Here is a 107,221-nt window from a genome sequence, read left to right as displayed (position 1 = left end):
GCTACTTAAATGACAAAACTTAACCTTTAAGTAACAGAACAGCAGGCTTCTAAAATAACAAAACTTAACCTTTACATGTATTATTAAAACTATGATTTTTTTAATATCAGGTGCTAATCACACAATCAGGGATCTGTAGACCCATACATGTTTTATATATAAATATTTTCTTTTTAGTTCTCATTAAACATATCTGACTTTGAATAAGAACAGTTTTCTCCAACCTTCATCCTAGAAGGCTATGTTCCTGCAGAGTTTAGTTCCAACCTCTATCCAATAAGCTGCTCCACCCCTTATGTTAACTCTAATACATCTGATCCAGCCAATCAGGGACATGAGGGTTAATTAGCTAGAGCAGGTGTGGCAAATTGTTGTTGGAACTAGTCTCTGCAGGCAGATAGCTCTCCAGGACCGGGGCTGGAGACCAATGAGTTAGAATAATGAGTTTATTGTAATGTAGACATTACAATAAACTAACCCTAACCCTGTTGCTATGAAAACCCTGCATTTAGATTTATTACTGACTCTTCTATATGTTAATTTTCTAATATAGATTTATTTATCACATTTACAAGTCATCAAATGTATTCTATTTAGAAAAATAAAAGAAAACAGTTAACTCTAGTTTATAAATAATCATGTGCATTTCTCATTTTTATTTGTTGTCTTGAATATTATTTTTGGATGTCATTTTTCTCATTCAGAAACAGCCAAGAAATGAAAAGCAAAAACAATAAGATCCGCCTTTTACAACTATAAGCCATTTTATTGGCTATATTTTGCTGTCGTCAGTTCGAGACTGTGTTTTAATTGGTGAAAATCAGCGTCCGTCAATTATCATCATTTTGATTGGCTATTGCTTTAGGTTCCCTGCGTATTCAACGTGACTCGCGCAGGAAGCAGCAACGTTGTTCTCCGAGCGGTACAGCAGTCAAGGGCCTCAGGAAACGAAATTAATTATCTTATTAAAACAGTTGTTAAAACACTATCTAGAGACACACATTTTTCGCAGTTGCATCACTCAAACGTTGTCGAACAACTTTTACAATGCCTAGAGGAGGTAAGTGGCTATGATGCTCCTGTAGTTGTGTGTTGGCTGGAGTGAAACACGACGCTAACGCGAACCTCACAAGAACTCAAACATGTTAGGTTAACGTGCTGCTCACTGGTGATCAGGTGATTTGCCTTTAGATGGGAGCTCGACAGAGAATGAACTCGGTAATCGGCGACAAAACAGTAATGAGGCAAACCAAAGGAAACCAAACTAACTGACCTGGGCTGCGTTCCTCAAAAGCATCTTTGCACAAAAGGATTCTTAAATGGTAGAGCGAACATCACAGTGATCATCCTACCTACCAAGTTAGGAAGACCTTAACATTAAAATGCATTTGGAAACGGGTACGGAACCGCTTTGTTCTCCGTGTATTGCGTCCGTTATTATAGTATTATTGAAGAGTTGCTGTTCGCGTCATTATGCTTTAACGCTGATGCTAGCGTTGAGATATATGAACTTACATGTGCTTATGGAGAAACGAGTTAGGCAAGAAACCTGTACTTTCAGTCACCAGCGTTAGATCAGTAGCGTAGCGTCTTCTACGCCATCTGAATAGCAATTCGTGTTGGATGAAGAGGAGATGGATGAGCTAACCTAGAGTAATGCTCATGCTCCTATATATCTTGAAAACGTAAATACGGACAGCTTTGTATTTGACTATAGTCTTCCTTGTGTTGGGCTTCCCGTTAGTTAGGCTAGCCAAGTTAGACTATGGCCCCCAGCCGCCAAGCTGCGCATGCGTGAAATAGTTTTAAACTATTGTTCGATGCTACTTTCGTTGTATGCGCCGGGGTAGCTCTAAGCTGCTATTTCTAATCCATACCTAAATCGACGTGTGTGTATGTATGTATGTATGTATGTATGTATATATATATATATATATATATATATATATATATATATGTATATATATATATATATATATATATATGGCCTATATAAATATATAATGTATGTGTGTATAAATGTATACATGTGTGTGTGTGCATACATATAGGCCAACCCCTGTAAAACAATCCCATAGTATTATCCCTCTTCTACCAAACTTTACTGCGTAGTGCAGTCAGGCATTCTCCTGGCATTTGCCAAACCCAGATTTGTCCATCAGACTGCCAGATAGAGAAGCTTGATTTAGCACACAGAATACGTTTCCGCTGTTCCAGAGTCCAGTGATGGCGAGCTTTACACCACAGATATATGTGTGTGTGTATGTGTGCTATGGATGCTGTGCAAAATAAAATAAAATTTAGATTGAAAATAGTACAAAAACATGTCAAATGTTAAAACTGAGGAATTGTGTTGTCTTTTGAAAAATACATGCTCATTTTGAATTTCATGCCAGCAACATGTTTCAGAAAACTTGGGACAGGGCTGTGTTTACCACTGTGTTACACTGCCTCTTCTTTTAACATCACTCTGTAAGCATTTAGGAACTGAGGAGGCCTATTGGACTGCAGGCAGGCCAGTTAACTCCTGGACTCTTTTACTGTCTGCTGTTATAATACATGCACAATGTGGTTTGGCATTGTCTTGCTAAAATAAGCAAGGCCTTTCTAGAAAAAGACATCATCTGGATGGCAACATATGTTGCTTCAAAACCTGTATATATCGTTTAGCATTAATGTTGCCTTCACAGCTGTGCACCAATCCATAGATGCTGGCTTTCAAATTGTATGCTGATAAGCTGGATGGTCCCTCTCCTCTTTAGCCTCTTTGTATTATTTTATATTCAATATAGTGTTTCAATAATTAGCACATCATTGCATTCTGTTATTATGGTTGTACGTATATAGATATAATATATATAGATACTTTGTGTGTGTGTGTGTGTGAAATTATAGCACCTAAGTTAAAGTCTTTAGGGCTCTTTGTAAGTGTTTACAATCTAATGCATGCCCCCAATTAGTTTTTGCTGAGTATCCACACTGCACATTGACATTTTTTTCTATGTAACTTATGTGTCCTTAGGAAAAAAAGGCCACAAAGGTCGTGGCAAACAGTTCAGCAATCCTGAGGAAATCGACAGACAGATGCGAGCACAGAGGGAGAGGGTGAATATCTGTGTTAATTATTGTGGGTCCTCAGCTGCACAAAACCTCTCAGACAGAGGTGTTCATGTACAGACACAATCCTTGAAGGGTAAACTTTTCATTTTGTAGGAGGAAAATGGTGATGCTGAACGTAAAAGTTCATCGGAATCTGAGGAGGAAAGCAGCAGTGAAGATGAACAGGTACATATAACACAAGAACAGCTAATAAAAAAGCAGGACGAATAATTGTTCCTTACACGTTATGTATTATCTTTTAAATTGCTTTAAATGTGCTTATATTCAAAGAACCAGAAAAGGAGTGGCGTGGAAGGATTGATTGAGATTGAGAATCCCAATCGTGTCTCCCAGAAGAACAAAAAAATTGCTGAAATAGATATTGGCATGCCAAGAGAGCTCTCACGTAGAGAGAGGTATGTGGAAATACCTGGTTTCACAGAGAGTAAAGTTTTGGTATTGAATATGTTTTGTTTGAACTTGTTTATTTGTTGGATAATTTACTTCTTGTATAATGAAAATTATTAATGAATGTGTGTCTTGGTGGGAGGGAGGAGATTGAGAGGCAGAAAGCAAAGGAGCGCTACATGAAGCTGCATCTAGAGGGGAAGACTGAGCAAGCCAGGGCAGATTTGGCTAGACTGGCCATCATTAAGAAACAAAGAGAAGAGGCAGCAAAAAAGAGAGAGGAAATGAGAAAAGGTGAGTCCATTAATTCAGTTTTCATTCTCTTTCTGTATGAATTTTGTGTAATAGTGTACGTCATAGACATAATCCTTATTTATTTTACTTAATTACACCTTGTACTATATTAACTATATTTAAGTGAAACAGTAATGTGACATGTTAATGTAATTTGGCATGCATTATTTTAGCTAAAATAATTGACTTTTGTTGGATTACATCAGGGGATGGGAACTGAAAGCCAGAGACCTGCACAGTTTGATGATTTCCCTACTCAGACGCACCTAGCAATTAATTGAATCAGGTGTGTTTGAGCATGGACATTGCCTGTGCAGGAATCTGGCCCTCCTCTGGATTACATAAATACCTAGATCGGGGTGCCCAGTCATGGCCCTGGGAAGCTACCACCCTGCAGTGTTTATCTCCAACCCTAATTTAACACACGATTCGGGAAATGAAGGCCTTCAGGAGTGTCCGAGTATTAGAGCAGGTTGTGTTGGACCTGAACTCTCCAGGGTGATAGAGCCTTCAAAACCAGAATTGGAAACTCCTGACCTAGATTTATCAAATCATGATGGCAGAATTGTTATTTCTAATTTTAATCCATCACAGAAAAAGAAGCACAGGAGACCAGACGCTAGCCTCTTTCCCATCTTTGAGGACAGGGCTGTCCTGGGGCAGGCAGGTGGGCAGGGACCAAATTAATTAGGGATACAGCTCAGGGGTATCCACACACACACACACACACACACACACACACACACACACACACACACACCCCCCTTCACTGTGCTCTGATCCTAAAGCTGCTGGAGTTTACTCCTAAATTATTTTTTTTTATATGTTATAATATACCTTTTGATTGGGATATGCTCCAAGCGTTCAGCAAGTTGTGTTCTTGCTGACATCTCTTAGCCGGTTCCAAAGGAGTGGCATAGAGTAGTGAATGGAGAAACACTAGCAAACCTGTGGCACCTGTAAAACACCATCTGCTCCTGTTCTGGCCTGTGCCCATTTTTCTTTTTTCTTTTTTTTTTCTTTTTTTTATATTCTTAAATGCATAAGCTATGTATAATACGATACCTTGTAAATTAACCTGTGCTGAATAATTCTTTTTTTTGCATGCCAGTTACTTGATGCATCAAAATTCATTTTGCTGATTCACAGACGGTTACCACATGAGGTTACGCCATTAAACAGTAATTGAATAATTTAATATCAGCAGTATTAAGTGACTGGTCTCTTGTAATGTTAGCAGTAAACAAACATTTAAACAGAGGAAAAGTTTCCCTTTTATCTGAAAATTGCCATTATTTATTCATGACCAATTCATAGGTTTGTCTCATTAATAAATATTGTATGCTGTTTGTGCTGTTGTGTACAGTCTGTTTGTGGGACCCAAATTGCCTTGAACATTAAGAGAAGCAATACTACACATGCAGGTGATGCAACATTTAGCTCAGCTCTAAAATGTATACGTTTTGAAAAGTGTTTGAAGACTTAAGGTGCTGTCCAGGACTGAAATAAGTATTTACATTATAAGGTATTGGTAGGAGGGATATGTGTTTGTATCCTAACTTGATTTGTTGCATAGAAATAAATACTTCAGTACATTAACTTTTTGTCCATGGACTTTGTCACAAATTTTAATAAACATGTGTGCCATGGTTTTGCAGTATACAGTTTCTGGTCACTTTATTGGAAACCTCTACTTTGTATGTTCATCTTTCTGGTGCATGGTTCAAGACTATAGCCAATTTGTTGATGCACAATTTGTTAGTCATCATCTAGGCTGCAGGTTCTAAAAACATTCCCTCAAGGGAAGACGGATAAACATATACATTGTGGAAGCACTTTATTGTAAGGGTACACGATTTTACAGTAATTAAGGTATTTGCTAATGAAAAATTAATTAGAAAATAGTCATTAATCAGGAACAAATAAATGTCATTAACAACTGTAAGTCCTCAACATTAACTAATGCATGTAGTAATGAATGGAGATGAAGGTAATAAAGGCTTAAATGTCTGATTGATCAGGAATTAATATGTTCATTAAAGAACCTCTCCAGGCATTGATTAAACCCCTAAAAAATCTCTGTTCAGCAAAATTACATATTTTGAGATTTTCAAGATGTAATTCTACACCTTTTACCACTGCTAACATTACACTGAATGCAGTTTGTGCTTTAAAGTTGTTGCTACAGCCACTTTCGGAGGAACAGTTCATTTTCTCCTTCAAAAACTGTCAGCATCTGAAAGAGCGAGTGCTTGGCAACAGGGATGGGGGAGTAGCTAAGTAGTGTGCTACTTTTTTGTAGCTAACTGCAAATTTTTGTAGCTAATAGCTGTAGCCGCTACAGTTTTATGAAATGTAGCTAATAGCTGTAGCGCCTACAATTTTTTGTGTAGCTATAGCGATAATTTTCGCTACAATTTCGCTACAGACTTCAGGCACTCCGCGCAAAATTTAAACCACAGAACGCAGACAGTTCGAGCAAACAGTCACACGCTGGTCCCACGCGCTGATCACTCCTTAGTAGGCTTAACTGGGGGTCGGCAACCGAAATGTTGAGCCATTTTGTCCTTTCAACAAAAATTAAACCACCTTGGGAGCCACAAAATTGTATGTCCATTTTACCATCATGGCTGTAAATACGTCTCAGTATGTGCTAATGTGCTAGTACAGACTAAAAATATAAACGAAAACGCAGACTTACTTTGCTCTGATTTAAACTTTAGGTCAGCTGTAGTCGCTTTTCTTGTACCTCAGTCAGGAAACTCGCAAAAGCGTTCTAAAATGTCTCTCAACTTTTGACTTTTTACGAGGCTGAAGTCGCTTCTCATTCACCAGCTTCTTGTTCGAATTGTCCCGTTCCACCTTAAATGTACTGAAGTACTGCTGTGCCATTTAAGGTGGAAGGGGAAAATTTGAACGAGAAGCTGGCAAAAGAGAAGCTGCAGCCTTGCGACTTAGTGTTTGACAGTTTCTCGTTGCAGATTAAACATATCAGGAAACCTGCTGGAGTGCTTTTATATGCAGATAAGTCTGTTCATCTCCAAATTACTGATGTTCGTCATAAATCTCTCTGTTTGCCATTTTGTTAGCTATTAGCTAGGCAAGATTGTTGTTATCTGCATTGCTATGGTGACCAGCCGTCTGCACGTTAATCTTCAGCATTAAAGGTTGGTGAATTAGCAGTTATGCGTTTGTTTGGTGTGGTTTGTATACAGTAATTTTTGTTGATTTTTGTTAGGAAAACCCTGGAATGATTGACTTTGCCTTTACTTAGTCTAAATTTTGTTGGATATCACGCCTTTGGTTGTGTAAGTTTGATTTGTTGGTTACACTTAACCTTTTTGGTGTATTTGTTTTTGTATATTTGCAGCTTTTAAGTGGCACGTGATTAAATGCAGTGTCTTGTTCACAGTTGGGCTTGTTTGGTGTGTCAGGTGGAGATACACAAACATTCTGACAAATCATTCAATTTCAAGCTGGGCAATTATGACAAAGATAAAGTGACGCACCTTTCTGTGGTGCCCCGAAGGGATACGAACGACTATATTTCTGAGATTAGAAACCCATAAGGCAGGGGTGTCAAACTCAACCACTGAAAGAGCCATATAAAAAATGTCAACAAATCTGTGTTTTTATTTTATTTTATTTTTACATAGAACGTAACAGGAGAATGCCACCTGCCAGGAAAGGCACCCCCTCTTAGGTATCATATATTGGTCTCAAATATGTATTACTAATACATATATATATATATATATATATATATATATATATATATATATATATATATATAGAGAGAGAGAGAGAGATATAGATATATAGATATATAATGTGTATGTGTGTGTGTATTAGTTCTGTCCACAAAAAAAATAAAGCACCTTTTTATCCAGTCCATGTGCCATAAAATGCATCCCCTCTTGAATCTAGCTGTAAAATTGTAATATATGTATATTTGTACATAATATTTTGGTTCCTTTTTATTCAGTCTAATATTTAAAGATTTATATTTACATTTACAACATTTAGCAGATGCTCTTATCCAAAGCGACTTACAAAAAATTCTTTGTTGTCTACTCAGAAAAAGTATCTTTGCTAGTTACAAATAGGTTAAAGAGAAATCTAGTCCTGAGGTCAGATGTTGCTAGAAACAAAAGCCCAGAATTAAACATAGTGCAAAACAATACATTTCTATAAGTTCTTAGCTTAGTGCTCACTTAAGTGCTGTAAAAAGAGATGCGTCTTCAGTGTGCGTTTGAAGACCACAAGGGACTCTGCTGTTCGGACAACCAGTGGGAGCCACATGGGTGTACTCGAAGTTCGAAGGGCTCGATGTACAGTTTGAGTTTTGACCATTGCCATTAGGTAGGGAGGGGCTGGTCCGTTTTTGGCTTTGGCTGGTTTTTGGAATTGTCCTTAAAAAAATATATGGTGTTCACCATATATTTTTTCTTTTTCCACCATTTTATAAGCTTTTCTTACAGCCCTGGATATACATTTTCCTGCAGTGTGACATCACATTACAGTTAAATAAAAAAACAATGCATAATAATAATTTTACATATCTATACTTGTATTCAAAATTTAAAGATCTCTTTATGCAAACTTTAATTAATACATTGCATATGTGCATTATTTATAGTTGTTTTTCAATTCCATTCTTTATTTGTAGCCTTTATCGCTCGCACTAGTTGAACTATCTTATAAAATGATAACATTCTGGTGAATTCTCCATTTTCTTTTTATAGTTAAATTATGCAATGTTTTAGAAAACACAATGATTGAATTAACTGAACCCTCATAAAAGCCATTTAATTTCGTTTGAAATGATGTCACTGAACAGGACAAGATGAGACACTATAGAAGTATTATTAGTAAAAAATGCGTAATAAATGCCTTTAGAACAATGATTCATTTGCATAAATTATCTGAACATGGGACGAAATATTAAAATTCATTATAGTCTTTGTTCTAATATATGAATTTGGACAAAAAAAAGATGACTGATTAAAACTTAACATTTTGGAGCGTTCCTTTTTTTCACAGTAGATAAAGGTAAACAAGACACTAAAATGAATGACATTTTGGACACAATGTTTTAACTTAAAAGATTTAGGACTGTCATGAACACGACATTTTAACAACATTTTAAGGAAGTTTTTAAAATAACTGACAATTTTTTTCTGATTGCTTTTGTTTCAGCATCCAGCTTTGCTGTAAGCTTCTTGTTTTCTCTTTCCAGCTTCTTTATTTTAGATCTTAACTTAGTTTGGGGAGTTTTCCTGTGATGACTATTGCTTTGTAGATGTACTGTGGGAAGGTTAGTAGCTGGAAAACTCTGGGCTGGAGGACTAGTAGCTGACAGAATGGCAGCTTGTGGATCTTGAATTGGAGAATGAGTAGATTGGGAACCATGAGCAGGAGTACCACAAGCTGGATTAAAAGCACCCTCATATTTGTGAGGCATATCTGGACCTTCAGGTGATGGGGGAGTTAAGTTTAAAATGGCTGCCAGATCCTTCTTTCTCTTCCTGCCCCTTGCCTTTGTCTTCCTCCATCATCCAAAGCTTATCTCTTTTTTGTTTCGATAGACAATTTATATTTCATGGTTAAATTTCCCCTTTTGCCTTCTTTTCATGATATCTGTTGATAAAGACAGTTGTTACATGTATTCCCAACAAAATTTATTATTTTCAGTATTAAAGAAGGCTTCACTAACTGTCTCTGTCTTTCCCTATAATAGCTTATTTACTTTCTTCTTCTTTCCCTAAGGATCTTCTCACGCCTATCTTCATCCTGGTTTAACCTTTCCCTGCATGACTAGTAACACAACTAACTTATGTATGTCACACAGCGGGATAATATTGTCACACAACAGGACAGTTACACCATTGTGTCCATTTTGAATCCTTGTCATACATAACAGACCTTGAGCATTTTGCTAACTGAGTGAATATGCTGTTTTTAACTTTATTTAGTGATTTTTAAAATTTTATATTTTAAATTTCTCAAAGTAGAGCTGTCACACCACAGGACTAACAAAAATGGACATGTTAATCGTTTGACAAAGTATGAACGGCCAAACATCTAAGGGACCTTCTGGTTCGTGTTTGACAAAAAGACCCCTAAAGTTGTCATCAAACAGGCTTTTTAAAAACCTGATCATCCGTGTCACATCACAGGACAGCATTTTCATTACAAAACTTAATTTACTGTAATTATTATTGTGGGAGTCTTGTGCTTTTAAAAACCTTATATTGGTAAATAAAATATGTATAAAATAGTACCAAAAGCATTTATAAACAGTTCTAGGTGATAGTGACTTTTTATAAATGTTTATATTTCATACTTCATTTATTTTACCCTCACACCACATGACATTTTGAATGTTTACCTTACAATAAAAAAACATAATCTTTCTAAAAGTAGAACAGTTACATAAAACATTATTTTGCATTACTGAAACAAGTTTTTGGAGGAAAAACGAATCTTAATAAATTATTTTACTTGATTACGCTAAAATCAGGTGTCATGTCACCCACCCATGTACCAAAGAATCCCCAAGTTCTTTGCCAATTTACATTATGAAACATTCTTGAATTGTTGCACTATTTGCGTGCACAGTCTTTCACATCTTTGCTTCTGAAAGATTCAGCCTCTCTGAGATGCTGTTTTTATACCCAGTCATGTCAGATGTTCCATCGGGTGTTATAGCATTCCACAACTTTACCAGTCTTTTGTTGCCCCTGTACAAACTTTTTTGAAACATGTTGCTGGCATCACATTTCAAATTGCATATTTATTTTTAAAAAAACAATAACATTTCCCAGTTTCAACTTCTGATATGTTGTCTTTGTACAATTTTCAATGAAATATATAGGGTTTGCATGTCATTGATTTGCACATCATTGCATGCTGGTTTTATTTACATTTTGCAGTGTCCCAACTTTTTTGGAAACGGGGGTTGTAAAAGTAGAATAGATTATGAAAGGTAAAAAGAATTTTTTTTCAGGTTTACAGGAACATAAAAGAATGGAAAAAAATTAATTTCAACTAGGGCTGCAACAAATGACTATTTTGATAGTCGAATACTATATTGATTATTCGAAATATAAAATGCTCAACTACCAAATAACTCTTATGTAACTATCAGCATTTAAATTTAGCTTGAGGTTGTTTTATGCATTTGCAAACTAACAATGAAGACAAGAAAGATGAATACCTTATTTAAAAATTCACCATTTTAATGAACTTCTCTGCTAATACAAAAGATAAATAAAACAATATATTCCTCCTGTCAAAATTTAAAATCAAGGATGTGCACAGTAGCAGCAATAAAATCTGACAAAACTAAATTAGTATTCCCTCAGTCACACCAACAGGTTCTCTGTGTTTCACCAAACCACACGGCCGTATCTACATAAACATTACACAAACAATATACATCACATAAACATGAGTGTGGACCTTCCGTTATATAATCTGGTGCCGCTTTCTGAGTGCACTATTCTTGAAATAATATAATTTTGGACAGAACCTTTCTTAAATGCCGCCCTGTAATGGTACTGAACGCACTCCAGCAGCGATGTTGACTGCCCCAAAATGGCGGCACCATTCACGTGCCTGGCTGGACCCAACGAAGGATCTATGTATGTATCTGAGCAACCTTATCTCCAGCCATACACGAGAGCTGCGTTCAAATTCGGCAAGCAGTGGCGAATGATTGTGGCAAACTTGTTCTCTGTGAATGAAATTTGAACGATTTTATGTAAACATTCAATTTCAACGGTAACCCTTCGTCCACCTCCCCTGTATATTCGCGGCAAACTACCTCCTGAAATTGTTGGCAAGTGGTGGCAATTGTTAGCGGTGAACTCAAAGCAAATAGAAACCTGTTTGTAGCTGTTTGGAAACGTTGTCCTGTTTGCCAAATTTGAACGCACCGGTGGCCTCGATGTAAAGACAACGATGCATTTTTAAAACTGTAAACGTTATTTGGAAAGTGAACAGGCTCGCTGTGAATAATATTTACTTGTTTCTCCGTTCTAACTCTATTAACGATTCCGGAAAATATGCATTTCGAAATAGAAAATGTTACAGCTCAGCTCATAACATAAGTAAAATAAGTAAATAACATGAAGTAGGATAGCTTTTAGCATTAACATTAGCTAGGTTAGCTCGCTAGCGCAACTATCTTATCAAGATGAATCTTCTTTATCCAGTGAGCCGACGCGTTTCCTCTTTAGATACTCCAACATGGAGGATGTGCTCCCTTGCCAGCTAGGGCCGGTTTTTCCGGAGTTAAGCATGAAATGCTCCTACACTTGAGGCCGCCATCGCGCTTTTTTTAACTCTCCAGTAAACGATAATGTCAAAACATTCCTAGTTAGCGCGAGAAACACACGTGATAATGTCACCAACTAATCAACTATTAAATTAGTCGCCAACTAATTTGGTCGTCGATTTTATACACAACCTCAAGTGCAAAGGTTTAACTAGACAAAAGCTTAAAGAAAATCAGCAGGCTAAAAGAGTTGAGAGAGAGAGAAAGGTGGGGAGGGTCACTTGCGGGCGTCTTCCCCATGTAACACAGAATTGGTCAAAGCAGTTATAGCTTTATGCAAATTAGACAATCTACACACAATTGCTGTTTCATCATTACAAATCAAAACTATCACAATGCAGGCTTGGATTGTTTTAGAAACAGATCTGAACACATTATTGAGATTCAGTCAACAAAGACAGTTGACCTCATTCACCAACTGTTCTTAAGAAGAAACTTATTCTTAAAACCCACTTGCGCAGTTTTTACGAAGACTCTGACATTCACCAATGTTTTCTTATTTGGGATTTGTTCTTAGGTAGGAACAGAATCTACGCACACTCAAGAGCACAAAGGAGAACAGTTCTATGGTATAAGAACGCGTCACGAACCTGGCATAGACTTAGACCTCTTAGGACTTTTCTCAAGATCTATATCTTGAGAAAGATAACCCTTCAACATATTTGGGACTAATATGTATTACCTGTAAAGTATTATGTATGTAATACTTCATGGCAGGTGTTATTGTGTTATCTCTAACGTTCTTTCAGTTCACCCAAGCATGAAACGCTTTTAGTCCCCCCCATTTGTAACTAACGTGATCACTGTGCAAGTTTCATAGATACAATAATCAAGTGGTCATATTTAAGAGGGAATGCATTTCCTGGCAGGTGGGCTTCCTTAAAAGCCATCCCCCTATGACTGTTTCTGGTGACCCAACTATGAAATGTTTTTAGTAATATATATTTAAAGTCAACATTTATACCTGTATAGATATCATGGATGCAATAATAATGTAGCCAGATTTAAGAGGGGTGCATTTTCTGGCAGGTGGACTGCCTTAAATGACATCTTTCTATAACTTTCTTTGTATTGACACAACTATGAAATGATTCAAAATGATTAATCCAATTTCAAAGCGCACTAATTTTTTACAACCGTGAGGCACCTAGGAACTAATCACATAACAGTTGAAAGAGTGGGTCATAGAGTTTCTGACTCTCAGTATGGCTGTGAACCTCCAACAGCTCAGAGCATTCGTCATTGGTGCCAACAGTTCCAAGAAAAAGGTCACCAGCATCACCAGATCTCACGCTGTGTGACTTTTTTTTGTGGGGGCTCGTTAAGGATTCTGTTTATGTGCCACAATTTCCAACAACACTGGATGAACTCCAAAATCGTATTGAAAGAGCCGTGAGTACAGTGACACCTGACATGCTCAATCGAGTATGGCATGAATTTGACTTTTGCGTTGATGTTGTCTGTGCAGCTGGAGGATGTCACATTGAGCGCTTGTAAAATTACATAATAAACTTTACGCTCACTTAAACCATTTCCAATTTACTGCATTGTTCTATGATTTACAAGTGAAATAAATCATTTGAAATTGAATGAATCTTTTTGAATCACCCTGTATATTACACTTTTAGTAATACATATTTGTGACCAAAATGTGATACAGATGCAACTTTCATAGATACAACAACACCATAGCCAGTTCTGAGAAGGGGTGCTTTTCCTGGCAGATGGACTGCCTTTAAAAAGCATCCTTTTGTAACTTTCTATGTACACAATTTTAAAATAATTTAGTAATATACACTTAGTGTCAGCATGTGTTTTCTGCAATACATTTTCATGGCTGTAATAACAATTTAGCAAAAACTATGAGGGGGAGCATTTTCTGGCAAGCAGTCTGCTGAAAAAAAAACTATAGAACCCCTTTGTTTAGAAAGTGTTTCTAAAGGTCTAAAGGTGTTCTGCAGTGGTCTCTATTGGAAACCATTAAGCCAATGCCCATTAGAAAGCAAGAATGTAGGTTTTAACCCTAATGGTTTCTAATGGTCCTCTTTCAGCAGGGATATAAAACATTCTCCTATCACTTTCTTTCTTTTCAGTCGACTAAGAAATTGTATTAGCAGTATATATGTGCAAACAGCATGTACCTGTGCAAGCTACGGGAGACGGGGTTGGATGGCAGCAATACCCGTGTATCAGGATTTACAGTCTAAATCACTTAAAATAGATTGGTGGGAAAGGCGACACGATTAGTACTTGAGATTCATATGTATATTTCATTGTCAAGGAATAGCAACGTGCATGTTTTATTGCATACGAGGTGACTGCAGACTACAGCGTCGCAGAACAAGCAAGCAGCGGTGCATTTAAGCTACATTATCCTCTTTTATATTCGAGTCACCGTAGTTTAGAAGAACAACTGGGCTGTGTGCACTGTGTAAAACAGCGATTTACTTTATTGTTGATTGAATGAACGTAATCTATTGCACGTTCTTCTAGTCAGTATAAGTAAAGTAAAAGCAGATTACCTCCGCTTTCGAGGAAAAGACGTTGCGCGCGCGATCCCGAGAGGGCGTGCTTCTCCTGGCTGGGGCGCCGAATTCGGCACAACATCTTAACACCTCCAACCCCACTCGGCCCGTGCGAAGCCCATTTTCACATTCCCATCCTGATTTCGCTTGCCAAGGACCCTCGACCAGAGGTAGCAAGTTACCACGTTTTCACTGTTATGCAAGCTAGTGCAGTTAACTGTAAAAACGTGTCACTGATTTATTTCAGTTGTGTGCTAGCTTTGTTGCGTGTGTTTAAGAATATATTTAAGTTTACAAAAAGTCAGGCACGTATATATTTACATGTGCCAGGGTCAGCTCGGTAAAGTTAGGTTGATATGGATATTCGCGTTTCGTCCCCCCTATCGCTCACAAACAACCTCCTAAAATTTCTGATATTACATCTTCTAAATCGTGGTAAAAAAGACAACAAACTACAATCTTTATATTTCGCCGAAGTACCTTATCTTTTCATTTCGCCGAGTACATTTGATGAAAATAGCCGGAATCGCTGCAGCGGACGTCGAAGACGGTAAGGGACCATGTATAAAGTGCGGATACTGCTTAAGAACGTAAAACATTCAAAGACATGAAGAGCTTGTTGGTGTTGTTTATAAAGACTTTAAACTTACTGAAATACAAAGATGATGTAAAAAATCAATAACTGACATTAACAAGTATACATTTTTAGCAAATTAGGTAGTCTAAATGTGCATGTAGTGGACCTACAAATTGAATTGTTACAACACGTTCTAGTTTTGAAAAATGTTACCAACATGACTTGGTGGAATTGTATCATGCTCTATCAAGCTGTTATTAGAAAAAATACTACTACTTTTATAAAGTTGTGGGGGAAAAAACAAACAAACTGAGACACACTGCACAAACCTACTGCAAAATAAATCACTTGTACTTAATTAAACAACATCATACCAATAAAATACGAGCTTTAGTTTGATAATATATGCCTTCATAGAATTTGAATTAAGTTTTAAATTAGTACCGTGAGACATACAGATTTAAAATCACTTGTAGTTTACAGATACCGATCTGACAAACATACTGGAACCTTTAGATTGGTAAAATTTAGTTGAATTACAGTGATTTTTATTGATAAGTAATTAATTGCTACTGTGAGACATCCATAAGACATACACCTATAAAATCACTTGAAGTGTACAGATACCCATCTCACAAACATAATACAACCTTTAGTTTGATAAGACATTCCTTTTTCTTGATTTTTTATGACATTTAAATTCTTATTGTGAGACACCCAAGTGACATACAGATTTAAAGTCAATTGTAGTTTACAGATATCCATCTGACAAACATACTACAACTTTTAATTTGATAAAACTTGCATTGGTTGAATTTTAAAGATTTTTAAATTAGTTTTAAATTCCTACTGGGGGACCTCCATGTGACGTACATATCTAAAATCACTTGTGGTTTACAGATACTCATCTGACAAACACACTACAGGCTTTAGATTAATAAAATATGCACTAGTTAAAGATTTTCTTTCTAGAAATAATTTACAACTGTGACACATCCATATGACTTACAGATCTAAAATCACTTGTAATGTACAGAGACACACCCAACAGACTACAACCTTAAGTTTGGTAAAATATGCCTCAGTTGAATTTTAATGATTTTTTAAAAAGTGACAAATCACTATTGTGACACATTCATATGACTTACAGATCTAAAATCACTTTTATTGTACATATACCCATCTGACAAACATACTACAACCTTTAAATTGGTAAAACTTGCCTTGGTTGAATCGTAATGATTTTGTATAAGTTTTAAATTCCTACTGAGACATCCATGTCACATACAGATCTAACGTCACTTGTAGTGTACAGAGGCACACCTGACAAACATACCACAACCTAAGTTAGTTTGGTAAAATATGCCTTGACTGGATTTTAATGAATTATTTTTAGAAATAAATTATTACTGTGACACATCCATATGACTTACAGATCTAAAATCCCTTGTAATGTCCAGAGACATGCCTGACAAACATACTACAACCTTTAGTTGGGTAAAATGAGCCTTGACTGAAATGTAATGCATTTTTGTAGAAATAAAATACTACTATGAAACATCCATATGACTTACAGATATAAAATCACCTTTAGTGTACAGAGATGCATGTCTGACAAACATACTACAAGCTTTACTTTGGTAAAATATGCCTCGACTGAATTTTAATGCTTTTTTTCTAGAAATAAATTACTGCCGTCACACTTCCATATGACATGCAGATCTAAAATCACTTGTAGTGTACAGAGACACACCTGACAAACATACGACAACCTTTATTTTGGTAAAGTATGCCTTGACTGAATTTTAATTAATTTTTGTTAGAAAAAAATTGTCACGGTGAAACAATCGTATGACTTACAGATCTAAAATCACTTGTAGTGTACAGAGACATGCCTGACAAACGTACTACAACCTTTAGTTTGTTAAAATATACCACGACTGAATTTTAATGAATTTTTTTTAGAAATAAATTACTACTTCGACAGATCCATATGACTTACAGATCTAAAATCACTTGTAGTGTAGAGAGACACCTCCTGACAAACATACTACAACCTTTAGTTTGGTAAAATATGCCTCAGTTGAATTTTAATGATTTTTTAAAAAGTGACAAATCACTATTGTGACACATTCATATGACTTACAGATCTAAAATCACTTTTATTGTACATATACCCATCTGACAAACATACTACAACCTTTAAATTGGTAAAACTTGCCTTGGTTGAATCGTAATGATTTTGTATAAGTTTTAAATTCCTACTGAGACATCCATGTCACATACAGATCTAACGTCACTTGTAGTGTACAGAGGCACACCTGACAAACATACCACAACCTAAGTTAGTTTGGTAAAATATGCCTTGACTGGATTTTAATGAATTATTTTTAGAAATAAATTATTACTGCGACACATCCATATGACTTACAGATCTAAAATCCCTTGTAATGTCCAGAGACATGCCTGACAAACATACTACAACCTTTAGTTGGGTAAAATGAGCCTTGACTGAAATGTAATGCATTTTTGTAGAAATAAAATACTACTATGAAACATCCATATGACTTACAGATATAAAATCACCTTTAGTGTACAGAGATGCATGTCTGACAAACATACTACAAGCTTTACTTTGGTAAAATATGCCTCGACTGGATTTTAATGATTTTTTTTCTAGAAATAAATTACTACTGTCACATCCATATGACTTACAGATCTAAAATCACTTGTAGTGTAGAGAGACACCTCCTGACAAACATACTACAACCTTTAGTTTGGTAAAATCTGCCTCGACTGAATTTTAATGCTTTTTTTCTAGAAATAAATTACTGCTGTCACACTTCCATATGACATGCAGATCTAAAATCACTTGTACTGTACAGAGACACACCTGACAAACATACGACAACCTTTATTTTGGTAAAGTATGCCTTGACTGAATTTTAATTAATTTTTGTTAGAAAAAAATTGTCACGGTGACACAATCATATGACTTACAGATCTAAAATCACTTGTAGTGTACAGAGACATGCCTGACAAACGTACTACAACCTTTAGTTTGTTAAAATATACCTCGACTGAATTTTAATGAATTTTTTTTAGAAATAAATTACTACTTCGACAGATCCATATGACTTACAGATCTAAAATCACTTGTATTGTACAGAGACACACCTGACAAACATACTACAACCTTTAGTTTGGTAAAATATGCCTCGACTGATTTTTTATGATTTTTTCCAGAAATAAATTACTGCTGTCACACTTCCATATGACTTGCAGATCTAAAATCATCCATAGTGTACAGAGACACACCTGACAAACATACGACAAACTTTATTTTGGTAAAATATACCTTGACTAAAATTTTAATGAATTTTTTCTAGAAAAAAATTGTTACTGTCACACATCCATATGACCTACAGTTCTAACATCACTTGTAGTGTACAGAGACATGCCTGACAAACATACCACAACCAAGGCAAGTTTGGTAAAATATGCCTCGACTGAATGTTAATGGTTTTTTTCTAGAAATAAATTACAACTGTGACACATCCATATGACTTACAGATCTAAAATCACTTGTAGTGTACAGAGACATGCCTGACAAACGTACTACAACCTTTAGTTTGTTAAAATATACCTCAACTGGATTTTGTTTTAGAAATAAATTACTACTTCGACAGATCCAGATTCATATGACTTACAGATCTAAAATCCATTGTATTGTACAAAGACACACCTGACAAACATACTACAACCTTTAGTTTGGTAAAATTTGCCTCAACTGATTTTTTATGATTTTTTCTAGAAAAAACTGTGACACATCCATATGACTTACAGATCTAAAATCACTTGTACAGAGAGACACCTGACAAACATATTACAACCTTTAGTTTGGTAAAATATGCCACGACTGAATTTTAATGAATTTTTTGTAGACATACATTACTGCTGTCACACTTCTGTATGACATGCAGATCTAAAATCATTTGTATTGTACAGAGACATGCTAGACAAACATACTACAAACTTTATCTTGGTAAAATATGCCTTGGTTCAATTTTAATCAATTTTTTCTAGAAATAAATTGTTACTGTGACACATCCATATGACATACAGATGTAAAATCATTTGTAGTGTACAGAGACACATGTGTCAACATATTACAACCTTTATTTTGGTAAAATATGCCTTGGTTGAATTTTAATGATTTATTTTCCAGGAGTAAATTGTTATTGTGACACATTAATGTGACTTACAGATGTAAAATCACATGTAGTGTACAAAGACACATCTGACAAACATACTACAACCTTTAGTTTGGTAAAATATGCCTTGACTGAATTTTGAATGACTGACTGAATTTTTTGTAGAAATAAACTACTACTGTAACACATCCATATGACTTAGAGATCTTGATAGCTGGTTTCTGGGTTGGCCACTGCATTGTTTCACTGATTTTTCTTTAAGGGACTTTCAGAAAATTATTATTATGCTAAAATTTTAAAATGCTTGAATTTAAAATTTGGTGGTACTGTTATCACACACTTTCTTCTGTTTGGCTAATTAGATAGAATGTGGAAACTGCAAAATTTCGTTCCATGCAGACTGCTTTGGAATGACACCAGATGCTGTTCCTGATGAGGAAACATGACAATGTAAAATAGAAGTGATTTTAGATCTGTTAGTCATATGGATGTGCCACAGTACTAATTTATTTCTAGAAAAAAATAATTAAAATTCATTTGAGGCATATTTTACAAACTATAGGTTGTGGTATGTTTGTCAGGTGTGTCTCTGTATACTACAAGTTACATTAGATCTGTAGGTCACATGGATGTCTCACAGTAGGAATTTAAAACTTATAAAAAATTAGTACAATTCAACCAAGGCAAGTTTTACCAATCTAAAGGTTGTAGCCTATTTGTCAGACAGGTATCTGTACAATAAAAATGATTTTACATCTTTAAGTCATATGAATGTGTCACAGTGGTGATTTGTCACTTTTTTAAAAATCATTAAAATTCTACTGTCAAATTTTAATTCAACAGAGCCATATTTTACCAAAGTAAAGGTTGTAGTCTGTTTGTCGGGTGTGTCTCTGTACACTACAGGTGATTTTAGATCTGTAAGTCATATGGATGTGTCACAGTTGTAAATTATTTCTAGAAAGAAAATCATTAAAATTCAACTAGTGCATATTTTATTGATCTAAAGGCTGTAGTGTGTTTGTCAAATGTGTATTTGTACACTACAAGTGATTTTAGATCTGTATGTCACATGGATGTCCCCCAGTAGGAATTTAAAACTAATTTTAAAATCTTTAAAAATCAATACAAGTTTTACCAAATTAAAGGTTGTAGTATGTTTGTCAGATGGATATCTGTAAACTACATTTGATTTTAAATCTGTACTTCACTTGGATGTCTCACAATAGGAATTTAAATGTCATAAAAAATCAAACTAAAGGTTGTATTATGTTTGTGAGGGTATCTGTACACTACAAGTGATTTTATAGGTGTATGTCTTATGGATGTCTCACAATAGCAATTAAATACTTATACAAGAAAATCACTGTAATTCAACTAAATCAAATTTTACCAATTTAAAGGTTGTAGTATGTTTGTCAGATCGGTATCTGTAAACTACAAGTGATTTTTTAAATCTGTATGTCATATGTATGTCTCACATTACTAATTTAAAACGTAATAAAAATTCTATGAAGGCATATCTTATCAAGCTAAAGCATATATTTTATTGGTATGATGATGTTTAAGTACAAGTGAATTTATTGCAGTATGTTTGTGCAGTGCGTCTCCGTTTGTTTTGTTCCACACAACTTTGTAAAAGTAGTATTTTTTTTTTCTAATAACGGCTTAATAAAGCATGATACAAATCCACCAAGTCATGTTGGTAACATTTTTCAAAGCTAGAATGTTTTGTAGAGTTGTGACAATTCAATTTGTAGGTCCACTGCATGCACCTTTAGACTGCCTAATTTGCTAAAAATGTATACTTGTTAATGTCAGTTATTGATTTTCACATTATCTTGGTATTTCAGTTGGTTTAAAATCTTAAACAACACCTTATTTTCTTTTCTTAACTATTTTCTTAAGAATAATTCTAAGAACAAGTGGTATTCTTTAAAAAAAAATGTTCTTTCTTATCTTAACCTTACGACAGCCTCACACTTGTCTTAGTCTGTAAGAGTTGGCATCTAAATTTATCACATCTAAATTTATCACAGACAGTACCTCTGCTGCTCCTCCTGCTTATTGTTGTCCGTCACCCCCCAATTATCATATTTTCCAAAGAGGATTTTTTTCCTGTTGGCTATTTCTTCCACCATGGTCTCTAATTTTTGTTTGCTATTTTTTATGCTTTGTTTGATGTTTTTTCTCTGTTTTTGTACATGGTAAAATAGAAAAAAGAGGCTTAAGGCTAAACTAAACAGCTGTGTAACACTGCAACACAGTAAAGAGGAAAATGTCATTGTTATGTGTGCTCAGTTGGCATTTTGACATAAGACATGAGTGGTTCTATAGGAAAATTCAAGGATTTGTTAAAATGCATAAGGGTCATTCTATGGGCTACATGAATGTAATTGTAATCTCCATGATGTCAATCCAGCCATTAGCTTTTCAGATAGATGTACATACAGTGTGTCATGTTGCTCTGTAGCTGTTTTGTAGTGGTGGTGGCTGGAGGATTGTAGGCTTGCTGTCGGTTTTTCATTTTGTTTCTTGTGCAGGAAATGACAGTGAAACTTTTTTCTGGGCCCTTGATTTTGTTTAAAAGACCACTTCTAAACACAGGGTCTATACTTCTGTCTGTGCTTGTGTTAAATCTAACAGAAGAAATAATAATAACAAATATAGCCGCAAGCGGCAATGAGCGGGTTCAAGCATGCAACAGCAGTACGGGCCCTTCTGCAGGTTTAGCCCATTAGGCCTAAAAAGACCTCAAGCTTTTCGTTTAGCCCATTAGGCCTAAAAAGGCCTCAAGCTGTCGGTCTTATTCATAAGCAGAGTGAATAGAACCGAAAGGAACTCAGTTCATCAAAAGATCTTAAGTTGCCTTAAACAATGAGTAGAGGTCTTTAAACACATTATAGGTTTACATTCATATGTACTGATCTACACTGGTTTGTAGAACATCCAAGAGGTCGTCAACATAGATGTCAAAACTACATGTCTAATGGCAGCATTTCTCACATAGTAGCACTTGCACAGTGGATTGGTTCTATATTTACCCTTTGATTTGATGTAAGCCACAGTGAGGCCTAATGCACTCATAAGGCACAGTAATGGTGTGAGGAGCTCAGTGAAAGTGGGTCAGAATTTGTCAGAAGGTTTCAATATGGTAAGATTATTGATTAGGGACCATATACGCGGCTGTAAACTAAGTTTTGAGTAGACTGACCTTTTGACCTTTGTATAATAAGTCTTTGTACAATGTAGACTCTGAATGAATAAACCAAAATAAAAGACAAGCAGTACAAAGTTTCAAATAACATGTAATTAGAAAATTGTTCAGGTCACTGAACTGAGTCAAATGGCCCCAATTATTTGTCTGTAGACCTTGTAATAACATTGTAATAGCATTTAAATTGATTTTCAAGTGTTTTTGAGTGCTGAAGCGCCCCCTAAAGGCCAATCTGGACCACACTTGGCATCCTCCATTATAGTCTTCAGTTGCACAAATCAACCAAGAATGGACATGATCTGACCAATGGCTGTTGAGTTATAGCAAATCAAGCTAGCAATGCCATGGTTGCAGTAGTTAATTGATTAATTTTCAATACACTCAGTAGAAAAGTCAAAATGTTTTTGATAATTATTGAGGATCAGTGACTTCTGAATCTTAAGATACTAACTTGATGATAATTGGCAAAACATCCTGAGACTATTTCGCAAGAATAGGTTTTTCACATTATGCAAATTAGCTCAAAAACTAAGGGGCTGGGGCTAAAAGTGACTGGATGCACTTGTTCAGTACATCCCAAGGAATCAACAGAAAAAGAAATTTTGTCACTATCTCACTCTGATCAAAAGTTACAGGCAAAAATATGAGTAAAGTTGAGAAAGATGAAAAGTTGAAACATAGGGCTAAAGTAAAGTATGAGTTCAGTGAAAGTGGGTCAGAATTAGTGAAAAGGCCACAATATGGTATGATTCTTGATCAGGGGCAATATCCAAAGATGTTTACCAAGTTTTGGTCAGATTGACCTTTTGACCTTTGTATAATAAGCCTGCGTATAATGTAGTCTTCGAATGAATAAGCCAAAATACCAGACAAACAGTATAATTTGTGACAGAAGATGTACTTAGAAAGTTGTCCAGGTGAGTGACCTGAGTCGTATGGCACCATTTGTTTATCTGTCGACCTTGTAATAACATTGTAATAGCATTTTAATTGATTTTTAAGTGTTTTTGAGTGCTAAAGCGCCCCCTAAAGGCCAATCTGGACCAAAATGGGCAAACACCATTATAGTCCAAATATGTAAAGGTCCTTAAAGGTTGGACATGATCTGACTAATGACTGTTGAGTTATAGCTAATCAAGCTAACAATGCCATGGTCACTGTAATTAATTGATTGATCCACACGACCCTGAGTAAAAAAGTCAAAATGTTTTTGATAATTATTTACCTACACATGCCAAAGAATTTTTCCAGACCAAGTTCAAAAAGATTGGATCAAAATCCAGGGACTAGTTCGAAAAGTAGGCTTTTTAAACAGTTACCGATTACAAAAAAACTATGCAGTTTTGTAATAAAGATGCATTGGCAAAATTGTTTGGAATAACATACTTAATATGATACACAAGAACTTTCAAGTAAACTTGTAATAAAAGAGTAATAATATGTAATAAAATGTTAATTTTTATGAATAGCGCCCCCCAGTGGCCAAATCTTTTGAAACTCGACTGGTTGTTAGAAAGTGGCTATATGTAGAGATCATTTAAGTTTCATGATGATTGGTCAATGTTAAGCCTGTCAAAAGCCTGCTAAATGCTGATTGGCCGATGGCAACCATATACTTCAATGAATCAAATTGTCCTTATGGATTCACTTATAGTCTGGCCAACAGATGGTATCTGCAAAGTTTCAGCTAGATCGGATGTACGGATGCTGAGAAACAGCCATGTAGCATTAACTCCGCCCCATAATTACATATGCGCACAAAAATCGAATGGCTACCTCAGAATGGGGTATTAACATGGCCTGTAAAGTTTGAATTTTTTTGGCTGAAGGATTCTTGAGTTACAGATTTCTCAATTAATTCTGAATTATTTTGAATTTATCCAGAAGGGTTCATTTGTATATGGCAGCCATGTTGTTTAGAAAAGTCAAAATGTTTTTGATAATTATTGACCAGGACACTCTTCTGAATTTTTTGACACCAACTACATGGGGATCGGGCAAAAATTGTAGGACTAGTTCGCAAAAGTAGGTTTCGCATATTATGCAAATTAGCTCAAAATCTAAGTGGGCGGAGCTAAATGGTCCCAATGGCAAAGTTGTTTGTTTGGACCCAAGGAACCAGGAAAAAAATATGGCTTGTCTAGGAAAAATCTGTTTTTAGGAGTTATAGGCCAAAACGCGTTGACCTGCGCAATAGCGCCCCCTTGTGGCCGACTGGGCTGATTCCTTGCGCCTGAGTAGCGGGAGGGACTACTACCTATTGACCAAGTTTGGTGTCTCTAGGACTTACGGTTTGGGCTGTGCGTTCCATTTCAGGGCAGAAAAATAATAATAATAAATATAGCCGCAAGCGGCAATGAGCGGGTTCAAGAACGCAACAGCAGTATGGGCCCTTCTGCAGGTTTAGCCCATTAGGCCTAAAAAGGCCTCAAGCTTCTGGTTTAGGCCATTAGGCCTAAAAAGGCCTCAAGCTTTTGGTTTAGCCCATTAGGCCTAAAAAGGCCTCAAGCCTTTTATTATATTAGGCCTAAACAGGCCACAAGCCTTTGTATAGTAAGTCTTTGTATAGTGAAATCTTTGAATGAATAAGCCAAAATAAAAGACAAGCAGTGCAATTTTTGACATAACATGTAATTAGAAAGTTGTTCATCGTAGGGGACTGAGTCACATGACACCAATTGTTTATATGTGGACCTTATAATAACATTGTAATAGCATTTTAATAGATTTTTCAGTGTTTTTGAGTGCTAAGGTACACCCAAAGGCCAATCTGGACCAAACTTGGCAAACTCTATTAGAATCTCAATATGTATAAATCCTCAAAGGTTGGACATGATCTGACCAATGACTGATGAGTTATAGCTAATCGAGCTAACAATGCCACGTATGCAGGAAATAATTGATTGATCCACATGACCCTGAGTAGAAAAGTCCAAATGTTTTTGATAATTATTTACGTAGAGAGGCCAAAGAATTGTTCTAGACCAATTTTGAAAAGATTGGATCAAAATCCAGAGACTAGTTCAAAAAGTAGGGTTTTGAAACATTTATCTATTACAAAAAAAGGATACAGATTTTTAATAAACATGTATAGGCAAAATTGTTTGTCACATGGTAGTACAATAGACTGTAGGCGAAAATTGTAATAATATTGTAATAACATGTAATAATGTGTAATTTTTTGAAATAGCGCCCCCCAGTGGTCAAATCTTTTGAAACTCGACTGGTTGTTAGAAACTGGCTACATATAGACACCAGTCAAGTTTCGTCATGATTGGTCAATGTTAAGCCTGTCAAATGGCCTGCTGAATGCTTATTGGCCGATGGCGACCACAAATTTCGATGTATTCAATTGTCCTTCAATGCACACTTGTAGACTGGGGAGAGAATGCTGGATGCAAAGTTTCAGCTTGATCGGATGTTCAGAGGCAGAGAAAATGCCCTGTTTTTGTTGCTCCGCCCCCTAATTACTTATGCGCACAAAATTCGAATGGCTACCTCAGAATGGGCTACTGACATGGCCTGTGAAGTTTGAAATTTTTTGACTGAAGGATTCTTGAGTTAGAGATTTTTAAATTAATTCTGAATTATTTTGAATTTATCCAGAAGGGTTCATTTGCATATGACAGCCATGTTGTACGGAAAACTTGAAATGTTTTTGATAATTATTGACCAGGACACTCTTCTGAATTTTTTGACACCAAACACATGAGGATTGGGCAAAGATTGGAGGACTAGTACACAAAAGTAGGTTTCGCACATTTTGCAGTATTGCGAAAAATCTAAGTGGGCGGAGCTAAATAATCAAAATAGCCAAAAGGTTTATTTGGACCCATAGAACCAGGAAAAAAATATGGCTTGTCTGGCAAAAATCTAGTTTAGGAGATAAAGACCCTAACGCGTTGGCCTTCGCTGTAGCGCCCCCTTGTGGCCGACAGGGCTGGTTTCTTGCGCCTGAGTAGCGGGAGGGACTACTACCTATTGACCAAGTTTGGTGTCTCTAGGACTTACGGTTTGGGCTGTGCGTTCCGTTTCAGGGCGGAAAAAGAATAACAATAATAATAAGAAGAAGAAAAATCCGCACAATTCCAATAGGGTTCAATGCATTGCATGCTTGAACCCTAAATATAGCCGCAAGCGGCAATGAGCGGGTTCAAGCACGCAACAGCAGTACGGGCCCTTCTGCAGGTTTAGCCCATTAGGCCTAAAAAGGCCTCAAGCTTCTGGTTTAGGCCATTAAGCCTAAAAAGGCCTCAAGCTTTTGGTTTCGCCCATTAGGCCTAAAAAGGCCTCAAGCCTTTTATTATATTAGGCCTAAACAGGCCTCAAGCCTTTGTATAGTAAGTCTTCGTATAGTGAAATCTTTGAATGAATAAGCCAAAATAAAAGACAAGCAGTGCAATTTTTGACATAACATGTAATTAGAAAGTTGTTCATCGTAGGGGACTGAGTCACATGACACCAATTGTTTATATGTGGACCTTATAATAACATTGTAATAGCATTTTAATAGATTTTTCAGTGTTTTTGAGTGCTAAGGTACACCCAAAGGCCAATCTGGACCAAACTTGGCAAACTCTATTAGAATCTCAATATGTATAAATCCTCAAAGGTTGGACATGATCTGACCAATGACTGATGAGTTATAGCTAATCGAGCTAACAATGCCACGTATGCAGGAAATAATTGATTGATCCACATGACCCTGAGTAGAAAAGTCCAAATGTTTTTGATAATTATTTACGTAGAGAGGCCAAAGAATTGTTCTAGACCAATTTTGAAAAGATTGGATCAAAATCCAGAGACTAGTTCAAAAAGTAGGGTTTTGAAACATTTATCTATTACAAAAAAAGGATACAGATTTTTAATAAACATGTATAGGCAAAATTGTTTGTCACATGGTAGTACAATAGACTGTAGGCGAAAATTGTAATAATATTGTAATAACATGTAATAATGTGTAATTTTTTGAAATAGCGCCCCCCAGTGGTCAAATCTTTTGAAACTCGACTGGTTGTTAGAAAGTGGCTACATATAGACACCAGTCAAGTTTCGTCATGATTGGTCAATGTTAAGCCTGTCAAATGGCCTGCTGAATGCTTATTGGCCGATGGCGACCACAAATTTCGATGTATTCAATTGTCCTTCAATGCACACTTGTAGACTGGGGAGAGAATGCTGGATGCAAAGTTTCAGCTTGATCGGATGTTCAGAGGCAGAGAAAATGCCCTGTTTTTGTTGCTCCGCCCCCTAATTACTTATGCGCACAAAAATCGAATGGCTACCTCAGAATGGGCTACTGACATGGCCTGTGAAGTTTGAAATTTTTTGACTGAAGGATTCTTGAGTTAGAGATTTTTAAATTAATTCTGAATTATTTTGAATTTATCCAGAAGGGTTCATTTGCATATGGCAGCCATGTTGTATAGAAAACTCAAAATGTTTTTGATGATTATTGACTTTGAGACTCTTCTTAATTTTTTGACACCAAATGAATGAGGATTGGGCAAAAATTGTAGGACTAGTTCGCAAAAGTAGGTTTCGCATATTTCGCAGTATTGCGAAAAATCTAAGTGGGCGGAGCTAAACAATCAAAATAGCCAAAAGGTTTATTTGGACCCATAGAACCAGGAAAAAAATATGGCTTGTCTGGCAAAAATCTGGTTTAGGAGATATAGACCCAAACGCGTTGGCCTGCGCTGTAGCGCCCCCTTGTGGCCGACAGGGCTGATTCCTTGCGCCTGAGTAGCGGGAGGGACTACTACCAGTAGACCAAGTTTGGTGTCTCTAGGACTTACGGTTTGGGCTGTGCGTTCCGTTTCAGGGCAGAAAAATAATAATAATAATAAATATAGCCGCGAGCGGCAATGAGCGGGTTCAAGCACGCAACAGCAGTACGGGCCCTTCTGCAGGTTTAGCCCATTAGGCCTAAAAAGGCCTCAAGCTTCTGGTTTAGGCCATTAGGCCTAAAAAGGCCTCAAGGTTTTGGTTTCGCCCATTAGGCCTAAAAAGGCCTCAAGCCTTCTATTATATTAGGCTTAAACAGGCTTCAAGCCTTTGTATAGTAAGTCTTTGTATAGTGAAATCTTTGAAAGAATAAGCCAAAATAAAAGACAAGCAGTGCAATTTTTGACATAACATGTAATTAGAAAGTTGTTCATCTTAGTGGACTGAGTCATATGACACCAATAGTTCATATGTGGACATTGTAATAACATTGTAATAGCATTGTCATTGATTTTTCAGTGTTTTTGAGTGCTAAGGCACACCCAAAGGCCAATGTGGACCAAAATTGGCAGACACCATTAGAATCTCAATATGTATAAATCCTCAAAGTTTGGACATGATCTGACCAATGGCTGGTGAGTTATAGCTAATCAAGCTAACAATACCACGTACGCAGGAATTTAGTGATTAATCCACATGACCCTGAGAAGAAAAGTCAAAATGTTTTTGATAATTATGTACCTAGAGATGCCAAAGAATTGTTCTAGACCAACTTTGACAAGATTGGATCAAAATCCAGAGACTAGTTCAAAAAATAGGGTTTTGAAACATTTATCTATTACAAAAAAACGATACAGATTTTTAATAAACATGTATTGGCAAAATTGTTTGTCCCAATGTACTACAATAGGCTGTAGGCGAAAACTCTAATAATATTGTAATAACATGTAATAATATGTAATTTTTTGAAATAGCGCCCCCCAGTGGTCAAATATTTTGAAACTCGACTGGTTGTTAGAAAGTGGCTACATATAGACACCAGTCAAGTTTCGTCATGATTGGTCAATGTTAAGCCTGTCAAATGGCCTGCTGAATGCTTATTGGCCGATGGCGACCACAAATTTCAATGTATCCAAACGTCCTTCAATGCACACTTGTAGACTGGCGAGCGGATGCTGCATGCCAAGTTTCAGCTTGATCGGATGTTCAGAGGCAGAGAAAATGCCCTGTTTTTGTTGCTCCGCCCCCTAATTACTTATGCGCACAAAATTCGAATGGCTACCTCAGAATGGGCTAGTGACATGGCCTGAGAAGTTTGAAATTTTTTGGCTGAAGGATTCTTGAGTTACAGATTTTTCAATTAATTCTGAATTATTTTGAATTTATCCAGAAGGGTTCATTTGCATATGGCAGCCATGTTGTATGGAAAACTTAAAATGTTTTTGATAATTATTGACCTTGAGGCTCTTCTGAATTTTTTGACACCAAACGGATGAGGATCGGGCAAAAATTGGAGGACTAGTTCGCAAAAGTAGGTTTCGCACATTTTGCAGTATTGCGAAAAATCTAAGTGGGCGGAGCTAAATAATCAAAATAGCCAAAAGGTTTATTTGGACCCATAGAACCAGGAAAAAAATATGGCTTGTCTGGCAAAAATCTGGTTTAGGAGATATAGACCCAAACGCGTTGGCCTTCGCTGTAGCGCCCCCTTGTGGTTGACTGGGCTGATTTCTTGCGCCTGAGTAGCGGGAGGGACTACTACCTATTGACCAAGTTTGGTGTCTCTAGGACTTACGGTTTGGGCTGTGCGTTCCGTTTCAGGGCAGAAAAATAATAATAATAAGAAGAAGAAAAATTCTCACAATTCCAATAGGGTTCAATGCATTGCATGCTTGAACCCTAATAAGAAAAATCTTGACAATTTCAATAGGGTTCAATGCATTGCATGCTTGAACCCTAATAATAGGAAAAATCCTCACAATTCCAATAGGGTTCAATGCATTGCATGCTTGAACCCTTATAAGAAAAATCCGCACAATTCCAATAGGGTTCAATGCATTGCATGCTTGAACCCTAATAATAAGAAAAATTCTCACAATTCCAATAGGGTTCAATGCATTGCATGCTTGAACCCTAATAAGAAGAAAAATCCGCACAATTCCAATAGGGTTCTACGCACTTCGTGCTTGAACCCTAATAATAAGAAAAATCTTGACAATTTCAATAGGGTTCTACGCACTTCGTGCTTTAACCCTAATAATAATAATAATAACATTAATAATGATGATAGTAATCCTCTGCTAAGTAGGCTAAATGTAGAGGAGAAACAGCATATGGATCAGTGTGTTGGAGTTCTGTTTGAACAACAGACTTAGAGACAGATGGACTGATGGACTGGATTGACCGATGGTTGCCCCTCCTGGCAGGCCTTAAACTTACTAATTGTGGAAATATATACATATATGTTATATACTGTACCATGTCTATGTGTGTGTGTGTGTGTAAGCATATAGGTATTAATAAAACCTAATCACACATTACTATTTTTTTATTTATACATTGTAATGAAAACATTATCTGACCAATTAATTTAATATAACAGTCTACTAATAATCCTAAATTACTTTTTTTCACATTTTTCTTCTCTCTATTTTTCTTTCTTTTACAAGTCATCTTTTCCTAGTTGCTATGCTACCATGCTGTAACAGTTGGTATTGGCTGTCTTATCGTGTTTCTTTGAGCAGGATTGGTTAAACTGACAGTCATTCAGGAAACTCGCCAATGACAGCCGAGTGCGCCTTTAACGTCAAATTTGAAAATATGTATTTTAGAGTGGGTGTGTTGCTGTTGCTACTTCTATTCCATCGGTCCACTAGCAATAGCTGTTACCTAGATTATTACCTGGATTATTTTACATCTGCCTGTTAAATTCTTTTACACTAAAAAATTGAAAGCTGGGTAAATTGCTGATGTTGCTGCTGATTTTAATGGTAGAAATGTTCTGAACAGATATCATTGAAAATATACAGTTTGGAGGCTGTAAATGTGTTAACTGTATGTAGAGGTTCATACCTATTAACATAAGCTAGAGTCCAGGGAGCTGATGGGCAGCAGCACTAAAATTACATTATTAATTAAACAATCTACTCATAATTTTGAAAATTTCAAAAATTTCAGTTTTTGTCTCTTAAATGAACTTAATTAAATAATAACCTCTGCACAGTCTTTCAGGGATTCTAAAAATACATTTTAAAAACAGATAAATTAGGAAGTCATATAGAATCATCTAACCATGAAATGCATGTAGTTTAATGTAAACCTTGTTCCTTACACAGTTCACTGAAAGGTGTGTAAATACTGGACTTCCTGACGAGCAGACCCCATGTGGTGAAAGTTGGGAACAGCTTCTCTTCCACACCTCTTGTACTCCCTGTATATACATGACTGTGTATCCAGACACACGTCTAACATCATCTCCAAGTTTGCTGATGACACTACCATCCTAGGCCTCATCACTGATGGAGATGAAACAGCTTACAGAGACGAGGTTAGCGCTCTGTCAGAGTGGTGCCATGACAGCAGTCTCTGTCTCAACATCAGCAAAACAAAGGAAATGATTGTGGACTACAGGAAGCTTCAGAGGGGTGGTCACTCTCCCCTATTCATCAATGGAGCCGAAGTGGAGAGAGTCAGCAGTGTGAAGTTTCTCAACGTACACCTCACTGATGATCTCACCTGGTCCCTCCACACCAACACTATTGTGAGATCTGCTCGTCTTTCTGCGCAGGCTCAGGAAGTTTGGTCTGCCTACTAAAAATGCACCATAGAGAGCATCCTCACGGGCTGCATCACTGTCTGGTACAGCCAGCTGCACTGCCTGCAACCGCAAGGCCCTTAAAGGAGTGGTGAGGACGGCAGAAGCCATCATAGAAGCCATACAAACTAGATTATTTCCAATGATGTAGCCGAGTCAGCTCAGAAATATTTTCAGGTTGTGACAGCGGAAAAACAAAAAGTAACTCAAGAACTTAAGTACTTTTTCTACTTATTTACTCTTACTTGAGTAATTCTACTTACTATTACTTTTACTTGTACTTGCACTGTAGTAACAGTACTTGTACTTAAGTAGGTATTTTCAGTACTTTTTACACCCCTGCCTAAATGTTTTCTTAATCTTATGACAGCCTCACACTTGTCTTAGGCTGTAAGAGTTGACAAGTTGAGCATCTAAATTTATCACAGACACTACCTCTGCTGCTTCTGAGCATCCTCATCCGTCAACCCTCAATTATCATATTTCCAAAGAGGATTTTTTTCCTGTTGGTTGTTTCCCATTACCTCTAGTTCTTGTTTGCAAAATTTTTTTAAATGCTTGGTTTGATGTTTTTCCTCAGTTTTGCTCCTCTGAGCGGATTAAACTAAGTAACGGAAAAAACAGTTAATACACATTCAAAGTGTATCTTGCTTCATTTATGGTACATGGTAAAGTGCAATGTAGCATACCTAAGAAAACAATGCATATTGTTTTAAAAAACAATGCATATCTTTAAAAAAATTAAGATTAGTTTAAGAGAATATTTGAAAACTTCTTAAGTTTGCATTTAAGAACATTCTTAAGAGCTTCTTAGTGTTAGTCTTAAAAAACTTCTCAAGTTTTTTCTAAAGAAAGCTTTTGTGAATCCAGCTCCAGAACATGCCTGAAAGTTGCAACCTTGAGAGTAAAAGTATACAAAAATATAAAGCTAATAAAATTTACCTTACAAGTACAAAGAAAAAACATTAAATTGTTAGTATGGAAATAAACCTTTATATTATGTGCTACATATTTAATTACAAATAATTATTGTCATTTTACATGAATTTGTATGTAATTAATTTCTTATTTTTTTCTGTAAAAAATAAGAAATTAATGTAATATGCCATTATTGGCATAAACCTTAAAATAACAGTTGGCTTGTTGATTTAGATTTAGTTGAGTTGTGTATACAATTGTGTATACAGAGTTATTTTCCATAAAATTTCAACTTTTTTTTTACAGTGAATGTGTTCTCTTAACTATTTCTAAACCTGTCTTTGTGGACGCCCAGTATTATTTGTAGTTTGCAAACCCAAACAGTGGGTTTACCTACTCAAGCCCTCAGTGTGTTAAATCAGGAGTGCTGGTCTGTGGTTTTGAACACATGCAATAGGCATTGAGGAGAAGGGAACCAAACTTCTTCTTCTAACCTGCTCAAATATCTCAATTATGTTTTTGAATACAAGAAATTCTAGTTATATTTTACTGTATTGATGTATTTATTCTAAAGTTATATGGTGTTATTACTAGCAAAATCACACTTACAACCAAGATAAAATATTTTAACCCATTTACTTAAGTGTCCAAGGCTTTTGCACAGTACTGCCTGTGTTTTTGGTCTTTTGACTTATGACGTCTTGCAAATTTCCTAGTGCATTAGCTGTGTTCTTTGTTCTTGTTTTGTGATATCTCTTGTTTTGACCCTTTTTGTGTTTTGTTATCCCTGCTTATCTGCGTGCTGACTCCAGGTTCTGATGACTATGAGTGTTGGATTGTCTCTAATAAACCTGCTCAGTACATGTATCATGCCACAATAGTTTGTTACACTGACAAGTATCATAAACTTACAACAAACTTTGGTTAAAGAATAAATTAAATTGTTAAAATTGGAGGATTTTTATTATAATAAATAAAAAATGCTGCTGTTTGATATGTAAAATGTATAGAGATGTGTAAGCTTTAGTTCGAAAAAAAATACTTTGGTTGAATTTTATTTAAACATTTTGTGAAAATTCAATGAAAGCATATCTTACCAAACTAAAAGTTGTAGTATGTTTGTCAGACATTTCTTTGTAGAATACATATAATTTTATACCTGTATGTCATTTGGATGTATCACAATAGTAATTTACTGCTTATAAAAATTACTTAAAACTCAACAAGGTCTTATCTTACCAAAAAGTATTATGTTTGTCAAATGTGTTATGTTTGTCAAATGTGTCCCTAGATCTATGTTTCAAATGGATGTGTCACAGTACCTATTTATTACTGAAACATTTACTTAAAATTTAAACAAAGCATTTCTTAGCAAACTAAGTGTAGTATATTTGTCAGTAGGGGTGGGCGATATGGCCCTAAAATAATATCACAATATTTAAGGATATTTCTGCGATAACAATATTTTTGGCGATATGACAAAACACTGAATAATATTTTATTAATTTCAAAAACATACTATTACAACAAAATAAATGTTAAAGATTTATTTTGTATAAATATGTTTTAAATATTCAGTAGAAACAAAAAAACTGTAAACTTTTTTTTATTTTGTAATCATTAACTTACCAACTCTGATTTTGTATAAAATAATAAATTACAAATAAAATATAATAATGTAACAAAGGTAATGTATTGTAACAAATGTAAAAAAATCTAGCACAAAATTAAAGTGCAGAAACTTTTGTGCATGCATATAAACTGCAAATGTAAACAATTACTCGTAAAAAATAATAATAATACTCGTAAAGCTTCACAGTAAATGCAAAACAAATATGGCCTTCAAAAAAGGCATAATGTGCAACACATGCACCTTCATTTCTGAAATGCTGCCTAAACATGCTACCAATTAGAGGCAGAAAGTTAGTAACCCATGTGGCTTTCCGTGCACCAACATAACAGTCTCAGATTCTTTGTCAAGAACACAAGCATGTTCACTGTAGCAGGCTTCAGTGCTGATCTTTGGCAAGTCACAATATTGCCTCCTGTGCTAAAAAGTCTTTCAGAGGCTGGTAGCTGGGATGCACAGGTATTTTTTTGCTAAACGACTAACCCAAGGAAAGTTAATCTTGTGCAGTTTCCACCACGCAAGAGGATCACTCTCACTGTTGCTGCTGGAGAACACTGTAAATAGCTGTTCAGCTCTGCTTCAATTGTCTCTTTTTCAGACTGTCCACCCTTGTCAGGTACTGCCCTCTTGAAAAAGCTTCCAAGAGTCTTCTTTGGCCTCTTTGCATCACTTACTGTGCCTTCTGCTGATCCTGAACCTTGTAAAGGTGCTTCAAAGGCAGAGGTGCTACTCTGTTCTGACAGAAAAGATTCCATCTCTTGAACTGCTCTGGCTTTCATGATCTGGATTTCTTCTGGGCCCATGTACTGAGTGTGGAAGCGTGGGTCAAGCATAGTTGCCAGACTTATCAGTTCCTCAACCTCAGGGTCTTCATACTTGCTGTTCAAGTACTCCAGTATTGAGTTTTTTATAGTCTTGGTGAGGTCTGTGTCATTTTCCTTCACTTGTAGAATGTCACTGTTAAATAACTGAAGCACAGGCTTCAAACATGAAACAGTGACATAGTCCTCAGCAGACAGTGCGTCTGTAAATTCTAGAAGAGGACCAAGGGCCTTGTTCACGGAGTCAAGAACCTTTATATCTTGCCATGTCAAGACTAGGTGCCTTGTTGACCTGTCAGCAGTCAAGACCTGAGTGATGGCCTTTTCTTGTTCCAGTAGCCGCTGGATCATCCTTTGCCTAGAACCCCATCTCGTGGGAGTTTCTGGTACAAGTTTATGTTGGGGTAGGCCCATGTCTTTCTGAACATCTTGAAGAGCCCATTGCCTCTTCCAACTGTGAGAAAAAAAGCACTCACAATCTTTTTGCAAACTCCCACTGCTCTGTCAACCCTGGCGTCCTTAACGGTTCTCTCTGCAAAGCAAGAAAAAAAAAACTTTAAAGTTAGGCATTTGGAAACCGTATATTTTTAATATATGGTTAGCTTAGCATAAATATTAAATGACTTGTTAATGCAATAACTATGTAACATTTCTCAATTTATAGAATTTTAATCTCCTCAAGGTCCAAACAAAACAAAACTTATATCTATAGTACTATTTGATGGGTAAATAGAAAACAAACCAGTCAGTTGCCCAGGCTAAAATATATGCTACAGTTCCACCATTCATCACTAGTGTACACTGGCTTTGATTCACTTGGTAGCAATGAATCAGTTTGACACTGACAATGACTCTAAAGCAAAACGAATTAGTTGAATCACAGTCGGTTAATTGATTCGCAATCGGTTCAGGAAAATGAATCAAACTTTCTATCAGGCTCTGAATGAAACTTCAGACAACGTAGACGTTAATGTCAGACGATATCAGACGTTTTATGGGCCCTCTGTGTAACGTTATTGTAAAAGTATTTGTTCATGTGCTATTATAACGTCAAAGGCGAATATTTCATAAAAATTAATAAAGAAAACTTACCAAAAGCAATGTGGAGACGATGTCCAAAGCATGACAGTCTGGTCCAGTTATTCAGTTCAATTGCCTTAACAACGTTTGCCCCGCTGTCTGTTGTCACACACACTTGTTTCTCCTCTTTGAGACACCACGACTGGAGAAACTCCTTTAAACCATCTGCTATATTTTGCCCTGTGTGGTCCTCGGGAAAGTAGCTCGTCTCAAGACAGGAGCTGCACAGCTTCCATTCGCGGTTAATGTAGTGCACTGTTAGGCTAAGATAAGGCTCTGTAGTTCTGCTTGACCATATGTCCATGGTGGAGGCGTAGAACTCTGCACAAGACAGTGAAGCTGCTACCTTATCACGGCATTTTTCATACATGTCCGGGAGTGCTGTCCTTGAAAAATATTGCCTTTTAGCGACGCTATATCTGCGGTCTACCTTTTTAATAAGCTGTGTGAAGCCTTCCTTCTCAACTGTTTGAACTGGCATCATATCTTTAGCCAAACAAAACGCGATAGCGTCGGTAATTTTTTTCCAACGTTTGCTCTTCTTGTCATACGGAGTACAGCTTTCCAGAGATACAGTGATGCTATGCTGAGTCAGTGTAGACTGTCTGCTTGGGTTTGAACTCACATTGGCTGATGAGCACTCTTCGCGGCATTTTTGACTTTCCTCATACTCAACTGAGTGCTTCTGCTTGAGGTGGTGAAACAGATTAGTTGTGTTTCCCCCTTTTGTTGTTACAGGCTTCTTGCATATCTTGCATATTACTGTGGTCTGTTGTACATCCGAGATTTTATCACCAAACCACCTCCACACTACTGAAGTCGCTCCCCTTTTTGGAACAAAGTCCTCCAGCATAGTAGCATTTTCTTACATTTGTTGCAGTAGGATTGTGTGGTGTGCCTCGGTACAGTTATAGCACGTTTTTGCTAAGTCTGTATTTTTTCACACAACTTTTTTATGTACATAGCAGCAAATTTATAATAATGGCTTAATGAAGTATGATACAGTTTCACCAAGTTATGTTAGTAAAATGTTTAGAAACTGGAATGTGTTGTAATGTTTGACAAGGCAATCTGCCAATCCACTAGATGTTTAATCAGTTAAAACTGCCAATAGGTTCCTTATCTCTGTGAATGTATTACATTTTTAAACAGTACCCGCACTTCTCAAGCGGGTTTTCAATCCACCAGTTTTTGTGAATTTTGATATTAGGACGAAATATTAGGATTGTAGTTTGTTCTCTGTTTCATTGCAATTTTGAAAATGTAATTCTGATTGAGATTTTAGGTGATTTGAGTGAGCAACAGGAAGGGTGAAACGTGAATATCTGCTGGATATCCAATATCAGCCTAACTTTACCGAGCTTCCAAAGCATCTAACAAACCTCTCGGTAGCTAATACAGTACGATACGCCTCCCCCAGTAGAGATTCCCGCAAGGGAAAACTGCAAAGGCAAGTCAATGGACATATAAAAACAGTATTGAAACAGACGAGTAATGTACTGTACAAATCTGAGTAACTCGATTACTGAGTCGAATTGATTCAGTAATCGCCAACTTTTAACGATCAAAACGTAACCGTGGACCCGTCAGACTCTAGGACCCCGAAGTCTATCCAGCGGTCCTATTAAACTTGAGCGCAACTTGGACAAACCAACTGGGAAGTATCACATGTTCCATCCAGATTTAACAACTCTAGTTAGCAAATTTGGGGGGGACGGATATTTTTGAAAGCATGAGTTTAGAAGAGTAATCAGGCGTTGTGCTCGCAGCACCACTTTCCAAGGAATTAAGTTGTGTCTTAAAAACAGACTGGGAGTGAAGTCGATTTTACCCTATAAACTAGCGAGGTGGGTAAGTGAACGTGCACAAAACAAGCCACTTTTGTAATAAACCTTAGCTAACTAACGTTAGGTTACATGCAGTCCGTTTGTTTGTGGACTTAATAAATCCGTGAACAAACCAAAGTTGACAGATAACTTTACAGCTCGGTTAGCCGGCAAGCTAGCTAGATAGCTAGCTATATGGCTAAATGTCGTTAGCTGTAGTGGCTAACGTTAGCTCCTAGTTGGGTAAATAAACATAAAATAACACGTTTTAGTTAACTTTTTTACTGGTTATGGCTGCTGACAGCGGCTTTCATGGATCGTTATTAGCTACTTAGACAATGAACGTGAACAAAAAGCGAGTCATACGAAGCGAATGAATTCCTTTTTAGTTACCAAGGTTGCGCGTTGTTACTTGTGGCAGTGTTTGCTCCGTAGGTTAGCTAGCTAGCTAGCTAAGTCCATATTCACGGCCTTTTCCCCAGGCAAGCGCGGGGCTTGGCTGGGAACAGCTCGGCTTAAAAAAAAACACAGGCCTCACAACTAAAATAGCTGAGCCACTTCGTGTAACTATAGTTCATTTCGTTCACTTGGACCTGAATGTTTAGATGACTACAACGTTTTCTTGACTGACTAATTTTTTGTTGGACCGCTTAACTGTCAGGCTAATTATAAGCCAACTTGAACATTCGAGCGAAACAATGCCACTTAGGACGCCAGCGATCCTGCCGTGGTTTTGTTTTTGTAACAATATTTATAATTAGATTTCTATTTTTTGTATGTCAAGTTTGAACATTGGTAAACGTCCACTGATGCTCTTTTCTAATTTGCAGGTATGGATCCAGAGAGACAGAAACGCAAGGAGGAAATTGAGAAAGCTCTGGGATTCATTCAGTAAGTCATTTTGCTTTTTCCTTTTTTTAATGCACGCAAGACGTTACTACATGGATGTAGTAGAATTGTCTTCTTTGTTGCTGCAGGTCATCTTTGCCTTTTCCTGATCCTGAAGGTTATGAGGTCAGTATGTCCTGTATGTAACTTTCATTGGTGTTTGTAATTGTGTATCTAATGTAAAGTTAATTTATTAAAGTCACAAATGGAATCTTTATCTCATGTCCTTTTATACTGTTTTAGGCATTTTTGACTCAGTTAGTGTGCAATTTGCTGGATGAAGGTAACACAGTGTTTCGAGACGGAGAATGGAGGCAGGCAGCAGCACACTACAGTGAGGGTGTTAATGTAGCCCGGTATGCCCAGTCTGAAGCACTGGTGATTCCTCCAGAACTGCTGGAGAGTCTGTATGTTAACAGAGCAGCTGCACACTATAACCTTGTAAGTATGCTCGTTCACCTTCTATGGGTCAGTTAATTTAACAATTTGCATCCACCTCTCATGTTGAATCATAGCAGCAAAATGCAGAGGTACCAGTGGATGGGTTTCCATTCAAGGGACTTTATAAGAAAGTGGAATAATGTTTTGAAGTGTTTGATAATGTAGACGATGGAAATGGCAGTTATTGGTAAGATTTTAAAAATAGAGGCAAAGTTTATTTAATCAGTTTTCTACTTTAGCAGATAAATTGTTTGCCGGTATTTGAAATTTTGCAAAAACTAAAGACATATGGAAACATGTGGAAACATAAATGACAGGTTTAATATGCCATTACACATCTTAATTGTCACGATGCTGTTGAAAAGTGAGGAAAGCCAAACCAAACAGTATGTGTCCAATTACAATATATGTGAAAGTCTTGATGGAAATGTGTTCCTGAGTTTGAACTGCTGGTAGAGAAATTCACAAAAAAATTAAATGCATCTTCATGTCTTTGCTTGCAGAATGCCCACAACGTTGAGTGACTGTCAGAATACTGCTGAATCTGTGCCTGACAGTTTTATTTTGTTGTCTTTCTTGTCTTGCTCAGGGTGAGTATGAGCGAGGGGTGCAGGACTGTGACAGTGCCCTGTGCGTTTCAGAGGGCAGCCGTAGAGCACTCTACAGGAAAGCATTGTGCCTCAGAGAGCTGGGTCGATTCAGGGAGGCCTACGAGTGTGGCACTGGCTGTCTGCTCACTGCGCCTCATGTAAGTATTCAGAGAGGTTGAAATTGATTCATTACACTCTTTTGGCATCTGGCAGCAGAAAGTACTCTGCCATCCAGAAATGGCATGTATCTACAGGTGCCACTTTGTGAATGGCAGCTGCCATCGATAACTGTTGTGTGACACCACACTCCTATAGTGGTGCTTGACAGTGGCACCTGCCATGCAGAAGCACATTATGCCACTCAAAACAGGCACATACCAACAATTCCAGTGATTAAACCTGTGACACTGCACACCGGCCACTTGACTATACTAGTTAGCAGCACATCATTAATCGGCAATCAAAACTTACGAGAAGTGTTGAGTATGTGTCTATTTGAAGACTCTGAAGATGTATTGTGGAATTACTTTTTGTTTTTTTGTTTCTTTGTTTTTGGCATTGTTTCTCAACTCTGGTCCTGGAGGCCCACTGACCTGTGCTGTGTAGTGTTTTCCCCATTCCTAGCACATATGATACAACTCATCAGCTTATTAGCAATCCATTGTTGAGTTACAGTGGGTTTAAAAGGAGGAAAAGCACTTACATTTGTATGGCAGTGGGCCTCCAGGAGCAAGGTTGAGAAGGTTTTTAATTAATAAACTAAATGTTGTAAAGGTCATTTATCATGATTTTGTTGCTATTCATTTTTATTAATTAGAGTGATCTCTCATTGGCACCTGGAATAGACAGCCATTGGCATCTTCCTGCTCAGGAGTGGCATTTGCCAGCGCTAGTGGCACCAGCCATCAACAGCTATATGCATCTGACTCTCAGTAGTTGCAGCTGCCAGTGCAGTTGGCACCAGTCGTTGGCATTTGACTCTCATTAGTGGCAATTGCCAACTCAAGCCACACCAGCCATTGATAGCAGTCAGTGTCAAAAGATGGACTTATCTAGACTTGCAACGATGTGGACTTGCCTGCTATTATTCAAAGCAAACCTATTTTAACTAAATATATTATGAAATATTTTACAAACTATATTCAATGCTGCTATCACTAAACAGCTAATGTGCACATAATATTCTAGTAAAGTTATTAGTACTTAGGATTCTGCAGCTTTTGTAGAGTGAAGGTGCATTGCTTCTGAGAGTGAGCAGCATAGAAACTGGCTGCTTTCACAGGTGACCATGGTGGCACTAGCGGCCACTGCCAAGATGTTTTTTGTTATGTCGTGCATAGTGCCACTTACAGATGGCGTGCTACTATCAGAAAAGCATTTAGTCTGCTGTGATATGCAGACACCTGTCACTGATGAGTGGCACATATCGACGATAAACAGCAGCAGTTACCACTTGTGACGTGGTATTTTTACCGCCAATGGCTCTTCGTTATACCACCGCTGAGAGGATCACCCTAACATTCTGCCTTGTATTAGTTACAAAAAAGAAAGAAAAAAAAAAAACAGCTCTTGGAAGGGAGCCGGCTTCCATCATTCATTTAAAACAGGGGTCGACAACATGCGGCTCTTATACTGCCCTGTTGCGGCTCCACAACAGAATTTGATTTTTAGGTAAAATAACATAATCCTCCTTTGCAGTAAAATAAAGCTCTGCTGGTCATTCTAACACAATTTTAACAATAAATGGTCTTAAATGCTGCCAATTCACACTTTAACCCTGAAGATCAGCACACAGATTGCTGGTCACCATAGCAACGTAGACACGTCTAGCCTAGCTAGTAGCTAACAAAAAGGCAAAGAGAAAGATTTAGGACGAACGATAATTTAGAGATGAATGGAATATTTGCATTTTTAATCACTCCAGCTGGTTTCTGAACACTAAAAAGTCACAAAGCTGAAGTTAAGTGGTGCAGCAGTTACATTCTGGAGCCTCAGGCACCATTAAAGAAAAATTTGAACAAGAAGCTGGTGAATGAGAAGCTGACTTCAGCCTCATAAGTCAAATGTTAAGAGAAAGTTTGCAAGAAACTGTTCTACTTTTGTTAAAGTTTCCTTCCGAAGATGTGAGAAGCACGGCTGTAGCTGACCTAAAGCTTAAAGCAAAGTTATATTATATTTGTTTTAGCTTATGCTAGTACATTAGTACATACAGAGTCATATTTACAGCCAAAATGTTAAAATGGACAAATATTGTGGCTCACAAGGTGGTTTGATTTTTGTTGAAAGGACAAAATGGCTCTTCTTAACATTTGGGTTGTCGACCTCTGACTTAAAAGATCTGACTCGAAGAGCTTGTTTGCGACTGATACACCGCAAGCTAGTGTGTGACTGCAATCTGCAGTTATTTTTGACATTTTCAGCAAAGAATTAATTGGAAATGAAGTTATTTATCGAGTGATTTTTTTTTTTTGGGTAATTGTTGGTCCTGGCTCAGCAAGGTTAGACAGCAAGGAAAGTCTACTTACAAACAGGTGATACGTTTTGAAACATAAAACGTATGTGTTTTCCTTTAATTTATTATCCTTCTGCTATTACCGAACAATTCTGGTTGTTTATAGCATAATACCATTTCCTTTAATGTGATGATAAGTGAATTAATTATTTTGAGTCTGTATTTCTATAAATATGTGATTTGCTACAGCTGAAAGGTTGCTGGAAAAGCTTGAAAATGGACCTTGAAAGTGCTTGCAAAGTGCTTGAATTTGACCTTGAATAGGTGTATGAACCCTGAGAGTGGTGTCACTCTTGATTATCAGATACTGATGGCTGTCGATGGCGGGTGCCCCTTCTGAGTGTCAGATACTGATGGCAGGTCCCCCTACTGATTGTCAGATACTGTTGGCAGGTGCCCCTCCCGAGTGTCGGACACTGATGGTGGGTGCCACTCCTGAGCTGTCGTATATCATGAGTATTTGAGAATCTATAAATGATTTCTTTAAAATAGTGTGCCTATGACTGGATGTGACGTGTAGATGTGGCTTTTTTGGATGTGTAAACAGAGATCTAACTATCTGTTGTAAGCAAATAGCAAGATACAAAATGTGTGTGTGTGTGTGTGTGTGTATGTTAATGGTGTATAAAAAAGTAATAGAATTAATCGCAATAATAGGTTGCGATTAATCATAATTAATTTTGAAGTTTTACTGGTAACTACTTGTCCCCCCAAAAATACATAACAAGAATTCATGAATTGTATGGCAGTGAAAAGGCATAGCTAAATTGTGCTTCTGCTGTGCCAGCAGTGCCTTCAGTGTGCCTTTTGTTACACCCACTTTTTCATTTCAAGAGTTAAATTCCAGCGCGTGGGTACATTCTGGACGAGTGCTCTCCTTGACCATTAGAGGCTTGCTGAACTTTCAGCTCTGCCGTGTTTGCAGGACTGTGTTTGAAATGTCCGACTATTTTACCTAGGGGTGTGGGGAAAAATCAATTCTTAGATGCATTGTGGACGTGGACGATTCTGAATTGATTCACAAATGTCAAAAATCGATTTTCTACATTTTAATTGATTATGTAATGTTGATGGAATGCAAAAGGCAGAACTTTGCCAAGTGCGGAAGTGCAATGCCTGTACAGTCTGTGGCATGCACACTACATTAAAAGCTAGTGCAGGGGTCGGCAACCCAAATGTTAATAAGAGTCATTTTGTCTTTTCAACAAAAATAAAACCACTTTGGGAACATTTTGAGGCTATTTTACCATTTTGGCTGTACGTGTGTCTCAGTATGTGCTAATGTCCTAGACTAAAATAGACTAATATAATACAAAAAAAAATGCAGACTTACTTTGCTCCGCTTTAAACTTTAGCTCAGCTGTAACCATTTTTCTTGCATCACCAGCTGAAAACTTTTGCACAAAAGTAGAACAGTTTCTTGTAAAATGTCTCTAAATGTTCTACTTTTTACAAAGCTGAAGTCAGTTTCTCGTTTTCCAGCTTCTTGTTAGAATTTTCCCGTTCCACCTTAAATGGTGCCTGAGGCGCCAGAATGTAACTGCTGCACCATTTTTTTTTAACTACTAGCCAGGTGAACTAGCAGTTATAGGCTACCTTAATTCCAGCGTTTAAGATCATTTATTGTTAAAACTGTGTTTGAACAATTATTATTATTATTTATTTATTTTTTTTGCCTAGAGTTCACCCCTCGCATTTCTGCAAATATTTTATGTATTTTCATGGAACAACACTATAGAAATGAAACTTGGGTGTAACTTCAAGTAGTCAGTGTACAGCTTGTATAGATTTACTGTCCTATGAAAATAACTCAACAGACAGCCATTAATATCTAAATAGCTGGCAACACAAGTGAGTACACCTCACAGTGAACATGTGAAAATTGTGCTCAAAGTGTCAATATTTTGTCTGACCACCATTATTATCTAGCACTGCCTTAACCCTCTTGGGCATGGAATTCACCAGAGCTGCACAGGTTGCTACTGGAATCCTCTTCCACTCCTCCATGATGACATCACGGAGCTGGTGGATGTTAGAAACCTTGCACTCCTCCACCTTCCGCTTGAGGATGCCCCATAGGTGCTCAGTTAGGTTTAGGTCTGGAGACATACTTGGCCAGTCCATCACCTTTACCTTCAGCTTCTTCAGCAATGCAATGCATCTTGGAGGTGTGCTTAGGGGTTGTTATCGTGTTGGAAAACTGCCATACGGCACAGTTTCCGAAGGAAGGGGATCATGCTCTGCTTCAGAATGTCACAGTACATGTTGGAATTCATGTTTCCCTCAATGAACCGCAGCTCCCCAGTGCGGCAGCACTCATGCAGCCCCAGACCATGATGCTACCACAGCCATGCTTGACTGTATGCGAGAGACAGTTGTCTTGGTACTCCTCACCAGGGTGCCACCACACATGCTGGACACCATCTGAGCCTAACAAGTTTATCTTGGTCTCATCAGACCACAGGACATAGTTCCAGTAATCCATGGTCTTGGACTGCTTGTCTTCAGCAAACTTGTTTGCGGGCTTTCTTGTGTGTCAGCTTCAGAAGAGGCTACCTTCTGGGATGACGGCCATGCAGACAGAGTTGATGCATTGTGCGGCGTATGGTCTGAGCACTGACAGGCTGACCTCCCGCTTCTTCAACCTCTGCAGCAATGCTGGCAGCACTCATGCCTCTATTTTTTGAAGCCAACCTCTGGATATGACACTGAACGCGTGGACTTAACTTCTTTGGTCGACCCTGGCAAGGCCTGTTCCGAGTGGAACCTGTCCTGGGAAACCGCTCTATGACCTTGGCCACTGTGCTATAGCTCAGTTTCAGGGTGTTAGCAATCTTATTCTATTCTATTTCTTACATCCTCCGAGAGTTCTTTGCCATGAGGTGCCATGTTGAATATCCATTGGCCAGTATGAAAGAATTGTGCCCAAAACACCAAATTTAACAGCCTTACTCCCCATTCACACCTGGAACCTTGTAACTCTAACGAGTCACATGACACCAGGGAGGGACAACGACACAATTGGGCACAATTTGGACATGTTTACTGTGAGGTGTACTCCCTTGTGTTGCCAGCTATTTAGACATGAACGGCTGTGTGAGTTATTTTCAGAGGACAGTAAATCTATACTGCTGAACAAGCTGTACAGAGATTGCTTTGTTACGTCCAAGTTTCATTTCTATAGTGTTGTCCCATGAAAAGATATAATAAAATATTTGCAGAAATGTGAAGGGTGTGCTCACGTTTGTGAGATACTGTGTGTGTGTGTGTGTGTGTGTGTGTGTTTGTTTGTCATCCCTGCTCTAACAATGTGTTTCTCATGGAAACTCGTATTGTGATTACGATAAAAATACGATTTATCGCACAGCCATATTGATCAGGCAGGTGCTGATGGCTGTCGGCTCCAGATGCCAATGAGGGATCACTCTAATAAGAATGAACAAATTGATTATAAACACAAGCCTAAGGCTATTTTCACATTTCGAGCGTCATTGCAAGTTCAGATTTTTGCTTTGATCCAATCTAACATGATGGTTTACGCTTGTTTAGGTACGTGACTCTCATCTGTCATTGATGTGAACGAATCGGCATCCTGAAATGACCCACATGCGCACATCCTAATCATGAATCACATGCATCATGAACAGCATTCAAACTAACGAGCAGAACAAGCCTTTGCTGCAAAGATAATTAACTCTGAACAGCTCTCAGTTGTTCATTATTAGAGCGAGACAAAGACGAAAAAGATGTGAGCTTTTTTTTCACCATTTACAGGCGTAAATGAGCGTTCTCATTAAGGTTGCATGGCGGCTATGAACTGGATACCGTATCCGATCTAGGACCACATAGGAAAGTGACTCAGATTTGAAAAGATCAGATTTGTGTGTCCAGAAAACATCAGATCTGGGTCACATTAGGGCAACAAATCAGAATTGTGCCACTTCAACCTGGTAATAGGAACGTAGCCAAAGTTTCTCCAATTGTGCAGTTACAATATGTTGCTAGCTAATGTGGCTGAATGTCCGTTGCTTAAAGCCGGCGCCTTACTCACTGGAGTTGTCGGTATGTGTCTGTTTTGGGTGCCATGCACCGTTTCTGCATGACTTATTTTGTCACACAATCTCATACACTTGAATTCAGACAGTAAAATTCTAACAGCAAGATAAAGTGCCTGTGCGCTTTGTGGAATGACTGTTTCTAGTAAAATTTTCTACATTAAGGACAGTTACATAATGATATCAGTGGCATTCATAATGATTACATAAAAAGTACAAGGTATGATGTTTTTGTGGTCATGTGTTAAAGGTGCTTGTATATTGCATGTTTTATTCTGTGTTGGAACAGCTTTACTGCTCTTGTTAAAGGTCGCAGTGCTCTACAGCAGGGTTATCAAACTCGGTCCTAACTGCGTGTGGTCCTGGATTCTTATTGTGTATCTTTTACCCTATGTTCACACCGACAGCGACTTTTCGCCTCGTGTTGCCCAAATCGCTGATCGCTCATCGCCTGTGGATGTTTCTGAACTCGAGTGGACCATTGTTTGCTATGGTTTCACTGACGCCAAGCAGAAATCAGATACATTCCTGCTAAAAGTAAAAATCCTGATGGGAAATCGCTTGTGTGCTTATTTTTATTTAATCTCCATGTCTGTGCAGTCAGTTTGTGAGGAAAACGCTATGTGGTCTTTGCAATTACTGTCTGTTTGCGGCGAAAGCATTTCTAGTAGGAACAATTATCTAGGAACCAAGAAAGGAGCGTACCATTTCACAGGGGCAGAGATGCAGCACGTACTACGCTCAATGCTTAATTCCTATTGGTAATCACCACATCACTTCACTCCTTATTTGCATAAAGTTAAACTCCGCTCAACTTTGTTGTGTTGCTGACTCCGCCCACTTCGCATTGCCAATGTTCGCGCCGCCTCCTGCCGCCGGAAATCGCAAGCTCTCATTGAAAATGAATGACCTCTGGCTGTTTTGTCGCATCGCTGCGGTGTGAATGCTATTTAAAAATTATATTTGGAATGTCTTTCACATTAAAAATAAATCTGAGCTGTAAATCTAAGTATTTTTAAATACTATGTCATGATATTAAGTTGGTGTTTGTTTGTTTCTTTCTTTTTTTCTTTACAGGACAGACAAGTCAGCGAACTGGCTCAGGATCTGGCCATGAAACTTGGCTTGAAACTCCGTAAAGCCTATATCAGCACACAGGTGTGTCATCTGAACTCTTTCAACTTTAAAGTTCTGGCAAAATTATAGAGAAACAGTAACAAATGTATGCCCTGTATTTGCGTTGAGGGTTTTTTTATGTGTGTCCAGGATGACTCTATGGCATCTCAACCAGACAGTAATGGAGAAACCGCTTCTTCTACAGGGGATGTAAGTATTGGCTTCTGGTGGTCTGTTGGAATAATGAGACTCATATTCGTTCTGAATAACATCAGTGGTCCAGCTTTTCATTTGTTACTTCTTTTTTTAGACATCATCAAATGGGCTTGAGTCTTTGACAGATATTGGGTCAGGTACTGCTACTTTTTAAAATACCCAAATATGTATAGTTAACTGCTACTTTGACATTTGGGGATGATGCTTATTTGGCATTTTTAAGTAATTGTGTTTACTAAGTCCCCATCCCCCAACTTTTCTGACTTTATGGTCTCTCACAGACTTGTCGAATGCCCAGTGCATTCCTGCACCTTTGGCCACTCCAATCCCAGTCAGTGATGATCCACCGATGCCATCTCTGAGTCCAGTAGAACCCCAGGATACACCAGAGAGCCCAAACCAAGTACCCACAGGGCGGGTACAATATTCTGTGCCTGTGTCTGAGCATATGGGTGAATGTGTGATAAATGAAGATTTGGACAGCCTGCTGGAAAACATTCCCAAAGGAGCTGAGGTCAGCGTGGTGAGTGAAATGGAAAACAGTGCAGGAGGGCTGTAGGACGAAGTGATAAACTCTGCTTTCGTATGTTTTCGTGTTCTTTTTTTTCCCTGTGTAATGTTTTTTGCGTATGGAGAGTAAAAAACGGATCAAAAGTATGAGAAAAGATAATGTCTTTTACATGTATACAGAATAATATAGGACATATATAAAATGATGGTTTAGCCAAAAATCAAATTTGCACATTTTTTTTTTTACTAGCCTGAAGTATTTTCAGGCAGCTGAAGCATCACTTTTGTGCATTTTCTAGAACAACAATAATTGCGTTGCAAGTGGTGTAGAAAAGTTATTTTAGATGTTTGATGTCCTGTATGTACTGAGCATGTAAAAGTTTTTAACATCATGTAGAGATAGCAAAAACAAGACATTTGCTATGTTTCCCAGATGATAAATTGCTGTTTTAGAAATGTTTATATAGAAATCAAGTGATAACAACAAGCTCTAAGGGGAAGTAAAATACCCTCTCAAGCAGACATAGTACCATAAGCTTTAGTGTCTTAAACACAGCGTTTCTTGTTGTGGATGAACTGAAAAGTATGTATATGATCAGTGTAAAAATGAAAGGAGTTGTTGGTGGATTATATGTCCCAGGGGAATCTTGCCGGACACCATAATGCGCTCTTTTTAGGCTCTAAAAACTCTTCATTGATGCTCATAAAATTGGTAACAGTCTTTCAGATATGATCATTATAATTTCAGAAATTAAATCAGGTAAAAACTTTAAGCCTATCAACTAAAATATTATGATCAATAGTGTCAAATGCTACACTCAAATACAACAGCACCAAGACAGAAACATAGCCACAATCCGAAGACAGATGCAGATCATTAAGCACTGCTAGTTTTTATTTTGTGCTGTAATATTTCTTGAAGCCTCACTGGAACAAACCATGCTTAATATTCCTTCTTAAGAAAGAACAGTTACTGGGCAACAATTTTCTTTAAAATCTTGGACAGAAAAAGGCATGGAGATTGGACAGTTGTTGGAAATACCTTGAGGACCAAGATTTGGTTTCTGTGGGACATGCACCAAGTTGAGTGATGACTTGGCAGTGTTAAACATGCGGAGTGTAAGATTTAGGGAGATCTGTTAGCAGAAATGGAATGTATAGCACAAAACAGTGTTTTCGTATAACAGGAGTGTCCAATCTTGTCCGCAAACAGCCATTGTGAGTGCAGGTTTGGTTCCAAACAAGCAAAGCACAACTCATTTCACTCTTTCAGTCAGCCAGTCTCAGTCTTCAAACAGCTGATCAAATCAGCTCCTGTTTTGTTGCAGTGAAAACCTGCAGCCACGCTTGCCGTTTGCGGGTAAGATACTACTAGCCCAGAACCGACAAACCAAACACTGCCTTTCTCGTTTTTACATTGAAGCTGCTTGAATTTGGAATGAGTAAAGCATGAGTTGGAAGAAAGAATAATCAGTGGTTGTTGCAGGTGCTGGCTGAGCATTTTGTGCTATGAGAAGTTGGAGAACTCAAATTTTCAGAAATGGAGGATCATACTTATTACTTGGCACAAGGGAAAAGCAAGGAAGGGTGAATACTCCGCGGGCACACAGTGCGGAGTTGGCCAGAGATGGAGAGGTTCCTTAGGGTGTTTCTCTTGCCTTGTTCGTTGCGATCTATCAAACTTTTTTTTTCGCTGGTCTGAGTGGATCAGACACAGCAGTGCTGCTGGAGTTTTTAAAGACTGTGTCCACTCACTGTCCACTTTATTAGACACTCCTACCTTGTCAGTCCACCATGTCGATGTAAAGTCAGAGACGATAGCTCATCTGCTGCTGCACAGTTTATGTTCGTCATCCTCTAGTCCTTCATCAGTGGTCACAGGACGTTGCCCACAGGACGCTGTTGGCTGGATATTTTTGGTTGGTGGACTATTCTCAGTCCAGCAGTGACACTGAGGTGTTTAAAAACTCCAGCAGCACTGCTGTGTCTGATCCACTCAGACCAGCGCAACACACGCTAACACACCACCACCACATCAGTGTTACTGCAGTGCTGAGAATGATCCACCACCCAAATAGTACCTGCTCTGTGGGGGTCCATGGAGGTCCTGACCACTGAAGAACAGGGTAAAAGGGGGCTAACAAAGTATGCAGAGAAACAGACGGACTGCAGTCTGTAAGTGTAGAACTACAAAGTGCACCTATATAGTAAGTGGAGCTGATAAAATGGACAATGAGCATAGAAACAAGGAGGTGATCAAAATGTTATGCCTGATCAGTGTATATCATGTAAGGATCATTATTATTGTTGATTGTGACGACGCTAATTCAAAGGCCCACTGAGTGGAGTGTGGTTTACTTCAAATGAGGTGCTAAAACCATCAAAATAGAGAGATTCCAGACCTAACAGTTACTCCTCTGGGAGCCACAAGAGTTTTTGCAGTGAAAACGCGATGGACTGCAGCTCCAAATCACAGTCCACATCTACATCTCCTTTTTTCTTTTTCTTGTTTTCTGACGATCTGATCTTTTCAGGCGCTAATTCACAGGTTTTCAGTGTGAGTAATTAAGAAGAACTATAAGTTCATTTTAGGTTGTGTTTGTTTGTTTTGGTGGGCCATTATGCTTTACAGATACAAACGGGTGGATCCTGCGGTGGAAATTTTGAGAACCCCTGGTCTACAAGACAGCATCTTGGTGTAAATCTCATTGTAACCAGTATATTTCACTTCTATGTGTTTGCCTTTGTGCAGTGCATATCATCATCAGATGATTCAAGGAATCTAGAAAGATGTGTGTAAATGGGAAGACAACAACTAAAAGTTAATGCCCATGACTTTGGCATTGCATCAAAAACTGGCATGCTTCTGTGATGAATATTACTGCAGGTACTCAGGAATACTTTGATAGTTAGTTGTCAGTAAACACTGTTTGCTGCATTCAGTGCAAGTTAAGACTATTTACAGCAGAAGCCATATGTTAACACCGTCTAGAAATGCAGTCAACTTAGCTGGGCTTAAGCTCGTTTGAAATTAACTGATAGACCATGGAAATGTCTGACTAGTCAGTTTTTCAGTTTATGGAAATAATGGATGTCATGTTCTCCCAGCCAGAGAAGAAAAGGACCACCCAAATTGCTACTATTGTTAAGTTCAAAAGCTAGGGTCTGTCATGTCATGTCCTAATGGGTAACTGGCACATGTGTGTAAAGCAGACATAAATGTTATTTGCCAAATTTGAATGATTAAAAAAATTGCCAAGAATATTTGGTAAGTAGTGAAGAAAATAAGCAGTATTCTCTGCTGAAATGCTGGAGACATGATTGCTAAAGGTGCCAAAAAAGCTGAAAAGTATCAGTTGCTGTTGCAGACTCCCTTTAACTGGTTTGCGCTTCATTTTCTCCACTGAATTACATTTTGCATTAACTTGATGAGCCAGCAGGTAACCAATAGGCTAACGGGCTTGAGTGAATATTGAGAAACAGGCTTCAGATTCAGACCTTTCCAAAATAGTCACAGTAAAACTGCATATAAAACACAATGCTAATTTTATGCCTGTTACAACCTCTGTGTTATCAAAATTGATTATACTGCACTGCTACCTTGGTGCTAACACCATTCCCTTAGGAATGCTATTGGTATTTAGCGCTATGCTGGTGGCTAATCGGCAATGCATTGGGGTTTATTAAGTAACTTTCAAGGTTTTTGTATTAAGCGTTATGATGTATAACTGGCAGATCTTCAAGTGTATCTGGTTCACAGCATAAACTAAAGAGTTAATAGAATTATTGGAAAATACCAAGATTAATTTTTACATTCTGTTAGATTCCTGCTGTCTCAACAGAAGTTGCACTTTCTTCTGAACTCTGTGGTCCATATGCTCAAATGTAAAGCATAAGAAATAAATTTTCCCTTGCATGTTTAGAGTAGTAGTTTCTCCAGGTTTAAGAAACCATCCCCTTTAAGTTATGAATATTAAATATTACACATCACACTGCACTGTATTAAAGATGCGCCCTCACAACTGATGTAAATTCGAATGACGTCAGACATTTGAGTATTTGCTGCTAGAGTGCATATATAAAGGCTCACTTTCTATCCCTTTTTGAATATTAACATTACTCACAATTACAGCTTTGTCCATAGACAAAAAAGAGACTCTTCTAAAAACTTCTTGTTTTGGCCCTTTGATTCTATATACTGTGACTAGTACAGATTTTTTTTCTAAATACATAAAGATCAGTAACATTTAAAGCCAAGGGTCAAGAAGACCTAAAGTGGGACTGCATATATTAAATTTAATCTCTTGTTTTCTGTCTTTTTTTTTTTTGTCATAAGAACCCTGTTCAGGGTGCCATTCCTACTAACCTACCAAACACAGCAGTAGGATTGCGTCCTCCCTACCCCTCTGGACTCCCAGCCTCTTCCTCCCAGCTCACGCCCCCTTATTTTGGCTCCGTGGTCAGCCCCCTTACTCAGCTGGATGCCTTCTCTGTGCTGGGGCAGAGTGAGAGTTCCACACAGGCCATGGAGTCTCTCATCTCATTTAGTTCTGAAACTGGAGATGCTCCGGGGAGAGTCAGGACTGAATCGCTGAGCACAGAAGGGCTCGACTCACTGTCTGAGTACACACTACCAGGTAATCTGTGATGTCAGCTGTTCCATAACTAATGTGTCTCTGATGTCAGGTGTTCTCATAACTAATGTGGGCAACAAGTGATGAAGTAAGGTTTTACTCAGTTTACAGGCTGATCCAAACAAAATGTAGTGCAGAACCTAATTAAAGAAAACAATGACTTCTTTTATTTGCTAGTTTGTTAATATAGTTTGTTTACCAAAACAATTAAAAAAAATAAATAAAGTAGTTTGCATCATGGGCACAGCCAAGAAACTGTGGGTGTCCTTTCCCCGCAATATACATGAAATATTATACTAAACTTTCACTGAAATATATATATATATATATATATATATATATATATATATATATATATATATATATATATATATATTAAATTTGCTCTTTTAAGCCTTATTCAAGTTGGATTCGTTTTCCAGAGGAGGCCTAGTAATGTAATTTGTGTGATTTGACTGGCTTATTTGTACAGGATAAAGGATTTGTGTAATTTCCCCAAATGGCCTGGATTGAAATATCATTGCGTGGACATTTATGCTGGCGTTATGTGAAAGACGCTTTGGCTAAATGACAAATATGGTGCCAAAAAAACAAAAACGAAAGGTAGCACTGGACACGGGAGGAGACGTTACATCTCATTTCAGTGTGCAGTAACACCTATTATCAGTGGCAATTTGAAATGATGTTGCATAATCATGCAGTATGGGAGGGAATAGACACCATATTGTTGTGGGTTTCAGTGGTCCTGTTATGAACTTGAATAACGAATTGGGTCAAATAAGTCTTTGTTTTAGCTGTTAGCCCTGTCTCCAAGTCGCAAAAAAAAAGAAAAGAAATTGAGGTGGTGTTTTCTTAACCCTTTTTGTTATTATGTTACTGATGTTGATTCAAACAGGACTAGTATTACTGTGGGAGCTTCCAAGTTTGGCAAATTAATTAATTCTAGAATTGTTACTTAGAAGACTTGTAAAAACTACAGACATAGCAGATTCAATGCTTGGGTTAAAATAACATCTAGTCAGTAATTACTCAATAACTGCACCTCCCCAGGTAAAAGTAATCTAGCTTGATAGGGCTTTAAACTGCATCTTTCCAGAACAAAAAGCATACATATTCGTTGTAGTAATAATGAAGCATATACACACATACAGCAAACTCAGTGCTGTGGAGTGGTGTTAAATAACAACTGTAGATAGAATAAAGATATAATGACATGCAAAAGTTTGGGCACCCCTGGTCAAAAGTTCTGTTACTGTGACTGGCTAAGTGAGTAAAAGATGACCTGATTTCCAAAAGGCATCAATTTAAAAATTACACATTTCTTAAACATTCTAAGCAAGATTACTTTTATTATTTCAGTCTTTTTCAATTGCAAAACAACAAAAAAGGAAAAGGGCCCGAGACATGGATGCCCTACATGGTCAGTACTTAGTAGCTCCCCATTTGGCAAGTATCACATCTTGTAAGTGTTTTTTTTTGTTTTTTTTTGGCTAGCAAAAAGTCTTTCATTTGTTGTTTGGGGGATTTTGGCCCATTCATCCTTGCAAAGCAAAAGGCTTCTAGTTCTGTGAGATTCTTTGGCTGCTTTGCGTGCTCTGCTCTTTAGAGGTGTGTCCATAGATTTTCAATGATGTTTACATTGGGGGACTCTGAGAGCCATGTCATGCTTTTTGTTGTCTTGTCTAGCATTATTCTAAAATCAGTAGTTTGCTTTACATGGTCAAGCCGCCATTCGATAAATATCAAACCATCTATCGAGCAAGCTGGTAAGCTGATGGTTTAGATAATGATGATAAAAATAAAGATTTAAATCTGAGAGATTGAAGATCGAGCAACCATTGAAGAGACAAAAAGACAAAATTCAACCTGTTCTGTAGTGTTTGGATCTGTAGCCTGATAACCCTAACGTTAGCTCAGAGAGCAGGCTATAGACCTGAACAGTGCCACCCGTCACAGTATAGGTTTGATTCTGAAAATTGGTGCTGTTGACACACATTTAGATGAAAAAAATGTTTGCGAGAGCAAAAGAAGAGTGACAGTAAGCCGAAATTTAACCTGTTCTGTGGTTTTTGGGAGAGAGCTTAGTTAGAAGGCCAGGCATACCACACCACAGCACAGGCTTGGTGGTAGTTGTTGTTAGCTGATGTTGAAATGACTCCAGTTTAGAGGATAGCGCACCTGTTTAAGGGACAGTGCAAAGTTGAGTGATAACAGTTGGAGTGAAAGCTCTGTGGTGTGTGCAGAGACTGTGTGGTTCTGATACGTGTAGCTCTGTGTCGTGGCTGAGCTATCATCAAATTTTATTTTTTTTAAATTCTAGCTTTGATTTCCTCCCTTATTCTGTTAGCAACACCAATTAGTGTGCCTTTTGAAACTAAATTGGGAGGAATGTGTTTATCCTTTCAGAGGTGGAATAGATATTTAATATCATTATTCTAAAATAGTCATTATGTTTACCTGGTGTGGTGTACTGTATTACCATCATACCGCCCAACCCTAAAATACATCTTTGCTCACTGTGGCCAAAAATTCTATTTTAACTTTATCAGTCTGTAGGACTTATTTTCAAAATGCATCAGGTTTGTTTAGATGTTCCTTTGCGACGCAGGAAAGATTTTCTGATTTACTCTTCCGTGAAGGTCATATTTGTGCAGATGTCACTGCATAGTAGAGCAGTGCACCACCACTCTGGAGTCTGTTAAATCTTCTGAAAGTCTTTTGCAGTCAAATGAGTGTTTTCTAGCAATCTTATCAGAAGTTCTCTTGCAAAGTTTTATTGGTCTTCCAGACCTCAGCTTGACCTTACCATTTCTGTCAACTGCCTCTTGTTAATTATGCTATGAATTGAGGAAACGGCTACCTGAAAATGCTTTGATATCTTCTTGTAGCCATCTCCTATGGCTGCTAATTGTTGGGACAAGGTTTGACAAGTCAGAGTATTTATAAAGTTCTGAAATTTACATCGCAATTGAGATTCCGGCGGCACGGCGGGTAGCTGCAGCGGCCACTTCGGGAACAGCAAAACAGTGCTTTTTTGCTGTTTTTTGTCTACTATCGTGTAACTCGACCAAAACTGTATATCATGACTGCGTCAACCAGCACCAGCGTCTATCACCAGAGCCTGCTACAGCTGAGAAATCAGCCTCAATCTCTACTTCCAAATGAACTGCGGGAAGAGCTGCATGAGCTAGGCCTGCTAAGATCCATGGCGCTGCGTGAGCCTGCTGGCCAAAAGCAGTGCACGAGAAGGCGGAAGCGAGGCAAGCGAGGCAGGGTGCGCGCTAGGCTAATGGCTAACCCCAGACGACCAGCCGTTCCATCGCTTCATCTATCAAATGTTTGTTCCTTGGAGAATAAACTGGACTCCCTCCGGAATCAGTGGGCTACCCAGCGTGAGTTCAGAGACTGCTGTGTTTTTTCGTTTTTACGGAGACATGGACGACGATCTCCACTCCTTAGCCGTTCAGCTTGACGGCCTGCTGTGCTTCCGTGTGGACAGAGGCGCTGAGCTGTGCGGTAAGACTCGAGGTGGGGGACTGTGTGTTTACATCAACGCTGAATGGTGTAAAAACGCGACGCTAGTCTCTAGTCACTGCTCATAGCTGGTCGAGTTTGCGATTGTCAGAGCCAGACCATTTTATACGCTGTACATAGTAGCGGTGTAAATAGCTCCCAGTGCTAATGTTAACGCTGCACTGAACAAGCTGTACAGCGCTATCAGCAATCTGCAAAACACGCACCCTGACGGACTATTTATTGTTGCTGGAGATTTCAACCATGCCAATCTGAAGTCAGTGCTCCCCAAATTTCCACATCTCTGTGATGCTCACTCCAGCATACAGACCGCTCATCAGACGTGCCAAACCAGACCAGAAGCAAGTGAGAACCTGGCCGCCGGGAGCTATATCTGCTCTTCAGGACTGTTTTGAGCACACTGACTGGGAGATGTTCAGAGAAGCAGCAACCTCCGGTGACTCCATCAATCTGGAGGAGTATACAGAATCAGTGACTGGCTACATCAGCAAGTGCATTGATAATGTTACTGTCTCTAAACTTGTCACAACTCACCCCAACCAGAAACCATGGGTGACTGCAGAGGTGCGCATGCTGCTGAGAACCTGTGACAAGGCTTTCAAGTCAAGGGACAGAGCAAGCCTCAGGATAGCAAGAGCCAAGCTTTCCCGGGCCATCAAAGAAGCTAAGCGTGCCTACTCAAAGAAAATCCATGAACATTTTCAAAACACTGCTGACACACGGCGCATGTGGCAGGGCATCCAGGCCATCACCAATTAAGTCACCTCCACCTGCTTGTGACAGTGATGACTCCCTTCCAGACGCGCTAAACAACTTCTATGCTTGGTTTGAAGCACAGAACGGCACGCCGGCGAGGAAAACCACACCTCCTTCAAGTGAACAGGTACTGTGTCTGTCCACAGCTTATGTGCGGAGATCTCTACAGAGTCAACCCACAAAAAGCTCCAGGATCCGACAGCATACCGGGCAGAGTGCTCAGAGAATGCGCTGAACAGCTGGCTGATGTTCTCACGGACATATTCAACATCTCTCTGAGCACTGCAGTCGTTCCAACGTGCTTGAAGTCCACCATCATCATCCCTGTGCCGAAGAAGTCTCCAGTGTCCTGCCTCAATGACTACTGTCCCATTGCGTTCACTCCAATCATCATGAAATGCTTTGAGGGCCTCGTCATGAGGCACATTAAAGACCAGCTTCATCCTTCACTGGACCCACTGCAATTTGCATATCGCCCCAACCGCTCATTAGATGACGCCATCTCCACCACACTCCACCTTGCTCTCACACACCTGGACAATAAAGACACTTATGTCGGAATGCTGTTCATAGACTTCAGTTCAGCATTCAACACCATCATCCCTCAGTAGCTGATTGGAAAACTGAGCCTGCTGGGCCTGAACGCCTCCCTCTGTAACTGGGTCCTGGATTTCCTGACTAAGAGACCTCAGTTAGTCAGGATAGGTAATAACATCTCCAGCACCATCATACTGAGCACCGGCGCCCCTCAGGGCTGTGTGCTCAGTCCGCTGCTGTTTACCCTGCTGACTCATGACTGTACTGCAAAGCACAGCTCAAATCACATCAAGTTTGCTGATGACACGACTGTGGTGGGTCTGATCAGCAAGAATGATGAGTCAGCGTACAGAGAGGAGGCGCAGCGGCTAACAGACTGGTGCGGAACCAACAACCTGTCTCTGAATGTAGACAAAACTAAGGAGATGGTTGTTGACTTCCGAAGAGTACGAGGTGACCACCCCCCACTTAACATCACTGGCTCTGCTGTGGAAATCGTCCAGAGCACCAGTTCCTCGGTGTCCACATCACAGAGAACCTCACCTGATCCCTCAACACCAACTCCATAGCCAAGAGAGCCCAGCAGCGCCTCTACTTCTTACAGAGACTGAAGAAAGCTCACCCCCCCGCCATCGTCACCATGTTCTACAGGGGGACTGTGGAGAGCATCCTGAGCAGCTGTGTCATCGCCTGGTTTGGGAATTGCACCGCCTCCGACCGCAAGACCCTACAGCGCATAGTGCGGACAGCTGAGAAGATCATTGGGGTCTCTCTCCCCTCCATCACGGACATCTACACCACATGCTGCATCCGGAAAGCCACCAGCATCGTGAACGACCCCATCCATTCCTCACACAGACTTTTTTCACTGCTGCCGTCTGGCAGAATGTACCGGAGCATCCGCACCATCACTGCCAAACTCTGCAACAGCTTTGTCCTGTCTGTTTACAGTGTCTAATGTCTGTTTAATTTATCATATATATTGTATTGTTTCTAGCTTAATTTTTGTTTGCACACTGTCTGCACGTTCGCACTTGGTAATTTTGTACTTTTGTTCTTTTGTTCCTTGTTCCTGGAGTAATGTAATTTCACTCCACTTGTACATAGATGAAATGACAATAAAAGCCACTTGACTTGACTTGGCCTGGCCTGGCCTTGCCTAACAATGATTACGAACAAGCCATAACCCTGACAAGCTAATTAAGGCCTGAGCGGCCAAACATTTGCATGGTGCTCCTTTGTTTTTTCACTCTAAAATTGTACAAAACAAAAATCGTGCACCCATCTTGTTTCATCTTTATGCCTTTTTGGAGATCGGTACTACTCACTTAGGTAGTCATAGTAACAGAAATTTTGACCATAGGTACTCAAACTTTTGCATTCCACTGTAAGAATGGTTCCTGCAAGTATTCATATAATTGCAAAACTGCTATTATAGTGTGAACATAATGTTTTAGTAATGCTTACTTTATGCCTATTTCCTCTTGACACCTTCAGGAGGAAGAGTCTCTACTAGTTTCATCCCTGGGTTACGGAACCATAGTGCCATCCACACAGTAAGCACTTTTTTGCTTCTTTTACCTTTCAGTTCCCTCACAGCCTTATAAGTTTAACTTCAGAATGATTTTGCTGAGCAGTATGTTGTCCCACAAAAACTGTTTGGAAACCACATTTGACCTTTGAACCCAGCAGAATGGCTCAGCTGCCACCAACCTTTCTCTGCTGTCCCGGAACCCTCTGGCTGCCACCCATGAGTTTAGACAGGCCTGCCATGCCTGCTACAGCCGTATAGGTACTGTTTTTGACATCAACAGTACGGTCCGTGGTGTGTGGCTATTCAATGTACTATAAGCATGGCTTTTGAAGAGCAAAATGGGCTCTTTTCTGGTGTAGGTCCTCGGGTCATGGATTATAAATACCAACCTGAAGCAGCTCATCGCTGTAAGAGAGATGTACTGCTGTGTCGCCTCAAATCGTCTGACGATACCACTTGGAAGAGGATAAGACCTCGCCCTGCCCGCAATAACTTTCTAGGAGCATTCGTTCTCTGCAAAGGTTTTTATTTCGTTTATCATTATGCATTATGTGCCAGGTATGTGAAATGTCTGCGTGGTTTCTTTGAAAGAATGAATATATATATATATATATATATATATATATGTATATATATATATATATATATAATGTATGTGTGTGTGTGTGTGTGTGTGTGTGTGTGGTGTGAAAGTGTTTGCCCCCTTCCTGATTTCTTATTCTTTTGCCACACTTAAATGTTTCAGATCACCAAACAAATTTAAATATTAGACAAAGATAACACAAGTAAACACAAAATGCAGTTTATAAATGAAGGTCTTTATTATTAAGGGAAAGAGAAATCCAAACCTACAGGGCCCTGTGTGAAAAAGTGATTGCCCCCTAAACCTAATAACTGGTTGGGCCACCCTTAGCAGCAACAACTGCAATCAAACGTTTGAGATAACTGGTAGTGAGTCTTTTACAGCGCTGTGGAGGAATTTTGGCCCACTCATCTTTGCAGAATTGTTGTAATTGTCACATTGGAGGGTTTCCGAGCAAGAACCGCCTTTTTAAGGTCATGCCACAGCATCTCAATCGGATTCAGGTCAGGATTTTGACTAGGCCGCTCCAAGGTCTTAATTTTGTTTTTCTTAAGCCATTCAGAGATGGACTTGCTGGTGTGTTTTGGATCATTGTCCTGCTGCAGAACCCAAGTGCGCTTCAGCTTGAGGTCACAAACAGAGGGTTGGACATGCTCCTTCAGGAATTTTTGGTAAACGGCAGAATTCATGGTTCCATTTACCACAGCAAGTCTTCCAAAACAGCCCCAGACCATCACACTACCACCACCATATTTTACTGTTGGTATGATGTTCCTTTTCTGAAATGCTGTGTTACTTCTACGCCAGATGTAATGGGACATACACCTTCTAAAAAGTTCAGCTTTTGTCTCAGCAGTCCACAGAGTATTCTCCCAAAAGTCTTGGGGGTCATCAAGATGTTTTCTGGCAAAACTGAGACGAGCCTTTATGTTCTTTTTGCTCAGCAGTGGTTTTCATCTTGGAACTCTGCCATGCAGGCCATTTTTGCCCAGTCTCTTTCTTATGATGGAGTCATGAACACTGACCTTAACTGAGGCAAGTGAGGCCTGCAGTTCTTTGAATGTTGTTGTGGGGTCTTTTGTGACCTCTTGGATGAGTCGTCGCTGCGCTCTTGGGGTAATTTTGGTTGGCCGGCCACTCCTGGGAAGATTCACCACTGTTCCATGTTTTCGCCATTTGTGGATAATGGCTCTCACTGTGGTTCGCTGGAGTCCCAAAGCTTTAGAAATGGCTTTATAACCTTTTCCAGACTGACAGATCTCAATTACTTTTTTTCATTTGTTCCTGAATTTCTTTGGATCGCAGCATGATGTCTAGCTTTTGAGGATCTTTTGGTCTACTTCACTTTGTCAGACAGGTCCTTTTTAAGTGATTTCTTGATTGAGAACAGGTGTGGCAGTAATCAGGCCTGGGTGTGGTTAGGGAAATTGAACTCAGCTTTCCAAAGATGTGATAAACCAAGGTTAATTTATGTTTTAAGGGGTCGGGGGGCAATCACTTTTTCACACAGGGCCCTGTAGGTTTGGATTTCTCTTTCCCTTAATAATAAAGACCTTCATTTATGAACTGCATTTTGTGTTTACTTGTGTTATCTTTGTCTAATATTTAAATTTGTTTGGTGATCTGAAACTTAAGTGTGGCAAAAGAATAAGAAATCAGGAAGGGGCAAGCACTTTTTCACACCACTGTGTGTATGCGTGCGTGCGTGTATGTATGTGTGTGTGTATATATATATATATATATATATATATATATATATATATATATATATATATGATATATATATATATATATAAACACACACACACCTCAGCATTTGTGTGCATCAGCACAGTATTTCCCCTAGTAAAGTTTTTTTAGGGATGCATCAGTATGGGAATTCAAGGCCAATGCCAGCATTTGCTATTGTTCATGTACATATCTGCCGATCAGCTAATGCTGATCCACATTGCTTAAATGTAGAAATTGAGGCTAGATCTTCCTGGATTAGCATTGCAGTAAAATATAGCCTTTATTTCTGTAGGATTACAGATGGAGTAAAATGAAGAATTGCTGAAATTTTAGTACAGTAGCCCAGTGTTACCTAAACATTCTGCTCATTTGGAGTACAATAAATAGTCATGAAATACAATTCTGAAATATTGGTAATCTAATCATCTGTCCAGTAGCAATAATGTTTTAATCAATTGTCTTCTGTTATGGCTGTGATTCAAATATTATCTATCTCTAAATTTTTTTGTTACTGATTCTAAAAATGATTCTCGATGCATCTTGATGCATCTCCATTTTTTTTTTTTTATTTCTGTTGACTATATCATTGTTTTACTATGTATCATAATGCAGGCTATAGACATGCCTTTTAATGTTAACTATATTAATAATGTTTTTAAGCCTAACTCAGTACTGAATAGCCTGTTAACCAGTTAGCATTTCATAAATTGACTGTTGTGCAAAGCCATGTTATTATGTAGGATATGTTTACAATGATTTTGGCCCTTTTATGTCATAAACACACAATTTATGACCAGAGTGTGACAGCAAAAATGTGTGCTTTAGTGAGGTCCTGCATTGTCTTTCCTCTTCCAAGCCAGTCTGCACCGAAGTATTCCACTTTATAATTTACTTTATAAATTTCTTGTTTTGTGAGTTCAGAATTTTTCAAGAGGGAATCACTTCTATGATCACGAGAGAATCTCTGTCCAAGAATTGATCATTTTTTTTCCCCCCTAGTGGTTGGCATAAGTTGTTTTGTGGTGGCAACTAAAAGTGTTGTAAGATTTGCTGCTGTAAACGGCATGCACAGAGTTTTGGATGGGAACCAAGTGGGGGTGGGGGGGTGGATTCATTCTTAGATGCATCGCGTTGCGGACGTGGACGATTCTGAATCAATTCACAAATGTCAAAAATCGATTTTCTAAATTTAAATTTGTAATGTAATGTTGACGGAACACAAAAGGTGGAACTTGGAAGTGTAGCACCCGAACACCATAACAGAGCATTTTATCATAGATGAGTGGCAGCTAGCATCTCGTGCTCCAAACAAGAACAGTGAATGAGAGCCTTCCAGTTCACTTGCACATCACTTCCATTTGTTTTATTAATAAAAGATTATTGGAAGTAAATTCATTATGGATCATTACAAATACTTTGCTTTAAAAGTACCAAGTCCTCACACAGTGAGAAAAAAGAAATCCTGAATAGGAAGAAAGAGGCATCAAGATGCATCGATAATCGTTTTATAATCGCATCGCAGTAATCGAATCAAATTGTGAGGTTCCTAGAGATTCCCACCCCTAGAACCAAGTTATATTCAAGGACTACAGTTACTTGGGAAACACTACTAGCAGTCATTAATCATGAGTTTTCACCAGGATCATTGGGTTTTTCTTTTCAGTGATATAAGTGGAATCTGATTGATATAGTTTTCTTTTTAAGCGCTCTGACTTTTGCTTCTCTACATGCAGAGGTGCAGGAGCGTCAAGAGTGCCAGTACGGGGAAAACTGTACCTTTGCCTATTGCCAGGAAGAGATAGATGTGTGGACTCAGGAGAGAAAAGGAGCCCTGAGCAGAGAGCTTTTATTCGATCCTCTGGGCACAAACGAGAGAAGAGCTCTTAGTGTCACACGCCTTCTACAGCTTCATATGGGCATGTTCATGTTCCTCTGTGAGGTAGGGTATAATGACTTAATTGACTCTCATGTTCATTTTACATTGTTATTTGAAACAAATTTATCACATGCTTTTGTTCCTGTTTTGCTTTAGGAGTGTTTTGACAGTAAACCTCGTATTATAAGCAAGCGTAGCAAAGAGAACCTAGGTGTCTGCTCCAACCTTACTGCAAGACATCCTTTTGATGATAACAAGTAAGCTACCACTTTTTTTTCTTGACTTTTCTCTACACTCTCGAGATTGCTTGTGTATAGTGAATTTTCTACAGCATAGTTGAATTAACTAATCAATAAATAACTGCGTGGTGGTATTTATTTTCTGCATAAAGGTAATTTTTGGGAGTGTAATGGTAAAAATAAAAAACAGCCTCTTACAGCGTTTTTTAATTAGACCACTAAATTCAGTGCTACACTTCAAAAATGTACGTTACAATGCCATGCACCGTACAGTTCAATAGAGATGAATATTCTGTTGTAAATCCTGTTAGGATTAAGCAATCTGAAACAAAAAAATATGCTACATACCTGGACGTATGTGTAATCGATTGCATCACATGTGATGCTGGAAGTGATCTCCGTTTTCTGCCAGACACATTTCGACACGGCGCTCCATGTTCCTGAATCTATCAGCAAGCATATCGGGGGGAATAGCAGCAATTTCATGTTGGATGTTTTCCTTCAAATCTTCCACGGTGCAAGGCTTGTTCTGATAGACGTTTTCTTTGAGCATACCCCAAAGGAAGAAGTCTTGTGGTGTCAGATCCGGTGACTGTGGTGACCAAAGTCGAAGAAGGACTTGTATACTTGCATGCTCCTTGCATACTGTATATTGTACACCACAATCCTGATGAGAAGTCGAGTGACTGAAGGGGTATGGGGGTATGCACCCGGAAGTTGCAAACGGAGGTTAAACGTCGCAACGGCTGTCTGGCGCCTACTCATCACTCCGACGCAGGGGCATCCCGGCTTGTTCGAAGCTCTGTATACTGAGGAGCACCTTGTACATTATTTAGTTCGGAATGCTTCATCCTAGCGAGAGTTATTACAGAATATTTGGGACCTCTTTCGAGTGAATCTCCCTGGTAGAATAGGTTAATCGAATGTATAGATCGATGACTGAGAGAGAGGAAGGAGGAAGTGTGTGAATGAGTGCCTGCAGCTTTTCACCAACACAAGGTGAAGATGGGTGAATTAAACAAAACGTATTTGCAATTTTTAAAATTATAGTTGGAGTGAAGCTATGATCGTGACTTGGATTGGTCAGTGCTGTGAAAGTATTTGATCCCTTCCCAGTCTTTTCTATTTTTCATGTATTTGTCACGCTTAAATGTTTCAGATCATCAGACTGCTTTTAATAATAGACAAAGATAACCCCAGCACACACAAAATGATTAATGATTTCATTTATTGAAGGAAAAATGCTGTTCAGCAGTACTTGGCTTTATGTAAAAATGTAATTGCTCCCTTACCTGCTAAATCAGTCAACCAAATTCAGTTGACTATTGGGTTCAGTTTTACTAGCCACACCCAGCCATGATTTCTGCCAGACCTGTTGAATCTAAACCTCACTTAAATAGAACCTGTCTGGCAACGTAAAGCAGGTCAGAAGGTCTCAAAAGGCAGCACATGATAACACGTTCTAAAGAGTTTCCGATACAAATGCAAAATGGTCCTTGAACCTCCAGCGAACCTCAATCTGAGCCATTGTCGACAAATGGATAAAACTTGGGACAGTGGTAAGCCTCCCCGGGAGTGGCCGGCCTCCCAAAATTTCACCAAGAGTGCATCGACGAACATCCAGGAGGTCACAGAAGAACTCAGATGAACATCTAAAGATCTGCAGGCCTCACTTGCCTCAGTTAAGGTCAAAATACCACAATGAGAGACTCAAATGGCATCCATGGGAGAGTCGCAAACTACTGCTGACCAAAAAGAACACAGGCTTGTCTCACATTTGCCAAAAAAACATCTAGATTACCCCAAAGACTTCTGGGATAATATTCTGTGGACTGATGTGTTAAAGATGAAACTTTTTGGAAGACATGGGTCCTGGTACATCTGGCGTAAAGCTTACACCGCATTCCAGCATAAGAACGTCATACCAAAAGTCAAACATGATTGTGGTAGTGTGTTGGTCTGGGCTTGCTTTGCTTCTGCAGGACCTGGATGACTTGTCGTAATTGATGGAACCATTAATTCTGCGCTCTATCAGAAAATCCTGAAGTAGAATGGCTGCCCATCAGTTTGTGATTTAAAGCTCAAGCGCAGTTGTGTAGTACAGTGATATAAATCACACAAGCAAGTCCTCCTCTGAATGGCTCAAAAGAAACAAAATTACAGTTTTGAAGTGGTAGAATCAAAGTCCTGACTTGAATCCCATTGAGATGCTGTGGAGAGACCTTAAACGGGCAGTTCGAGCTCAAAAACCATCCAATGTAGCCGAATTAAAACAATTCTGCAAAAAAGAGTGGGCCAAAATTCCTCCACACCAAAAAACTCATCGCAAGTTATCGCAAACATGCGATTGCAGTTGTTACTGCAAAGGGTGCCAGTTGTTAGGTTTAGGGGCCAGTTACTTTTTCAAATGGGTAATACAGTTCAATGTTCAATAAATAGAATAATCATTTAAAAGCTGCATTTTGTGTTTTACTCATTAGCAAAAATAGAAGAAATTAGTTGTGAAAAATTTTTACAACACTTTACCTATAAAACGAAGGTTAACTCTTAAGAGAAACTGGAGTTTAACCTAATCACGAAAGTTCACCTGATTCTGTGATGTGCATCCCAACAGTCACTGTTGGTCTTGTCCAAGGTCCAAGTAATCTTGAAGTAGCCTGGATGGTGTCTCAGTGGCTCTTAAGAAGGTGAAGAGTTGGATAGGCTTTGTAGTGGCAAAAAATGGGAACTACCTGCTGCCTTGGAAACAAAATGAATACTGAGGCATGCACCTGTTGGGGGACAGGTACATGCCTCAGTATTCATTTTGTTTTTTGGGTCTCTCTTTGAGGTCTGTTGCCTGACTTTTCTTTAACATACTGTTTTTAGAACACCTGATCATATTTTAAAGACAACTTTACAGATAAATGCAGGTAATTCCAAGACAGCTGGTAGTTCCCATTTTTTGCCACTACAAAGCCTATCCAACTCTTCACCTTCTTAAGATGATGGCTGTGACAGCCGTCTAGAAGGCCGGGCCCGGACTCTGAGCGAGGACAGCGGGGAGAGAACAGCGAGTGAGTGGGGGGGACAGCGCACGAGTTCTAAACCCCGCCTCCGGTCCGTCCGCGGTGAGGCCTCTTTAACTTGCCTTACATTCGACCCGGGTGGCCAAGCTGACTAGTGGGGGCGATGATGGGGAGGTGGACCACGAGCTCTTGTTCCCTTTTAGCTCAGGTGCTCAATGAGAGCCAGCTGATACTGATCTGGCTGGCCTTTTAAAAAGAGCAGAGAGGGAACAGAGAGACGAGCAGTAGCAACAGCAGGTTGAAGAGCTAAAAAGCTCAGTTTAGAGAAAAGGACTGAAAAATCTGGTTTTGGAGAAATAGGACTGAAAAGTCTTATTTGAAGCCACTGAAAAGTGGCCAGCTTTGGTTGTGGTTTTGTTTGTGGTGTCTGGTGTAAAATTAAAGACTAAATGGCTCCTGCAACAGTGAACCCTGCCTCCAGCAACCTCCTTGAGCCTGGGGTAGCACAGGTTGTACTATAAATACTTTCTTGTAGATATGATTTTACTTTATAAAAGTATGAAATACAATGATAAGCAGAATGGGCAGATAGATGATTACTGAGACAATGTTTTGCCTCAGCTACTTATTTATGTAAGAATTGGAGTTTGGAATTTTTTTTGTTAGATCTTTGATTTGCGTCACAGTTGAACTAATCATGTTTTCTCCCCACTTCATATGGTGTGTGTGCGCGCATTTGTGTGACTCTCTCTGGCAGGTGCCTGGTGCATGTGGTCCGCTCAGCCAACGTGCGCTACAGTAAGATTAGACCGCTACACCCTTTGTGCCAGTTTGATGTATGTCGCCACGAGGTGCGCTATGGCTGCCAGAGAGAAGACAGCTGTTCTTTTGCTCACTCAGTAATTGAGCTCAAGTGCTGGGTGCTACAGCAGGACACAGGTATGCAATTATATAATTGCATAGGTTCTCTAACAGTCCGCAGTGCCAAAATGTGTGTGTGTGTGTGTGTGTGTGTGTGTGTGTGTGTGTGTGTGTTCTCAGCCACACTGTGGAAATGTATTCTGTCAAGTGACGAATCATGCTTCTCTATCTGGCAGTCTGATGGACAAGTCTGGGTTTGGCGAATGTCATAAAACCTCCTGTATGTGTCCCAGTACTTTTGTTCATATAGTGTGTAGGGGAAAACCACAGTGCTTTGGGCATTTAATTTTCATTGCCTTAATGGTCTATTTCTCACATATTAAAAAAGGAAAAACATTTGCGGTTGTGTTTTCTCATCGTCACGCTTCTGCTCTGCCAAAATGAAAATGCAGTTACAATCCTGTTTGCGATTTCATTTTCACTGTTAACATGGCACGCCTGTTAGACACTGTGGGTGGGACATCACGGAGGACTTCTGAGTGTGGTGCATGTTTTAAGAGGAAGTGATGAGTCTAAACCAGAGGTAGGTACTAATAGGCGGACCGCGGTCCGAGTCTGGACCCAGACGCTGTCCTATGCGGACCTAGGCCTGTAACGGATAAACTATGGAGAATTATTTAATTTCAACAGGGTGGTCCTATATTAATTGCCGTAACATTTCTAGTCATTACGGTACCGGTTTAGCGGCCCGGGAAACTCACAAACCAATCGTATGCATTGTAAATATCACACGTGACCCTATTCAGCCAATCAGATCTATGCATTATGATGAGCACTGCGACTCGAATGAGAGACGCACACACAGGGGAGGGACGAGGTGAAACAGCAGTTGGAGAGAAAAGTGAGTCAGAGGGAAGATATTTCACATGGCACAAATATTGTTGAAATATTACTGAATTGTAATATTTGTAAAATGTAAATTAAATCAAAATTCATTAATGTGCAATTCACTTAAACCCTGTATTTCATTAAAAATAGTACGAAGACAACATATCAAATGTTGAAACAGAGAAATTTTATTGTTTTTTGAATTTGATGCCAAGAACACGTTCCAGAGAAGTTGGGACGGGGGCATATTTACCATTGTGTTTCATCACCTCTATTTTTAACAACACCCTGTAAGAGTTTGGGAACTGAGGAGACCATATGCTGTAGTTTTGAAAGTGAAATGTTTTCCCATTTTTGCTTAACATAGGGTTTCAACTGCTTATCAGTGCGGGTGCTCATTTGTCATTTTTCATTTCAAAACCCTCCAGATGTTTTCAGTGGTGAAAGGTCTGGACTGCAGGCAGGCCAATTTAGCACCTGGACTCTTGTAATACCGAGCCATACTGTTGTAATACATGCAGAATGTGGTTTGGCATTGTCTTGCTGAAATAAGCAAGGCCTTCCCTGTAATATACGTCATCTGGATGGCCGTATATGTTGCCAAAACGTATTTATCGTTCAGCATTAATGGTGCCTTCACAGATGAGCCAGTCACCCATGCCATATGCACGAATGCACCCCTATACCATCATAAATACTGGCTTTTAAACTGGGCATTGATAAGCTGAGTGGTCTTTAGCCTGGAGGACACGGTTTTCATGATTTCCAAAAAGTAATTCAGATGTTTCAAAATGTTGAAATGATTTGTCGGGCCACAGAACGCTTTCGCTTCCCCTCGGTCCATTTTAAATGAGCTTGGGCCCAGAGAAGGTGGCAGCGTTTCGGGATCCTGTTTATATATGGTTTCTTCTTTGCGTTTAAGAGTTTTAATTGCAGTGCCAAACTGGTTTCATAGACTGTTTTTCAGAAGTTTTTCTGAGCCCATGCAGTGATTTCCTCTGAAGAATCATGTTTGTTTTTAATGCAGTGCTGCCTGAGAGCCCAAAGATCATGGCCAGCAAATACTGGTTTTGGCTTTGTCCTTTGCATATAGAGATTTCTCCAGATTCTCTGAATCTTGTAATGTTATGTACCGCAGATGATGGAAAGCAAAAGTTCTTTGCTATTTTATGTTGAGAAAAGTTATTCTTGAATTGTTGCACTATTGATCATGCAGTCTTTCACAGAGTGGTGAACCCCTCTGCATCTTTACTTCTGAAAGACTCGGCGTATCTGGGATCCTCATTTTATACCCAATCATGTCATTGACCTGTTGCCAATTAACCACCAGGTGTTTTTATTTAGCATTACACAACTTCACCAGCCTTTTGTTGCCCCCATGCCAACTTTTTTGTAAGGTGTTGTTGGCATCACATTCAAAATGGGCATGTATTTTTCAAAAAACAAAATTTTCAGCATTTGATATGTTGTCTTTGAAGCATTTTCAGTGAAATATAGGATTTAAGTGACTTGCACATCATTTGGTTTTTATTTACATTTTCCAAAGTGTCCCAACTTTTTTGGAAATGGGGTTGTATGTATACAGTCATAAAGAGCCCTGTATTTTGTATTAATAAGTTAGACCTAAAAACTTTTGTTTACACTGACTGTCAAGTGCTGCTTTGAAAAAGCATTGTAGTAAATGAACAGTTTTTTTCATAGCATTGTCATAATCGCTCGACAATAGAATGTCTACATTTACTGCTGTTTAGAGACCAACATCTATTAAATGCTGTTTATTTAATCATATCCTTTGATTCACCTGCTTTTCCCTCTTTTTGTTTTTTTAGTATTTTGTACTAATGGTAAAATCTTATTCTCTGTTAATTTTGCTCTGGTGTTATTATTTTGCTATCTGATGTCCTCTAGAGGAGGATGGGTTCCCCTTTTGAGTGTTTGTTCCTCTCAAGGCTTCTTCCTCTTTCTCTTAGGGAGTTTTCCCTGCCCCTTTCACCATTGGTTTGCTCACTGGGGCTTGGACCTGGATTTTTCCGTAAAGCTGCTTTTTGACCAACGAAGCAGTAAGCGTTAACAAGTTTGAAGGATGGGTGCATTGGATATTCTCTATGGCTTTAAAAGTTGTACTTGGACTTGAATACAATTACCATACATTGTTCGTCTTGCATAATTTGTTTATTGTGCTATGTTATTGTTAATTTGTTTTAGTTTTATTAATAAACGTTCATATTCTGTTAATTAATTTCTTTATTTTGTGAAGCCCCATTAACTCCATTCTTTCTCCTAACCTTCAAACACATTTCAGGCACAGAAATTTTACTTGTTTTGTGCCCTGCAAATGTCACTTATTGGTTGCTGCTGCTGTATTGTATTCAGCAAACATCTAGTTCTTCTCCAGTACCGCCAAAGTTTAGACTCATCCTCTCGGAACACTTCCTCTTAAAAAGTCCCTCCCAACGTTCTGTGTGTGTGTGTATGTGTGTGTGTGTGTGTGTATGTATGTGTGTGTGTATATATATATATATATATATATATATATATATATATATATATATGTATATATATATATATATGTATATGTATGTATGTGTGTGTGTGTGTGTGTGTATATATATATATATATATATATATATATATATATACACACACACACACACACACACACACACACACACACACACACACACACATATATACATATATATATCTCAAACATACATACATATCTATTTTTTAATAGCTTTTCAGTTTGATTAGCTGAGCTTTTGTAACAGTTGACCAGCTGTTTGAGGGTTAGGCTTCATCTTGTTGGTGATTTTTCTTGCAACCATCAACAGAATTTTCAGTGTGTAGTCTTAGTCTGTTGTGATCACGTGTTCAGGCAATTCTTCCAATATGAACAATAACGGATCCAGTGGAATGTCAATTTCTGGAATTTTCTCAATTTCTTCTTTTTTTCCAAAATATCTGTATTTTTGGACAGTCACCATAATGTGTGGGTGTGATCACCAACCATATGGAGGACCAGATTTGCCAAATTGAAAAATAAAATTAAAAAATAATTGGCTCAGTAAATTAATCAACAAATAAAAAAAAACTAAAGTATATATTGCTAATTGTGATTGTAATTATACACATTTCCTTTTTCTGCAGTTATATATTTCTCAATTTATTCATTTCTGTATTCGTTTTATTAATGCTGTTTTTATATATTTTTTCCGTATCTATATTTTTAACAATTCATTGATACATGAATTCATTGATTCATGTATTCATTTATTTATTTTTTTATTAATTATTTTTTTCATTAATTCATTTATTTATTTCTGTAGTTCTTCGTTCATATGATAATAACGGGCGTTTTTCACGTTTAGGCTTAGCAATCAAGACCAGGAGAAGAAGAGTTGATTTAAACTGTTCTTTCACCAATTCCGTAAAGAGCTGCAGTGCCACGGAAAGACAAACCTACCGATAAATAACTTTCGATGGCTTCCACAGGCAGTATGTGAGAAGGGCGTCCAAATGTCTGGTTGTGATCTGAACCAGCCTTGTGACCGGAAGGTTGCCGGGTTCAACCCCCTTAGCTGACAGTACGTGACTGAGGTGCCCTTGAGCAAGGCATCTAACTCCCAGCTGCTCCCCAGGTGCCGTGGATAGGGCTGCCCACCGCTCCGGGCTAATGTGCTCACTGCCCCATAGTGTGTGTGTGTGTGTGTGTGTGTGTGTGTGTGTGTTCACTAGAGTGCATGTATGTATGTGGGTGTTTCATTGCATGAATGGGTTAAATGCGGAGGTCTAATTCCTCTGTGTGCAAACACAGTTGGCTAATGGTTCTGAATTCTATATCCAATTCTCATCCAATAGGAATATTAAGACGCTATGACATCATTGACTGACAGCCCCTTTATTAGCATAAGGACAAGGAAATACAGAAATAAATAAATATGGAAGTTAATAGTTACGGAAATAAATGAATAGAAAAAATGTTAATAAACATATAAATAAAAAAATACACAAATTAGTGAGAAGGGGAAATGGCTAGACATAAATAAATGCAGACATTATGTAAGATTTTATTTAATATTAATTATGTATATTTACTTTTTTTTTAGTTATCATCATTCTTTGCAATTCTACTTCATATATTAAGTCATTTATTTTTAATTTTACTTGTTTTTCATTTTGGCAAATCTGGTCGTCCATACAATCATGCCACAGTTTCTCCAGCATTTATTGATGGAAATGTTTTTTAAGACAATAAGCTGTCAGTGGGTTTCTAAAGAAGTTCATTTTAACAATCAGATTCTTTCCACAGCTAGCCCCCACCCCCACCCACCCGATGACAAATTTCTTAACTTGAATGTGACATTTGCCTTTTTGTTGGTACAGAGTATTCAAACACATTTATAAAAAGGGGTTTTTATGGGTGAGTACGTAGTGTTATTCCTGGTATAGAATTTTGTTTAATAGAGACCTAGCTAGGTAAACTTGGGCCTCCTTTCTCTCTCTTGTTGCCATCAATGTTTTTAACCAGATTGTTGATCTCTTGTTTTGCCAGATAAAATTTTGATATTTGTATTTCAAGTGAGCATGGATTGTGCTGTGATGGTGAAAGCAACATTTGTATGTAGGATCTTTCTTAGGACATAGTTTAACCACTGATTAATATGGTTCTCTCTCCAAAGAGGCACATTCCATCTATAATGCAGTATTTCCTTTTTAGCACAATTAGCTGGTCGTCTTTCCAAGGAGACAGAGTCTGTCTATAATGTAGTAATTCCTTCTTTTTTTCACTTGAATGCAAATCTAAATGTCTAATTGAAATGCCTATTACAGACATCTATTTCTACATATCGTAAATTCATTGTATGTAAATTGATCTAAGAAAATACAACCACAATGCAACAAGAAATTTTGAATGTACATAATTGGTGGAATCTCCACATCTCTTGTGGTTAGGTATCACACATGAGGAGATGGTACAGGAGTCGAAGAGACACTGGCAAAGACTGGAGCAGAATGCTCAACGACAGAAGGTGAGACTCTCAAAGTCTTAACAGTGCTATGAGTCTTCTATGTGTCAGTCTTCACCAAACCTGCCTTTATTCTGTTGGTTTTAAGATGCTTTTACATTTGTAAATCCTGCATATTTTTTTATTTATTTATTTATTTATTTATTTTTAATTAAACCATGCCTGTTGTCCCTTTCCCAGCCTATGCATGTGCCTCATCAGACCAGTAGCAACAGCAATGCTGTAAGCAATACTGGTGTAGGGAGTGGTGGAATGGCTGGTGGAGGCGGCGACAGCATTGGAGGTGGAGGCTCAGGAGGAGGCAGCTGTGGGCGAGCCCGAGGGCTCAACCTGAAGATGAAGTTTGTGTGTGGTCAGTGTTGGAGGGAAGGCCAAGTCAATGAGCCGGACAAGGCACTGAAGTACTGCACTGCCAAAGCCAAACACAGGTTAGACTACTGCAGCACTGAAAGTTTTGACATTATTATGGCGTCAAATTCAGTTCAAAATTTGCAAATGAGCAAAACCACCCTCGCATGCACATGCAGAGTTACTTGCACGGAAGCAGAACCATTTGCGCACGAGGAAAATTAACCTGACACTCGGCTGTTCTTTCTGCTTGTTATTGAGCTTCTGCTCACGCAAGAGTTTATCCATTTTTGACAGCTGTGGGTGAGTGTCAATATATCATTGGTTACTATTGATTTCTGGAACTGTGTTGTGATTGGCCGGCTGTCAGTGGTTGTCAGAGCTTTCGCTGCATATAAAACACCGGGAAAAGGACTTCCACTCTAGAAGACAACTTCGCCACAATGCTTCATCATGATTAATCTCTTTCAGCCAGTCTGAAACAAAGTTATATTATTTTAGGAACTCCTCCTCTTTCAGGTAAATGCAACCGGGCTGAAACTGGCTACTTATTGGCTGCTTCTTATGCATATTTTCTGGTACGAGTAGTTGTCTTTACATGTGTGAGTGTAGTTTTGTCGTGCTAGTAGATCTCTTGGCGTGCACAGGAGGTTTTCCTCGCATGCAAAAAAAATCCTTTTTTTTCCTTGTGCGAGGGTGGTTTTGCTTGCTTGCGAATTTTTAATTGGATATATTATGTTCATGTTGCACAACTCATGTCTTACGTTCCCTGTGGAGACTTAGTCCTAATGCCAGTCATCTCATCAGTGGAGCTGAGATGGTATTTAGGGGTAAATTCCCCTGTGGAGACAAATCAGAATTGACCTATGCAAACTTTACAGAATGTTGGCAAGAAGTCCTAAAGACTAAATCAGAATGTTTAAATGTAAAGGTTGGCTGTACTTCCAGGTAGATCCAGTATGGTCAATTTACAGTACAATTTACAGTAAATACAAACAGAACAGACAGAATATTGACAATAATGGTATAATCTTGTTGTGTTCGAGGCTGTAATGTACCCAGGTACGTAATCAACATACTTTTTTCAGATTTCGAAGACATGGTTCATACAGTCATGAAAATACTGGAAAGGTCATGGAATATAGAAATTTAGTTTTCCAGGCCATGGCAAATAAGTGCTGTGATGAGCATGGAATTTCCTGGTCTTTTCTCCCCATGCAGTTTGTCGTCTCATCACATTTGAAGTACTGAAGAGTCTAGATCACAAAAAGCAAAAAATATTGATAACTTTATAAAAGAACTACGTATGGTTGTTTTTATACCGTATAATCATAAACTAGCTCTAGACACATTCGTTGAGTTGAACAAACCTTTACTTTAAGTAGCCTTTATTTATCTGCAGTGCGAAAGTTTTGTTAGGACCTCTATGAGAATTGCTATTTTCTTGTAATTATTTGGTTGCACATACAAGTCAAACATGATGCTAATATAATGCTACTACAATTTGTAAGAAGCAGTAAAAATGAAGGAATGCTGAATGTGTCCAGAATGATTAACCTGAGCTATAGATGATTCCAAAATGATTGAAAACCTAAATAACATTGAGAATAAAGTTAAAATAAACTTTTATTCAGAATGCCTCATATTTGAAAAAGTAGTGATCAGGGAATTATAAATAGATATTTATAAATAGACAATTAGTAAATTTATCACTCAGTAACTGATTGATATTTCCCCAGAAAACTTGAAATGCTGAAGAAAACAACTTAAAATGCATTCTGGTGTTTAGTTTATATTTCTGTGTACACTGACTGTTACGACAAGTAATATGACAAGTGATTACAAACTTTAAAAATATTGTATGTTAGCACCAAGCTGAAGGTAAAGCTAATATTTATGGCAGAGCACCTGCTTTTGAAGGTTTGACTTTACAGCCTCAAACACAAGACTTTTAGCTTTAATACCACTGTTTTGGTTCAGTCTGTTCTGTTCATATTTAAAATGATCCACTTCCCCCTCTAAGTGGATGCAAGTTATCCACATGGAAAGAGCCAGCCTTTATGTTACGAACATTTCTGAGTTGGTCTATTGTGGTGCACACATCAGTATTATATTAAAATGCCTAAATTTAAAGGATGTTAAATGTTACAGCCAGTAACATTTAACCGCTGAAAAAAATCTGTGAAATTTTTGCTCACACAACATATGTATGCTAAATTAACCATTTTTTCCATTTTATTGATAATCCACATTACTTTCAGCTGGACGAAAGAGCGCCGGGTGCTGTTAGTAAAATCATTTGAGAAGAAAAAGTGGGTAGTAGTACGACCGTTGCCTTTCTCCCGGACTTACCCTCAACAGTATGATGTAAGTTCTGAGCTTTTTTACTCAAAAGAACTTAACAGATCAAATAATTGTTCACCGCTAGTTGCAATAGTATTATACAAACAAGCCATGCCACTCACAAACACTGAGGGCTAGTTTCCTGACACACATGAATCCTGATCTTAGACTGACTTGTACAGTGATTTTTGACATCTAAATTTTATTTATTTATTTATTTATTTTAACTAAGACAAGGCTTAAATACCAGGAACCTAGGTCTAAAATTTTGGTCATCGGCGTAAAATTCTAAGACTGTCTGTGTTCTGTGCTGTTTTGAGATATTGAGGATCAAAGATTTAATTTCCAAAATACTATTATGTAGCATGGTTAACTTGCATAACTTAGTCATTGCCTTGTGATACTTTTGACCCGCTGAATGTTAAAATCCTAGGATATGTGGGAATATTTATTTCTTGCAGTATGTTAACAGTTAATAGAAATGTTTTCTCTCTGCATGTGTGTGTGAATTACCCTCATCATTTCTAAAATTACATTTATAAAAAGTATTTTGTGTGCCCTTTTGAGTAAGTATTTTTTTAGTATGCATAGTATATTTTTTTACTGGCACTTCAAAAATGCTTTATTATAAGCATGGTGTTATTAATAATAATATGATTATTATAAACAAATGAAAAATTACTTAGTGCGTACTTGTTAAATCAAAGGGCAATATCATTATGTAATTTGACATGGATTAGCTAGGTAACTTTGTGAGAATTACGGTATTAGACTGACATTTTGTCTAGCTAGCTAACACCAGCTAGATAAGCAAGGTGGCTAGCTTTTATTTTACTGCTTAATAAATTAATAATGTCCGCAGACGATAAACTTTATTTCCTAAGCTTAGTTTTCAGTTTATTAGTTCTCTGTTTTGTGAGAGACTTTATCTGACATACAGTTGAGTGCTGGCTGAAAAGGCCTGGCAAACCCCTATATGACAGGAGACGACCTGCAGGAAGGTTTAGCTGACACAAGAGTGGAAGTCCAACATTCTACAACCTTTTTTTCTTCCAAACATTCTTTTGGCGATTGCTCCAAAAGTGTTCCATTTTTACTTCATCAGTCCACAACTTGGTTCGAAAATGCCTCTAGCTTATTTATGTTATATATTATGTTTTGCATACTAAAGATGTTGAGTTTTGTGATGAGGTCACAGATAAGGTTTCTTTCTGATGTCTCCCATGGAGTTTTTGTGCAAACAGCATTGCATAGTAGCATTTGATGAAAATAACATGCCAATGTTTAGTACAAGGGTGGATCTGTTATGCTTTTGGATTGTCTGGCAGCCAGTGGCACAGAAATTATTGCAGGGATAAATGAAAGAATGGAATTCTGGAAGCAAATGTGAATTCTGGAAATATAGAAGCATTTTGCAAGAAAGGCTGAAAATTCATTAAACAGGAGTGGAAAGATATATCTAGCTACATTTGCAAGCTGAAATGTGACAAAGCAGGTGTTACTAAGTACTGACCTAGTTGTGCGTTTAAACTTTTTAGGGGTCCAAGCACCTTTAGGTGCACGGAATCCTATTGCTTTTGCTAGGATTTTTAGGGTCCAAGCAGGCAGGGCATAGGACCCTATTGTTATTGTTAGTTTTTCTTGTTAGGGTTCAAGCATGCAATGCATTGAACCCTATTGGAATTATCAGGGATTTTAGGGTTCAAGCACGCAGTGAGTAGAACCCTATTGGAATTGTCAAGATTTTTCTTATTAGGGTTCAAGCATGCAGTGCGTAGAACCCTATTGGAATTGTCAAGATTTTTCTTATTATTTTTCCGCCCTGAAACGGAACGCACAGCCCAAACCGTAAGTCCTAGAGACTTGAAACTTGGTCAATAGGTAGTAGTCCCTCCCGCTACTCAGGCGCAAGGAATCAGCCCAGTCGGCCACAAGGTGGCGCTATTGCACAGGTCAACGCGTTTTGGCCTATATCTCCTAAAAAAGATTGTTCCTAGACAAGACATATTTTTTTCCTGGTTCCTTGGGTCCAAACAAAACTTTGCCATTGGGACCATTTAGCTCCGCCCACTTAGATTTTGAGCTAATTTGCATAATATGCGAAACCTACTTTTGCGAACTAGTCCTACAATTTTTGCCCGATCCCCATGTAGTTGGTGTCAAAAAATTCAGAAGAGCCTGACGGTCAATAATTATCAAAAACATTTTGACTTTTCTAAACAACATGGCTGCCATATGCAAATGAACCCTTCTGGATAAATTCTAAATAATTCAGAACTAATTGAAAAATCTGTAACTCAAGAATCCTTCAGCCAAAAAAATTCAAACTTCACAGGCCATGTTAATACCCCATTCTGAGGTAGCCGTTTGATTTTTGTGCGCATAAGTAATTAGGGGGCGGAGTTAATGCTACATGGCTGTTCCTCAGCATCCGTACATCCGATCAAGTTGAAACTTTGCAGATACCATCTGTTGGCCAGACTATAAGTGAATCCATAAGGACAGTTTGATTCATTTAAGTATATGGTTACCATCGGCCAATCAGCATTTAGCAGGCTTTTGACAGGCTTAACATTGACCAATCATCATGAAACTTAAAGGATCTCTACATATAGCCACTTTCTAACAACCAACCAAGTTTCAAAAGATTTGGCCACTGGGGGGGGGGTGCTATTCATAAAAATTAACATATTATTACATATTATTACTGTTTTATTACAAGTTTACTTGAAAGTCCTTGTGTATCATTAAGTACGTTATTCCAAACAATTTTGGTAATGCATATTTATTACAAAACTGCATAGTTTTTTTGTAATCGGTAACTGTTTAAAAAGCCTACTTTTCGAATTAGTCCCTGGATTTTGATCCAATCTTTTCGAACTTGGTCTAGAACAATTATTTGGCATGTCTAGGTAAATAATTATCAAAAACATTTTGACTTTTCTACTCAGGGTCGTGTGGATCAATCAATTAATTACAGTGACCATGGCATTGTTAGCTTGATTAGCTATAACTCAGCAGTCATTGGTCAGATCATGTCCAAACTTTTAGGACCTTTACATATTTGGACTCTAATGGTGTATGCCAATTTTGGTCCAGATGGGCCTTTAGGGGGCGCTTTAGCACTCAAAAACACTTAAAAATCAATTAAAATGCTATTACAATGTTATTACAAGGTCGACAGATAAACAAATGGTGCCATACGACTCAGGTTTCTCACCTGAATAACTTTCTAAGTACATGTTCTGTCACAAATTGTACTGTTTGTCTGGTATTTTGGCTTATTCATTCGAAGACTACATTATACGAAGGCGTATTATACAAAGGTCAAAAGGTCAATCTGACCAAAACTTGGTAAACATCTTTGGATATTGCCCCTGATCAAGAATCATACCATATTGTGGCCTTTTCACTAATTCTGACCCACTTTCACTGAGCTCATACTTTACTTTAGCCCTATGTTTCAACTTTTCATCTTTTTCAACTTTACTCATATTTTTGCCTGTAACGTTTGATCAGAGTGAGATAGAGACAAAATTCTTTTTTCTGCTGATTCCTTGGGACATGCTGAACAAGTGCACTCAATTTTTGCCCCAGCCCCTTAGTTTTTGAGCTAATTTGCATAATGTGAGAAACCTATTCTTGCGAACTAGTCTCTGGATATTTTGCCAATTATCATCAAATTAGTATCTTAAGATTCAAAAGACACTGATCCTCAAAAATTATCAAAAAGATATTGACTTTTCTACTCAGCATCATGTGGATCAATCAATTAATTACTGCAGCCATGGCATTGCTAGCCTGATCAGCTATAACTCATTAGTCATTGGTCAGATCCTGTCCAAACTTTGAGTATTTATACAAATTGAGACTATAATGGAGTACGCCAAGTTTGGTCCAGATTGGCGTTTAGGGGGTTCATTAGCACTCAAAAACACTTAAAAATCAATAAAAATGCTATTACAATGTTATTACAGGGTTGACATATAAACAATTGGTGCCATGTGACTCAGTCCACTAAGATGAACAACGTTCTAATTACATGTTATGTCAAAAATTGCACTGCTTGTCTTTTATTTTGGCTTATTCATTCAAAGATTTCACTATACAAAGGCTTATTATACAAAGGTCAAAAGGTCATTCTAACCAAAACTTGGTGAACGTATTTGGATATGGTCCCTGATCAAGAATGATACCGTACTGTGGCCTTTTCACTAATTCTGACCCACTTTCACTGAGCTCCTCACACCAATAGGGCCTCTTATGAGTGCATTGGGCCTCATTATGGCCTACATGAAATCAATGGCTTAAATATAGAACCAATCCACTGTGGAAGTGCTACTATGTGAGAAATGCTGCCATTAGTCATGTAGTTTTGACATGTATGTTGACAACCTTTTGAATGTTCCACAAACCAGTGTAGATCAGTACATATTAATGTAAACCTATAATGTGTTTAAAGACCTCTTCTCATTGTTTAAGGCAACTGAAGGCCTTTTGATGAACTGAGTTCCTTTCAGTTCTATTCATTCTACCTATGAATAAGACCGACAGCTTGAGGCCTTTTTAGGCCCTATGGGCTAAACCAAAAGCTTGAGGCCTTTTTTCGCAATATTGCCAAATATGCGAAACCTACTTTTGCGAACTAGTCTAGAACTAAAGACCTCTGCTCACTGTTTATGGCCTTTGATGAACTGACTTCCTTTCAGTTCTATTCACTCTGCCTATGAATAAGACCCATAGCTTGAGGCATTTTTAGGCCTAATGGGCCAAACGAGAAGCTTGAGGCCTTTTCAGGCCTAATGGGCTAAACCAAAACCTTGAGGCCTTTTTTGGCCTAATAGGCTAAACCTGCAGAAGGGCCCGTACTGCTTTTGCATGCTTGAACCCGCTCATTGCCGCTTGCGGCTATATTTAGGGTCCAAGCACGCAGTGCGTAGGACCCTATTGTTTTTGTTAGAGTTTTTCTTATTATTCTTCTTATTATTATTATTATTAGGGTTCAAGCATGCAATGCATTGAACCCTATTGGAATTGTCAAGATTTTTCTTATTAGGGTTCAAGCATGCAATGCATATGGCAGCCATATTTGAACAATATGGCTGCCATATGCAAATTAATCCTTCTGGAAAATTCAAAATAATTCTTATTTAATTGAAAAATCTATAACTCAAGAATCCTTCATCCAAAAAATTGACAGGCTTATTCCTAATGAGACTCTGAGGTAGTCTGTCAATTTTTGTGCACATAGGTCATTAGGGGGCGCTCTAAATGCTTAATATGCCTAAATTGCTGTTTCTCAGCATCCGTACATCCTATCAAGTTGAAACTTTGCAAGTATCATCTATTACAAGACTACAAGTGTTGCATTAAGGACTCTTTGATATATTGAAATTTATGGCCGCCATTGGCCAATAAGCTTTCAGCAGCCATTTGACAGACTTACCATTGGCCAATCATCACGATACTTGACAGCTGTCTCTAGTTCACCACCTTCTAACAACCTGTGAAGTTTCAAAATATTTGGCCACTGGGGGTGCTTTTACTGAAAATCAAGTATATCTTGTACAGATTGTCATTTTTGGTCAAATAACTTAGATGACCTCATGCAGTGCAGTGTTCCAGACCATTTTCTCATCAGAAGTATATTAAAAAAGTGCTTAGTTTTTTTTCAGTCGTTAACTGTTTGAAAATAGCACTTTTCGAACTGGAATTTCAAGCTAACTTCTCAAAACTGGACTAGAAATACTCTGTAGCCTCTCTAGGTAAATGATTATCCAGCACATTTTCCACTTTTTTGCTCATTGTGGTCTCCCTCCATCACTAAATCATTGCGGCCATAGCACTGCTAGCTTTAATTGCTATAACTCATCAGTCCTTGGGCCGATCACCTCAAAATTGGAGAGCTATCTGTAAATTGAGACTCTGATGTGGCTGGCAAAATTTGATCCTGGTTGGCCAATAGGGGGCGCTTTAGCACTCAAAAACACCTACAATCTTTAAAAATGTTGTCACAACAATACTACAAAGTCTACAGATAAATAAGAGGTGTCTTTTGATTCAGTTCACTGATCTGACTAACTTTGTAATTACATGTTATGTCATAAATTGGACTCCTTTTCTGGTATTTTGAATTATTCATTTAAAGACTACAGCTTATTATACCAAGGTCAAGAGGTCAATCTGAATGAAACTCAGTGAACATTGTTGATGAATGTCCTTGATCAATGTTCATAACATTTGGAGACCTTTGGACCAATTCTGACCCACTTTCACTGAGGTCCTTTATGCTTAAAGGGCCCTTATGGGTCCATTGGGTCTGTTTGTCATGCTTATCAAAGGCTTTAACATGGAGAAACAAAATACTTTGCAAACGCAACAAAGACAGAAGTTTTACCATTACTCCTGTATTTCTTCAAACCTTTGTAGATCAGTAAATTGAAATGTCAACATATATTAGGTTTAAAGTCCCCTTCATTGTTCCTGACAAATGAAGGCCTTTTGATGAACTCAGACTCCTTTTCAGCCTCTCTGCCTCGAAGGCCCAAACTGCAGAAGGCCTGATTGGGCCTATTTGGCTCAAAGTGCATGAGAGCTTCTTGGGCTTATGCGTGCTTGGACCCGCTCATTGCCGCTTGCGGCTATATTCCTTTTTCTTCTTATTATTATTCTTTTTCTTCCCTAAAACAGTTTGTGGAGAAGACACCGTAAGTAATCCAAAGACCAACTTGGATGGTAGGTGTAGAATCCCCCCCCACTACTCAGGCAACTGAAATGACCCCAGTTGGTTGATGATGCCGCTATAGAGCAACAATTTACGTTTTGGCTCATATCTTCTGACCCATGGGGCACACAGTCAAAATTCTTGCTTTTACATAATCCTTGCTTTATTCTACATAAACGCTTCGCTGCATTCAGCTCCACCCCCACATTTTCCATCAGAATTGGCAAAATATGTGACATCTACATTTTTCTACTAGTCTGAGGTTTTTCAAGGTATCAACACAATATTGGTCTCAAAATGTCCAGGGGAGGCTGGAGGTCAAGAATTATCAAAAAATATGAATATTTTTAAGCAATATGGCTGCCACGTGCCAATTAAGCCCCTCTGGGTTTGGCTTAATTCACATAAATGGCTACAGAATTGCTTTGGCCAATTCTCATCAAACTTATCAGTCCTGTACCCCACATGATTCTCTGGAAGCCCACCAAGTTTGATATCAGTTACTGAATAGGGGGCGCTATAACAACCAAAATTCTGTTTCTCTGCAACTGCTTGGCCAATTAAGCTGAAACTTTGCATGCTGTATCCATGGCCTAATATTTACACGATCTATTAAGGACAACAGAATAATTGGACAAATATGGCCGCCATTGGCCAATACGCTTTCAACAGGCATTTGGAGGGCTTAGCATTGGCCAATGAACACAAAAATTATATCATGTGTCCACATAGGCAATCTCTAATAGCCTATAAAGTTTGACCTCAATTGGCCACAAGGTGGCGCTATAGAGCATAAACAAGAATAAGTCCTATAAATGTTATCATAGATGGAAGTAAATCCATTCATATTATTGCTTAAACTGAGTGACATTTGTCAAATACAAGTCTTCTAAAATTCTGTAAAGTTTTTCTTTGATCAATGTTTGAAAATTGAGCTTTTCGAACTAGTCTGTGGATTTTAAGACAATTGTTTCAATGTTGGTCTTAAAACAATCTGTGGAGTCTGTAGGTAAATAATTATCAAAATAAACCTTGATTTATTGCAAAGAACGGCCATGAGGCACCAATGAATCTGTTCTGCCTGGCCTTTTCTGACTTAGGGGGCTATAGATACTTTAGTGTTTATGTGATTGTGATAAAGCTTGGTAAACATTTACATTGCATGTTTCCTAAGAAAATAGTAAAGTTTCATTTAAATTGATTTGTCATAAGCCTCTACAATACTTAATCTAGTGTGTAATTATTAAAATTTAATTATATTCTTCTGTGATTGAAATAAAGAAAAGATAATGGTTTCAAATTACACATCTCATTAACTTCTAAAACATTGCAATTATATGTATGTTCCAAAATTGCACAGGAAATGTGGAAATTTGACTTAAACCCAGGTTGGCCACATAATCAGTAACGGTAATATCTTCTCTGCCCAGAGGGAGCATCAGCATTAAATGCAAATTATGTCTTCAAACATACTTATGGTCATAATCTTTGAAACATCTATCTTGTGGCAAAGGAAGTTTCTGAGTTTTATGTATTCCACCGAGCCAAGCGATTTTGCATATACAAGTCTTTTAAAAAAACTCTTTTGTGTTTATGTAAATTATCAGAGTTTGAAAATTGATGTTTTCATACTGCTTGCTGAAATGTTTTTGCATCGTCTCAAACTTGGTCTCCAAACAACCGTCAAAGTCTCAAGATCAATAATTATTTTAAAAATCTTGCCTTTTCAGCACAATTTTATTGCAAGTTATGGATCAATCAGTTCAGTCCAGCCTATTTGGGAAAAAAAGGGACCACAAATCTGTCACTTATGCTCTGATTGTGACCAAAATTGACATGTACTTTGACAATAATCAGCTGAGGAAACCTGTGACATTTGGCTTGAATTGGCTTAAGTTGGCCTTTTACAATGCTCAGTCTACTGCCAACAACCTAAAATGTAATTATTCCTCTCTAAGATTCAAATAAAGACATAACTATTGTTTCAAATTATGCATTTTAATGAGAATTAACACTTTGCAAATATGTGTAGGTTGCTTAACTGTACAGGAAATCATATAATTCGATTTCAACGAATTTTAATTAGAGCAAGAAATGTTTTATAATTCTCTGGCCACCAGAGTGAGCCAAATCAGTAACTGCAAATGTCAGTGTTGAAGTAATTAATAAAAAAAATATACAATTGGTGGAAAGCTTTACTGTATGTCTTTAGGTCAAGAACATTTCTGTACTTTATGCTTTCCACTGTGCCTGACAATTTTGCAAATACGAGTCTTTTAAAAACTCTATTGTTTTTATGTAAATCATCAGAGTTTGAAAACTGATGTTTTCATACTGCTTGCTGAAATGTTTTTGCATCGTCTCAAACTTGGTTTCAAAACAACAGTCGAAGTCTCAAGATTAATAAGTGTTTAAAAAATCTTGCCTTTTAAGCACAATGTTATTGCAAGTTATGGAATAATCAGTTCGCCCTGGCCTATTCTGAAACAGGGGACCACAAATTTGTCAGTTATGCTCTGATTGTGACCAAAATCAATTTGTATATTGATGATAATCAGCTGAGTCATTTGGCTTGTCATTTGGCTTGAATGGGCTTAAGTTGGCTCTTGCAATGTTCAGTTTAGTGCCAAAAATCTAAAATGTAATTATTCCTCTCTAAGAATAAAATAAAAACATGACAGTTGTTTCAGATTATGCATCTTAATGAGAACCGTCACTTTACAAATATGTGTAGGTTGTACTGTACAGGAAATCCTGTAATTTGTTTTCAGCAGATTTTGGTCAGAGCAACAAGTGTTTTTCCCGGGGCACCAGAGGGAGCCAAATCAGTAACTGCAAATGTCATTATTGAAATATTCATGGAAAGTTTTACTGTATGTCTTTTAAGCACATTGTGGCTTAAGATTGGAATACATTGATGTGAACTGTTCTCATTCTGCTATGAAACGCTAAAAATACATCAGTAATTGTCTGATTATGACCAATTTTGACACACATATAGAAATTGCAAACTGACAATGTATTATGATTTCAACTGGAATTATGCTACTCAATAGTCACGGTAATTGCAAGGTGAGAACTAATTCCCAAAATGGTGCTTGGTTATTTCTTGCTTCGTACCAATAAATTGTCTCAAAAAACAGGCTTCTGTGGGCCTCTTGTAGCTCACCATGAAAACATCCACCTTTGAAGATTAAGGTCATGGGTTTGATTCCCTGTCACAGATGTTGGATGGTGCTATAGCAATTGCTGTGAACACACAATTATATTAATCTTACTGAAGGGTCTTTCTTAAAAATCCAACGATTTGCTGCCTTCTATGACCAGAGACATGAAATTTGTTGCTGCTTTGTCCTAAAATGGTGCATGGTTCCTTGTTGCTTCCTTTCAATAAATTGTTTCAAAAATTGCAGGTGTGCCACAGATGTCTTGTGGCTCACCATGAGAGCCTCCGCCTTTGAACTGTAGGGTCATGGGTTCAAATCCTTGTCATGGATGTTAAACTGAGTTGCAGCAGATGTATCACCTAGTGGTCTTAATCATAAGAAAAGGAGATCTTTCTTAAAAAACTAAACATCCGCTACGTTCCACGACCAGAGGCCACTACTTTTCTCCTCGATGTCTTCATGGCGCTTGGACCCCGCAGATTGTCACTTGCGGCATATTTTTTTGTTTGTTTTGTTTTTTGTAACTGCATTAGCATTAGCAGAAATTTTAGTTGGCCAGGGGTGCCCAAAACTTTGCATACAACTGTGTGGGAGTTGAACTTGAGGTCTTTGCTAGGACGTCATGTGTTCAAGTGTCATAAGAAAAAATTCATTATTGATCATCCTCCTTTATTATTGGGTATCACTAACTAAGTGCTTCCAGCTTCTAAGCTTCTATTTTAGATAGTTTTAAACGCCTAAAAGGCAATTTAACCTGTCCTCAATCATGTTACTAGGCCCTCTAAACAGCTGACTGCTGAGCTTGAAAACATAGTTAAAACAGGAATTTTGATCAGGTTTCCCACATTTATCAGCCATATGAATAGACTGATTGAAAAAGAACCTTACAATGCCAACTTAGTTTGCAATTTTCAAGAACAAGCTTTTATTTTTAAGAATACAGACTCAGTGCTTTAACAGCCACAACAGTAGTCAGCACTAAATGATAAACTGCATAAGCGTAACCACCATTTCGACAACGATGTCAGTTCGAACTCTCTAATTCTAAGGCCTCAGAGTGTTGAAGCAATGTGATTGTTGCAAACTGGCCATAAAACTTGGCAATGCAATAGTGATGTGTTTGTGTCTGTAGATGTGTGTTCATGTGATGAAACAGAAGAAATGCCACTATATTGGGAACTGCTCTTTTGCGCACAGTTTGGAAGAGAGGGATGTGTGGACCTACATGAAGAACAACAGTTGTGAGAATCATGCTTTCTTCTCATTTCCCATTTATTTAGTCTGTAGCAGTATTGGTCTTGTTCTTCTAGACCTTATCTGTTTCAGACATTTTGTAGTATAGTTGACAGTATTATGAAAGCAAGTTATTAACAAAATTAGAATAGAATTTGTAATGTGTAAAATGGCAATGCATATTTGCATTTAAATTTCCCACTCATATGCAGTGTTGAGGTCAAAATGAATATTCAGGTTTAATTCTGCAATTTTAATTTGCCTTGTGGTATACTGGTATTGACATTTCAATTACACAAAGATTTAGATGCTTTAAATAGCTTTATTTAAATTAAAATGTATTTCCAAAACTGCATATTTATGCTTAATGTGACAATGCAATAATTGTCAAAATGATAATAATAAATCGGCGCCTCTCCTCTGCAGTTACATGTTCTTGCTTACTGCGCTCATCCTGTGTCAAAATATCTTTGGAAATGCATTCAACCAGATTTCATTTACATTGACTTCCCAACCTGTCAATCATCCTGTCAGAGCAGGCCCAAGAGCTCGCTCAGCAAAAAACACTTTATCTAAGACCATGGTGGCCCAAAAATGTATAGCCACTCTTACATTAGCAGATGAGTTAAAGAAGAGAGACATAGCCACTTGTGATGCTTAATGTTTATATGTGACCCCATGTTAATAACCCCATGTTAATTAAAGTTTTCTAATTTATCAGTCTGGTTAAAATGAGGCTTCTATTTTTTCAGCCTCTTTTTTTTATTTTCTGGTCCAATTTAAGCAGTGCAGCAGTTACATTCTAGTGCCACAATGTGCCTAAATGTTACAGCAGCACTGCTTAAGGTGACATGGAAAAAAAGAAGCCTCATTTTATAAACTGAGAATGGTGGCTGAAAGTGAGAGGCCAGACATACAGATTCCAGTTGATGCCATGTAGGGATATTTTCTACAAAGTGAGCATCTGAGGTGGATATATGGCTCTGCCATCAGCTCATCTGCTAATACACTACATGAATTTTCAAGAGATGCAACATTAAGCTAGCTAAAAGCCATGGTTAATGCTATCTAACGCTGCATTCCTAAGCTTTCCCATCTGCTGTTTTAATCAGCTGGCAAACATGATCTAGCTCACTGTGTCTCTCACACACATACCAGCAATTTTTGTAATATTAAATAAAAAAAGGAAAGCGGGGCATTAGAGAGTTCCTAACTGAATTTGATTGAAATATGCAACAGTACCGACACGGTACAGCAGCTGTTGCCAACTGTGACAAGTTGGTTGTGATTTATACATGCCTGTGTGTACCAGTATGATTACAAATAAATTATTTTATGAATACATTTTTGGTAACAAAGTGGAATACTGTAATTTATCCACATCTGATGCTCACTATGCAAGTTAGAAGATGATGCTGGATTTATCTGTATCTGCTGCATCTGTAGCCTACAGTCGACTGTGCTTTTGGCCCGTCCTGATGGGTTGATCACCAGGTTGGAAAGTTCATGAAAATGAAAATGCAGTTTGGCTGAATGCATTTTCAAAGGCATTTTGCCACAGAATTAGTGCAGTAGGTGAGAATATGTAATTGCAAAAAGAGAGGCTGTTTGCCATTTACATTTGAATTTTGCCCTCTTTCTAGCTTAGTGTTCTCTTTGATAATGCAGTTTAAATGCATTATTAGAGTGAAAAGGCTAATAAGACATAATATTTTATGATTGACACATTTATTGCATAATCACATTTAAGCGCAATTATGCAGTTCTGGAAATTTTAATTTTAAGCATCTCAATCTTTGTGTAAATGAAATGTCAATACTAGTATACCAATTAAAATTGCAGTATTGTATTTGAATTTTCATTTTAGGCTCACCGTTGCATATATGAGTTAAATACAAACATACAGATACATAGCTTTTTTACATATTACATTTTCATTTTGATACTGATGCTTCCACACAGTTTAGCCTAGCAAGAATGAAATAGATACGCAGATGTCGAAAGAGTCAGTTATGGTGTGTTAATGTCATTACACTTCTGGCAATACCAAAGAAGAACGTTTTCTTTTTGTATCCTCACAGTGAGAGACATGCAGCAGATGTATGATTTGTGGTTATCATTAACCAATCAGAACCGTCGATCAGATGGCACCCTGATAACTCCGCCTCCTGAGGAAAAACAGAGTACCTTGCCAGCTGACTATACAGAGTCAATGGTGGGTGGGTGGCTTGAAAGTGATTATCAGTTTCATTATGAATTATAGTTTTGATTTTGTAGTCATAGTATGAACTTGCTTTCAAACACTTGTTTATGTTTGTTATAAAGTGTAATGCCCCTTCACATGTGAATCTGGTCTTTAAAGTGATGGTTCCCCTTTTACCCCAAAAATAGTTGATCAGCTAAGATGTATTTGGTGTCCTACGTTTGCATCTTTAGTTTTGCACTGGAGCTTAAATGGTAGTGTAGCTAATAAATAATGAAAGTTTATACCTGCCGGTGAGCATTGTACAAGCTGCAAGTTAAATCATCACACGTACCTCAAAAGTAGCTTGCTTGTTTGGTATCGGAGGCTCAATGACTTACACTTGTAGCTATAAAAAATGTAACAGTATGTCATACTTTCAGCTATTTTTGGGATAAGAAGGAAATTGTGTAAATTTGATCTTTTGCCAAATCACTACTTTAAATGGGTTTCTGACTGGTCTGTGGCTTTGATTGACAGGGTGGGCAGCGGTTGTCTGGAAATGGGGATTTGTAATCCTGGCCAAAGCGTGACTAGCAGGCCAAGCAGCTACCTAGATGAGGCGTCTTACAAAAAGATCCAGCTGTCCACCAGATGTCAGTTTGTATGGCCTTGTTCCACTTTTTGGTGCAACTTCGGGAAGCGTTGTGTCCTCCTGTACTGCAGACAGCCTAACCGTAGGTCTAATGGTGTTTGTGAACATGCCCGTACATGCATTTCTTATTTATGGTCACATGCATTCATCGGTTCATTGTCTTTACATTTGACTGGTTATAAGAAAATGCACACCAGTCATTTGACAACCCATGGCCATTTTGAATTCCCAAACTGGTGTAAGCTTACAATTTAAAAGAAAAGAAAAAAAAAGTTTCCCTTCCCTGCTTGCTCCTCTTACAGTGCTGTTAAAACTTGCGCTCAGTCAAATGCAATCTGGTTACCCCACTGACTAGTACATTTCTGGGCCAGCTTCCTCTTCAAGACGTTTTCTCCTATTTTATTATGGTGCACCATATTAGACAGCAGAAAAGGTTACCTGTTCTTTATGAAGATGTTTGATTTGTCCCAGTGCTTTCTTAAATGAGTGGTGCATCACTCCGTATACTTGCCATATTGGCAGAACAAAAATGAATGTATAGCTAGCAAAAGGCCGTAAAAAAAAAGTCATTTAAAAGTTTTAAATGTGGAATGTATTTGACACACCTTGGCAAACAGTTACGTTATAACTTCAAATCACACCCCTTTTCCTCTGGCATTCTCCTTACTACTTATTGAACTAGCATGTAGGTTTACTGCTTGTGTAACTCCACCTGCCAGTCCTGCGTGCACATACTTGCGTTAACAGTTTGCACAGAGTGAGCTGTGAAAAGGGCAGTATTTTGTAAGGACAGTGGAGGGCACTGGAGATGTATTTGCACAAGGCATAAGGGCTGCTTGAGTCCAATCTGATTTATGCAGTTCAAAAGCTCAATTGTGGTATGTCTTTGAAACGAAAGGTGATCACTTTCACTGAGCAGTTTAAGGAGGGTAAATGATTAGAAGTAGTTTCAATTGAGCTTATACCCTGTGCTGTTGGAAGTTATAGAATGTTTGGTACTCACAGGGATATACTAAAATTTATTTTTTAATTCGTCACAGTTCAGATTGGGCCAGATCGCCTGAAGTTTTCCATAATTAAGTATCTATCAATTTCAGTTGAATGAGCAAAGAAGAAGGCAAATAAGCTCTTAACATGGTGCACCTATGCATAATTATAATCCCTCCAATAATATATCATCACAGTACCTTGCCTCCTTTAGTTAGTCTTGTCCATATCTATGGTGGACATAATGTATACACATACATATTTACTATATCGTATACTACTAATGATTATTGATAACTTAGCAGTTAAGCTTAAATAAATATAACCTGACCTTGTGTTGATTACATAGAATCTGTTATTAAGCTATGCTATATGACCTGTATTGCTGATTAGAAGATTAGTTTTTTTCCCCTTGGCTTCTGTAGGGGGTCATTCCAGGAAAGTCAAGTTTTGTGAGCTTTTTTTCAAACCAAACTACTTTAGATAGAAGATATTGATTGTAATAAATTTCCTGCTAAACACACTAACACCTAGTGCATGATGGAAATCTTGTATTTTGAGACTGTTCAGAGAAGAAGGCAGGATTTTATCAAGCAGGCTTTGGGTGTGAATGCATTATGAGCTGTGCCTCAGCTGTAGTGAATGAAACTTCCAAACAGCTTGAATATTGAATGAAGGACTTTATGGAATGACCTATATGTATGCTTTACTGAGGGATCTTATTATTATTATTATTATTATTATTATTATTAGTAGTAGTAGTATTATTATTATTATTATTATTACTACTACTACTACTACTACTACTACTGCTATTATTATTATTATTATGATAAGGATTGCTATTATGACTTTCTATCCTTCTGTATTCTATTGATAAATGTATATGTTCATTGGAATGTATAACTCTCTTTAAATATATGTACCCATGTATGAATCTAAAAACTTAAGTGAATTGTCTATGTATGCCGAGTGACCTTTACAGTTTAGGGAGGGGGGCTGGTGTAGATACATGTGTTTGAGGTTTTACAATGGTCATTAGTTGACTGGAAGACAAGTATAAATGGTTTGTTCTCTCAATTTTGCTATTAGACCCTTAGGTTTCAACTAAACCAAAAAGGTCCAATAGCAGTATGGGTTTATAGTTGGAAATTCTACTGGTAGTTGTATCATGTGTTTGCTTTTGCCCTTTAATGTCAGTGGTGGTTTAATAATTTCCTGTCAACATGTATAGTCCCTGACATTACTAAAATAATGGATATTTCCAGAACAGTTTGAGTTTAACTATAGTGAGAATAAATTGATTGTTGTTGTTTATTTAAATGCTTAGCTGATCCACTCTTGTTTTCCTCAGTCTTTGTGATGAAACCCTCAAGCACATGTATTTTCCAGGTGTATTATTAGGATACTAAGCATATATATTTTTGTTTGCATAGCGCTTTATACAATATAAACAAACAGTTATAAGAAATCTAACATGTATAACCTTTCTCCTACGGTGTATATTTCTATACACACTTAGACAACTTGCATCTGTTGGCTATCTGATGAAGTCAGAGACTGATGTTATAGGTTGTTAGGGGCATGCAGCTTGTCTCAGGCATTCTTCTGTGGACATGCAGTGACTTTTCAGTGGATTGTCCCATTTTACTAGTTCATGCGTTTGGCCTCAGGTTGACAATCCGCAAAAGTGTCACTTAGCCAAGAGAAAAGAACAAAGGTTTAGATTATAGAAACCGTCTCAATCATGGTAGTGGGTAAAAAGGTCATATCAAATGGTCAGAATCTCTTCCCATTGGCTAGAGCGAGCATCATCCAGTCAAACCAACCCCCATCAGTTTCAACTTAAGTTAACTTTATTTGAATGTGAACCTGCAACATTCTGGGTTTTTTTTGGAGTTTGACTTCTTCCCCAAGTATTTTAAGCCAATGGGGAAAGGTTGCACATGGTTAGATGACCTCTTGTGTTTCATACTCTCTAGCATTTATCTTGAATCTGAGATTGTAACATGGTAATCTTGACCTGAAAATTCCATATTCACCCTGAATAGGATTTCTTGTCTTTCGAACAGAACACACATACACGCAATGGATTTATCACGATGCTGTTTTCTGTCAAGATGAGTTATTTTTCAACTGCTTAATGTAACTGATAAAAATCTGGGTTTTGGGGGAAAAAAAGAAACATTGCCTCTTTTTGTACTGTATTTTTACATTTATGTTTTTGTTCTCCTTTTTTGCTCCCTGGTTGGAAATGAATAATGATCACAGTGGACCAAATCTTGTGAGTGTTTAACAATAAACAGACTGTTTTAGAAAAATGTGTTTTTTCTTCTTAAAATGACATCTGATGAAACATAACACTCCAGAATTACAGCTTTGGGAAGCTGCTAGGTGATCTTATTGCTTATAAAGCTGATTAGGCGTTATGGGCAATAAATTGACTATTTAGGCCAGTTATTAGTGGTAAAGCCATAACTAGAACATCAGTGTTTCCAAATCTGCAGAAGAGTCATTAAACTGATTTATATAGCATTTTATTTCTTGGTGTGACCTTATAGAGTAACTAGATGTCGTCCTCTGGCGCTCCCATTGCACTGATCTAGCCTAGTAATGGAGCTTTAATACATGGCTATCACGCTGTTCTCTACAAAGCAGTGAAGGGAATGAGACATGGGCTCCTGTGTTGGCACATAAATTCGGATGAAACTTATTTGGATCGGGCACTTCAACATCAATATCATGCTAAGTAGTGAGAATGAATATGTAAAATTATCCATGCACTTATACATTTGGGATTGCAGCCTAATCTATTTCAAATTATTCAAGTACATCAGTATTTTAAATTTCACATTTTACTATCACAACACTAAATAAAGATTTTGTTTCAGCAAATTGATTCAAGACATTTTAATGGTCACTTGTCGAAATAAAAGTTAATCTTACAGCTGTAACCTATAGTTTTATGAAAGAAGAACACGTGTCGAATTTAACCTAGAGTTCAGTATTTAATAACAGGAGTACAGTGGTTATCACACCGTAATTTCATAACAGCGAAGTAGACCGAGGTGTTTGCTTGGATAACTTGTGTTCGTTTGCATTGGTTGCCATTTGGAGTATGCATAGTTCCGACAACCAATCACAAACCAAACGTCACTGAATATTCATCATCGGAGAGTCTCTGAAGACCTTTATTGGTCAGGCTCGGTCTCCATGTAAATAAGGTCTTTTAGGCGGGTCTAGTTAAGTAACAGCGTTAGTGCGGAATACAAACCTTGTGACTGTTAGAATGTTTTAGATTCTTATGCGTCTGTCCAAATGTTTCTGAAGATATCCTGACATTGTTTTCTCCCTTTGGAAACATTGACAGATTTGTCTCCCAGTTTTGTTATATTGGTTAACGTGATTTTTTTTTGAGATGTCTTCAGATATTCCGGAGATATTCAAGGCTTTGCTCGAGCACCCCTTCTCAGTACCCACCTTTAATGAAAACGGTAGGATTAATAGTGGACGCTATAAGCTGTTTTTTTACTATGATCTATGCACTACACATTTGCTGACTTGGCAAAAATGACATCTTTCATTTTGGTCAGATCTCAGTCTGAACTGTACTGTAAAACATGGACTGTGTTTCACGATTTGCGTGATTTTAGTGTGTTTTCTAAACGGTTTGGAATAGAAATGATTAGAACTGGTGATTGTATAACTTAGCTTGTTAGCTAGGTTTTCCTATCAACTTGACCATTTTCTTGGTGTTAAGGTATCATCGTCAATTGCCTTCAGTGTTATTTCAACGCACTGTCTTAAGACACTTGGTTCTCCATTGCTGCTAATCTTGTATTCCTATTCTTCTCTTGGTGATTTCCCAACACTACCACTGTTTCTGTATGGGAACCCGCCCACAGACAAATGGTCGGTTTTTTATTTGTACTGGTTAAAATGACTACTGTTTTGCAGTAAATCCCATAGGAGAGCACACTTTTTCCATGTCGAGTTGATGGCGTTATCTCTTCCATCAGTAGTAATGCATACATTTGTCAGTCTTTGTCCTCGCTTCTCACTTTTTTGGGCGTTTTGTGTTTGACTAAGCAGAATTTATGCTACACTATGACTGCGCACCGTCAAGTGTCTTAGTTGTAGTTCTCTATACTAGCAAATTATCTGCATTTGGGCTTCGGAGTAACTGCAACACAGCCTCATCGCTCAAGCATGTTTTATTTTGGTCCGATTCTGGAGAGAAGTGATGCAATATCGAAATGCAGCGAGACTTATCAAACTTGTGAGAAGCATATCTTACAAATTAACATGTCGGTCTGTTTTATTTTTAAAAATGACCAAAAAATCTGGCTTTCATTTCTGCAGAATCACGGCTCTGCGCACGCGTTGTACGTCACCACAGCACATGTACGGCCACGTGTGCGCCGTCCACGTTGTTTTTCTTTGTCTAGTCGGCCAGAAAAAAAAAAACTCTTATGTTCCTTTTTTTAATGAAAAGAGTGAGTTTATTCCGATTATAAGAGGTTTAACATGAGCTGTAGTCTGCGTTTGTAGTTGCTTGCAGTGTTTTTACAACTGGACGTTCTTAGTTGCTCTGCTAATTCCTTGCTAGTGTAGAGTAGTGGAAGTTTTTTTTTCTTCACACGTTTTGCACCTCTGATACGTTTTTCCAGTGTTCTCGGCGAGGCATATATGTAACACTTCTGGTCATCCAATGGCATTTGACTACAGTGAGGGAACACCTATTTTAAAGCGTGTGCGAGAGGGGGTTCAGTCCCGAAATGGCAACTCCGCCGTCCGGAAATGGCACATACTGGCATGTGCGACTTAGCAAATGGCACCTGACACCGACAACTGGTAACGAGTGGCACATGCCGCTCGTGCCACTCGGTTAGTGGCACTCGCCAGTGGCACCTGCCACACAGTAACGGCGTGTGCCTCTCAAAACAGGCACATACCAACAGCTTCTGTGAGTAAAGCAAAGACTCTGGACAACGGCTACTCGGCTGGGCTAACTAGCGGCACATCATAGCTCCACCATCGGCAATCAGAACCTGGGAAAAGTCATTGATGAATGTTGACCTAAAGACTCTGTGCAGATAGTCTGTCATTTTTGGCTTTTGTTGTGGCACGGAGAGCTGAAGAAAGCAGCTCGTTTTACAGATGTACTCGAACTAATTACTGAATTCATTGCGGTGTTATTCATGCTAAATCTAAAGTATGTATAGACTATTTGTCAGCGTATTTATTAAACAGGACAAGAGGAACCATGCCACTTTGGGACTGAACCCCTGCAGGCGTGTGCGTCCGCCTATTTGTCTTTGGGAACGGTGCATAAATTATACTGAAAATGCTAACTTAGTTGGCCTTTGCGCATCATTGCAATGTTTTTGTGGCGATTAAGCCTGGGTTTAGTGTGAATATGACTATACTGGCCTCATGGAAAATCGGGTCAAACGGCGGAGCTTCTAATACAAAGCACAGTAAAGACTTAAGCTGTTGGTATAGTGAACAGAAATTAGCCATTAAAAGTAAATTTACAGTTAGCTTACAGTGTGTAACACCGAGGGATGAATAAAATGTCAACGGAACCGGTAACAGTTTGGACGAGGGCTTCGGTACAACGGCTGCGTTTCCAGTGGTGTTAAAGAAAATACTGGAGACGCCTCCAGCTAATCTGTTCTCACGTGACGACGGTGAGTTACGAGGATTTAGTACCCCTCAGGTCTGAGTTAGGTTTGACGTATCGAGCGAAGCAGAGTGAGCAAGAAACATGGCTATGTACAGATAAAGAGATAGATCTACGTGTGCCGTTTTTCAAGTTTAATACGATTTTCGAATCTGAGGTCAAGATTCAATTCCATTTCTTGTACTTTATATATCGATTCTACCGAACTCCATTTTTATACCACACGGAGTGGTTTGGCTCAGATAAATATCAGCAAATGAGCGAAACTCAGACGAGACTGAGTACAGTTTACAAATTTGAAACACTGTATTCTGTGTTGGAATTTGACACAACTTATGCTATTATTTTTGCCAGAAAGGATTACTTGGATATTTTAAGTGTTTTACATTTCAGCCCTTATAGTTTGTCACAGGCCTGTGCATAGACATTTTCGGGCCAGGGGGAGGGAGAAATCATGAAAACAAATGAAACTTTATTAAAGCTAATCTATGTGAGTTGTTTGTTTGTTTGTTTGTTTGTTTTAAAATTGAAATTAGTAGCCTTACTGAGTGAAGAGGAAAACATGCTAAAGTATGTTGTCCATGCCCTGCTGTGAGTCACCCTGTATAGCCTGAGATAATTTAAAAATCAGAATGTTGAGTCAGATTTCGCTGTAGTTTTTTGCACCACATTATATGTCTTTATGCAGTAACATCATACACACGTGCTCAAAAAGAATGTTCGGCTTGATATTTAGGTCTCGGTTGCAAAATCAACATTTATATTGATGAAGATATGACAATAGTAGATAATTCATTTACATCATTGGACAAAACGTCCTTTATCAAGTTCACTTTAAATACTATATTAGCGAGCTTACATTCATCAGATTCATTTGTTCGGGGGCTCTGAAGCACAACCAGTGTTACAAAATTTTCTTCAGCACATTCCATGCAATTACACATTTACACAAGAGAGCTCCCCAAATCCTTAAATCATTTTGCTTTAACTAAAGCTTAATTTACTGTATCAATACAATGTGTATGTATTACTCACTTTTATGAAGAGAGCCAGCCTAAAGCACTAAAGATTGTATTACTGGTAGGCTGTGGCCATAACCTACTACATTATTTAGTTGCTATGTAGTATTTAGTTAAAACCCTATTTAGGAGCTCCAGAGAATCTCATGTCAATCTCTGTTTTTACAATGATAAAATTTTGGTGTGGTAAATTACTAACCCCTCTTATTGTCAACATTATGTTTGGTTGTTCAAAATAACCATTTCATGGAATGTGATGCTTTCTTTAGGAGATTATCAGCATTTTATTTCTGTACTGTGGTGAGTCACTGAGGTGAACCACAGGTGGTTAGTACTGCACCAGCAAGGGTGCCCAAGAGTTGGAGCCTCATGGAAACTGATCTCAAAAAATCGTGGAGCGGATAGAAAATGCAGTTCTTATGCACACAGACCAAGGTGACATTTAAACAGTCTGAGGACAAATGGACAGGGCTTTGGGAACTCCAAAAATATTTTTGGCTAATTTCGTTAATTTTGGTATTTTGGTATTTCAGAAAATGAGAAAGAGAAGCTGTCAGGGGATGATGTGGATGGTGGAGGAGGGGTCAGTGGGCTTGGGCCATCAGCAGCCTTGACCCCTGCTATTTGGGAGAAGACTATTCCCTATGATGGTGAGACTTTCCACTTGGAGTACATGGATCTGGAGAAATTTTTGATGGAGAATGGTATTCCTGCTTCAGCTGATGAAGCTCAACAGAAAGGACTTGCCAAGAAGAACTCCCAGCAGACACTTGCGAATCCACCTGCTGCCATCCTAAAGACAGAACCAACCCCATCAGCCCCAGTTTCTCTGCTGCCAATCATGGAACTTGAGCAGTGTAAGGAGGAGGTGATCACAACCACTGCATCAAACTTACAATCAACAGAGACTAAAACAGGTCAGTACTAGTATAGTATGGTACAGTCCCAAAGGAATAATATTTAACTTTACTGCAGTGAACATGCAGCATATAAAACAGTTTGACATGATTTTGTTTACTTCTAAATAAATAAATTATGCAGAAATTTTTCACAAAGTTACATTGTAAACATTTTTCAAAACTTCTGCATAATTAATTTATTTAGATGTCAGTGGCAGACAGATACATGTGGGACATTTGGAAGGCAAATTTCTAAAGGTTGAATCCAATACAGTGGTAATAATAATATAATGGAATATAACCAGTATTTGTTTTGGACTTAAAGTAAACCTTAAAGTGAAATAACTATTGTTGTTACTTAGCAGCATAATACAGTTATGGTAAAAATAAAACATTCTATTATCAGATAAAACAAAAAACAAAAATTGATTTTTAACTATACAGCATAGTACATTCACATAGTTTCAAGAATCTCAGTTCCTCTGTCAAAGACTCAGAATTGTTTGCATGCATGTACTGCAGAGTAGACAGTGAAATAACAGGTTTCTACAATTTCCAGAATGTCTGAATTGTTCTTTGTGACGCTCTAAATATGATAGAATCACACAATTCAGGCCTTATCACTGACAAAGACCGCATGATGCCGGAGCCCATTAAACCAGAGGACATTGAGGTGGAGGTGAACTTTGAGCTGGATCCCACAGACCTTGTTCTGTCTACTGTACCTGGAGGAGAACTGTTTGACCCTCGAAAACATCGCTTCACTGAGGAGGAGCTCAAACCACAGCCCATAATCAAGAAAGCCAAGAAAATATTTGTGCCTGAAGAACAGAAGGTAGGCTTATACACTGTCGCAATTTACATCAAGATGAAGATTTATAAATGAATCATACATTTAACTTTAAAGCGTAAGGGCTCATATGTAGGTTCACACTTATTTTTCAATCTCAGGACTTACATATTAGTTTCATAGTAGTTACTGAATAGTTATAGTTTTAAACAGCAAGGTTGCGTAGTTGGAACTAACTGTTGCATAAATGTTCTTGCATCCCAATGGTCATTTTCACAAATGATTTCAGGATGAGAAATACTGGCAGAGAAGGAAAAAGAACAACATTGCAGCTAAACGTTCGCGAGATGCCCGACGGCTAAAGGAGAATCAGATCACAGTCCGAGCAGCCTTTCTGGAACGGGAGAACTCTGCACTGAGACTAGAGGTGGCTGAGCTGCGAAAGGACTATGGACGCTGCAAGAACATTGTGACTCACTACGAAGCCAAATATGGACCACTGTAAGAGACAGATAATGTAAAAGCCTGCTAGATGATTTATATTCCCAAAACAACACGGTCAGCAAATTCACCCCCCTTCCCTTGACTAAAGTGAAGCCTTTTTTGTAGTCACATTTTGTAGACGCACATGCCTGCAGAAAGTAATAAATTAATATATAAATAGATATTGTCTCAGTGTGAAAGATATTATAAAGGACAAAATAAATGACTTGTAGCAATAAAAACACTCAGCCCAGTCATACAAAGCAGTGCATTTTGTAGCAACTTATAACATTGACAGTCAGCAAATGTAGATGAATTAACCACATTTACATCCTGGACCACTCAAAGAAGAGTGAGCTATGTTTTCACCTTGCAACCCCATATTTAAAAGTTTATTCTGCTTAACACAAACTGAGCAGAAATCCTACATGATGCATGCAGTTGTATGTACAAGCCCAATTCCAAAAAAGCTGGTATAGCAGGTAAAACGCACATAAAACCAGAAGCAAATTATTTGTAAACTGTCTTTTACAGGTATGTAATAGAAAAAGCATAAAAGAGACATTTAATGTATTACCTAACTCTCTTTATTAATTTTTGTAAATATACATTAATTTCAAATTAGATGCCTTTAACATATTCTAAAAATACTGGGACACCAGCATTGTAAGACTGGCAAGTTTATGCAGTGGTCTAAAACATCTGTTTTGAAATGTAAGTAACAGGTGATGCTAATTTGGTATGTAAGGAGTATTAACAAAATGAAAGCAAGAATGAGTCAAGGTTTGCCACTTTCCCTAAAACTGCCAGAGCAAATAGTTCCAGTGGAAAAACAACTACATCTCCGTGGATAACCGAAACCAATATTAAATGCCCATGGCTTTCGATCCATCAAAAGGCACTGCTTTAAAAACCAACATGCTTCTGTAATGAATATAACCACATGAACTCAGGAATACCTTGGAAAACCCTTGTCAGTAAACACAGTTCATCAACAAAAGCAAGTTAAGCATCTGTTTTGGTATGGGGTGTGGCATGGGTAACTTGCACATCTGTGAAGGCACCATTAATGCTGATATATACACATGCATTTAAAACCTATATATGATTCCATCTAGTCGTTTTAGGGACATCCCTGCTTGTTTCAGCAAGAGAACGTCCTGCACATGGTTGCAGTTTTCCATTGAAAATGTGTGGCACATTATGAAGCACACTGTACAACAATAGAGACCCCAGACTGATGAGCAGCTGAAGTGTTATAAAAACCAAAAATGGGGAAAAAATTCCACTTTCACCACTACAATTGGTGTCTTCAGTAGAGCTGTCATGATCATGCAATTTTAGCTGACAATTATTTGTCATATCAAATATGTGATCAATTAATTGTTTTTTGTTCATTGTATGCAACCACTAAAGTAGCAGCCTAAACGTGGCCATATTAGCCATCTTGCTTCTGTGTTTACTAGGTAGCTAACACTATTAAGTAAATTATATACTACATGGTTGTGTGCGCACACACAAACAAATGTCTATTTACACAGAATCATGTAAAGCAAAAGCAAAGCTTCGATTTTTCTTGAGGGTCAAAATGTAAGCAAAAAAAAAACTAAAAATTTTAGATCAAACTACATAGCTAACACATAAATAAACATTATTCAGTGCTGCCCTCTAAATATTTTACAGCACAAGTAAGAGATAGAGAAGTTAGAGATTTCTTGTCTTTATAAGCCCCATGTTGTGTCTTAATGCATTTACTGCTTTCTTTTATTTACATTTACTTGCCCATTTATCATTTTGCTTGGTGTGATATGATATGACTTTATCTCTAATGATTGTAGATAATGATTGTGATAATATAAAATAATTATGATTAGGCAATTATGTAATGATTGTGACAGGCCTAGTAATAATTACTGAGCATTGTTAAAAAGAACAGTGATGTAACACAATGGTTAACATGCCCCTGTCAGAACTTTTTTTGGAACATGTTGCAGACATTGAATTTAGATTAAGTGTATATATATCAGGGTTCCCCAGTAGGCAGCCCGCAGGCCTGATGTTAATCCATTGGACACAGGTACACATATGTACGTTACTGGGGCCAAAAGCTCACTCTGTGGACATGGGGCATGAAGTTGTACTTGTACAAAAACCATGGCCAGTGCTATAGAACGAAAAGTTAATAATGAAAATAGACACCTGAGTTCTGTTTGGACCGAAGAATTTTATTTTACCGAACAATACTAATGTTGAGCCGACTTGTTTGCTATGCTCTTAAAATGTAGCTATCTGCAAGGTGGCTAATACTAAGCGGCACTTCGAAACTTCAATGAAACCTGGTGAAAATCTGAGATTTGAAAACAAAAGACTGCAAATTTGATTGCCTCCTACAACCATTCTGTTACCACCATCCACAAAACTACATCTGGCAACATCTCTGTGTGTGTTGTGGAACTTTGCAAAAGCTAAGAAACCTTTCACGGATGCTGAGTTGATGAAGTCGTGTGCAATTGATATGATGGAAGAAGTTTTAAGTCATGCCGAAAAAACAAAACAGTTGTTGAAGCAGGTGACACTATCAGACAACACTGCAGTGAGAAGAGTAGAAGCAGAGAACTGCCTGTCTGCTCTGCTCCCTGATTTAAAGAAAGCTGATTTCATGTCACTCGCCACTGAGTGTGTTTACATGCACTTAATAATCCGATAACTGCAAAAAATCAGGTTTTGTCAGTAATCCGATCAACGCGTTTACATCCACTTGAGTAATCAGATAATGGAAAAACTCTGGGTCTACATGAGTCAGACGATAATCGGATTTTGCTTTGCCACCAGCCAATAAACTCACAGAAGAAGACATAATGTAAAACTCAAACTTCATGCCGTTTTTTTTTAAAACATCACACCACTTTACCTGAAAATACAAACATACATCATCTAGATTTGAATCTTTCATTTTGTCAAGCAGGTAGCTGGTTTTCAGCATTGCTCCAAAAATTGTTTGCTTGTGGCAACGCTGCTTGCTTATTTCTGGTACTGTGGTCTGTTTTCACACACGTGCAGACTGAGAAATCCAAAAGAAATCAGAGTAAGTGTAATACATGCACTGGGAAATCAGATTACTGAGCTAAAATCCAGCTCTTTTTATCAGATTTCTTAATTAGATTTCTAGACAGCAAGAAATCAGAGTATGCTGTTTTCATGACCATTTGAATAATCAGATAACTGCAGAAATCCAGTTATGATCGGATTATTGAGTGCACGTAAACACACTCCTTGATACATCTTGTGATAGAACGGACATAGAATACCTATCTGTGAGATTTTTTGATGGGAGAGGTTTCGGGAAGAACTGTTTCGTTTGCTCCCCATTCAAGGACACCGGCAAAATCATTTTTAATGAACTGACCCAGTTCATTCTGCTGAATTTGCAATTGCAAAGCAAGAACCATACCATTGTGGACATGTACGAGTTGATGCTTTCTGCTTAAAGTTGGAGTTGTTTGAATGAGATCTACAGGGAAAAAACAGCACTTTCCAAAACTGCAGCAACACAGAAAAACAAAATGCAAGAAAACTCTGACTGTGATGTGTGTATTCATAACAAGACTGCTAGAGAATTTCAAGGAGTGTTTTGAGAGCTGGAATACTCGTGTTTTGCAGATGGCCAGTGGATTGCTGAGGCCAGAATGTGACTTCCTTCTCTGGATGAAGCATCTCTTCAAATGGAGATGTTGGAAATGTCAAAATAAAACTTGCTCAAAGAGCAGCACAAGCATGATAGCATGAGTGAGTTCTGGATTAACATGGTTCTCCAATTCAGACAAGCAAAAATGATTGCAGTGCTGCCTCTTACAATATTTTCCTCCACCTATATCTGTGAAACATTATCAAAAGCCAGGACAGGAACAGATTCACCGTCAGAGCAACGTCCCAACTTCAGGTTATTTGTTACTCTGGTGAGTAACAAATAACTGTTGTTAGGCCTACCTAATTACATACACTATAATGATAATAATAATAATAATGATAATAATAATAATAATAATAATGAGTACTGCAATAAAAAATATGTACCGTACTGTATGAAACAGTATCAGAATGACACACTGACCCTTGCCTTTGAGATGTTAGTTGAATGTGGCTCTTGATGACAAGTAATTGGGGACCCCTGGTATATTTACAAAAAAACAATAAAGTTCATTAGTTTCAACATTAAATAACTTGTCTTTGTTCTGTTTTCAACTGAACACAGGTCAAACAGGATTTGAATTTTTTTTCCTATTGTCCCAATTTTTTTTTGGAACTGGGTTTGTAATTCACAATATTACAAATACTGGCAATTTTACTGTTATGGTGGTTGATCTTTTTCAAGTGCCCCATCTGAAGACCACTAGATGGTTTTCTTTACACTGTGGAGAGGTAATACACATGGCTTAAAGCAAGGAACACTTCTGTGCCTGAAATGTGTCAGGGGGTTAGGAGAAAAAATGGAGGGAAGGCGGGTTTGCGAAATGAAGAAATAAACTGATGTTTACTAACAAAATTGAAACAAATAAACTATAAAAACAGTAAAATAAGTTGTGGAAAAATAAAAATTGCGCCCCTCTTCCCATGCTGGGGCTGAATCACAAATGGCTCCCTGCTCCCTACATAGTGCACTACATAGGAATTTAAATACTGTCTCTTGTTGGGGTGCAGGAGACAGTATTTAAATTCCTATGTAGCGCACTATGTAGGGAGCAGGGAGCCATTTGTGATTCAGCCACATCCATACTCGACATATAGTGCACTATTTGGCCGTAGAAACTAGAATGTCAAAACTTCCCTAGCATACTATTTTGGGAGTACAGAGCTGTTTGAGATTTAGCCTGGGTTTGATGCAGCTTAAGGCAAATCTGACTAAGACATTTGAAGCAAGTAAGCTATTCAAGTGACATAGACTTCTATATTGCTGTTTTAAAGTAAATCATAAGTACTTTAATTCAAGCCTGTGATATTAATGATGCAGTTCTTTATCATGTATGCAATTTTTTTAGCCTGTTGGCTTGCTAACCAGCCTAGTTGTTTAAGAAAATTTCTTGTCAGCCCCTTAGTTTTAACAGAAACAAGTTCTTACTACATTAGTAAGTACTTCATTGGTGGTCCATGTGAGCAGCATTAGAGTCAAAGATTACTCCGTTAACAGGGCAAAGTTTTTTTGTGACGTGGTGCAGTACTGATACAGAATTCAGTTGTTGCAAGGCGGTCATAGGCATGCTTGTAATAAGTATTTTACAATGTTTTTGAACACAATTCAGGCAATCAAATTTTAGGACCACAACTATTTTTTTTAAAATGGCCTTGCATCTTTAAGTCATGAATTCATTGTAGAAGCATTCCATGCAAAATCCATTATATGTGATTTGGTACTATAATGTTGGTGTAGAGGAATTTACCCAGCATGTCCTAATCCCTTTTATATTCTGTACCTGGAAATAAAAGTAAATTTGATGGAAGTAAAAGTATATTATTGGTCATGGTTTCTGATTTGAGACAGGGGAGAGAATGTAAAGAATGGGCTATTTGTGAGAGTTGTTACAGAAAAACCCAAATTTCAACAGATATATCTTAGCCCAGAATGCTAAGTGTATATGCAACTCATTTGCTGTTTACTTGCATTGCAAATCTTAGAAGTCTAGAGTCATTGTCCTTTTTCCTATACTACTCAAATGTTATTACGTCTTATCATGATTAAATTCATTATATAACTGTTATTAAATTCTGCATCAAAAAGATCATTTCAAAGTCAACAAATGACAATTATATGGCAAAAATTGATATTTTTCCTTACCACAAAACAAAGAACCTTTCATCAAATTTAAATGCTATTTTCCACTTACAAGTCATACGACAACAAACTCACAGTCCGGAATCACATATGAAACAATGGATTGTGAATTGATAGCTGAAATGTCTTATTTTTGCTGCAAATGTTCAACTGGATATAATTATTCAAGGCAGGACATAAAGTATTCTTCATTTAAGAAACATTGGCTATGAACATGACTGTGTTGTGAGCAGATTTTCAGTGTCCGTGTCCATGACTATATTACATATACCCTAAGCCTGTACAGTATTTTAACTGCAGAGATTTTGTAGCTGCAAGCTTTGTAGTAATAGCTCAGATCAAAACAGTATAAAATCATGTGATCTGGCAAATAGATTATACTGTATGTGTTCTGTAAATGCTACTTCCTGTAAAGTGGATCTCTGCAATAGAGATTAATGTGAGAGAAATGTGCTGAGGTCAGCACAGATAATTTGGCAAGGGTGGGCTCAGCCAATAGGTGGGGAGTGCAAACAAAATTTGTAAACAGTCTCTTCCATGTAAATAAGAATTCCTGCTATGGCTTGGCACCACCGACTGCAAATCTAGTTTTGTTTCTTTCTACATGTGTAGCAATAATGTATATATGTGGGTGTATGTATATACTCACACACACACACACACACACACACACATTTTTTATATATATATATATATATATATGTGTGTGTGTTATAAACCATCAACACCATGCTTCTAGTGCATTTTATATGAACGAATATTAAAAGGTGCAACGCTGATTCTTTCTTTTACCGATATACTGGCACTGTTTGGGCTCAACTTGTTCTCCAGACCCTAGAAAAAACTTG

General features: G+C 38.0%; 4 protein-coding genes across 6 annotated transcripts; 3 read left to right on the top strand and 1 right to left on the bottom strand.

The window, feature by feature from the left end:
* Positions 1-889: 889 nt before the first annotated feature.
* pdap1a (pdgfa associated protein 1a) lies at positions 890-5,400 on the top strand. The gene is made up of 6 exons (XM_036560431.1): positions 890-1,060; positions 3,023-3,105; positions 3,214-3,285; positions 3,391-3,515; positions 3,650-3,801; positions 4,396-5,400. The coding sequence occupies exons 1-6, from the start codon at positions 1,048-1,050 to the stop codon at positions 4,422-4,424; spliced, it is 474 nt and encodes a 157-aa protein (XP_036416324.1). The 5' UTR covers positions 890-1,047; the 3' UTR covers positions 4,425-5,400.
* A 30,302-nt stretch (positions 5,401-35,702) lies between these two features.
* Positions 35,703-37,214, bottom strand: LOC118800230 (zinc finger BED domain-containing protein 4-like). The gene is made up of 2 exons (XM_036560430.1): positions 36,678-37,214; positions 35,703-36,117 (listed from the first exon to the last, which is right to left on the bottom strand). The coding sequence occupies exons 1-2, from the start codon at positions 37,147-37,149 to the stop codon at positions 35,933-35,935; spliced, it is 657 nt and encodes a 218-aa protein (XP_036416323.1). The 5' UTR covers positions 37,150-37,214; the 3' UTR covers positions 35,703-35,932.
* A 1,199-nt stretch (positions 37,215-38,413) lies between these two features.
* Positions 38,414-93,990, top strand: zc3h7bb (zinc finger CCCH-type containing 7Bb). 3 transcript variants are annotated; one of them, XM_036560428.1, is made up of 22 exons: positions 38,414-38,512; positions 39,322-39,382; positions 39,469-39,505; positions 39,623-39,820; positions 40,410-40,568; positions 48,055-48,135; positions 48,244-48,303; positions 48,404-48,446; positions 48,591-48,832; positions 53,156-53,456; positions 59,778-59,836; positions 59,973-60,072; positions 60,174-60,335; positions 63,862-64,067; positions 64,161-64,261; positions 68,009-68,190; positions 73,957-74,033; positions 74,211-74,458; positions 76,640-76,745; positions 87,745-87,853; positions 89,927-90,060; positions 90,568-93,990. In XM_036560428.1, exons 2-22 carry the CDS (start codon positions 39,324-39,326, stop codon positions 90,601-90,603), a joined length of 2,700 nt encoding a protein of 899 aa, XP_036416321.1. In that variant the 5' UTR covers positions 38,414-38,512; positions 39,322-39,323; the 3' UTR covers positions 90,604-93,990. The 3 variants fall into 3 exon arrangements, with proteins under 3 accessions (XP_036416321.1, XP_036416318.1, XP_036416320.1); XM_036560425.1 differs by having other exon boundaries at positions 59,970-60,072; XM_036560427.1 differs by having other exon boundaries at positions 38,414-38,516; positions 59,970-60,072.
* Positions 93,991-94,899: 909 nt separating this feature from the next.
* Positions 94,900-100,728, top strand: tefa (TEF transcription factor, PAR bZIP family member a). The gene is made up of 4 exons (XM_036560429.1): positions 94,900-95,163; positions 98,908-99,291; positions 99,873-100,108; positions 100,353-100,728. Exons 1-4 carry the CDS (start codon positions 95,088-95,090, stop codon positions 100,566-100,568), a joined length of 912 nt encoding a protein of 303 aa, XP_036416322.1. The 5' UTR covers positions 94,900-95,087; the 3' UTR covers positions 100,569-100,728.
* The last annotated feature ends 6,493 nt before the right edge of the window (positions 100,729-107,221 follow it).

Source organism: Colossoma macropomum, unplaced genomic scaffold (genome assembly GCF_904425465.1).
Source record: "Colossoma macropomum unplaced genomic scaffold, Colossoma_macropomum, whole genome shotgun sequence".
Lineage (NCBI taxonomy): Eukaryota > Metazoa > Chordata > Actinopteri > Characiformes > Serrasalmidae > Colossoma > Colossoma macropomum.
This window is presented reverse-complemented; position numbering and strand designations above follow the sequence as displayed.

What these genes read in the sequence shown, in the direction of transcription:
- LOC118800230 (XM_036560430.1), bottom strand. Translation starts at nt 37,149, where the DNA reads ATGATGCCAGTTCAAACAGTTGAGAAGGAAGGCTTCACACAGCTTATT. An exon ending in TCGTCTCCACATTGCTTTTG is followed by an intron (nt 36,118 to 36,677) that starts GTAAGTTTTCTT and finishes CTTGCTTTGCAG; the next exon opens with AGAGAACCGTTAAGGACGCC.
- pdap1a (XM_036560431.1), top strand. An exon ending in TGCGAGCACAGAGGGAGAGG is followed by an intron (nt 3,106 to 3,213) that starts GTGAATATCTGT and finishes TTCATTTTGTAG; the next exon opens with GAGGAAAATGGTGATGCTGA. An exon ending in GAGCTCTCACGTAGAGAGAG is followed by an intron (nt 3,516 to 3,649) that starts GTATGTGGAAAT and finishes TCTTGGTGGGAG; the next exon opens with GGAGGAGATTGAGAGGCAGA.
- zc3h7bb (XM_036560425.1), top strand. Translation starts at nt 39,324, where the DNA reads ATGGATCCAGAGAGACAGAAACGCAAGGAGGAAATTGAGAAAGCTCTG. An exon ending in GTCTGCTCACTGCGCCTCAT is followed by an intron (nt 40,569 to 48,054) that starts GTAAGTATTCAG and finishes TTTTCTTTACAG; the next exon opens with GACAGACAAGTCAGCGAACT. An exon ending in TGCCTGCTACAGCCGTATAG is followed by an intron (nt 60,073 to 60,173) that starts GTACTGTTTTTG and finishes TTTCTGGTGTAG; the next exon opens with GTCCTCGGGTCATGGATTAT.
- tefa (XM_036560429.1), top strand. Translation starts at nt 95,088, where the DNA reads ATGTCTTCAGATATTCCGGAGATATTCAAGGCTTTGCTCGAGCACCCC. An exon ending in ACCCACCTTTAATGAAAACG is followed by an intron (nt 95,164 to 98,907) that starts GTAGGATTAATA and finishes TTGGTATTTCAG; the next exon opens with AAAATGAGAAAGAGAAGCTG. An exon ending in ATCAACAGAGACTAAAACAG is followed by an intron (nt 99,292 to 99,872) that starts GTCAGTACTAGT and finishes TAAATATGATAG; the next exon opens with AATCACACAATTCAGGCCTT.